Raw genomic sequence first — 144179 nt, 5'->3', positions numbered from 1 at the left:
AAAGCCCTAGAAGTCATCTTCATGCTACAAGCCTTACTTCTCAAGCAATGCCTCACATGATCATCATGTATACCTAATTATCAAGGTAATCCAACCACATGCTTCATTCTTAATCAATTGTACTCATATGGCATCATATAAACTCAATTAATATATACATAATCAATTCACATACTTCCTTAATCAATCAACTCACATAATGAAGTCACAATTTAGCAATATGGGGGGATTCGTAGGTTCATGGGTGGATTTCATCATAAATCTTCAATTCAATCATAATCCATCATAAATCAACCATTGAAAACGTTTTGAAAGAGAACCCATGACTTAGATTGAAACCCTAGCGTTTGGGGGAAGTTGGAAGCTTTGAAATCAAGTTTTGAAGGGACTCTATGGGTGAAGGTTGCCCATAGATGAAAAGCCACCATACCTTATGAAGATTCCTCACGAAAATGAGTGGAAAAGATAAGTTCTTAAGCCCTAGACGTTGATTTCTTCTTCTTCTTCTTCTTCAATGGAGGTTTTAGAGAGAGAGAGATATTGGAGAGGGAAGTTGGTTATGACTTCGGTCTTGTGATTTATGAAGTTAATAGGTTAGTTAATGGTCTAAAAATACTTATATAGGTCTATTAAAATAATATAAAATGACCCTAAGCTAAAATAATAAAATTAGGAATTTCCTAAAATAATTCACATTTGGCCGAGATTGAGGCAGCATTGCAGGCCCCATCCACGGGGCGTGGATGGACCCATGGACCGCACTAGTCACTCGTGGGTTGGGGTCTGCAGCTCCTCAACTTGGCCCTTGACCCACGACTTGGTTCCACGGGGGATGGATGAACCTACGCCCAGTAGGTCCCATCCGTAGGTCACATAATTGGGCAGTTTTGGGGTAGCTTGGGGTTAGGCTTTAGGGTCCTCCTCAAGGACCCCTTGGTTGGTCCTTGGGGTTCGTACCTTGGCATTTAATCCCTAAACCCCTCAGCCTAAGTTTGGGAAATCATTTTTCACTTCTAAACCCCACACCAAACTCAAAAAATCTCACGTAAGGCTCTAGTTTCACCTACTAGTTTTCCGGGATGTTACAAATATACTCATCATCTCAGCCTCAGGCCCATAGCAACGAATAATCCCATCAGCACATACAAAACAAGTAAGGATCTTCCCAAAAAAATTTCTTCACATCAAACATGAATTTTCTTCTTTGGTGGAATGATAGATCTGAAGGCACCAAATCACTTGCCAAATAATTGACAAAATAATCAAACAAAGGGATAAGGTCAAAAGAAGCAGCCAATACATGTTCTTCGGGGAACACATCATTTATCTCAACTCCATCAGCTAACTTTATCACTACCTCTTCTTCTAATCTAGACAAGTGATCAACCACTTGGTTTTCTATTCCCTTTCTATCTTTCACTTCAAAGTCGAACTCTTGCAACAATAATACCCATCTAATCAGTCTTGGTTTTGCATACTTCTTTGCCACAAGATACCTTAATGCCGAATGATCAGTATGCACAATAACTTTAGTGCCCAGTAAATAGGATCTAAACTTCTCAAACGCGAAGACTACAACAAGCAATTCTTGTTCAATAATAGTATAGTTCTTCTGAGCAATATTCAAAGCTTTGCTCGCATAGTATAGATGATGAAGAATCTTCTCTCGCCTCTGCCCTAATACTATGCCAAGTGTCACCCCACTCACATAACACATCACTTCAAACGATTGTCCCCAATCCTATGAAATAATAATTAGTGCAGAAGTCAACTTCTCCTTTAGAATGCTCTCAGACAAGCATCATCAAACTCAAACTTTGACTCCTTTTTGAGTAGTTTGCACAATGGGTGTGCAATTTTTGAGAAATCCTTTATGAACCTCTTGTAAAAACCTGCATGCCCAAGAAAACTTCCAACACCTTTTACGGAAATGAGTGGTGGTAGCTTTTTCATCACTTCAACTTTTTCTCTATCAACTTTGATTCCTTTCAGTGAAATTCTATGGCCTAGAACTATACCCTCTTTTACCATAAAGTGACATTTTTCCAAATTCATCACAAGACTGCACTCTTCACACCGTTTCAACACTTCACCTAAATGAACCAAGCAATCATCAAACGAGTCACCAACAACTCAGAAATCATCCATAAATACCTCTATTGTGTCTTTCACCATATCAGAAAATATAGACATCATGCAATGCTGAAAAGTCATCGGCGCATTACACAACTTGAATGGCATCCTCTTGAAAGCAAAAGTCCCATTAGGACAAGTGAAAATAGTCTTCTCTTGATCTTCCAGAGATATGAAGATCTGATTGTAGCCCGAATACACATCTAGGGAACAATACCAACCCTTTCCAGCAAGACAATCTCACATTTGGTCCATGAACGACATTGAAAAGTGATCTTTCTCAGCCCACGCATTACGCATTCAACTTGCGATAATCCATACATACTCTCCAACAAGCCTCATTGGCACGAGCTCATTATTTGCATTGGGAACCACAATGATTTCTCCCTTCTTTGGCACACATTTCACTAGACACACCCAACTATTGTCAATAATAGGACACATAACTCCAGCATCTAGCCACTTAATAATTTATTTCTTCAAAACCTCTTGCATTTGTGGATTCAATCTTCATTGGTGCTCAATACTTGGCTTGCTATCTGATATAAGTTGAATTTTGTGAGAACAAATACCCAGTAGAATACCAATAATGTTAGTAATAGTCCATTCTATAGCCCTTTTGAATCGCTTCAATACTGATGCCAAAGCCTCTACTTGCCCTTCATTCAAATTAGCAGCAAAAATAACTAGCAAAGTACTATTTTGGCCCAAGAGCACATACCGCAAGTGCGATGGAAGAGCCTAAAGCTCCAATTTCAAAGGCTCATCAATAGGTGGTTTTGCAGGAGAAATGTCTCGATTCTTTAAGTCCAGATTCAGTTTCTTTGGTTGACGATGAGAAAAATCTACCCCATCAAATGCAACAACTAGCTCATAATATTCATCAATACCATCTCCATCAAAGTTCATGATCACAACCGCTAGTGTTTTAACACCCACCCTCTCTTCAATAGACACTTCTTGTTCTTTCTCAACAATATGATTTACTACCAACACCAACTTAAGATCACTTCCATGCTTCATAGATCTGCAGATATTAAAAGTTACCTCTTTATTTTTCAATTGAAACTTTCTCTGCCCTCTTTCCATATCAACCAAAGCACATCCAATAACAAGGAATGGTCTCCTTAAGATGATGGGGACCTCAAAGTCAGCCTTGCAGTCTAGTATCACAAAGTCCGGCGAAAAAATGAATGTCTCAACTTTCACAAGGAAATCTTGAAGAACTCCAATAGGTTTCTTCACAGTTCTATCAGCCATAAGTAGCTGAATTGTAGTCGGTTTGGGGATTCCTAAACACAACTTCTTGTAGATAGATAACGATATCAAGTTAATGCTAGCACCCAAGTCACATAGGTCCTTTGAAAAGTGAAACATACCAATAGTACATGGAATAGTAAATGCTCTAGGATCCTTCTTCTTCTACACTAATGAACTAGTAGCAATAGTGCTACAATGCTGCAACTTGTCATCACCTTCGAAACTGACAACCCTCTTCTTAGTCACCAAATCCTTCATGAACTTTGTGTAACCCAACATTTTATCTAGTGCCTCAATCAAAGGAACATTTATGGACAACTGCTTCAACATAGCTATGAACCTGGGATACCTTCCTTCTTCTGCATTCTCTACCAACCTTTGTGGGAAGGAAGGTGGAGGTCTCATCATAGGGATGATCATTTCCATCACCTCAACCTCCTTCTCATTCTGATCTTTTGGCTCCTCAACTTCATCCTCATCTTACTCTTTCACACTTTCCACTCCAGTCGGCATAGGATGGTCTATAGTTTACTTTCCACCCCTAATAGTAACTATCATACAATTCTCGTCATTCTTTGGATTCTGGATAGTATTGTCATGAAGTGTCCCTTACTAACGAGGATTTACACTTGTGGATAATTGTGTCAACTGTTTCTCAATCTGTTTAATCGATATTGCATGGGACTTAAATTTTTGACAAATGCCCGATAAGTCATTACACATCTCCTTCACATTGTCATCAATTGAATCAAATCTTTTCATCATCTTATTCATTATGTCTTCAATGTGATGGACTCTAGATCCAGCATCACGGTTTCTGGTGGAACATAGGGTCCACTCGTATCATTCATGTTACCATATTCATTGCGGTTGTAGTTGTTGCCACAATTGTAGTTCTCATCATATACATAGTTCCCTTCAAAATTGTAGTTACCATAGATCCGACCTTGGTTTCCTTGACCTTAGGGCCAATTATCTGAATTTGATCTTTGGGTGTTAGTCTAAAAAGTCCTCGTCTGATCATTCACAAGATTCACATCCTCTTCATAAATATACTCATCAGTCGGTGGTGCCCTATTCTGGTAGTTCACTGCATTGACTTTCTCTGCACTTCTGCTCACATGTTTCAATAGTGCCATCTCCTAATGAGTATCATCATTGGACTGATTTGGTATGGCTTGGACTGCAACGTATTCCTTCCAGTATTCGCCATACTAGTGCTCCATGCCTTGTTATTCTTGGAGATCTTTTCAAGTTTCTCAACGATCTCTTGGAATGTGTTTGATCCATAAGATCCTCCAGCAATAGTATCTAGCACATCTTTTCCATTATCATCTTGCCCTCTGTAGAAATACTCTTTTAGCGACTCGTCATCTATGCGGTGATTAGGCACACTCCGCACAAACCCAGTGAATCTATCCCAAGAACTGCTAATTGACTCACCATGCAATGCTACGAAGTTATTGAGTTTATCCTTGGGGTTTAAATTCTTCGACAATGGAAAATACTTTTCCATGAATACGTTTTACAACCCATCCCAAGTGGTGATTGAGCTATATGGCAGCTTAGATAGCCATACAGTAGCATCACTTGTCAACGAAAGTGGAAACATTCTTAAGTCGATCACAGCCATGTCTAAATCTGGTCGTCCCACGCTACTCATACAAACAGTCTTAACTTTACTCATATGAGCATATGAATCCTCCGAAGGTAACCCAACAAACAACCCTCTAGATGTAAGCATTTGCATCAGACTGTTAGTCACCATAAAAGTATGTCCAAGAGGTAGTGGAGGAACAACAATAGCACCAGTCGACCCCACAACATTAAAATCAACCTTGTAGTTTTCACACACAGTGGGTGCTTGCTGATTTTGTGCTTATTCAACATTTTCAACTTGCGGGTTCACTTGGACATTTCTGTTCACTTCCACAACCCCAGGAAGTTGCACTCCACCAATACCCCCTTGACCTGCTCCGATTGGATCATTCGATGCCTCAAGATTTAGGCCTCTTACAGCCATTCTTATCAAAGTTCTTCTTAGTTCAGGATCGTAAGGGGTCAAGGGATTGCCTTGACTCTGTGTACTTGGATTACATCGGAAATAAGTCCTGTAGAAAACAAAAACAAAAACAAAACATAACGTAAATAGGAAAAAATTGACGAAAGTCCAATAACAAAATGAGTCTAATCTAAAAGCCTTATTCCCCGGCAGCAGCGCCAAAATTTGAATACGCCTAAATTACACCTTCCTAAAGAAGTATAAGCAGTTGTTTCCAAATAAAGAACCTAACTGAGGTTGGGATCGATCCCACAAGGAATATGGTTTAGATTTAGGCTAATTCACATTTAATTGTACTTTTCGTCAAATTTATTTTCCGTAAAAAAAGGGGATTTGTAAATAAAATAACAGTTGATTGATTTGTAGTAACAAGTAATCAAGATTCGCAGTTATGATTATCAATATGAGATGAAAACTAGGGCATATGTATTACTCATAAGCTATTAACACAATATTCCTAATAATAACTCTTTCCTAGTGTTAACATGCAAGGTTTGTAAGTTAAGTATCTCCTAAGTGATTGATCGTTCAAGTAGGGAATTTTACCACACAACTTGATCGGTCTACGGGTGTATGTTTTAATAACACTTACCCTTAAACTCAGATTAGCCCTGCATTAGGTGGTTTAGGCTATTAGATAGCGGATTATCATGTCTAAATCTCTGTTGTTCAACCATTTTCTCATTCATTACTTCTTTTGATCAGTCAAGTAGGAATGATGCGAGTTCTAACGTTGCGCACTGTTAAAAAGCATTCAAAATAAAGATATTAACAATACATGCATAAATATTATTTCAGAATTACTTAATTATTCGTCATACATTATTAATTACTCATGGTTCCCACAACCCTAGTTGTGTATTTGGCTACTCATGCTTAAGAATTCACAATCATATTAGGATTAATAAAATAAATCATGAACTTACAATTAGAATAGATGTAATATGGAATCTTGAATTGAAAATCAAATAAAAATATCATAAACGAAGCTTCAAGAATTTATTGTCCAAAGTATTCACAAAATAATTCCCAAAGATAAAACAAAGTAAAAGTCTAATAACCCAAAAACGAAAATTAGAACTAATATTTATATAAACTAAATCCTAAACCAAGTAGGAAAAGGAAGTTTAGGAAATTCCAGTTTGGGCAGTATCGTCAATGACTGGCCACTACGATCTGTAGTCTTCACCATTGCTCAGCAGTTGGCCGAAAATCCTGTGGATCTTAACGACGGTCACGACCTATGGCCCATAGGTCTAAGCACATTCCATATTGTTCAACCTTTGTTCAAGTACTGGAACTTATCTTCTCTGAAGTTATCGATGACCCATCAACGACGGTTCGTCATTCGATTCACACCTCATCAGTGTTTCCATGGTTCCACCCTTAGTCAGACTTCCTTGAACTCTTGATCCACACCTCCACCTATGGCTCGTCAAGTGAACGACGGCTTGTAGGTGGGCTTGTCTGTTGCCAAAATCCTATTGCTTCAGACACTTTCAACACTAATTTCTCCAAAATATTTCCTGCAAAATTAGATTAAAATACCATCTTATCTAATAACAAAATACATAAGACTCATGCAAGACTGTAAGTTTAATGCATCAAAATATGATAAACTCACGGTACATCAGAGTGCATAATTTATTTTTTCTTTGGAGCACTTGAACCTGAACCACTAGTATGAGCTTTCCTACCTTCTCTTCCCTTAGCCGTCAGTGTTGGACAATCCCTTATCTTATGGCCACTCTTACCACAACCATAGCAACCATACATATCGGCTAAGCATTTACCCTCATGCTGCCTTCCACACTTTGCACAAGTAGAGAATGAAGATCCACTACCATTTATTCCTTGAGGTTTAGGGTTAGACACCCTATATTTGTTGAATCTAGAAGGAGCATTTTAGGAGCCTTGATCGGAAAACCTTTGCTGGAACCTAGAACAACCACGTCCATCAGACCTTGAATGTGAAAAGCCACCATCATCGGTCCTTTTCTTCTTTGTCTCCCTAGATCTTCGCTTAAGTGTAACACCGCAAAAATCATAAATGAGATTTTTCACGTCATGAGGCTACCCTCTAGATGTAACACGGGACCTAGGATCACAAGTGACCCCAAACTAACCCTAAGTCTGGCATATCAAAAGCATACTAAATATATATAACAAAGATAAGCGGAAGCATAACTAATAAATGAGTCAAACCGAAAGGACTTCAAATGATAATATATTTGAATAGCGTGGGAAACAACCCCAAAACACTGAACATTGCCTTTATGTCTGAAAGCCTCTACTACTGATGAGCTATTGGGACAAGTCCCCATCTAACTAAAAAAAACTGAAAAACTTAAAATAATCTAACTAAACCAAGAATAAAGAAACATCCTCAAACTATGAGGACTTGCCACTAAAGTTTATGAGTATGGGCTGGCAGTCAAACCAAGTGTGATCTGGATGTTGTGCGCCTGAACCTATATCATAAAATGATGCAACGCAAAGTATGCATCAGTACTTTGAATAAACTGAGCATGCAGGATATATATACTAAGCTGAACAATATAAACTTAACAATATAATACTGGCAATATAGACTTAACAATATAGACTGATCATGGAAATAGGTTGTACTGAAGTATAATTGAAAACTGAGCTATATGCAATGATCAAGTACTAATCATAAAGATAATATATTGAACTGAATACTGAAATAAATGTCAATAACATAGTCAATGCGATAAGAGTATGATTATGGGAGCTACTATTAACCGACATAAACCACGTGAGCTAAACATGTATATGCCTCATCGAGAGGACCCAATATACCTTGACATGGGTATAAAGGCATGACTGTGGCATGATCACTAAAAATTGATGCCCAACAGAGGGGAGTTCTAAGCCTACATTGGCACGTAGTTCTAGACTTTGAGGGTACGCTAAACCCTAGTCATACTCAGTGCTAAGTCTACTCCCAACTGAATATGTGTATAGTTAAAATGTAACTAAAATACTGAGTAGCCCAAAATACTTACATGCTATCTGAGAATGCAATATAAATGTATTGAAAGATTTAGCATTCGAATTTTGAAGCATGATTTTCTAACTAATCTGCCGAACAAGTATAATTCATGAGTACTGCTAATTTATACAAGCTACGGTTCTGAATTCTATACATGGAACTATGCAAATTTCCCAAGGAACATGTTATTTAGATAAAGGAACTATAGCAACTAAAAATCACAATGAATCTCAAAGGTTTTGAAAAATCCTAGGTCTGAACATTTTATGAGAAATTAAAGAACTTACTGAATTCTAGGGGCCTAATGGGTGAAAGGAACCCACTATTTAAATCCCATAAGCCTGGTGATGAAAACTACGGAGAAATCCTTTGGATTTTGGGGTTGAACTTGAAGAAGACCTTTGTTTGTTCTTGGGAGAACGATCGCATATTTACTATTGTTTTCAATCTAAGTTAGATGATTTTAGGAGGATGAGGGTTCTAGGTAGTTTCTAACTAGATTATTAGGCTTAGACTGAGTAAAATGACATACTTTAGGTAACAAACAACGTAGTTTAAGTGCCCAACCCCTAGGGGAAAGACCAAAACAACCCTGACTTAAAAGCTGACGATTTGGCTTCACTAGAGGCTAGACAGGTCGTCTAGAGCATCACAGATCTTCTAGTGAGTCATGGTGCTTTCCCTACCTGACAGGGTTCTACTAAAGCTTGAACGATGCCTTTCACGAGCCACTTCACGGCTCGTTTGAAGTGCTACAGACCGTCTACTGGTTTGTGGTCCTTCACAGTGGCCTGCAGGGTGTGGTGGCACTTTCACAGGCCACTTCACGACCCGTGTGAAGTTCCATGGACCGTTTAGTGGTCTGTGGTTTTCCACTCTTTTGCTGGGTGCACAACCATGAGAAGAGTGACGGGTCGTGGTCCTCTTCACGGCCCATGGACCCCTCCTTGGTTTGCCTTTCTCTCTTATTAAATCTTAGTTCTAATTTTTAAGGTGCTACAATATCTCCCATTGGGATCATTCGTCATCGAATGAAGTCTAAGCAAGCTGAGTTTGGAGGAAAGAGTTGTAATCCCTACCAACTAAGTACTCAAAATGGATATCTAACTGAACTACATTCTATGAATCATGAAAATATGCTGAAATGCAATGACAACTGAGGGAACATGATACTGAGATTGAATTTACACAAAATTAACTGAAATACTAGAGAGGAACTATTACCTCAAGTTGAAACTGAATCAGAGGGAAAGAGGTGAGGATACTTGACCATCATGGATGTTTCTGCTTCCCAAGTAGGTCCCTCTACGGACTGAGTCCTCCACAAAACCTTTATTAAAGAGACTTCCTTATTTATCAACCTACAAACCTGACAGTCTAGAATTTCAACTAGAATCTCCTCATAAGTGAGGCTATCCTTCATAGCCACACTCTCTAAGGGTACTATCGATGCCGGATCACCCCCACACTTCTTCAACAAGGAAATATGAAAGACTACATGAACCGCTGCCAGTTCTGCTGGCAACTCTAACTCATAAGCCACATTACCAACCCTTCTCAGGATTCTATAAGAACGTACATACCTGGGGCTGAGCTTCCATTTCTTGCTAAATAGCTCATCACCCCCTTCATGGGTGACACCTTTAGGAAAACCCAATCATTTATTTCAAACTCATAGTCTTTTCTCATCTGCATAGGACTTCTTACCACTTTGAGTTGTCCTTAGTATATCTCTGATGAGCTAAACTTTCTCCATAGCCTCATGAATCGAATATGGCCCAATAAAGGCTGATTCACCTACTTCAAACCAACCAATCACAGACATGCATCTACGCCCATATAGTGCCTTATGAGGGGCCATCTGAATACTGGAATTGAAGTTATTATTATAAGCAAACTCTATGAGAGGTAGGTGATTATCCCAATTACCCTTGAAATCGATCACGCAAGCTCTCAACATGTCCTCTAAGGTCTGAATGGTACTCTCTTCCTGACCATTCATTTGTGGATGAAATGTTGTACGGAGATTCACCTGAGTACTAAGACTTTTCTGTAATGACTTCCATAAATGAGATGTAAACTAGGGGCCTCTATCTGAGATGATGGACAAGGGAACTCCATGCAATCTGACTATTTTGCTAATATAGAGTCTAGCATAATCCTCCACTGAATTTGTAGTCTTGACAGCCAAGAAGTAAACTGACTTAGTGACTCTGTGCACTATCACCCAAATGAAGCTATGTTGTATGTGAGTACGAGGTAAACCTATAATGAAATTCATGTTTATCACTTCCCATTTCCATGTAGGAACGCTAATCTCTTCAGTCACACCTCATGGTTTCTGATGTTCTACTTTAACATGTTGATAGTTAGGACACTTAGCCACAAAATCGACCGTCTCTTTTCATGTCGTTCCACCAAAAGAGTTCCCGTAGATCACCGTACATCTTAGTGGCACCCAAATGAAGGAAATATTTGGAATTATGGGCTTCTGTAACGATCTGCTTCCTCAACTCTCCCACATTAGGAACACATAAGTGACCCTGGTAACGAAGCACACCATCTTCCTCTTAGGAGAAAACCTCTACTTTCTGCTGATGAACTGCACCTTTCAATTGAAGTAATACAGGATCTATATCCTATTTTTCCTTAACCTCCACTACCAATGAAGATTCTTACCCATTCTGAACTATCACACCACCATCTGACGTGTCAATAAGGCAAACTCTTAACCAAGCTAGTCGGTGAACATCTTTGGTTAACTTTTTCTTCTTTTTCTCAACATGTGCTACACTACCCATAGTTTGGGCAGTGTCGTCAACGGCTGGCCACCTATGATCCGTGGTATCCACCATTGCTCAGCAGTTGACCAAAAATCATGTGGATGTTAACAACGGTCACGACCTACGGCCCGTAGGTCTAAGCACGTTATGTATTGTTCAACTGCTGCTTAAGTACTAGAACTTATCCTCTCTGAAGTTATCGATGACGCATCAACGACAGTCCGTCATTTGATTCACACCCCATCAGTGCTTCTGTGGTTCCACCTTTAGTCAGACTTCCTTGAATTCATGATCCACACCTCCACCTACGGCTCGTCAAGTGAACGATGCTCGTAGGTGGGCCCGTCTGTTGCCAAATTCCTATTGCTTCAAACACTTTCAACACTAATTACTCCAAACATATTTCTTGCAAAATTAGATCAAAATACCATCACATCTAATAACAAAATACCTAAGACTCATGCAAAACTCTAAGTTTAATGCATCCAAATATTGTAAACTCATGGTACATCATAGTGCATAGATTTTTTTTTCTTTGGAGCACTTGAACTTGAACCACTAGGCGGAGCTTTCCTACCTTCTCTTCCCTTAGCCGTTAGTGTTGGACAACTTATCTTATGGCCATTCTTACCACAACCATAGCAACCATCCATATCGGCTAAGCATTTACCCTTATGCTTCCTTCCACACTTAACACAAGTAGACAATGAAGATCCACTACCATTTACTCCTTGAGGTTTAGGGTTATACACCATATCTTTGTTGAATCTAGAAGGAGCATTTTAGGAGACTTGACCGGAAAACCTTTGTTGGAACCTAGAACAATCACGTCCATCAGACCTTGAATGTGAAAAGCCACCATCACCGGTCATTTCCTTCTTTGTCTCCCTAGATCGTCCCTTAAGGGTAACATTGCAAAAATTAGAAGTGAGATTTGTCACACCTCGAGGCTACCCTCTAGATGTAACACGGGACCTAGGATCACAAGTAACCCCAAGTTAACCCTATGCCTGGCATATCACAAGCATACTAAATATGTATAACTAAGATAAGCGGAAGCATAACTAATAAATGAGTCAAAACTAAAGGACTTCAAATAAGAATATATTTGAATAGTTGTGGGAAACAACCCCAAAACATTGAACATCGACTCTATGCTTGAAAGCATTTACTACTGATGAGTTGTTGGGACAAGTCCCTAGCTATTAAAAAAAACTAAAAGACTTAAAATAATCTAACTAAACCAAGAATAAATAAACATCCTACAAACTATGAGGACTCCCCACTGAAGTTGCTGAGTATGGGTTGTAAGTCGAACTAAGCGTGATCCGGATAATGTGCGCCTGAACCTATATCATAAAATGATGTAGCGCAAAGTATGCGTCAGTACTTTGAATAAACTGAGCATGCAGGATATAGATACTAAGCTGAACATTATGAACTGAACAATATAATACTGACAATCTAGACTTAACAATATAGATTGAGCATGGAAATAGGTTGTACTGAAGTATAATTGAAAACTGAGCTAAATGCAATGACCAAGTACTAATCATGAAGATAATATATTGAACTAAATATTGAAATAAATGTCGATAACATAGTCAATGCAATAAGAGTATTATTGTGGGAGCTACTAATAACCGACATAAGCCACGTGAGCTAAATGTAGAGTTCAATGTATATGCCCCACCAAGAGGACCCAATATACCTTGCCAGGGGTATAAATTCATGACTGTGGCTTGATCACTAAAAATTGATGCCCAATAGAGGGGACTTCTAAACCTAGATTAGCTCGTAGTTCTGGGACTTTGAGGGTACACTGAACCCTAGTCCAATATAGTGTTAAATCTACTCTTAACTGAATATGTGTATAGTTAAAATGTAACTAAAATATTGAGTAGCTCAAAATACTTACATGCTATCTGAGAATGCAACATAAATATACTAAAAGATTTGGCATTTGAATTTTGAAGTATGATTTTCTGACAAATCTGTCGAACAAGTATAATTCATGACTACTGTTAATTTATACAAGCTAGGGTTCAGAATTCTATACATGGAACTATGCAAATTTCTCAAGAAACATGTTATTTAGATAAGGGAACTATAGCAACTAAAAATCACAACGAATCTCAAAGGTTTTGGGAAACCCTAGATCTGAACAATTTATGAGAAACTGAAGAACTTACTAAATTTTAGGGTTCTAATGGGTGAAAGGAACCCACTATTTAAATCCCATATGCCTGGTGACGAAAACTACGGAGAAATCCTTTGGATTTCGGGGCTGAACTTGAAGAAGACCACTGTTTGTTCTTGGGAAAACTATCACATATTTACTCTTCTTTTCATTCTAAGTTATATGATTTTAGGAAGATGAGGGTTCTAGGTAGTTTCTAACTATATTATTAGGCTTAGACTGAGTAAAACGACATACTTTAGGTAACAAACGACGTAGTTTAAGTGCCTAACCCATAGGGGAAAAGACCAAAACAACCCTGACTTAAAAGTTGACGAGTTGCCTTCACGAGAGGCTATGCAGGTCGTCTAAAGCATCATGGATCGTCTAATGGGTCATGGTGCATCTCCTGACTAACAAGGTTCTACTAAATCTTGAACAACCCCTTCTACGAGCCACTTCACGGCTCGTATGAAGTTTCATGGACCGTCTAGTGGTTTGTGGTCCTTCACAATGGCTTGGAGGGTGTGGTGTCACTTTCACGTGCCACTTCACGACCCATGTGAATTTTCACGGACCATCTAGTGGTTTGTGATTTTCCAACCTTTTGCTGGGTGCACAACCATGAGAAGAGTGACGAGTCGTGGTCCTCTTCACGGCCCGTGGACCCTTCCGTGGTTTGCCTTTCTCTCTTATTCAATATTAGTTCTTATTTTTGAGGTGTTACAATATCTCTCCTTGGGATCATTTGTCATTGAATGAAGTCCAAGTAGGCTGAGTTTGGAGGAAAGAGTTGTAATCCCTACCAACTAAGTTCTAGAAACTGAAATCTAACTGAACTGCGTTCCATGAATCATGAAAATATGATGAAATGTAATGACAGTTGAGGTAACGGGATACTGATATTGAATTTACACAAAATTTACTGAATAATAGAGAGGAACTATTACCTCAAGCTGAAACTGAATCAGAGTGAAAGAGGTCAGGATACTTGGCCATCATGGTTGTTTCTGCTTCCCAAGAAGGTCCCTCTACGAACAGACTCCTCCACAAAACCTTTATTAAAGAGACTTCCTTATTTATCAATCTACGAACATGATGGTGAAGAATTTCAACTGGAATCTCCTCATAGGTGAGGCTATCCTTCACAACCACACTCTCTAAGGGTACTATCGTTGCTAGATCACCCCCACACTTCTTCAACAAGGAAATGTTAAATACTAGATGAACCGCTTCTATTTCTGCTCGCAACTCTAACTCATAAGCCACATTACCAACCCTTTTCAGGATTTTGTAAGGATGTACATAATTGGGGCTGAGCTTCCCTTTCTTGCCAAATAGCTCATCACCCCTTTCATGGATAACACCTTTAGGATAACCCAATCATCTATTTCAAACTCTGAGTAGGACTTCTTACCACTCTAAGTTGTCCTTAGTCTATCCTTGATGAGCTGAACTTTCGTCATAGCCTCATGAACCGAATCTGGCCCAATCAAGGCTAATTCACCTACTTCAAACCAATCAAAGACCTGCATCTACGCCTATATAATGCCTTATAAGGGGCCATCTGAATACTGGAATGAAGTTATTATTATAGGAAAATTTTATGAGAGGTAGGTGATAATCTCAATTACCCTTGAAACACGCAAGCTCTCAATATGTCCTCTAAGGTCTGAATGGTACGCTCTTCCTGACCATACGTTTGTGGATGAAATGTTGTACTCAGATTCACCTGAGTACCAAGACCTTTCTGTAATGACTTTCATAAATGAGATGTAAACTAGGGGCCTCTATCTGAGATGATGGACAAAAGAACTCCATGCAATCTGACTATTTCGCTAATGTAGAGTCTAGAATAATCCTCCGTTGAATCTGTAGTCTTGACCGCCAAGAAGTGAACTAACTTAGTGACTATGTCCACTATCACCCAAATGGAGTCATGTTGTATGCGAGTATGAGGTAAACCTGTAATGAAATCCATGTTTATCACTTCCCATTTCCATGTAGTAATGCTAATCTCTTGAGTCACACCTCCTGATTTCTAATGTTCTACTTTAACCTGTTGACAGTTGGGACACTTAGCCACAAAATCTGTTATATATCTCTCAATGTCGTTCCACCAAAAGAGTTCTCATAGATCACGGTACATCTTAGTGGCACCCAGATGAATGTAATATCTGGAATTATGGGCTTCTGTAAGGATTTGCTTCCTCAACTCACCCACATTAGGAACACATAAGTGACCCTGGTAACGAAGCACACCATCTCCCCCTTAGGAGAAAACCTCTACTTTCTGTTGATGAACTGCACCTTTCAATTGAAGTAATACAGGATCACTATCCTATCTTTCCTTAAACTCCACTACCAATGAAGATTCTGACCCATTCTGAACTATCACACCACCATCTGAAGTGTCTATAAGGCAAACTCCTAGACAAGCAAGCCGGTGAACATCTCTAGCTAACTTTTTCTTCTCTTCCTCAACATGTGCTACACTACCCATGGATAATCGCCTCTTGTCATTACATCATATGACATGGGTAATCGCCTCTTGTCATTCAATAGAGAGTATGGTAATCACCTCTTGCCTCAACATTAGCATGACTCCTTAATCATTGGTTCATTTTAGGTGAGAAAGTCTTTCAACCCTAAGAACCATTATTATGTGAGAAAACCTTTCACAACCATGCTTTCATGTGTATATGAGAAATATTTTCAACAACACAACAACAACAACAACAACATCATCATTGATACTTTACTCTCAAAGCATCCTTAAAACATTTACATAAATTCCATGGAAACATGCTTAATTTCATAATATCTTCTTTCATAATTCAAAACCCACACCGTATCACCATAACTTGGAAAACATGGGCTTTACATGGGTTCATGAGGAACCATCATTAAATCATATAATTTACTCAATTCATGTATAAGAGATCATAATTCAATCAATTAAATCAATAATCAAGAGAACCCACATCATAGAAGAAAAACCCTAACTCAATTAGGGATTTCTAACTTTGAAAATTGGAGAATTTGGGAACTCCATGAATGGAAGGAATCCATGGATAAAAACTATCATACCTCAATGCTAATTGCTTATCTTCAATGTAGGAATTGGAGACTTGGCTTGAAACCTTAGGTTGAATCTTTCTTCTACAAATTTTCTAGAGAGAGAAATATTTTGGAGAGAAGACTTGCTCTTCTTTTTGGTAATTTTAGAGAATGACTTGAATGGGTTGATTTTAGGGTTAAAATCACTTATATAGGGGTTCTAGGTAAGGGAAAAATGACATAGTATCAAGATAGAATAATTAGTAAAAGACCCAACAGACCCTGACTTACAACTGACGCTAACCACCAGATGGAGGCCCTCACGAGCTGTCTCAAGGTCCACGAGTCGTTCAGGCAGTAGTGACCCTAGACCAGTGGCATGGGGAATTCTGCCTCCCCTTCACGGCAACCCCTACGGGCGTGAGGCACACCACAAGCCGTCTAAGGGCTCGTGGGAGGGGAGCCCTTCTTGGCCAGCCTCTGGAAGGCTTCACGACTACCACCACAAGCCATGGTTCCCCTTCACGGCCCGTGAAGGGCTCCATGAAGGGTACCGTAGCTCAATTTTGGGCCGATGACCTCCTATTTAGACCTAATTTCTAGGTTTCTTGATTCCAAGGTGTTACATTATCTCCCCATTAGGAACATTTGTCCTCGAATGGGATTCTAGACATCAGATGAATGAAAAGAACTCAAATCTAGCAGCCCATCATGCATGCAATTACGTAAATGCACATATTCGAGGAGGAAACATCAACTCCAAGCTAAAGCATGTTCAAAACATCATACCCTGAAGTCTATATGCAACTCATACTCAAATGAACATAAACATGTAGAAAACAATCAAGTTGACTCATTTTCTCAAAACCTAAGCTTTTTCATGAACACACATAAATAAGGAAATCATGAGAATATCTAAGGCACATGACACCAAAAGAGTAAACCATGAGGAATTCAATACCTCAGCCTAGAGTAGGAGTAGAAGAAAAGAGATGAGGATATCGGGACATCATATCGGCCTCGGCCTCCCAAGTAGCACCCTCAACTAACTGATTCCTCTATAAAACTTTTACAAAAGCAACTTCTTTATTTCACAACTTGTTGACTTACCGGTCTAGAATCTCAATCGGATCTTCTTCATAAGAAAGATTCTCCTTAACTCCCAAACCTTCTAAGGTAACTATGGATGTTGAGTCATCAACACATTTCTTCAACATAGAGACATGGAAAACTGGATGCACCAATGCCAATTCATTAGACAATTCAAGTTCATAAGCAACCTTACCAATACACCTCAAAATCTAATATGGGCCTACATAATGGGGACTAAGCTTCCCTTTCTTACCAAACCTCATTACACCCTTCATGGGTGAAATTTTCAAGTAAACCCAATCATTCACATTAAACTCAAGATCCCTTCTTCTTACATTGGCATATGACTTTTGCCGACTTTGGGCCGTTTTCAACCTTTCTTTAATAAGTCAAATCTTTTCCATAGTATCATGTACCAACTCAGGGACTATCAAAGCAACTTCGCTTACTTCAAACAAACTTATAGGAGATCTACACCTCCTACCATACAAGGCCTCAAATAGAGCCATACATATACTTGAGTTATAACATTGTTATATGCAAACTCAATAAAAGGTAAGTGATCATCCCAATTACCCTTAATATCAATCACACAAGCTCTCAATATATCTTCCAGAGTTTGTATAGTACGCTCTGCTTTCCCATCGATTTGTGGATGAAAGGTCGTAGTAAGCTTAACACGAGTACCAAGACCCCTTTGACAAGATTTCCAAAAATGTGAAGTGAATTGAGTACCAAGATCGGAGATAATGGATAAAGGGTCTCCATGCAACTTTACCATTTCTCTCAAGTACAACTTAGAAGAGTCCTCTGCCGAGTAAGAAACCTTGACGGGAATGAAATGAGTTGAGTTCGTCATTTGATCTACTATAACCCAAATCGAGTCATGTTGCTACTGGGTGCGAGGCAAACCAACAACAAAGTCCATATTCGTGTCTTCCCACTTCCAAGTATGAATGCTAATGTCTTGGGATAAACCTCTCGGTTTCTGATGCTCAACATTCACTTGTTGACAATTTGGACACTTAGCCACAAATTCCACAATATCCTTCTTCATCTCATTCTACCAATAGATCTCCCGCAATTCACGGTACATCTTGGTGGCTCTCAGGTGAATGGAATACCGAGAACTATGGGCTTCTTATAAGATCTGCTCTCTCAAGTCACCAACATTATGAACACATAAACGACATTGGTACCTAAGTACACCATCTCCTCCTTGGGAGAAAGCCTCAACAGACTTTTTAAGCACTACTTCCTTCAATTCAACCAAAATTGGATCAAGACCTTGCTTGGCTTTCACATCCGCCACAAAAGACGATTTTGAACCGTTGTGAACAATAACACCACCCTTGGTAGAGTCAACTAATTTAACACCCAAACGGGCCAATCTATGAACATCTCTAACCAAATATTTTCTATCTTCCTCAAAATGAGCAACACTACCCATAGAAACCCTACTAAGAGCATCCGCCAGCACATTCGCCTTACCGGGGTGACAGAGAACACTCATATCATAATCCTTCAATAACTCAAGCCACCTTCTTTGGTGAAGATATAGATCCTTCTGATTAAACACATATTGCAAACTCTTGTGGTCAGTAAAAACATCAACATGAACACCGTACAAATAGTGCCTTCAAATCTTTAAGGCAAAAACAATTGCCGCTAGTTCAAATTCAAGGGTAGGATAATTCTTTTCATAAATCTTAAGTTGCCTTGAAGCATTGGCAATAACTTTCCCATTTTGCATAAGCACACATCCTAGCCCAACCCTCAAGGCATCACAATAAACCACAAACCATCAATCCCTTCCGGTAAAGTCAACACCGGAGCGGAAGTAAGTCCATCCTTTAATTCCTGAAAGCTCTTTTCACATGCTTCAGACCATATGAATTTAGCCTTCTTTTGGGTCAACGCTGTTAACGGAGAAGCCATAGAAGAAAACCCCTCAACGAACCTTCTTTAGTAACAGCTAAACCCAAGAAACTTCTAATATCATAAGAGGATAGGGGTCTAGGCGAACTCTTGACTGCATCCGTCTTCTTAGGATCAACCTCAATACCCTTGCTAGAAACAATGTGACCAGGAAAAGCCACGGACCTTAGCAAAAACTCACATTTGCTAAACTTTGCAAAGAGTTGTTGTTCCATGAAAATTTGCAACACAATCCTCAAATGATCAGTATGTTCAGTCTCAATTCTCCAATAGATCAATATATCATCAATGTACACAATAACAAACATGTCAAGATATTGTCTAAACACCATATTCATCAAATCCATAAAAGAGACCGGAGCATTAGTCAACCCAAAAGAAATCACCAAAAACTCAAAATGACCATATTGGGTTCTAAAAGTTATTTTCGGAATATCATCTTCCTTCACCCTCAATTGGTGATAACCTGACCGGAGGTCAATCTTAGAGCAGTAACTTGCCCCTTGAAGTTGGTCAAACAAATCATCTATCCTTGGGAGGGGATACTTGTTCTTAACTTTAACCTTATTCAATTGTCTGTAGTCAATACACATTCGAAGAGAACCATCATTCTTCCAAACAAACAAGACTGGAGCACCCCATTGAGAGATATTTGGTCGGATGAAACCCTTATCCAACAAATCTTTCAATTGCTCTTTCAACTCTTTTAGTTCTACCGGAGTCATTCGGTAAGGACAAATAGAGATAGGTTTAGTATCAGGGAGAAGGTGAATACCAAAGTCTATTTCCCTTTCAAGAGGAATACCAAGAAAAATCATCGAGAAACACTTACGGAAACTCATTGACAATGGGGACCGACTCAAGAGTAGGGGTTTCAGAATCTACATCCCTCACCCTAACTAGATGGTAAATGCAACCCTTAGAAATCATCTTTACAAGCAACAAACTCGCCCCCTTTCCACTCTAGGACAAGCTCATTTGGAATCTGAAACTTGACTACACGGGTTCTACAATCAATAGAAGCATAACATGAATGCAACCAATCCATACAAAGGATAACATCAAAATCAAGCATATCAAGCTCTACGAGGTCAACATGAGTAACTCTATGGGGCAAGGAAACGGGACACCTTCTATAGACCCTCTTAGCCACAACAAAATCACCAATAAGAGTAGAGAAGGAAAACAGATCTAACAACACATCCGAAAGAATATCAAACCTCATCACCACAAATGGCATCACAAAAGACAGGGTAGCACCGGGATCAAGTAAAGCATAAACATCAAGTTGGAAGACTTTCAACATACCAGTAACAACATCGAGAGGACCCGTTTGCTCATGATAAGTTTGAAGTGCATAAAATATGACCCCTACTATGACTGAATGAAGGATTAGGTTGAGCCCTTCAACAATTATTTCCATCATTCTTAGCAACAGAGAGACAATCCCTTATCTTGTGGTCCATCTTACCACAACCAAAACAAGCATTGGAACCCGCTAAACACTTGCTTTCGTGCTTCCTTCCACACTTAGCATAAGTAGGAAATAAAGACCCACTACCATTTTCTCCTTGAGGCTTAGGGTTAGACACTTTATCTTTGTTGAACTTAGAAGGAACATTGGAGGAACCTTGACCGGAAAACCTTTGTTGTAACTTAGAACGTCCATATCCATCGCACCTTGAATGTGAGAAATTGCCATCACCGGTCTTAGCCCTATTTGCCTCCCTAGTCCTTTCCTTAAATTTCTCCTCTTCAATTTGTTGAGCATGAACCATGAGACAAGAAATATACATATCCTTAACAAGCATGGCGGTGCGACATTCCTTAACCACCATTTCTAACACACCTAAAATGAACTTGCTCATCTTCGCCCTAGGATCGGCAATAGTGGAGGATTCATCCTAGTGAAGTCCCTCACTCTAGATGCCATCGTACCCACATTTGGGTTCAAAGGGACTGCAACCTCCCTATAGTCTTGGGTCGTCATGGCTTGGGCCAATACTTGAAAAGTAGCCCTAAACTCTGCATTAGTCACTTGCTCAGCAAAAGGATCGACTGGAGCTTGAGGAAGAGCTTCTTGATTCACATTCTCTCCCACATTCCTTCTAGCATAAGCGCTTCAAGTAGCCATATCATATAGAGCATCAGGATTAGAAGAGAGACCTTATAGAGTTACACTCAATCGCATGACTTTAGAGTAATAAAAAAAGTGGAGTTTCCTAATCATCTTGTAGCCTCTCATTCATAAGTGTGGCGCACTTCACACTCACGAACAAGACTCTACTCGATGTGGCTTATAAGACTTCCTAGGACCTTTCTAAACCTTATGCTCTGATTATCAAGTTTCTCATGACTCAAGGTAGCCCCTAGGCATAACATGGCTTACAAGACCCTGAGATGCCCCATACAAGTCACTTAGTTTTCATAATACAAGATAATAGAATAAAGAGACTTAAAAGAAGAGTTTGAAGATATCAAAGTTCTATAAAGCATAGCGGAAATCTAAACATCGTCTCAAAGCCATCTACAACATAAGAATGAAATTGTGCCTAGCCCATACATCATGTTTCAAACTGAAAGTAAGGAAAAATTGAAAACAATGAAAGTTCGATCCTTGAAGCATGAGGACTCACCAAAGCTCAAAATCTCTCAAATCAACATCTTGCCATGAGAGTTCATCTTTAAAACATGGAATTATTCCAATACATACATAATAGTTCATAAAACAATCAATTGAACAATATTGAAAGGAACCCATGATATATAAGAAAACCTTAACTTCAATTGGATATTTATAACTTATAAATTGGAGAATTTAGGAATCTTATGGAGGAAAGATCTCCATAGGTGAACACTATCATACCTTGGAGTTCAAAGCCCTTAAGCAATTGGTGAATTTGGAGACTTGATCTTGAAACCCTAACTTGACTTCTTCTTCCTTAGAGAGAAAACTATTTGAAAGGATGACTTGATCTTCTTTTGGGAATTTGAGAGAATGAATTGAATTGGGTGATTTTGGGGGTAAAAATCATTATATAAGGCATTGGGTAGAAGGTAAAATGATGTAGTATTGAGTTAAAACAATTGGGAAAAGACCCAAAAGCCTTGACTTAAAAGTTGGCGAAGTGACTTCAAGGAAACCTTCACGGGTCATCTAAGACCACCATGGCCGGTCTAGCGGGTCGTGAAGAAACTCTTCCCAACAAGGTTTCTCTATTTCGACCATAACATTTTACTTCAAGCTTAAAATTAGGAAAACTTGGTGGCATTGGAAAGAGAACTCAGAGATCTTTAATTTGATAGGTTATGGACCACCTTATTCATTTTGTGCTAAAAGATATGATAGTTTGAAGTTAACCCTAAACTCTAAGTTTGATAAACCCCCTTCACGGATGATTTCACGGTCCGTGTGGGGCTTCACTAGGGCTAGCAGGGGACCGGATCGGCCCGCCCCGGCCCGCGACCGGTCCGAGAACCGGCTCGCCAGACTCGGTCCCGCACATTTTCAGGGGTTTGGGAGGGGTCGGGATAGGGGACCGATCAGGGGTCGGTTCACCAGTTAGGCCCTGTTGACCCGACCCGGTCCCGGCCCGGATGAACCGGCCGGTTCGCGGGATCCCCTAACATTTTTTTTTAAAAAATAAAATAAAATTATATCCGTTGGGCAACGGCTAGTGGGCCCCCCCCAACGAATTTTTTGACCCTTTTTTTCCCCCTACTTTTAATAATTTACTTTAAACCCTCAAGTTATTATAAATACACTTTAACCCACTTTTAATATTATAAATACCCCTCTATCCCTTATTATTTCTTACAAAATCATATATTCTCTCATCTATTTTTTATATCCTTTCAAGTTTCAATCTTAAGTCTCAATATTTTATTCCATTTAAGTCTCATATTATATCATAATACATATATTTCAATTCTAAGTTTTCATATTATATATCATAACATATATAATTCTCATATCTGCTATCAAATATTGGAGTTCCAAATTACAAGTTACAAGTTACAACAAACTACAAGCTTCAAAAATTGGTTATAACGTCTGCTATTAACGCAGACGTTTGGTACATTCGTTTCACAATATTTATATTTTATTTTTCGTCATTAATTTTTGTGTTATTATTATTTTTATATTATACTTTACATATAATTAAATATGAGTTCTAACAAAAAAGATACCGGTAAAGGAAAAGAGAAAGAACCAAGTGGCATTAGTAGATTATTTAATTTTACTAAAAAAAGTAGTAAGGAAAAAAATAAGAGTAAATGTGGTGGTACTTCTAGAGTTAGATTTAATACAAATGATTCTACTTATGTTGATGATACTTCTTATGATATTGATTCAAATGCTCAACTCGATCGTGAACTTTTACAACAAATTTATGGTGATATTAATCCTTATCTTGATGAAAATTCAGGTGAAGAAGTAGAAGTTGGTTCAGGAGAAGATGAATTAGAAGATACACCTACTAGTCCGGTGACAAATGTTCCAAATGAAACTACAAATTCAACGGAGCAAAATTCTGGACGCCCACCCCTTATACCTCCTACAAGGGAGAAGGTGAAGTATCAACGCCCTAAAACTTTTGTTGTGTGGCAATTTATGACTTAAGATAAGGAAAATTCTATTGCTATTCGTAATAAATATAAGCAACATTTTAAACATAAACAAGGTGGAGGTCAAGTTGGGACGGGGGGCTTAAATAGACATTTGTTATCTTGTGTGCCGATTCAATATAAAGAAGCTAAATCATTAGCCAATAGAAAAAAAGGAATTCCAGTTAATGATTTTGATATTAATGTTAATGAATCGGTAGGGGCTTCTAACATGGTTCAAGGAACATTAGATCCTTCTAACCTCGGTGGTCCACTAACACAACGTAAATATAATAAGGAAAGAGATCGTGAAAATTTAGCTAAAATGGTTTATGTTTGTGGTTTACCTTATAGTTTTCCTTCACATCCCGATTTTATTGAATATATTCAACAAACTTATAATCCTAATTATAGAGGTTTTTCAAGAAATACTGTTAAATCTGATGTTTTTGTATATCAAGGTAAACATTGTCAATATCTTCGTTGTCTATTTAGCATATTAGATTGTAGAGTGTCTATAACTTCGGACATGGGTCGTAGTGTTAATGGACGTGATTATTTAACTGTTACAGCACATTGGATTGATCACAACTGGAATTTGCAAAAAAGAATCTTAAGAATGTGTAGAGAAAAAAACTGGTGCATATTTAGCTTCAAATATTTTGGGTGTTATAGATTATTACATGCTTATAGATAAAGTAATGTATGTCGCATTAGATAATGCATCTAATAATGTAAACGCTGCTAGTATGTTAAAAACTAGATTATGTCCAATTGATGATAATTCTTTTCATGTTAGATGTGTTGCACATGTATTAAATTTAGTTGTACAAGATGGTATTTCATTATTTGAATGTGGTTGTATGAAAATTGAATATGTTGTTGCCTGGATTTTTTATGCTAATAGAGCTGCTAGAATTAGGAAATTTAATGAGCGTTGTGTACTATGTGATTTGCCACCAAGAAAAATTCCAAAACATATTAAAACAAGATGGAATTCTTTTTACGAAATGTTTTCAGTTGCTTACGAATATAGAGGACCCTTACAAATGGTGTTTAATGCTCATAATGCTGACCCATTAGACAGAATTTGTGAAGAAGATTAGGAAGAAACTAATGAACTATTAGAATTTTTAAGACTTTTTTATGATGCTACAACCATGTTTTCTGGAAGTTATTATCCTACTATTTCATCAGTATTAATAAATATTTGTGCTATTTCAATTCAATTTTCTAAATACAAAAAAATTGAAAAATTTAGAGTTGCAATTGAAGGTATGATTGAAAAATTTTAAAAATATTTTTTTCCTATTCCTCAAATTTTTTTAACTGCTACTTTACTTCATCCTGACTATAAATTACAAGGTGTGCAGGGACTTGTTGACACTTTTTATGATACCTTAGAAATTTTACCGGAAATAAATCCAACTTGTGAAATGTGTAAGTGTAGCATAAACGTAGAAGCAAAAATTTTGTATGAAAAATATAGAACTACAGGAAATACTCAAGAAGTTGGTCAAACTTCTAATCCTCAGAGTAAAAGCTCGAATTTCAAGTTATATGCGAGATTTTCTTGGTCTTAATTCTACTAACCGTGATGATTTTGAAGAATATCTTAATCAATCTTTAGAAACAGTGGAAGACTAAGATGGCAACGAAGAATTATTAGCATGCTGGAGGAGGCGGAGCGTTGCATTTCCAACTTTGAGCAAAAATGGTTCGTGATGTTCTAGCTATTCAAGCTTCATCAATTGCATCAGAGGCTGCTTTTAGTGCGGCAAGGTTTCAACTTGGCGATCATAGGCATTCATTGGCGGAAGACAGTTTGAAAATATCAGTTTTATTTAGAGATTGGGTCAACGCCGAGAGGAGAAATTATAATTTGCCAAAGTTAAGTTCCAAACAAGAAGCTTGGATTAATGCGGTACATGGATCTAGTGATGATGAATTAGAGTCACAAGAGTTTCTAGCAAGTTTGCCAACACCGGAGGATGTTACTGTCGATATGATGCGACAATTAGAATTGGATTTTAAAGGAAAATACAAATATTAGATTACATCCGAGAACTAATTGAAACAGAACCCTTCCTAGAAGGTAGCTGCATAAATTAGTTACTTATCTAATATTTGTAACAAATATTAGTTTTACATATGAGAACTTATTGAAACAGAACCCTTCCTAGAAGGTGGCTGCGTAGATTAGTTACTTCACTAATATTTGTAAATTGTAACTTCTAAGTTCTAAGTTGCAATTAGATTTTATTGAATAAATTTGAAGGCTTTATTAAGTCTTTTTTATATAACTATTGTCTTGCATTTTAATTTTAATATATTCATACATATTTACATATATACTAATTTGTTTGAAAATAGTTGAACATTTTAGGGGAAAAAAACGTGACTATATCTCCAAATCTGCCCTTATTCAATCAGTGGAGGTGTTATTTAAGTGAAATGTTAGTGGATAGATAAATGATTATTTTAACAAATATTCTAGAAGGCAATAAGGAATAATAAAAAGAGAACTAGCTATTACAAAATTTTATAATAAGGAACAAATGTTAAAAAATATTACTTTAATACATCAACTAACACCAAGATTATTTTTTAAAAAAATAAAAGAAGGAAAATTCAAAGTATTACACATAACGTCCTTCTTTTTTGGGGCCTTTTCTTCATTTAAATATCAAAATTTCAAGTTTAAATTACTTTAAAATATTTAAAAGACAAATTTAAACTTCTCAAATCTGTAATTTGAAAATTCAAAATTGAAAATTGAAGTTTGAAATTTGAAAGTTGAAAGTTGAATTTGAAATTTGAAATTTGAAATTTGAACTTTGAAATTTGAAATTTGAAGTTTGAAATTGAAATTTGAATTTTGAATTTTGAATTTTGAAATTTGAAAACTTAAGCATTATTTATTTGCTAAAAATGTTATTGAAAAAAAATCAAATAAACTAAAAATGTTATTCAATAACATATAATTTCAATACAAATAAATAAGTATATAAAAGATAAAAAATCCCCAGTCCCGTCCCGTCCCGTCCCCCTAAAACCCGTCCCATCCCGTATGTATAGTGGGACGGGATGGGACTTATTTTTGTCCCCCCAATCCCGGTCCCGGCCAAATCTCCCCAGAACCGTCCCCCGTCACGTCCCGTCCCCCTTCGTCCCGTCCCCGTCCCCGTCCCCTTGCCAGCCCTAGGCTTCACAGGTAGTTTAGGTGTTTGTGGTCCTTAACCAGTGACTAGAAGAGAAGCCCCTTCTGAGTAGGTCACTTGACGAGCGCCCAAACGGACCGTGGTCCCCTACACGGCCCGTCTAGGGCTCCGTGGAAGGTTCCATGGTCCACTTTTGGGTTCTCAACATGCTCGTTTGACCCCTTTTCTAGTCTTTCTCTAATTCCAGGTGTTAAAATCACCAACATGAGTAGAAATGTGAAAGGGATTAGAAAGGATTTTGGGACCCACATCTAATCTCACAACTACATAAGGAGTAACAAACAACAAAGTATCACTCGGATCAAGTAAAGGATCAACATGAAAGTGAAAGACTTTCAACATACCAGTCATCACATTCGGGGAAACCTCATTATCGTGTCGAGTCTAAAGAGCATAGAATCTATTTTGACGAGGGGCACCCAAACGAGAACCACTAGGTTGAGTTTGCCTACCATCCTTAACCTTGTTGGCTTGCAATGGACAATTCTTCACTTTGTGTCCAGTCTATCCACAACCAAAGCAACCATCTGCGGCTAAACACTTTCCATCATGTTTCTTACCACACCTTGTGCAAGCGAGAATAACAGATCCATTACCACCACCTCCTTGAGGTTTAGGGTTAGACATTCTATCATTGTTGAACTTAGGAGTTAGAGCATTGGAGAACCTTGACCGGAAAACCTTTGCCAGAATTTAGAACAACCTTATCCACCGGACCTAGAATAAGAAAAGTCACTATCACCAGTCCTTGCCCTCTTGGACTTTTTTGCCCTTTCCTTGAGCTTTTTCTCCTCAATTTATTGGGCATGTATCATCAAACGAGAGATATCCATCTCATTAATGAACATGGTGGTACGATACTCTTTGACAACCAAGTCAGACACACCCGACACAAACTTACTCATCCTTGCCTTAGAGTCGGCAGCCATAGTCGGAGCATACTTAGCCAATTGAGTGAACTTCAATGCATATTCCTTCACACTCATATTTCCTTGACGAAGATTAATGAACTCAAGCACTTTCACTTCTCTCATTTCAAGAGGAAAGAAATGATTAAGAAAAGCTCCTTTAAATTCCTCCTAATCAAGAGAACTTGCATCAATAGCCTTCTCAACCTTCCTATTTTTCAAGCCAAACTTGAGCAACACCCTTGAGTTGATAATCGGCCAACTTTGCCTTCTCAACCGCAAATAATCCCATAACTCCCACTATCTTGTACACCTCATCAATGAACTCTTGAGGATCTTCATTAATCTTAGAACCATGGAATTCTGGAGGATTCATTCTAGTGAAGTCCATTATCCTTGTCGCCGCCATACCCACATTTGGGTTCACGGGAGGACGAACTTATCCATTTGCTTGGACTGTCATGGCTTGAGCCAACACTTGGAAAGTGGCTTCGAATTCGGCATGAGTCACTTGCTCGGCCAAAGGGTCAATCTAAACTTGAGGAACCTTAGGCTCCACATTCTCACTCATATTCCTTCTCATGTAAGCTCTTTGAGGGGCCATATCTTGAAAAGGATCGAACACGATTTAGAAGAAGAAACTTTATAAAGATAGACTCTATGGCACGACTTTAGAGTAATGAAAGAAGTGAAGTTTCTTAAATGCTTTGTAGCCTCATATTCATAAATGTGGCACGCTTCATATTCAGTAACAAGACTCTACTCAATGTGGCTTGTCAGACATCCTAGGACCTTTTTTAAAACCTTGTGCTTTGAATACCAAGTTTGTCACGATCAAAGTACACCATAGATGTGATATGGTGTATAAGACCCCGATAGGTCCTACACAATCCACTTGAAATACATTCACACAATATAATAAAAATAAGATAAATCAATCAAAGTAAAATGTTTGACATATAATCGAAATTCTAACATAGACTTGACAAGTTATCTATTACATCAAAGAAGTGGTTGGGACGTAATCCATACCCCAAGTACAATGTCTAATAACTAAAACATAATGAAAATGAAGTAAAACTAACATGGTCCTTGAAACATGAGGACTCACCATCTCTTGAACTTCAAATGGTCAAGCCTACTAGCCACAAAAGGGAGGAGGAAGATCTTCGTACCCTATATTAGTGAAACAACGTAGGCACAAGTATTAATTAGTACATGAAATATATTAAGTATGAGGGATATGCATGAAAACGTAAAACATGATCATAAGAGGACACAATCAAAACATGAAATGCATGACCAAGCTAAGCATAGTAAAACCTTTAAAGAAACATCATAAATCATGGACATGGTCAACACATTTTAAAATCATAAGGAAAGCTTCATTTAAAATCTTGATATTAAACATTGATCATTTAGTGGGATATTAGTTTTAACCGACAATAGACCATGCGAGCTATAACATAGAATCTGATGTAACTCTCACATCGCGAAGCGAAAGTATACATGTTAAGGTAGAACGGAGTTCATATCATACTCTATATGTGGATCCACTAGCTAGGCCATTTAAGGTAAACCTATGGGGGCATGTAGTTTGGAACTAAAGTTTGCTACTAGAGACTACCCTATTTGAGCCTCCACCTCAATACTAGTCCAAGATTAAAACATTATAGAGTAGCTCATTAAATCTTGAATCAAACATGTGTGAGAAACCTTTCACAATTTCATTGATGCTCATCTTAAAGCAACCTAATTCATAATACATTCCTTTTTATAAATCATGCATAGCCTCATGTATACATCAAATTAAAGATTCATAGTTCCTTCATACCTTCATGTATTTTAGGGTTCATAGTCAAAAATCATAATCAATGCATGGATTCGTGTTATATCAATTGGAAAACATGTAATTAGGTTAAATCAATCATAATAAGATCAAATTTAACCAATTGAATCAACATAAATAGAACCCATGAAGAATTGAATAAAAACCTAATCAACTTGATTGAAATTGAATTGGAGAATTGGAGAAAACCTTGGGGCTCAATAGGTGAATGAAGCCCATTGATAAAGCCCTACATACCTTGATGATCTAATCCCAAAAGCAATGGAGGAAAAATGAGACTTTAAGCTTGAACCCTAGATTTTGTCCTTTGAAGTTTGAACCTTTGACTTCTTCCTTGAAGCTTGAGAGGATTTGGAGGGGATGAGATTTGAGGATTTGAGAGAATGATAGAGTTAGGTTAGTTTTAGAAATACAAAAGCAGTTATAGGACTTAGAAATAGGGGTAAAACGACATTTTATAAGTGTTAGATGCATAAGAAAAGACTCAAATACCCTTAAACATAACTGCTAGATGGTTCCTACGGTTGTGACCTATGAACCTATGACCTCTAAGAATTTCTACGGTCTGTTCTGGTCAATCGTGGAACCAATTTCAGAAAACCTAAAATTCAATCATTTTTCACGAGAAATTTCTATGGTCTGTCGAATTTTCTATGATCAGTAGACCCCATCAGTAGAATGCAAGTTTAAGTCCAAAATTTCACTAAATCTAGAACCTTCTAATGGAACCTATGTACGACTCGTCATTTTTCTTACGATTCATCGTGTTCACTCGTAGATCAAACTTCAGAAACTTAATTTTCCACAACTCCATTCTAGGTCCTACGATTCCATTCTTACAACTCATTGGAATTCCTATGGATCATAGGTCTAACTCATTGACCAATACTTCAGAAAATTTCTACACTTTTTATTTCCTTTGTCATCTTTCCAACTTCTGAGATGTTACATTATAACCCAGTGATTATACTATGCAAGAATATGTTAATGAGTGTTCTTAAGGAAATAACGTCCTTCACTGCTTTTTCTTGAGATTCAATCAATAATTATCAACAAGCTTTTTCGATTACTTTAGAGAAAATATATTGATTTAATCCAACAAAACAATGCAACAATATTCACCAAGATATCCCTTTTTCGATTAAATAAAATAATGAACATGATTGCAATTTAATTCAAACTCTCATAACAAGTTCAAGCATAAAAGCAAAAATCTAAATCCCAACAAATTCATCAATACAACATGTTTGTCAAATACCTTCTAAGAATCTACTCCATGGAGGAGAATAAGTTTCCTAAGAACAAAAATGAAAAAGAAGACATAGCAATCAAACTTTGAATCCTAACTTCAGTTTTGGATTCGAGTAGTGTACCGCATGTTTCTCATTCTCTTCTTCGTAGCCTAGCCTTTTCTTGCTATTTTTTTCGATGATAATCTGGCCCTCGGGCAAGCTCCAACATCATATAGCATAGGGATCCCCGCAAAATTCCAAAAGTACCCTTCTTTAAATGACTTCACACCTCCACGCCGCGCAGTTGCGCCACTAAGCTCTTGAGCGCGCGACCGACGCACGGAGGACCAGTGAGCAGGTTGTGTTTCACGCGGATGCAACAACTTGCAAATGTCCATTTTGTCCTTTTTTTTCTTCCTTTAGTGTTCTTGTTGAACTTTTTTACTAATAATGTTCAACACTTGAATTGACAACCCTATACACATGAAAAGTAGATTGATAATTGTAAAAATCACATTTAAAACTTATCTAAATCATCTCATTTCATTGTCCATCACTGACATGTGCCTCTTTTAAAATTTAATTTGGGTTATTTCTTATTACTACATGATTAAATCTCTATTAATGACAAGATTTAAGTTGAATGTTAAAAAATGTGTTGGATGTCCTTTTCCCCAGGAAAGAAAAAAATCATTCTTGATTTGTTTATTCTCTTTTCATTATTTATATCTTAAAACAACATATTTTTTTGTAGATGATAAAAAATTTACTACGCATATATAGATAATTCGCATATGCTAATAATAATAACAATAATAATTGAAAAAAGGATCAATATTTGTACTTTGTGGTACCACTATAATGAAAATAAGCATATATAAAGATAGATATTGAACTAAAACCAAACTTTGAACAAAAAAATATATAACCAAATTCAAAAACCAAGACATTATAATAAATACTTATAAATACATAGCATATTCATCTGAACCCCCTTCCCCATCATTTTTGGTCAGTAATTGATAGGTATTTTACTAATATTGAAGATAGTTTGCTTACCAAGTCGCCCACTTGAGAAGCTAGTCGTAAGGAAAGAAGTGAGGAAAAAGCGAAGCTATCAATAAAGCTTTTTATTGTCAATTAAAAAGAAAAAGCAATTTAATATATACAATAAAGCTAACGGTTATCATTTCGTACAAGTCTTAGCTTTTTAATTTTTTCAATTTTACCATTAATGGAAGCTTAACCATGATATAATAGAGAATAAATGTCATTTTAAAATTTATATGTTTCATGTTAGTAACCCAAATGTACATGATTGACAATTCACAGAGCAAGTTCTAATGGAGTAGATCCCTTCCCTTTATTATCTATGATTACTTTTTTTATCATCATTAATCTTATGTTTTCAAGAAGACAATTCAAGAATATGAGATTTTGCCCTAACTATGGAGACGTAATTCATGGGAAGAACAAGGTGTTTCCATACATGGAGATAGCCTTGCATACCTTAGTGACGAATATTGAATGAAGAACCTTGGAGGAGAATCTTGAACTTGGAGAGATCCCTTTCTTGATGTTCTTAAGTTTTTGGAGAAGGAGAATTAGGGAATGTAGAAGTTGTTATTCGTATTAGGACGTTATTAGACTATAATATGGGTTTAGAGAAGTTAATTGACGGTAAAAGGTTAAGAATACCCCTCTTAGAATGTAAAAGACTATGAAAATAAAAGAAAATGACATTTTAATGAATCACGTCGGCCAAATTGATAATATAAAGGCCTCATCGCGAAAATATTATGTGGATCACTAAAGTGGGACCTTGAATCGCTAAAATTAATAGTTTCTGAAGGTTTTTCGGCCACTTTGGGGATGCATTTCGAAAAAACGTCAAATTATTCGGTGATTCACTTATTTTTTTCAACCCGAGCATGTTCTAGTAAAACAACCATAAATTTTTAATCCGTACTCAAATTATAAAACGGTCGGCTACCCGGAATAAAATTTATAGACCTTTAATATGATAAGTAGTAGGTCACCTAACTCTTCATATTCTAAGAGGTGTGGTTGTTTGAAGTTGACTCTTTCGTGATCTCATGGAAAAACTCAATCCATAGAGAAGCTTTGAAATTGATTTGGTGTTAGAGGTCCCTTATGATCCTAAACCACATTCGATACACTTCTCAAATTTAAGAATGAAGCTTAACACATATGAACAAGTAGGAAATCAACCGGTCCAAGCTGATACGCTTACAACAAATGGTTCGGATCCTAGAGTAGAATTTTTGAGGTGTTACATCTTTTTTGAATTGATGCAATTGAAGCTAAATATATTTTATTTAACTCTTTCTTGAAAAACTTTTTTAGAACTTGTAATATACTTTACTCATGAAAACAATACATATGAAATACTATGACAAGGTTTTCAAATAACTTTAACTAAGAGTCCATGTGGTAGAATGAGTATGATCCATAAATCAAAGATCATCAATCATAAGAAGTGCAATATAATTTCAATAATAGGATCAACAATTGGAAAGAGAGATAATTCAAAATCATAGACTTTGGGATAAAAACCCTAACTTTGATCTTATTGGTTTGAAACTGTAGATGTTGGGTATGAGAAAGAACTAAGTTACCCACTATGATAGTCTTACATACCTTAAATGCTCCATAAATCTTGGCAAATTAAGAACCCTAACTTGATGAAGAACAATCAAAAAAAAAAATTCTCGGGATTCTTGAATTCTCTTCTTGAAAACCCTATGGTCAAGAGTTAAGATTTCTATTAACAATTCAGATTAGATGATGTAATTTGATTTGAAAAACATGAAATACTTAGAGAAAGACTTACCTTGATGAAGGAGGATGAGAGGATGAGAGAAAACCACTTCCAGGTCTTGAAAGAGTGGTTAAAAAGCAAAAAAATCGAATTAAAATTGGCTTGAAAGGGTTCCCGTCGACCTATTTACGACCCATTTGTGGCTCACAACTGGTTCACATCTCATTCCAAAATGTCAATCAAAATTGAAACGGCCATAACTTTTGACTCCTACCCCCGAATTAACGAGCAATCAGCGACCTTGAAAAGAAGACTCTAAGACCTTTAATTTTGATGGATAGATGAACACATAACTCATCATATTCTAATAAATATTCTCCTTTGAAGTAGACCATGTAAAAACTTATATCGAAACTCAATCGATAAAGAAACTGTCAACGCAACTTTGTGCTAAAGGATTATTATGACCTTAATTCATCTCCAAAACTCTTCCCACATTAAATAGTTGACCTTAACACCTATGCACAATTAGGAATCATCGGTACGGTTCTATATATATACAGAGAATGGTTTGGGTCTTATCTTATAAATTTTCAGGATGTTACAACTTTAATTCCAATTATGGGTGTAGTTTGGGAAACATTAGTGACCTTACTTTTTTCCGCACCCCCATGACACAACAACATAATGTAAGCTCAATTAACAAACAAAAATAAGAATAACTACAACAATCTGACAATCAGTACACATTTCTGCCTTAAGTTACTATTCAAGGTCTATTGTAGCTATAAACTGATAAAAAATGGTGCTTATCTTGCTACACCCCCAAACATTTCTCATTAGGTAGACAAACCCTCATTGTCTTTATTCTCATGGAGCTATGCCGCACAATTCAGGAAGAAACTATACCAAAAATATCGAGCCCGCGACGTAAAGCAACTTTTGTTAAACTTCCAAGCTAAGAACACATAGATCCATAGAGAATTCCTAGCCTAAGACTTTGGTTTTTCTGGGTTTTTGACAATTTTTTCTAAATATTATATGAAATAGACGACACTTTATAAGTCTCCACCGAGCTAGGGGCCTACTTCACATGCTTACTTGTACAGTTTTGTGAAAACACAAATATCTCTCTATTATAAAATTGTATGAATGAACAATTTAGTGCCTTGGAAACAAGGCTCGTCCTTTGATTTGTGTAACACCCCGTATCCAAAAACAGACCAAAATGCAGATTTCAAAAGTTGCAGGTGCAACCCACGGTTGCCACCCACGGTCCGTTCTGGTGGTCCGTGGTTCACCACCTGCAACCCTTCCCAAAAAATCTAGAAAATTGTCTAAGGCACGACCCACGGCCAGAACCTATGGACCGTAGGTGGGACCGCGGTCCGTGGATCGAGGCCCCAGAACTTAGTCCCAGAACCCGTCGACGGTTGACCAGCACGGACCGTTGGTTCATCCACGGTCCGTCGGTCAGTTCCGTCAGTGGCCCCGACAGCTTTTAAGTCAGGGGTCGTTTGGAATTTTCTTTATCCGTTGGACCCCTAAACTACGTCATTTAACCCCTAAACTATTTTGGTCAATTTTAGCCTAGTAAACTAATTAGAACCTACCCTAGTCAATTCTTTCTAAAAAATTCTTCAAACTTAGAGCAAAGCAAATGAGAAAAAGCCGACCAGCCCTAGTTCCAAAACGCAACAAGTTTTCATCAGTTCCAGCCTCGAAACCGAAAGATTTCTCCGTGGAATTCGTCACTAGGTATGTGGGATTTCACTAGTGGGTTCCTTTCACCCTTTAGGTCCCTAGATTTCAGTCAAAATCTTGATTCCCTTAATATTACCTAGACCTAGGGTTTCTTGAATGTTAGAAATTATTGGGTTTTAGCTGTTAGAATGATCCAAATCAGATTGTCATGAATTTAGTATCGTTGTGTGTATATTCTTTCATAAATTCAGAACTCTATCTATGTAGTTCTTTTAGTTCATGAATTACACATGCTAGGTCAGTTATTTCAGTTACATATACATGCCTCAGTTTTTGAATGTTTCATTATCAACATATTAATGTTGCATTCTCAGTTTGCATGTCAGTATTTTGAGTTATCCAATATTACAAAGTCGTAAATTGTTAATTACATAATCAATTGTGAGTAGCTTAATACCGAGTGGACTAGGGTCAGTCACCCTCATAGTCCCAGAACTATGTGCCCCGTAGGTAAGTCCCCTCTGTGGGCATCAACTTAGTGATCACGCTAGTCATGCCTCTATACCTCTGGCAAGGTATATTGGGTCCTCTCGATGGGGCGTATACATCAGACTCCATATTTAGCTCATGTGGTTTTATGTCGGCTATTAGTAGCTCCCTTACAGTCAGATTCTATTGCATTGACCATGTATCAGTTACAATCATATTTCAGTCTCAGCATGTTATAAACTTGGTCATTGCATCCAGTTAGTTCATGTTCAGTATTCTCAGTATAGTATCATGCTTATCTCTTATCATTGCTCAGATTTATGCTTTGGTTCAGTTATGATTATTGTTCAGCTTTACTCTATCTTGCATGCTCAGTACCTTTCAAGTACTGACGCATACTCTGCGCTGCATCTTCTCGTGATGTAGGTTCATGTCCTCAACTTCCAGATCACGGTTCCCGATCTCCAGTTCAGCAACATCAGTGGTGAGTCCTCATTTCTCGAGGACGACATACATGTTTCCTTTCCTTTTAGTCTTAGTTTTAGTTTTTGCTAGATTTAACTCTCAGTTTTATATATATTTAGATAGTATGGGTATTCCCCATCATTTCAGTTTACATGATGATTTAGCTTCCGTACAATATTTCTTTACTTCAGTTTACTTTAGTATGCTTATGATATGCCAACAGAGTTAGCTTGGAGTCACTCGTGATCCTAGGTCCCGTGTCCGCGTCCTAGGGGTAGCTTCGGGGCGTGACAATTTGATAGGTAATCAGTCCTCTAACTCTTTATAGATTGAGAGAAAGCTATGAGACATCTAACCCAAATTTATGAGTTTTATGAAATTAATTTGCGATAACTTTTGCCGATTTTTTTTACAACTTGCTTGACTTCTAAACTTGGCATACTCCCATTGTGCGACTCAAATACATAACACACGCTTCAGATCATATTAAACATATTGTTAGTCTTGCTCGAATGTACAAATTAATTTAAACATCCCGAATGAGTAAGGTATTACACTTCTCCTATAATAGTCCACCGGTTATTTGTATTATGGGCTCCCCAATTTTGAATAACAAATTGTATTAGCATAATTTCTAAGGTAAAAGCTCTTTGTTATTCGATTCTCATGTGACTTCGAACACATGGTTTACTGGCCACCAAGACTCAATTTTTAGGATTTAATATATTACTTGTTCTTTTTATTGTTCTTAAACTCACTAAAAAAATTTTGTTGTGATTTATTTCATTATAAGATGAATCTTAAAACATGAGAGTTGCTTGGATGATAAATAGTCTTACTTCCAATTCGAAGATTGTGAGTTCGAGTCTAACATTGTTGTCCATTGCCACAACATGGAATCTGTTCAATTACCCTTTGGAATAATGTTGAGCATACATGGCCAGACCAATAGGCCACTCCAAGCATAAAGGAACACCTTCAACAAATTCTCCGTCTACGGGAACTATGCAGAGGCTCCTGTCACTCAAACTCCTCTCGAAAATACCTAGAAATCTCCCAAATGCGACCACAAATCCCTCCTCACAAACGTCCCTCTCTCTAATTTCCAAGGCAAACCAATGTCACCCATCACCGCAGCAACTGTTTTCTGTCCCATACACTACTTTCTTACACTCATGGAGGCAACAAAATGTGAAATTTTCTCATGGGGTTTTCTCAAACCCACTTTTCTCAAAGCAGTTGTTTGCAAATACCCATTTCAGAGGTGATCTGAGCAAGGTTTTAGTTAACCGCACTGTTGGGCTTGTGAGGACTCAGTTAGGACGAAGAAGTTTTCATTCCAATTTCTTAGTTGGTTCCACTCGCCGCAGCTGGTACTTTACTATTCCCTTTAAGCATCATTACTCGTTCTCCTCTCCGGGTACTCATTTCAATCCAATACTGAATAAATTGTGTTAAGGCAAAAACCCTATACATTCCGCTCAATTCTTGCCAATTTTGTTCCAATAATAAATATTACTCCTCCGTGTCAATTGCTTGTCTCACTTTCTCTATGCTATGTCTCTATCTTTAGGTTAACTACTTAAATTTATTTGTCTGTTGTTGAGATATTATAGTGAATCAAGTCTTGACTTCAAAACTAGTAATAGGTTTTGTTGATGGATAAGTAAGTTGTACACTTGTAAGCAAGTTCCATTCACTGAATTTTCCTGGGTTTTGGCGGCAGTAGCAGGAAATATAGTGATAGGGTGTGATCTTTAGGGGCTCGGTCCCTTTGGAGATAGGAAACTTGAATCTAGCTGTTGTTCCTTCAGTTTTTATTAATCTCTTAATAGTTGGGGGAGAACTATGAATTGCTTAAAATGGGAATTCTTTTGGGACTTAAAATATAGTTTTGAACTTGAGTCCCTTGCATTTAGTATCGGCTCTCTTTTTCAATTGCACCATATACTATTTTAAATTTATGCCATAATCTCTTCATTTTCTTTGCGAAGTTCTTTTGCATCATCATTTATGCTCACACTATTTGTTTTCTAGTCTATTATTGAGAGTAGGTTTAGATTTCTAAAATAATCGGGTCCATTTTAGCTGTAGTGATTATGAGATCATTTGCACCTCACACTTGAGTTATGGTACTATCTACTAGGGGCAAACCGTATTTGGATCTACAGCTTGGTCTTGCTAAAAATTTGGTTTCATCTTTATTATACCTTCACTTTTTTTGGAGAAGAACACCTTCATGTTTGTTATTTACATTCAGTGAGTTACCCATTCTCGGCAATTTGGAAACAAAATGTCTTGAGGCAACTAGCTGACTTAGAGGAGATATAGGATCACAGAGCACTAGAGGAAGAAGAAATTACCTCTAGACTGGCACTTAACATGGAGTTTGAAGACATAGCTAAAAGGGAAGTGATTGAATGGAGGCAGAGGTTCATGACAGTTTGGTTAAAGCAAGGGGATAGAAACACTGATTTCTTTCACAGAACTGCTAATGCACACAGGAGAATAAACACAATTTCCAAGCTGGAAGTGAGAGCGAGATTTTGACCAAACCAGAAGAGATGCAAAAGGAGGTAGTAGCCTATTATGAGAAGCTATACTCAGTCAGAAAATTGGAGACAACATCTAGATATGAGATATGGTCCCGTGATTGGAGAAGACGAAAATAACCTGCTGATGGCACCTTTTGAGCAACTGGAAATACCGGAGAGCATAAAAGCATGTGCAAGTGACAAAGCACCAGGGCTAGATGGTTTTTCACGTCATTCTTCAGTCTTTAGTCAATGCTGTTATTAGTTCAGAGCTAGTAGCAACAGTACATAATTTTTACAAGGTAGGATTTTTTGAAAGGAGCATCAATGCCACTTTTGTAGCTCTAATACCATAGAAAGTGGGAACCATGGAGCTAAATGATTTCAGACCTATAAGCTATAGGAGGGGTGTACAAGATCATAGCCAAACTTTTGGTAGAAAAACGGGAGGAAGTGATAAACTTAGTGGGCAGACAACAAATGACATTTATTAAAGGATGACAAATTATGGATGTAGTGCTGATAGCAAATGAGTGTGTGGAATCTAGACAAAGAAGTCAACAACCTGGGTTTTTATGCAAACTAGCCATTTAGAAGGCATATGACCATCTGTCCTGGAACTTTCTGATTCTTATGATGCAAAGGATGAGTTTTGGAGCTTAATGGATCGGTTGGATGAGATACTGCATTAGTATAGTTAAGTTTTCTATAGTAATCAACATAACTCCCAATAGTTTCTGTCCGTCCCAGTGGGGCTTGAGATAGGGTAACCCCTTGTCCCCCTTTCTATTCATCTTAGCAATGGAAGGAATGAGCAACATGATTTGTATTCTATTTGCTTACCTCCACTCTTTGTGCATTCACAAGGGTTGGGCCTTTTTTGGGGTCTCACGTGTATAATAGGTGGGAAACTAACCAACAAATTCAACCTCGTGCATGTTATATTTTGATATTATTTCTCATAGATAATCACATAAATCTCATGTGAGGTGCAATCTATTTCACTTGTAGATTATAAAAGTACAATATGACATATTTCATTTGAAATTTTAACCTAGTCTCACATGTAGGCTTAGAAATAGGGTAGGAATCATAGATGGGACATACATTACACCTGCAATTCAATGAGCTCATGATTCTGCAAGAACCTTAGAATAAGGGAATTGATCATAATAAATAAAAGAATAAGATGCAAATTACGGAAGGGAATATGCTTTAAGGCTGCAAATGCAGAGAACTCCAGATCTTTGGTTGACTTCAATTGTAAGAATAGCATTGCTGATGATAGAAGTAGAGCTTTAGATGTGTCATTTATCCACTGTATAAAAGATCTCTAGTTTTGTAATCTAGTGTGGCTTCTTGTAGTTTACACCAAAGCAGCTTTAATCTTCCTCTCTCAGATACCCTACTAGAGACAAAACCAAATGTACCACTGTTAAACCATTGTCAATATTAGTACTACCTCCTAGAAAAGTTTTTGGTTGCTTTTTGCTTTCCATTTTTCATTTGTGAGACCACATTCAAACCTATAGAATATGATTAGTTATTGAATGCAAGAGAAGTTGCAGATGAAGTATTATAGTGCCTACTCTTTTTACAGTTTCCATTCTGCTCTTTACTTTTTGTGAATTGCTCATCACAATGGTTAAACAATATCATGCTTACATAGAACTTTTATGGAATAATCAATGGAACATCGAGCAAACAAAAACTGCTATAATCAGGATCATACCAATTATTCTGTTACAGGTAAATTTTGTGGCAGATGAATTATTTGTGTGGTGTAACTGATTGTTCCTTATTCTTCTTAATATTTTGAGCTTCTGGTACTATTTCATTTGAAATTGGTAATTGTTGAGCCTCTGGTACTATTATGCACAGTAAGATAAATATTGCTCCTTTAGGAGCTACTTTACATTTTTGTTTGTCCCAAAAAGCTTGACCCATTTTCTTGAGGTGGCAAACTTTTTCTCCTTCAACCATTCTAACTAGTATAAACTAATTTTATATTATATCTTAAAGTTGATTTGACATAGTTTTAGGGGACTTTGCTACTTAGTTTTCTCTTTGCACTTATCACCTATTATTTAGATAGTTATTTTTCTTAACCAATATAATTATCTATTCAACCATTTTACTCTTAGTCTCCACCAAAGCGGAGGTACAGCCTTTTTAATGGGATGAAGTGAGTTGTATTTAATTGACACTGACGTGCATGAATTGTGACAGCTAGGAGTTCGTTATGGTTTAAACTGTTCCTAAGTACTTTAAGTTTCTGGTTGGAGAAAAGGCAGTAATCTGTGTGATATCATTCTCTTGCCCTTAGTCCAACTACATACATTTTTCTACTCTAAGTTATGACATCTTTAATAGAATGGAGTGAGTAATATTTAATCACACTGATCTGCAGTGACTGATGAGTTGTGACAGCTTGGAGTGTAATGGTTTCACCTGATTCTAGCCTTTCAAAGTTATGTTGGGAGAAAAGGCAATCTATGGTGATGCCAGTCCTTGCCCTTAGTCCAACTTCATATGATTTCTATTAACTAAGACATGAGCCTTTCCAATTTGTAGGAGATCAAGTTTTGGGAGGTTTTCTACTGATGGCGTGGTGTTATGCCTGATCTTAACTAACGTAGCTGTGTTCTTGTTATGGCGTGTTGCTGATAGTAGATTCATGATGAGGAACTTCATGGTCAGTCGCTAAGATAACTCTCATAAAATAAACTTATCTTTTGATGCAATATACAAGCTAAGATAGTTTTCCAACTTACATATTTTTTGAGTTGTATCTGGTGCTTAGATTTCAGTGGACAATTTTACAAGTGGACGGGTTCATACATTGATAACATCAGCTTTCAGTCATATAAGTACTTGGCATCTTATCTCTAATATGGTTGGACTCTACTTCTTTGGAACAAGTGTAAGTTCACTTGTCTGTCCACTCTTTTTTTGAGGTTAAAAGATAAGAATGTTATTGAGTCTAAAGCTTTCTAGCTCGTAGGTATGCAGTAGCCTCAATTTTGATGTTGAACTTAAGCAACTAATGGAATTGTATACTGTTTTCTTACAGAAGGACAGGGATTTAAAATGTATTTGCTAGTAAAATACATATCTTTTGAATGCCTGCATGCATTATTTGGACGATTTGGAGAAAAAGTAATATGATATGTTTTGATGGGATTTTGGCACATTCCCTCGAGGAAAAATGTTTGCACTTCTTTTTCTTAGTTACTAATCTCAGAAATGTAAATAATATATAGATGAATTGTGAATTTTGTTAGCTCCCTATCTTTTGCTTAGAAGTTTGAACCTTGAGCCACTGATGCTCGGGGTTTCTCTGTTATAAAAAAAAAGGAAATAATACTATTTTAAAAGAAAAATATTGTTATTATTAGATAGAACCAGATTAGTGGAAGGGGTGGTAGTGGTACGAAGTGTTGATAAGGTTACTATTCTACAACAACAACAACAACATACCTAATGTAATCCCACAAGTGGGGTCTGAGGAGGATAGAATGTACGCTGACCTTACTCCTACCTTGGGAGGTAGAGAGATTGTTTTCGATAGGCCATCGGCTAAAGGGAAAGCATATCAAAAAAGAATTAATGGAAGTGAAGAAATCATGGCAAAATACTTAAAAGCATGGCAAAACATTCTTAAAAAGAATAGTAACTACAACAAATAGTGCGATAATCGAAGTACAAGAGACAGTAGATAGTAACAAAAATCGAAGGACAAGAAACTACAGGAGAAATACTACGACTACTAGTATAGAAGGTAAAGCGAGAGAATACTCTACTACCTACTAACCTTCTATCCTAATTTGTGACCTCCACAACCTCCTATCTAAGGTCATGTCCTCAATAAGTTGCAACTGTGTCATGTCCTGTCTAATCACCTCTCCCCAATACTTTTTCGGCCTACCACTACCTCTTGAAACCATTCGTATCCAACCTCTCACATTTCCGCACTGGGGCATCTGTGCATCTCCTCTTCACATTCCGGAACCATCTCAACCTCACTTCCTACATCTTGTTTTCCACCGAGGCCACTCCTATCTTGTCTAGTATATCTTCATTTCCAATCCTCCTTCTCCTAGGATGCCCACACATCCACTCCTCTCTCAAGATTTCGTTTTTGTATCTATTTCTTCTATCATACGTTTTTTCCCTATATGTACTGATGTATTACACACTACTCCACTATATAGATATCTATGTCGTATTTACATTTATTCTTCTCTCAACTTATTCTCTTCACAACAATTTTAGTTGCAATTGTTTCCATGTCCATCACTGATTCCTTGATGTAACCTTAGAGGTAGCCTGATGCATCTGGCCGTTGTGATATAATTTGCTAGTCATGTCATGATGTGGAGGCCAGGGTTTGGTTCTGGTACTTTTTATTTTGGAGCAGGTAATATTTGTGTTAAAGTAGTACTTAGGTAGTACGGGGAAAACCCATTTTTAAAACTTAAAGGGAGTATAGTCTTCACCAGAGCTAAACCTACTCTAGAGTCTAGATGGACCCTAAAACATCTAGAATTGACTCGGGGTGTGTTCGGTATTCCCATGTTCGGTTGGTCAAATATTTTGGAAATCATTTTGTATAGGAAAACAAGCTCCCAACGGAAGTAGGGAAAACAAGCTCTACTAGTGACATCTCACATTGATTGTGTCCTCCCCACCTCCAACACAACTCATCTTCCCCTTCAGCCCCCATATCCCTCATCCCCATCATCCAACTCCCCACCCCCACCTCCTATAGTATTTGTCTAAAAATTATCTACAAATGTTTTTAGGATAATATATTTTGCTTACCTACCGAACACAAGAAAATAAGTAGGAAACCCACTTAGTTTCCTAGAAAATAATTTTCAAGAAAACACATTTTCCTTCCCACCGAGCACACCCTCAGTCTCATTGGAATAGACATTTGTACGCCAAAAACAGACAACAAAATACATTTAAGTTTAACCTCATGTAAGTTGTTACTCCTATTCTCAAAATATCTATCATTTCTCTCTCTCCATGTGGTCCACCAAATACATGTCATAATCATCCTCCATCTACTTCTATTTCTAGTTCCCAATCCTGCCTCCTCCCAATTGAATAGAGTCTCATCAATCTTACTAGGCATAGTCCAGGAAATGCCTTTGAGATTAAGGAATATCTGCCACATCTGGTAGTGAATCTACCATGTAGGCAGAGATGTCTGACAGTCTGTTACTTTCCCATCCCACATGAGACTTTCCCACATGATGAACACCTGTTGCATAAATAGATTCCTTTCTTGGCAGCATTGTCCAAGGTCAAAACAGCCTCATTAGTCAGAAGCCAAGTAAAGCATGCCACTTTATGTGGCACTTTGGTTTTTCACATATGCTTCCATGGCCATTTGAGGTCTTGATCACCACTTTGATTTTCTTGCTTGTATCCCTCTTTTATTGTGAGAAATATAGGAAAAGAGTAGTATTGAATTGTTGTTGTTTCTACATTATTGCATTGAGATCCTATTTATAGACACTAGAATACAATCCTTTACCAAGTAGGATACTATTTACTATTCCTATTCCTATTCTAAATAGGATTGTATAAACCTATTCCTATTCTAATAGGATTGTGTAAACCTATTCCTATTCTAATAGGATTGTATAAACCTATTCATGTTCTAACACTCCCCCTCAAGCTAGTGCATACAATTCATGTACCTAGCTTGTTACATATGTAATTAATACGAGGACCAATGAGGGGTTTGGTGAGATATCTGCAACTTGATCAGTCGACTTCACAAAATTGATAGTCAATCTCAATGTGCTTGTCTTCTCATTAAATACTGGATTTGATGCTTAATGTAAGTCAATCTCAATATGCGTAATCTTCTCATGAAATATTGAATTTGATGCATAATGCTGATGAAACACAGTGTGATAAAATTATAGTGTTGAACTTCCCAAACCAAACTTGCAAAGACTATTTCAGACCTTAGAGTGACTAACATAATCGACATACAAGGCTACTAAACTCCCCCTGTGCAACAGAGTGCTCAAAATCTAGTAAAAAGTATTTGGATCATATTGGAATCAATAGATGAGTCGATATTAAACAAGTCACCGAAAAACTGGCCGGAACATGCTCATATACTGGGGTATTTGTAACAAACCCAATAACAAGACCAACACAATTCAAATTCAAACAACCGACAAATCTATTTCACTAACTCGTAATTGGAATTACAAAGCAATTTAAGTACTAAATGGAAATTGAAGAACACAAGTAGAAGGAAGGGATGAGAAGCAGAACTCATAGAAAGGGGATGAGAGGGCTAGACATTTTTCTCCACAATTTGCATAATCCCTAAATCACATATCACTACCCTTTTTGATGGAACCGTTTCATGCCCACTACTCAATCCAGATCCCAAATTAACTTGGCCCTATTGTTGGTTCTCGGCCCAATAGCTCTTGTCAGCCCAATAACAACTTGTATGACATTAGTATCTACATTGGGCTGGACTTGGTTCATAACAATACCCCCATCCTAATTAAGAACCTTGTCCTCAAGGTTCAAGTCATGAAATCTATCCACCAGTGTTTTGGACAGCGAGAGGCGACAAAAGGCGACAAGGGCCTGCCTCGCCACGCGGCGAGGCGCTCGCCCTTTTGAATCGAGGCGCCAATTAGTACCAAAAATTAAAAATATTTAATTGCATATATAAATATCCAAAATCTCAATAGCAATAACATATATTAGCAAATATTTCAATTCAAAAACTAAAAGTAGATACTAAAAGTCTAGAACTTTAAAGACCCAATAATTCAAAAGATAATACTAGAACTCTAAAAGTCTATTCTTCTTCAAAACTATCCAACTCTTGAAGATCAACATCCTCTACATCATTATATTGCTCCTCATCTTCTTCCTCCTCGTAAGTCTTCATCAATTAGTGTCTGAGTCCTACTTGAAGTTGAACTTGTAGATGTAGTTTCTACTCCTTTGCCCTTGTCAAGTGCACTTGATCTTGAAGAAAGTCCCCTAAGATGATAGATACTCTCATCAGCTCCAATTGTCGTAGCAACACTACCCCAAGTAAGATCATCATCCTCATATACTAGTTCATCTTCTTGATCTTCGGGGCATCCAACTAACCATTCATTTGAATCATCAATGTTATCCAAGCGAATTGGATCAATGAGATCACGGGCATCATAACGACGTTTCAATGTTCTATTGTACTTAATGTACACTAGATCATTGAGACGCGATAGTGCAAGCCTATTCCTCTTTTTGGAATGAATTTGCGCACAAGTTATAGATATTAACTAATAGATATTGATAATAATATAATATGGAAATTAGGATATAATTTTTTTACTTACGTGTTCAAACACACTCCAATTTCGCTCACATCTGGATGAGCTACAAGTTAGGCTTAATACTTTCATGGCAAACTTTTGCAAGTTTGGTGTTTCACTACCAAATAGTGACCACCACTCCACTATAATAAAATACATTTAAAGGTTAATGAGTATAGATAAGTCGAATAATTTAGGTAAGAGCTAAATCAACTCACTTACCCGGTGACCTTGTGTCTCTAGATCTTTTAGCCGGACCACAACCAAATAGTCCATTTGCCATTTTGTACCTAGGAAGCTCAGCAATTAGTAAATCTTGTATTGTTGTATCGGGGATCATCTTCTCAACACATGCATAATACTCAGTCCATAGACTCTGTAGTAAAGTTCCCTCTTCTTGAACTTTATAATACAATCCTGGGTTCAAAACATGGCCTGCAGCATGCAAAGGCCGATGGAGTTGGTCTGACCACCTTGCATCAATAATTTCAAACACTTTCTCATATTGCTTCTTAATTCCACGAAAACCCCGTTCAATAGTTTCTTTGGTTCTATCCATTGCTTTATAAATGTGAGAAATATAGGAAAAGAATATTATTGAATTGTTGTTGTGTACATTATTACATTGAGACCCTATTTATAGACCCTAGAATACAATCCTTTACCAAGTAGGATATTGTTTAGTATTCCTATTTCTATTTCTATTACTATTCCTTTTCTAATAGAATTGTATATACCTATTTCTATTCTAATAGGAATGTATAAATCTATTCCTATTCTAATGGGATTGTATAAACCTATTCCTATTCTAACACTCCCCCTCAAGCTAGTGCATACAATTCATGTACCTAGCTTGTTACAAATGTAATTAACACGAGGACCGATGAGGGGCTTGGTGAGATATCGGCAAGTTGATCACTCGACTTCACAAAATTGACAATCAATCTCAATGTGCTTGGTCTTCTCATGAAATACTGAATTTGATGCATAATGTCGATAAAATACAGAGTGATAAAATTACAGTGTTGGAACTTCCCAAACCAAGCTTGCAAAGACTGTTTCAGACCATAGAGTGACTTACGTAATCAACATACAAGACTACTAAACTCCCCCTGAGCAACAAAATTAGGTGGTTGCTCCATATATACTTCTTCACAATGCAATGGTCGTTGCAAGTGCTCAAAATCTAGTATAAAGTATATGGATCATGTTGGAATCAATAGACGAGTCGATATTAAACAAGTCACCAGCCGAAACATGCTCATATGTCGGAGTATTAGATTTGATGGCTAAAAGTGGTCACAATCTAAGAAATAAATTTATATAGGTAGGGTCGGAATGATGTCATGACCCAACTAGAAAATAGAAATTATATAGGATAGTTCCAATTGATGGAACGACCCTATTGAAAAAGAGAAATAATATGGGTAGGGTCGGAATGATGGCACGACCCAGCTGGAAAAGTAAAATTTATACAGGTAGGGTTGGAATGATGGCACAACCCTACGCAAATCAGATTTGAGGAGTCACCGGAAAGACGAATGGAACTATGCAAATCAAATCTGAGGAGTCACTGAAAAGACACATGATGCTATGCAACTCAGATATGAGAAAATAGTTCGAAAAAATCCACGGTACTACACAAATTAAATATGAAAAGTAGTCCGAAAAGATGCACGGTGCTACACAAATAAGATATGCAAAAAAAGGTAGTCACCGGAAGGATGTCACGGTGCTACACAAATTATATATGAAAAAGTAGTCACTGGAATGATGACATAGTGCTACACAAAAAAGTAGACACCAGAATGATGGCACGGTGCTACAAAAATTAAATATGAAAAAGTAGTCACCGGAATGATAGCACGGTGCTGCACAAATTAGATATAAGAAAATAGTCACCGGAATGATGGCACGGTGTTACACAAATTAGATGTGAGAAAATAGTCACCAGATAGATACACGGTGACCCAACTTTTGCTAACATAATCATTGGCCAGACGGGCAGCATCTATGGGTGCCACCCGCCGGCAGCGGAAGCTCTTTAATTCTCTACCAAGTTCGTAGAGGCTCTGATACCATGTGAGAAATATAGGAAAAGAATATTATTGAATTGTTGTTGTGTACATTATTACATTGAGACCCTATTTATAGACCCTAGAATACAATCCTTTACCAAGTAGGATACTGTTTAGTATTCCTATTTCTATATTCAAATACAGTCTACGTAAAACACCATTACCCTTGAGCCTTTCTATATTCAAATATATTGTGCTCGGACTCAGAATCTGCCATTAACTCCAATATTTCAGAGTAATTTCCATTGTGCACTAGCTTGCTATCCAGTGGTTTGTGTCGGGGTGCTGAATGAACAACCATTCCAACTGTCAACCATGCAAGTCTAGCATTCCAGCCAATGGTAGAACCAGATGTGGGAATATCATCTACAAGCAAATAGATATTAGTGAAGAAAGGAGATGTGTTGTCCATTGTTTCATCTACGTCCTTCAATACAAATTCCTTAAAAATGACAGTCCAACTAAAATTGGGATCTCCAATTAACGATCTTGCGACCTTGTGGCCACAACCAATGACACAAGACAACCGAAGATTGTTGTCGAACACCCTTGTTGTACTAATGCTGAAATATTTGATAGTTTCCTCGTCCATTGCAAACATTCCCAAGTCATCAAGAAGCTCACAATCGTTGTACTCTTCCCCAACAACTATCATATTTCTATACTTTGCAACGGTGATTGCTTCCACGAGCTTAGCATCATCAACAACTTCACGCATGAAGAAAGTGTTCATGGAATGATTATTGTGCGCACCGAAACCAGACAACAACAACAGATTAGTGGGGTACTCTTGTGGTGGAGGTGTTTCATAGGATATTGTACGAACATTTTGTCCTCCTTCTCGACTTGATTGGTCATTATCACACTGACAGTTCAGAGAGGGGTTTGTTTGGAAATCCAAGTGCTTCATCTTTAGTGGGGTTAATAGATAAATTTGGATCCGACACCATTTGATCCTACAAACTAGGTACTGAAGAAATAGGTCTATTGTCCATATCATCAAAAATATCAATATTACTTCCAACAGAGGTATTGTCCAAGGAATCTACTTCATTACACTTCTCAAGCATTTTATCGAACATGTGGTCTACCTCAGAGTTTTCAACAAAGAGATCATACGGAATTTCTAGTGAAACCGAGATGTTGCCCTTTTTAGAAAGATGACATACATACCTAGGTCTCTGGTAACACCATAGTTTCATCTCTAAAGCAGTTAGTTTCCCCACCTAACATCTCCTTGAACAATGTGTGTGCTAGGCTTGGTTTGTTGCGGTCTAAGTGTTCATTCAAGTATTGAGGCGAGTATGAGTTAGTAGTATAATTCTTCGCTGCCTCATGTTGCTTGGGAATGGGTACGAACTCGCTATATGTGTCTCTAGCATGGGAGCGAAAACGAATCAACACTTTGTCCATAAAATGATCCCAACCTGTGAGTTGTTTGTTGTGAAATAAACATCGATACCATTCTAAAGCGTCACCATCAAAATAAAATGAAGCCAAGGACAGTTTATGCTCTGATTAAATGTTGTGGAATGAGAAATACTTCTCTGCCTAAAACCCAGACTGCTAGATTATCACTACTAAATCGCGGAAGGAAAACTGAATCCAGTATACGACGAGGAGTTGAATGGGGCAGAACATGGGATGACTGGAGGAAATCAAACCGTTGGCGGAATGCACAGATAGATTCATTAAGGGAGGTGAGCGAAGTGTCCACCATGGTAGACAAATCAATGAAAGCACCAATGTAACAAACCCAATAACAAGACCAACACAATTCAAATTCAAACAACCGACAAATCTATTTCACTAACTCGTAATTGGAAGTACAAAGCAATTTAAGAATTAAATGGAAATTGAAGAACACAAGTAAAAGGAAGGGATGAGAAGCAGAACTCATAAAAAGGGGATGAGAGGACTAGACATTTTTCTCAACAATTTGCATAATCCCTAAATCAGATATCACTACCCTTTTTGATGGAACCGTTTCATGCCCACTACTCAATCCGGATTCCAAATTAACCTGGCCCTATTGCTCATTCTCGGCCCAATAACAACTTGTATGACATTAGTATCTACATTGGGCTGGACTTGGTTCATAACAGTATTAGATTTGATGGCTAAAAGTGGTCACAATCTAAGAAATAAAATTATATGGGTAGGGTTAGAATGATATCACGACCCAACTAGAAAATAGAAATTATATAGGATAGTTCGAATTGATGGAACGACCCCATTGAATAAGAGAAATAATATGGGTAGGGTCGGAATGATGGCACGACCCTACTGAAAAGAAAAATCATACGGGTAGGGTTGGAATGATGGCACAACCCTACTAAATTAGATTTGAGGAGTCACGGGAAAGACGAATGGAACTATGCAAATCAAATCTAAGGAGTCACTGAAAAGACACATGATGCTATGCAACTCAGATATGAGAAAATAGTTCGGAAAAATCCACAGTACTACACAAATTAAATATGAAAAGTAGTCCGGAGAGATACACGGTGCTAGGCAAATCAGATATGGAAAAAAAGGTAGTCACCGGAAGGATGACACGGTGCTACACAAATTATATATGAAAAAGTAGTCACTAGAATGATGGCACAGTGCTACACAAATTAAATACTCTCTCCGTTTCAAAAAGAATGGCCTCCTTACCTTTTTAGTCGATTTCAAAAAGAATTGCCTCTTTCCTTTTTTGGTAACATTTTAATTTCAGCTTTCCACGTGGCATGTTTAAGGCTACAAGATTAAAAGGCAATTTAGTACATTTGACATAACTTTAATTTAGAACCACAAGATTCAAAAGTCTTATTTATTTTCTTAAACTCCGTGTCAAGTCAAACTAGACCACTCTTTTTGAAACGGAGGGAGTATGAAAAAGTAGTCACCAGAAAGATGGTACGGTGCTACAAGAATTAGATATAAGAAAGTAGTAACCGGAATGATGGCACGGTGCTACACAAATTAGATATGAGAAAATAGTCGCATGAAAGATACATGGTGACCCAACTTTTGCTAACATAATCATTGGCCAGACAGGCAACATATATGGGTGCCACTCGCTGGCAACGGAAGCTCTTTGATTTTCTACCAAGATCGTAGAGGCTCTGATACCATGTGAGAAATATAGGAAAAGAATAGTATTGAATTGTTGTTGTTTCTACATGATTACATTGAGATCCTATTTACAGACACTAGAATACAATCTTTACCAAGTAGGATACTATTTACTACTATTTCTATTCTAAATAGGATTGTATAAGCCTATTCCTATTCTAATAGATAGGATTGTGTAAACCTATTCCTATTTTTATAGGATTGTATAAACCTATTCATGTTCTAACATTTACCTTGTATCTGCCTTTTTTGTTCCGATGCCACCATGAGTAGTCCTCTCCTCTTTTCAAGTCTTGAAAGCTCTCCAAAAGCTCCTACGCACAATAAATAAATAATTACCTTCTCGAAAAAGCTTTCCAAAATCTTATGAAGTTCAATCATTCTGTGTATTTGCTAGTCATTAACATGTCTTTTGAGAACCAGATCCCACCCTTGTTGAGTTCATATTTCAGCAGCTGTTTCTTTTTTATCCTGAGCCAAAGCAAAAAATATCTGGGTAAGATCTTTGAGTCTCTCAGGACCAGCCATTTGTCACTCCAGGAACTTGTTTTTCTCCCATTTTGTACCTTAACAGTTGACTGGCTACTTAAGAAAGGCGAGAAAATTCTGATAGACCTCCGGAGGCTAACTCCGTAAGGAGAGTTTATCTCTTTTGTTACCCATTTGTTGAGCTCCTCGTACTTGCTCTTGGTGAACTTACACTACAGAGCCTAGTCCTCCTGATGGTATCTCCATAGCCACTTACCCTAGAGAGCTTTGCTCTGATGCTTAAGGTGTTTGATGCCTAAACCTCCCTGCTTTTTGCTTCTGATGATGTTCTTCCATTGGACCAGGTGGAAGCTTTTTCTTTCCTTATTGTGAAGAGAACTGCAAATTCACAGTGGAAATGCAAAACTTGATCCAACTGATCCATTTTCCCCCAAAGCGCAGCTGTCTCATCATACTTAGAAATTAGAATGAATTCCCATTTCACATGGTCATAGGCTTTCTCAGTGTCAAGTTTGCATAGAATACCATGGTTTCCTTGTGCAATTCTAGAGTCAATTGCTTCATTAGCTATGAGCAGTGTTATGAAGAGCAAGCGCCATTCGCCAAAGGTGATATGGCGAGGCGAGGCGAGCCATTCTCACCATTCTACACTGAGGCGCGGCGATCCCAAATAGGCGACCAGATGGTGACGTAAATGGCGGCGCCATTTTGATTTTAAATTTTTAAAAAGCTTTGACTTAATAATATTAGTCAAAATTAGGGTTTTTTTTTTCTATTTTCAAACTTTCATCAGCAATCAGTCACATTTTCTCCTTGCGATCTCTTCTCCTCGCGTCTCTTCTCCTCCTTCATCGCACGAGTTGCTGCTCCTCTTCGGCTCTTCCCCCCGCGTCTCTTCTCCTCCTTCATCGCACGAGTTGTTGCCGGGTATATCATATACCTCTTTTTTTTCTTCTTCTTTTCAGTTCTTATTCTTCTTCTTGAGTTCTCTTCTTTTTTCGTTTCTTCTCTTCAGAGTTCAGTCCTCTTCTTCGTTTCTTTTTCTTCTTTCTTTTTGAGATACAATAGCTTGCTGCCTTCACTGCTCTGTTTTTTTCCTCTGTTTTATTGTTCAGCTGTTACTGCTTACTGCCTTCACTGGTTGCTGTCTATAATTTTAAAAAATAAATTAATTCTTCTATTATTATTTATTCATTTGTCCATAAACAGTGAATTGACTGAATTCAATGGCGGATGCTAGCAAAAAGAGGGACATTGGATGGAATTATGGTACCCAAGGAGCAACGAAAGATTCGGTTAATTGTAACTTTTGTGGGAGTACTTTTAATGGTGGAATAACTCGACACAAGCAACATTTAGTGGGTGGTTTCAAGAATGTTAAACAATGTACAGCTTGTCCGTCGGCGATTAGAGAAGAAGTAAGGGCTTATATGCATAATAAAATCGCTAATAATCCCAAATTTCAAGTGAGGCAGCCGGAAGAATATATTGATATTGATGATGTTGATGATATGGATGAATATGCGGAAATGATGCCTCCCTCTAAAACTCCAAAGATATCTTCTAGTGGAGGTGCATCATCCACCGCACGGAATGTGACGAAAGGCCCTATGAATCTTTATTTTCCGCAGAAATCAACACAAAAAGGAGGCTTTGAAAAAGGAGGAGGAATTGATGAAACAAAGAAAATTATAAGAGAGCGTGCGGTAAGTGCTTTCGCAATATGGATGTATGATGCGGGGCTCCCTTTTAATTGTGTCAATCACAAATCATTTGATGAATTTATTGAGACAGTAGGACAACATGGCCCCGGAACGAAGCCTCCTACATTCCATGAAGTTAGAGTTACTCGCCTAAAAAAAGAGGTGGAAAAAATTGTTGATGAGCATAAAGTGCAATGGACAAAGTTTGGATATTCCATTATGATAGACAAATGGACAGCACGAAATGGTAAAATGATCATCAATATTTTGGTGAATTCTCCAATCGGTAGTGTATTTCTTGGTTCTGTTGATTCTAGCAATGAATCTACCGATTCCACCAATATGTACAAGTTGTTTGAAAGCACTATTGAAAGAATTGGACTGGAAAATGTTGTACGAATTGTCACTGATAATGCTAGTGAGAATGTTTTGAACCCAGGATTGTATTATAAAGCTCAAGAAGAGGGAACTTTACTAGAGAGTCTGTGGACTGAGTATTATGCATGTGTTGAGAAGATTATCCCCGATACAACAATACAAGATTTACTAGTCGCTAAGCTTCCTAGGCACAAATTGGCGGATGGACTATTTGGTTGTGGTCCGGCTATAAAAGAGCCAGAGACACAAGGTCACCGGGTAAGTGAGTTGATTTAGCTCTTACTTAAATTATTTGACTTATTTATACTCATTAACCTTTAAATTTATTTTATTATAGTGGAATGGTGGTCATTATTTGGTAGTAAAACACCAAACTTGCAAAAGTTTGTTGTTGCTCCCTAGCATACACGCAAGTGTACGTGGTGGCGCAAGTAATATAGATTCTTTAAGAAACGAGTTATCGTTCCCAAGGTACTTATGATCAATCTTTTTAAGAGTTGATGATTTATTGTTCATCTACAAATAATTATGCACTAATTGAAAATAACTAATTGTGAGGACTTTGATATAATGTTTCAAGCAAGTTAAAAGCAATTCCAGGGCTGCAGCATATATTGAATATCATGTATCATATTATTGGCATAGAACTAATTTCAGTTGTCAAGTTACTAGTTTATAGGGTTAATTATATGAGTCGGGCTATACACCTCTCGTCGCCTACCCCAATTAGCTATCTAACTACATCGTTGAGCGGGGATAAATAGACTAATTGGCGAGCATTTATATTTCATCCTATTTTGTAACCAAGCGAGTTGTTCGTCCGGGCGTCACTCCTGAACACAAATCACCTCGACTTAACAGATCGATCAAGCTCTCTATATCCTCTGGTCTATCTAACCTCTCCTCTCCTGATTTTAAGGTTAAACAATAGATTTATCTCTAGATGGTCAGTCAAGAAATTCTAAAACAAGAATATAGAAGTAACTTATAATGACAACCAAGAATTAATTCATAAACCTCAAATAATCAACAATCCATTCGTAGCTACAGCCCCAGAACTAGGGCGTTTAGCCACTCATGCTATTAGAAAACCACAAAATACAATTGTTCATGCAATTTCCCGGAAAATAGAAGAGTTAGAAGATCAAAACCTATTACAAACGTAGATACTTGCTCTTGCACATAATATAAAAGTCGAGCCCTCACAATGGAGCCATAAGGGTCTATTTATAATAGTTAGGAACAATAGAGTCGAATTCTACTTCAACTAGGAGTCCTTTTTAAATCAACTTTCGCCAAAACTCCGCAAAAGACTGGGGCATCGCGCCCAATTCGCACCTGGAAGGCTGGAGCGCCGCGCTACCAGTGCGCCCAAATGTAGCCCCAGTAAAAACCCCCATGGCGCGTCGCGCCTGGCCTGCGCCAGTGGTGCTGGGGCGCCGCGCCTGATCTTTGTTCCTGGCGTCGCTTTTCATCTTTTAACTCCTTTTTCTTCCTTGACTCAATCACTTCCCTTAGGAACCCTGCAAAATTGCTAATGATGTATGTTAGTATGCAATCATTGCAATCTTAAGCCAAAATATGCTAGTTAGATTAGTGAATGTCCTAAAACTTACGTTAAAGATGGTTAATTTGTAGTAATTGGGCATATTTATATGCCCAAGATCACCACCCCACACTTAAACATTTGTTAGTCCTCGACCAAACTCTTTCTTATCAAATCACACTCTTAAACCTTGTACTCATCACCTCACTTTACAATCGGCCAAACACATTTGATCATGATCTTATGGCCCACACTACATGCAATAATTTCAACTCTTGTCTTATAGTCTACCAATCAACAATTCACAACCTCGATGAATGACTCTTATCAAATAATTTCGGGCTAATGCAATATCATAGAGACAAGACAAACAAGATTAAGCCCCAAAACATGTTTCGTGAATGCCCTCACCACTTTAAGTATAGCCTTTCCTTCACACCAACAACCATGCATTTCAATCATAAGGCTATTTTTTTTATAAAATTCACTCTCACACTCACAAATGAAGTTTTCACATATCCTAACATGCCATAAGCTTTCTCTTGGTGTACTTTAATTTTCACAAAATGTTACTCATAGAATCAAGAGGACTTTCATTCGGTTGTAATGTTGGCATTAGGTAAGGGAGGATACATTTCGGTAAAATTAATGACTCATCATCCCTAATGCACATGTTTTGTTCTCCTTGCTAACATTCACAACTCTTTCTTCCCCTTTGAATTCCCCATTAGATGTTTTCCAATTGACTTTAACACCTTGCCTTCACTTTCACTTGAGCCCTCTTTTTGCACACACCCCTTTTTCTTTCCTCTTTATTTATATAAAAAAATATATATTTTTTCACACAAAACAATAGCCACCCTCAACCTATCAATTTTACTCGAATTAAGTTGCACGTTGTCCTTGTAAGGACCAGGGCCATTATTAAGGTAAATTTTTTTATTTTATTTTTTTCTTTTCTTTTAAATGATTAGCCACCTTTGACTTAGGCTTTTTAGCTTTGGTCGAAGTGCACAATGTCCCAAGGGACCAGGGCCAATCACATACTTTTAGGACTTATGGGGTATCATTTGTCTACCTCTCTCTTTCTTCTCCACAAAACCAAGCATTTCCACGCTATCCATTTTAACCAAAGTTATCATTTTCTTCAACTCAACATAGTGCATTAAGGATTACTTTGGGATCAAACTAATGGTATCAATAAAAAGGGATTCGGCTCAATTCAGTGGGTTAGAACAAAATCAAGGCTACACGGCTCAATGAGGCTAAGCTAGGGATATTTTATTTGGAGGCACATAAGGAAATTCAAACTTGTCTATTCAAAGAAACGCCTCAATCATATTCTATAATTCACACAAGTTACTCCTTAGGCACACTTGGGGCAAGTTCTAGATGTTATTCAAATACAAAAACTAAGCAGCAATTCTCCACACATGACATCACAACACACATAAGGACCCAATACTTGTAGCATGCTCACATAAATTGCATTACGGTGTTTCCACACGATTAAGCCCATATTCTTTATTTTCATTTAGAGTCAAGACAAGGAGATTATGTTTGTTTTCAAGGTCACCTTTTAAATATTGCAAACAAAGTGTTACCACCCATGACGTCTAGCCAATTATCAAGACAGGATTTCAAAGTGCCAAAGAGGTAGGTTTCATACTTCTAATCCTAATGACTAATTTTCCCTTAAGACGGTTCATCCATCCATCATCGGGAAACATCACTCCTAGACGACTCAAAGACTCAATAAAGCAATAAAACTAGTCATACTCGGTTCAATAGGACTATCCTCGGGAAAAGAACCGGAAAAAAAATGTGAGGGACCCTCCTAAAAAAATTAAAAAGACTCGATAAAGCAGTAAACTATGTACAATGAAGTTCAACTTCCACCCCACACTTAGACAAAACACTGTCCTCAGTGTGCAAATTAAGACAAAGTGCAGAGGTAAAAGAGAACTCCATGTCGGCCTCTAGGCCACGTGCTTCATATCAGCGGGTTGCCATATTAGTGGCAAAATCCATAGCCATTAAGGCTGCATTACCATCTCCATCACCTGCATCAATATCATCATCTCCGGGGCCAGTATCATCTGACTCATCCTCTTTCGAGCCATATTCCTCATCAGCAGTGGCATCATCATCATCAATGGGTTCTTGGAAAGCCAGACCCATCCGACACATGTACATTGCGCTATCCGTCAAAGGGTAACGCTCCGCTAGTGTCTCCATTTCATCCTCAGTCACCGGACAGCCACCTATCCGCAGTTGTAACTTAGCCATGCCAAACATACGACCCATCCAACTATTATCACGAGCTAGCCTATCAATTGCAGTCAACACGGGCCCTTGTGATGGATCGTGCACTTTAGTGCGAGTGACATCAACCAAGTGGCACACTAGATGAGGGGCACGAGGGGGGCACACATCATGAACCTCCTCCTCAATCAGTAACGCCCGTAGGTACCTAGTAATGATGCTCCCATAACAAAAACGCCATCTCTTATTGGTCCTAAACTTAAGCATGTTTTGCTTCAAAATAACCCCCACATTCACCGGTAAACCCTTCATTAAACGGTATATTAGCACCACTCTCTCCCTAGTGACATCAGTCGTATGCTTACACGGTAGTAAGGTGCTACACACTATTTTTAACCAAATGCGAGCCTCTAAATTGAAGTGACCATAGTGAAGAGTCAAATGACGTCCCGTGTCTCTAACCCTATCCCACCGCTCAACAGAATTCACCCCACACAAAGTATGCCTAATATTACGATAAGGTGGTCTTTCAGTCATAGCCAAAAAATCAGCATTGTCACAATTTGGAGTACCCAAAAATTCATTCAGTGCTTCGACAAAAAATCTCACCCAACTATCCCTAATGATCCCTTTATTTATCTCAACACGATGTGTATTCCAATTCGCATAAAATTCACGAACTAAGCTTAAATTGCACTCACCTTGATCCATGAAGACGTATTGGAGTCCCAAGGCATTGATTTTGGCGAGAATGTTGGGAAATTCTTGTCGCAATCGCCCCTCATCTACATACTCATCACGTAAGTACTTGGATTCTTGTTGACATTCGTACCAATCCTTGCCATAGTGCAAGACCGCTTGCCCGCCGAATTTTTGGGGAGGCAAATCATTGGGTTCTTGACTAGAACTTTCGGCAACCGCTCCTTTCCTACTCCCCTTAGTACCCGAACCACTAGCAACATTCTTACCCTTAGGAGCCATCTTTATACCCAACAATGGAAGAATATAAGAAGAGAAAAAACAAAAACAAAAAATTTGGGGAAAAAGGAGGTGGGGGTCGGGTAGGCAATGGGGTGGGTGGGTTTGGAGGGTTGTGAAAATTTGTGGGTTAGAATGGGTTTAAGGGTGTTAGAGTTGAGGGAAAGGGAAGGGAAGAAGGTTTTGGTTGGGGGATTAATGGAGGAATTTGGAATTTTGGGGAAGAGAAGAAGTGAAGAAGAACTTTTGGGTTTAGAGAGAATTTTGAAAAATGGGTTTATTTGGGTAGGTGGAAGAGTTAAGAAGTGGATTTGTAGTGGGTCCCACGAATTCCCAAGAATTTTTGGAAAATTACTCACCAGATACGGGGGCGACGCGCCCAAATTGTGCCTATAAGTCTGGGCGACACGTTGCCAGTGCGCTCAAAATCAATCGCTTGCCCTTGGCGCGGCGCACCCGTGTTGCGCCCACCCTGGTGGCGCGGTGCGCCCATTTTGCGCCTTCCATCGGCGTTCTATGGGGGGCCTAGCGCGTTGTGCTGCCAGTTCGCCCAAAAGAGGCCCAGTAAGTTAGCTTTGGCGTGGCGCGCCCTAAATGCGCCCAAACTGTATTTTTCAACTTATTTCCTCTATTTTCGGGTGATTCCTACTCCTATGACCTGCACATAAACCAGCGCCTTAGTTTTGGTCGTGGCACGACTCATCTTTTTGTTTTTTTCTTTATAATTTCTAAAGTCCTATCTAAATAACAAAATAAGAAACTAAAAACTCTACACCTAGAAATTTGAAACTAAGCTAAAATTTCAACATTAAGCAAAACTACTACCTATTACATATCATTCACGGGTTGCCTCCCGTGTAGCGCTTGATTTAACGTCGCGGCACGACACAGCTTGGATCATTCATCATTTAGCTCAAGAGCTTCCCGATCACGATCCAAATCCTCACCGAAATAGTGTTTCACCCTTTACCCTTTGACCAAGAACGTAAGGCCAGTCTTACCTTTAAGTTCAACAACCCCATGTTGTGTCATTCTGACCACTTCAAAAGGGCCACTCCACTTCGACCTTAGTTTTCTGGGGAATAACCTTAGTCTAGAGTTAAAGAGTAGTACCTTATCTCCCGGATTGAAGAAACGAGCTACTATATGCTTGTCATGCCACCTCTTTGTCTTTTCTTTGTATAGCTTGGCATTCTCATACGCGTGGAGCCTAAACTCCTCAAGTTCATGCAGCTGATTCACTCTCTTTTTACCGGCTAGCTCAGGGTATAAGTTCAGCTTCTTGATTGCCCAATATGCTTGATGTTCTAATTCTGCCGGAAGGTGACATGCTTTCCCAAATACTATGTGGTAGGGAGAAGTCCCTATTGGTGTCTTATACGCAGTCCTATATGCCCACAACGCATCATCTAGTTTATCAGACCAATCCTTCCTTTGCGCATTCACCGTTTTCTACAAAATTTGTTTCACTTCTCTGTTTGAAACCTCCACTTGGCCACTTGTTTGAGGATGATAAGCTGTAGCAACCTTGTGACGACTTCCATACTTAGCGAGAAGATTCTTAACTAGATGATTAATGAAATGCTTACCTCCATCACTTATGATTGCTCTTGGAGTGCCAAAGCGAGTGAATAGGTGTTTCTTGATGAACTTTATCACCACCCTTGAATCATTTGAAGGAAGAGCGACAGCCTCAACCCATTTACTCACATAATCAACAGCCACAAGAATGTATTGGTTTCCACTAGATGGCGAGAAGGGACCCATGAAGTCAATACCCCACACATCAAAGATTTCCACCTCCAAAATGTTACTTAGCGGCATCTCATGTCTTCTTGAAATAGTACCCAACCTTTGGCATTTATCACAACCCTTCACAAAAGCAATATAATCTTTAAATAACGAGGGCCAAAAGAAACCAGATTGTAGTACCTTATGAGCGTGCGCTCTCCTTCATGATGACCTCCATATGGGCTAGCATGACAACTTTCGAGCACTTTGTGAACCTCAGACTCCGGAATGCATCTTCTCACTACCTGGTCCACACTTTGCTTGAACAAGTATGGTTCATCCCAAATATAGAACTTAGCATCATGATTGAGTTTTTTCTTTTGTTGGGTGGTTGCACCAGGAGGATACTCTCCACTTACCATCAAATTCACAATGTCTGCATACCATGGCACTTGAGAGATATCTAATGCCATCAATTGTTCATCCGGAAACTCTTCCCGAATTTGCTCACCTTCATTCACATGTGAAAAATCCTCCAACCTAGATAAGTGATCTGCTATTTGATTCTCAGTACCTTTCCTATCTTTGATCTCAAGGTCAAATTCTTGGAGAAGCAATATCCATCGAATCAGTCTTGGTTTAGCATCCTTCTTGTTGAATAGGTACCTAATAGCTGCATGGTCAGTAAAAACAATCACTTTAGTACCTACCAAATATGATCTGAACTTGTCGAAGGCGAACACTAGACCCAGCATCTCCTTCTCAGTCACTGTGTAATTAGCTTGTGTAGAGTCAAGGGTCTTGCTTGCATAATAGATCGAGTGGAACACTTTATTCTTTCTTTGCCCCAACACTGCACCCACTGCTACGTCGCTTACATCACACATGAGTTCAAATGGTAATTCCCAATCAGGAGCAATTAAGATGGGAGCCTCAATTAAGTTCCTCTTCAACATCTCAAAAGCTTTCAAGCAAATCTCATTAAAGTCAAATTTCACCTCCTTTTCCAAGAGACTGCACATAGGTCTTGCAATCTTGGAAAAATCCTTGATGAAGCGCCTGTAAAATCCTGCATGACCAAGAAAACTACGCACCCCTTTTACAGAATTGGGAGGGGGCAATTTTTCAATAACTTCTACCTTGGCCTTATCAACCTCTAAACCAGACTTAGACACCTTGTGTCCTAGCACTATCCCCTCTCTAACCAAAAAATGACACTTTTCCCAATTTAGAACTAAGTTAGTGTCCTCACATCTAGCAAGTACTTTATCAAGATTTTGGAGACATACCTCAAAAGACTTTCCAAAGACGGAGAAATCATCCATGAACACCTCTACAAAGTCTTTCACCATATCATGAAAAATGGCCATCATACACCTTTGAAAAGTCGTCGGTGCATTGCAAAGTCCGAATGGCATGCGTTTGAAAGTATAGGTATCATAAGGAGTAAGGACAAGTGAACGTGGTCTTTTCCTGATCCTCGGGTGCAATCAAGATCTGGTTGTAACCGGAATACCCATCCAAGAAACAATAGTACTCCTGACTTGCTAGTCGGTCAAGCATCTGATCAATGAAGGGAACGGGGTAGTGATCCTTCCGGGTAGCATCATTTAGTTTCCGGTAATGCATGCAAATTCTCCACCCGGTCACTGTTCTAGTAGGAATCAACTCATTCTTTTCATTCCTTACCACTGTCATACCTCCCTTCTTGGGATCACATTGTACCGGACTTACCCACTTACTATCAGAGATTGGGTACACAATTCCAGCATCTAGCCACTTTATTACCTCTTTTCTCACCATTTCTTTCATCAAAGGATTTAGTCGACGTTGGTGTTGTGCACTTGGTTTGTGATCCTCTTCCATGTAGATTCTGTGCATACATAATGCCGGACTAATCCCATGAATGTCAGCCATCTACCACCCAATAGCTTTCTTTCTCCGCTTTAGGATCCTCAATGCCGCTCCAACCTGTATTTCAGACAACTCTGCAGAAAGTATAACAGGCAAAGTTTCATTAGTACCCAAAAATGCATACCTGAGGTGAGCCGGCAGTGTTTTCAGTTCTAACTTTGGGGCTTCCTCAATAGAGGGTTTGGGTGGTGGTCCTAACTCACGCTCTAATGGTTCCACTCTCCGCTTGTGAGGCTCCACAAGTGCCAGATTCAGATATGTTTCTATCTCTTGAGCCGCAGTGTCTTCATCTCTCTTATGACCTATTAACACTCTTTCTAAGGAGTCTTCGGGCACAACTAACTATGACTCTACTATGCGATCAACCACAGTAATAGCAGACAACTCTTCATAAATAGAAGGCAATTTTAGAGCGCGGTAAACATCAAATACCTCTACCTTATCATGTGCCCTCATGGTTAATTGACCACCTACTACATCAATCAATGCCCTACCCGTGGCTAAGAAAGGACATCCCAAAATGAATGGAACTTCAGGATCGGGTTCAAAGTCTAAGACCACAAAATCTACCGAAAAAATCAATGAACCTACTTGCACTAACACATCTTCTACCACTCCCTCTGGCTTAGCAATGGATCTATCAGCAAGTTAGAGAATAACAGTGGTTCGTTTTGGACTACCCAACCCAAGCTTTAGATATAAAGATAAGGGCATCAAATTTATACTTACCCCTAAATCACACAACCCTCGGGCATGAACACTTTGCCCAATTGTAATTTGCACAATAAAACTACTCGGATCTTTTAACTTTTTGGGAAGTCTGTTTTGAATCCTTGAGCTGCATTCCTCAGTAAGTGCTACAGTTTCATATTCCGTGAGCCTCCTCTTGCTAGCCACAATGTCCTTCACGTATTTGGCATACTTTGGGATACCCTGCAAAATGTCAACCAAAGGTAGATTAATGTGAACCTGTTTAAGGAGAGAGAGAAACTTATCGAAGCATTCTTCCTCATTCTGCTTTTTGAGCTTTTGTGGAAATGGAGGTGGTAATTTCTTTTGAGGAACGGGTACCTCAACATTGGAGCTTTTTACTACCTCATCCACCTTCTTTTCTTTGTTACTTACCTCAGTGTCTCTTTTCTTTGGAGCTAGTTCCTCTAATTGCAGCCCACTTCTAGTGCTTACTGCATGCAATTACTTTGGATTGGGCTCAATATCACCGGATAGCCCACCTTGGGGACGCAAGTTCAAAGAATTAGCCACTTGCGCAACTTGTTTCTCTAAACTCATTTGGGACATCTGGATGTTTCTAATGTTCTCATCCTGCCTATCTTTTCTAGCATTTAATTTGGTCCCTATTTCAGTCATGAGCTTTTGGAGTAGCTCTTCATTGGTCATCCCCCCTTTTGGTGCACTAGAGTTTGAGCCTTGGTTAGGATTGTAGTATTGTTGCCCAGCCCCTTGAGAACGGTATTGGTTAACCCCTTGCGCCTGATTTTGGTTTTGGTTCCCACCCCATGAGAAGTTAGGATGGTTCTTCCAACTAGGGTTGTAAGTGTTACCATAATTTTGTTGCACTCCACCCCTTTGCGCATTACCCACATAGTTTACGGAATCCGGGTTTGCCTCACATTGCTCGGTTTCATGAGTTCCACTACCACAGACCTCACACCAATTTGCTGATTGTGTACTACATTTACCGGAGCCTGATTTAGAGCCATTTGTTTAAATTGCAAGGTAATGTTATGTTGCATTGCATCTAATTTGGCATTTATGGCAATAGCTTGGTCTACATCTAAGATCCCTGCAGCCTTTTGGGTTGGGGTTCTAGACATTTCCCCCTCATACCCTTGGTTCCCTTCAGAAAGTTTATCAAGTAAAGCGAAGAACTCTTCACTTGTTATGGATAGGGCCTATCCACTTGTTGCACTATTAAGAAGAGCACGAGCATTATAGTCTAAACCCTCAAAGAAAGTGTGAGCAAGTACCTCATTGGTTTGCATATGGTGTGGGCAAGCATTCAACATTTGTTTGAAACGCGCCCATGCTTGGTACATGTCCTCCCCTTGCTTTTGAACAAAGCTTATTATCTGACCCCTCAGCTTGGCGGTTTTCTTGGATGGGAAAAATCGACTCAAGAACTTCTTTGCTAGATCATCCCAAGTAGTGATGGAGTTTGGTGGCTCAGAGTCTAACTAACGCCTTGCAGCTCCTAACAATGAGTATGGGAACAAAGTCAACCTTACATAGTCTGATGAGACTCCAATTGGGATGTATGTATTGGTAATGTCTATGAAAGTCCTAAGATGGACTTGAGGATCCTCATGGGGGAGACCAGTGAATTGCCCATTAGAATGGAGGATTTGTACCATGCTCTGCATTAGTTCAAATCTACCCCCCGGTGGAGGTTTCCTAATGCTAGATGTCAAATTGGCTGTGAGTGGGACTGCCACATCACGGACTGGTCTTGCGGGTACGACGGCGGTGCTCCTTGGTTATTCACGTTTTTCGGGTTATTCAAGTTGTCTTGATTCTCATCATCAATGTTTTCCGGACTTAGAACTTTTTCAGGTTCACTGTAAGGTTCGACAAGATCTCCTTTCCGAGCCAGACCTGAAAATCAAGTGCCTGCAATAAACAAGCTAAGATCAAGTAATTAATATCTAAATAATCTAATTGTAGACTTAACAAGATTGAATATAAATCAATTTCTAAGTCCCCGACAGCGACGCCAAAAACCCAGTATAGACGCAAGTGTACGTGGTCGCGCAAGTAATATAGATTCTTTAAGAAACGAGTTATCGTTTCCAAGGGACTTATGATCAATTTATATTCACTTAATTCTACAACTAAAAGTAAAAGTAATAATTTCAAGAGTTGATGATTTATTGTTTAACCACAAATAATTATGCACTAATTGAAAATAACTAATTGTGAAGGACTTTGATATAATATTTCAAGCAAGTTAATAGCAATTCCAGGGCTGCAGCATATACTGAATATCATGTATCATATTATTGGCATAGAACTAATTTCAGTTGTCAAGTTATGGTTTATAGGGTTAATTATATGAGTCGGGTTATACACCTTTCGTCACCTACCCCAATTAGCTACCTAACTACATCGTTGAGCGGGGATAAATAGACTAATTGGCGAGCATTTATATTTCATCCTATTTCGTAACCAAGCGAGTTGCTCGTCCGGGCGTCACTCCTGAACACAAATCACCTCGACTTAACGGGTCGATCAAGTTCTCTATATCCTCTGGTCTATCTAACCTCTCCTCTCCCGATTTTAAGGTTAAACAATAGATTTATCTCTAGATGGCCAGTCAAGAAATTCTAAAACAAGAATGTAGAAGTAACTTATAATGACAACTAAGAATTAATTCATAAACCTCAAATAATCAACAATCCATTCGTAGTTATAGCCCCAGAACTAGGGCGTTTAGCCACTCATGCTATTAGAAAACCACAAAATACAATTGTTCATGCGATTTCCCGAAAAATAGAAGAGTTAGAAGATCAAAACCTATTACAAACGTAGATACTTGCTCTTGCACACAATATAAAAGTCGAGCCCTCACAATGGAGCCCTAAGGGTCTATTTATAATAGTTAGGAACAATAGAGTCGAATTCTACTTCAACTAGGAGTCCTTTTTAAATCAACTTTCGCCAAAACTCCGCAAAAGACTGGGGCATCGCTCCCAATTCGCACCTGGAAGGCTGGCGCGCCGCATTACCAGTGCGCTCAAATGTAGCCCCAGTGAAAAACCCCATGGCGCGTAGCGCTTGGCCTGCGCCAGTGGTGCTGGGGTGCCGCGCCTGATCTTTGCTCCTGGCGTCGCTTTTCATCTTTAACTCCTTTTTCTTCCTTGACTCAATCACTTCCCTTAGGAACCCTGCAAAATTGCTAATGATGTATGTTAGTATGCAATCATTGCAATCTTAAGCCAAAATATGCTAGTTAGATTAGTGAATGTCCTAAAACTTACGTTAAAGATGGTTAATTTGTAGTAATTGGGCATATAAATATGCCCAAGATCATTTGCCATGAAAGTATTAAGCCTAACTTGTAGCTCATCCGGATGTGAGCGAAGTTGGAGTGTGTTTGAACACGTAAGTAAAAAAATTATATCCTAATTTCCATATTATATTATTATCAATATCTATTAGTTAATATTTATAACTTATGCGCAGATTCATTCCAAAAAGAGGAATAGAGTTGCTCTATCGCGTCTCAATGATCTAGTGTACATTAAGTACAATAGAACATTGAAACGTTATTATGATGCTCGTGATCTCATTGATCCAAGTCGCTTGGATAACATTGATGATTCAAATGAATGGTTAGTTGGATTCCCCGAAGATCAAGAAGATGAACTAGTATATGAGGATGATGATCTTACTTGGGGTAGTGTTGCTACGGCAATTGGAGTTGATGAGAGTATCTATCATCTTAGGGGACTTTCTTCAAGATCAAGAGCACTTGACCAGGGCAAAGGAGTAGAAACTACATCTACAAGTTCAACTTCAAGTAGGACTCGGACACTAATTGATGAAGGCTACGAGGAGGAAGAAGATGAGGAGCAATATAATGATGTAGAGGATGTCGATCTTCAAGAGTTGGATAGTTTTGAAGAAGAATAGACTTTTAGAGTTCTAGTATTATCTTTTGAATTATTGGGTCTTTAAAGTTCTAGACTTTTAGTATCTCCGTTTAGTTTTTGAATTGAAATATTTGCTAATATATGTTATTGCTATTGAGATTTTGGATATTTATATATGCAATTAAATAGTTTTAATTTTTGGTATTAATTGGCGCCTCGATTCAAAAAGGCGGCTCACCGCGTGGCGAGGCAGGCCCTTGTCACCTTTCGCCGTCCAAAACACTGGCTATGAGGCACTGCATCCATTATTCGTCTGCCTCTGACAAAGGCTATGTGTTGTTTGTCCACCAGTTTATCCACCAGTCTCTTCAATCTTGCTGTCAGTACCTTGGAGATTTGGAGATCAGCTTGTAGAAGCTACCTATCAAACTGATTGGCCTGAAATCTTTGAGTTCCTTAGCTCCTGTCTTCATAGGAATCAAAGTAATGTAAGTCGCATTAAAGATTTTTTCAAAAATCTCACTTGAATGGAAGTTGTGAAAAGCCTCCATTATGTCTTGTTCCCATTGTAAAACCATCAGGGTCCGGTGCTTTGTCTATAGCACACAACTTCAGACACTCAAAACCTTATTGTTCCTCAAAATCTTCTTGCAAAGCCTCCTTTCCCGCTTTTGTGATGGTTGGATGATTGCTGATGTTTTCAGAGGGTCTCCAATCTTCAGTTTCTGTATACAGATTCTTGTAGAAAGATATGATCTCTTCCTTGATTCTTTTTGGCTCAGAAATAGTCTCTCCCTGTATTTCCAACTGATCAATATGGTTGTACCTCTTATGAGCATTAGCAATCTGATAGAAAAACTCAGTATTCCTATCCCCTCCTTGAGTCAAAGGGCCCTTGATCTCTATCTCCAGGCCACCTCTTCATTCTTCAAATAACCTTTATATTCTATAAACAATGTTGCTTTTCTGGCAGTTTCCTCCTTTATTAGAGTTCTGTTGTTCAAATGAGACTCTATCTCAGCCAACTGATTAAGTATATTGTTCTTCTTCAGTTTCAGATTCCCCTGTTCAAGCCTGCTCTAGTCTTTCAGCTTCCCTTTGAGTGCTTAGAGTTTACATGCTAACACATGTAACTCAAAATCTCTCCACCATTCCTTAACTCTGTCACTCATCCACCAATTTTCGAACTTAAAATATGACTTAGACTGTTCCCACTACCCACAGAAGAGTGCAATTGGCACATTGTCAGAAGTCACTCCTTGTAGGATGGTTCGCTTAAAATTGCAAAAAGGTTGTTCCATTCTGTAGATACCAATATCCTATCAATCCTAGATGCAGTGGTATGATTGTCTTCTTTGAACAAGGTATAGCTGCCACCAATTAACTGCAGGTCAATGAGTTCCATGTCCTCTATGCAATCTGAGAATTCTCTCATAGCTGAAGATCTGAGTGCGGTCCCCTTTTTTTTAGATGGGAATCTGCATACATAGAAATCACCCCAGGTGACCCATGAACTCATGCAATGTGGCAGTCAAAATTATAAACCGAGCTTAAAATTTCAGGACAGAGTGTAAGCTCCAACTTGTACTATTTCCCCTTCCCAAATTTCATAGTAGTAGAATTCCTCCTCTAGTTCCACTAGCCCTTAAAATGTCATAGTAATAGATCCATCTTCTTGCCCAATTTTTTTTTTTTATAAGTTCCTGAACATTCCCTTCTAGTTTAGTTTCTTGGAGGGCAGACTACGTTTGGATAAAGGTTATAAAAAGTAACTTATAAGTCAAAAGCGAAAAGCCATAAGTAGGGGATACCCTACCTTTGGCTTATTTTAAAACCTTTTTGGGCCTAAAGTTGAGTGCTTAAAAGCACTTTTTAACTTTTCCAAACACCTCCAAAACTAAAAAAAAATAGTGCTTACCTAAAAGTAAGCTTAATCCAAACTCCCCCTATGTCTGCTTATAAATCCTGCATCAAACTCTGTACTATTCTCCTTTTCCCTGTTTCTTCAACCCCCTTGTGAGAAATATAGGAGAAAAATCCTATTGAATTGTGTATCTACATTATTACATTGAGACACTATAATAAAATCCTTTTCCAAGTATGATTCAATATACTATGTTCCTACCTTCCTATTCCTATTCTAATACTCCCCCTAAAGCTGGTGCATACAAGTCATATGTACCTATTTGTTGGGTGCTTGCCATGATTGGGTTTTCCTTTTCCTAAAAGAGAAAGAAAAACACAAATTCTCATATTTGGCCTCCGTCGCCAACCATCCACCATAAAGCTCGCAGATCTCATGGAAGGTCTCATCCGGCCATAAATGCATTGGCAAAACCCGAATCCAAGTGGATTTGGGCTTGTCTGTAGCTGGTTCACTGCCTGCATATGGGTTCCACCGCACTAATTTTATTTTGCTTCTCTTCCTTATCCATTCTCCCAGGAGGACCTGTTCCACCATGTATTGGGGAACTCGAAGAGAAAGTAGCCATCCAGCATCTCGTATGTATTGATTCCAAAATCCTTCTTCCACACTGTTGAAGGCCAACGTCTAAACATCAGACAAAGTAGGATTTTCAGCTTTGTTCTTGCCAAAAGACCCAAATATGCACCTTCTAAGCAAACCTTGTTCTCTGCTTTCGACAATTTCGTCTGTTTCAGTCATTTCCCCTTAGATGTGGATGCCTCAGAATTGCTGCTCTGCCATTTACTGTCCGCAACCACCTTTGCAAAAGGCACATTTATGTCATTTGTCCTGGATCTTCATCACCTTCGGTGGAGTGCATTTAATGATTACTGATCTGTCCTCTCCCTTAAATGATAAAATGCTCATGTATCTCCGATGAGCATTATATTACCTAGTACCAAAAACTCTGCCACCTGGTCCTTATATCTCCATCTTCTCACCAGATATTTTTGGTCAGTTGAAGCTTCTCTGAGAATGAAGCAAATTCATTCCAACACCTTCTCGCTAAGTGTGACCCTCCTCATCATGTTCCTGTGTCTTTCCACCCAATTGTACCAAGATACATTGTTAGAAGTCCATCTGGTAATGTCGTAAGATTTGAACCCCTTGGTTGAGCTACAACTGAAGGTGATAGCTCCTGAGTAATGAAGAAAGTGGTAGTTCCCGACAACAACAACATACCCAGTGGAATCCCACTACGTGGGGTCTGGGGAGAGTAGATTGTACGCAGACCTTACCACTACCTCGTGGAGGTAGAGAGGCTGTTTCCGGAGGACCCTCAGCTCATAGTTCCCGACAAGACTACCGGAAAGAAAGGGTATTTCTCCCTCCTAGGAAGTAGGAGAGAGAATTTTTTGGAAACTGTGCCTGGGAGTATTTTTACCTTTGGATTATCTTTTAGTTCAAAAGACCTTTTGGTTCTGGAACATGGAGGAGTGTGTTATTCTAGACCTCCACTCTCAAAAAATAGGGACATCAGATGCGTTAGGAAACATTCCTACCTTTTTATCAATGGTCAGTGTATGTTTTTTCAGCATTATCTAACTTTGGTAAATGTTAAAAGAATCAATTCAGTCTAGTTATAAGATATGTTCACATCTTAGAGAGAGTGAGCTAGGAAAATTGTTATAAGCTAAGAGGAAGCTCTTGCAGTATATGTGCACACTTTGACATCTTTTGCACTGATTAATAAGTTTTCTTATTAATATCTTTCTACTGGCAGATAGGTAGATATTTTGGGCCCGAGTTTCTTCTGAAGCTGTATCTATCTGGAGCAGTTGCGGGCTCAGTTTTTTACTTGGTATATCATGCCTTTATAGTTCCATCACTACAGGTAATCTTGGATCAGCAATCTTATAATATCTATTTGATAAAAAAATGTATCATGAAGTTTGATAAAAGAATATTGTACTTTCACCTGTTTATATAACCTGCCCACTAAATGATGACCAAGTCCTCTGTCCAATTGATATATGCAAAATTCATGATGAATACATTAAAGAGTTGATGCTTTCTGCTCTTTTTTTTTTTTTTTTGAAACATGGAAAGCTCAACAAGGTGAAGTGTGAAATCTCAATTATTTAGCCTATTAATGGTTCGGAAGAATATAGGAATTGCAGTGATGTTAAAAAGCTACAAAAAGTATGATTAAGTATGGTTCTGGGATAATTAAGGTCTACTGTAAAGTAGTTATTGTGGTACTTGAGTATGTGCTTGTAGTATACTTATAGATTGCTTTTGTTTTTCAGTTGGCTTGCTTGTCAGTTATGTTTTTCGATTTACTGCACTTCCTCAGTAGTGCATGAGTTTTTTGTCCTGATGAGTGGACATTTATTTATTTTTCAGAAAACAATAACATACCAATATAGTGTAGCATTTGGGGAGGGTGGGGTGCCTACCTTTGTGAGGTTGAGTCTATTTCCGATAGACCTGCAGCTTTTCAGAATATGGTTTGAAAGAAATGCAAGAGTAAAAAAACTATGAGGAAGATATTGAAAAAGGAAAGGTACAGACTCTAAACATTATTAGAGATAGCCAAAGTAAATTAAACAACAGTAGTAAAAAATCGAAGAATAAGATAATGCTAACAACAACAACAACAGCAACAACATACCCAATGAAATCCCACAAGTGAGGTCTGGGTAGGGTAGAATGTACGCAGACCTTACCACTACCTTGTGGAGGTAGAGAGGTTGTTTTTGAAAGACCCTCGGCTCAAGTGCAACAAGATGTCTACAAACTTGTTACCTTTTGTCAAAAAAAAAGAAGTGCAACAAACCCAAGTAAAAGAAGAAGAAAACATAGCAGTTAATAAGAAAAGCAGTGTAAAATGAAGTGGATAGAAGACATTTAATATGGCATCGAAGGAACAAAGAATATCGGTCAGGAGGGGAAAATGAGAGGTCATTTTGCAGAGTTCTTCTGCACTCTTAAATACAATAAATATGGAAAGGTACATTAGCTTAGCTATAGAAGAGGGAAATAGATCTGTCATTATCACCGGAGGTTACATTGGAGGCCAGTTTGGGGAGACAGCTCAAAAAATGGCATGACTCATAAACGTCCCAGAAATGGAGAAGCAAACACCATCTGCCAGAAGCCCAAAGCCTAAAGCCTTTTACATTGAAACCATCAGAAGCAATAAACGGTCGACAATCTCTCCAACCAAAGATAAAAGCTCAAGTGTCATCATCCAAGGTGGCTCAGAAGTTTCGGAGGAAGATGTGCTGCAAAGATGCATTATTTGTAAATTTCAAGTCCCCCTTGCAGTAAACACCTACATTAAATGGATATCCAGTGATGGGTTTGCAGTGTATGGAATTCTTCACAGGCAATTTATACAAAATGAATGATTTTTCATTCCTGTTTGAACCTCCATCCAGAAAGGAGGCAGAGCATATGCTCACACGTGTTTAGCTATGGAAGATATTTCAATTTACATTAGATTGGTGGACTCCTATCACCAGGTGCTGGCTAGAATAAGCAACACGAAGCTGAGTATGGATAGTAGATAAGAGCAACTCAATGCAGAAGATAAAACTCAATTGTATTTTGTGTAAACAGGAGTACATAGATGATACTGAGTCTCCATTAGATGTTCTAGACTCTAGAGTCTCTCTGTAAGGAAGTAAGTACATTTTGTAGTTTATACCATTTTGGTCCTTACATTTTGTAAATATGGCACACTGAACCTTTTGTGTTTTTAGTATAAAGCTTGTTACCATCGCAAAAAAAATTAAAAAAATTAAAGTGGCCTGCACTGCATGATTTAAGTTGGTCACTTAAATTCATAATTTCATTTTGATGAAGCAATTACTTAAATTCATAATTACTCCCTTTTGTTCCAGTTATGTGTCACTTTTCATGGTTATTTTTTTTTTGAAACTGGTAATGTTCACTTTTCATGGTTACACATCCTAAAATGCTTTACAGACCTCGATGATAGTATTATCTTACACAAGTTAAAAAAAAAAAATTAAGATCGAAATTACATTTTGATGTCATGGTCTCACTCTCTAATTTTACAACTAATATTTTAATATTTTCCTTCATTAGCACCAATAAAATATGCAAATCAAATTGACCTAAGGTGACCATTGTGACCGCAAATGACATGAAGGAAGTATTATGTCTCTCACTGTAGAAGTAGTTACTGACTGTCTCTATTCTTGGGCAGACACAAAGAAGACAAGTTCTGAGCATGCATCCATCACAAACTCCTGGATTGGTAAATTCATGTCTTACTTCTTCTTGATCTCTGATAGTTCTTCGATGTTACCGTACTAACAATTTTATGGGACTCCAAAGGATCTAAAATGAGATTGTCATTTTCTCTCATTTATATTTAAGAAGATAATCATTTTTTTAGGCGGAGTACTTTGTTGTCTTCAAATTCAGTAGCTAAGCCTCTCTTTTTACATGACTTGATAGTGTTTTCCTTGGTATTTGGACTACTACATCATGTCTCAGAAAAAAATGTTGGAGTAGTTCCATAGAGTATTACTGCTCCAATTTTACCAACACTTCGTCTTGATCTTTGTAGCTAGTGAACTTAATTTTGGAAGATTATCACTATTAAATCGTGGATGCCTAAAAATTGGCATAATTTTCATTTTAGCCAGCCCCTGTATCTGATTGTTATAACTCCTACCCAAACTCAAAACCAATGTTATTTTTCTTAGGTCTTGTTCTACAGATTGCTATTTTGAATCCCTAATCTGCTCAGTGTGTGGGAACTAGCAAATAATTCAAGCTTCTAAAGAAAATGGTTCTTGGTTTGGTTTCTCATCCTTTGCATGGAGTAGATTACTGTCAAAACTACTCTTTGATTTCTGGAATCCTTGAAACTTCTAATTGAATTGTTAATGGATGAAGTTTGACCTTTTCCTTCATGAAAAGTTAACAAGTTTGTCATCTTTACATTTTGCGTTGACTTCTGTGTGCTTTTCCATTTAGGGTGCAAGTGGGGCTGTAAATGCTGTGATGCTGCTTGATATATTCCTGTTCCCTACAAAGATTATCTATTTTAACTTTGTGATTCCTGTCCCAGCAATCTTACTGGTCAGTACTTGCGTATTTCTTAACCAAAATCATTTTTTGGTACTTTTCTAGATGATAGTTGCCACAGGTAAAATTGGCTAATATTTTCTACGCGACTGGTCATTATTTCATTTCAGGGGATCTTCATCATTGGAAAAGACGTCGTAAGAATATTGGAGGTGTGATCTTCTAGCACTTCACCCTCTTTTGTTGTTCAGTTTGTTAACCTTATCATGAAATGAAGTCATCAATGACTAGTATGCGCTGAAATCAATACTTCCTTCCATGTATCAGGAAGAGAAGCTGTTTTAGGCTACTATTTGGGGTCAGATTTGTGTTAGGGGTTGCAGTTATTGAGGCTCAGTTGCTAGCGAAAATAAAACCAAAATGTCTTCTCTTAGTAAAGTTCACTTGTTCTCTTCTACACGCCTTCCATTCTAGATTCTCCACTACTCAATTTGCCTGATTAGAATTTTTAGCGAGTAATGGGTGTAAATGGTCAAACGACTTCTCCAAGCCCAAACTCACGTTGTTCCTGTATGTTGGTTAAGGAAATAAACTAATAAGATGAGATACCACAACACTACACTAAGATCCGTCTCACATGCCAGCTTGAGATCTTAGCTTTCAGCCATGAAGATGTAGGTGCTCCAGTCCTATCATTGGAATTTGGAGCATTTATTCTGCTCATTTTACCCTACTATCTTGCTGCAAAATAGGTGTTCACATTCGTAATGACTCATTTGATATGTATAACAACTTCCTTTCTTCTCAACTTCAGGGTGACACTCAAGTATCTGGATCTGCTCATTTGGGTGGGGCTGCCATGGCCGCCATTGCATGGGCTCGAGTAAGAAGGGGAAGATTCTGAAGTCTCATTTCCTTGAAACTCCAATTCGGCTGATATAAGCTAGGATGTACCAAATTGCATTATTGCTTTTATGTATAAATTATAGCCCTAGCTCCTTCCCCCACTTGAATTTTTGCCTTCTAGGGTGAAGTACCAAGAAAATGCCCCTTTTAAATAACAGCAATAGTCAGATTCTACATTCATGGATATTACTTAACTCAATTTGTAGTCTGATACTATGATGCTTCTAACCAAATCAGTGATGAGGATTCTAATACTTGAGAGTTGCAATCTATATTGATTATCATTTAACCATAATTAAGTGGTAATACAAGTAGTCACACTTTATAACTCTTTTTCTCAAACGGATGAACATTTTTCCACTTAACCTTCATGTTGTGCCATAAAAGTCCTAAACCACCAAAAAGGATTGTGGTGGAGTGGTAAGCACTCACTCATCTCTTTTTCTTTTATATTTTGTCCCAAACAAAAGCGATATTGCAAAAGTCTTTTACTTCAAATGCTCCTTTCCTTGGTTTCAACGATAAGCAAATATAAATGGATAAATGTTGTAAACTTAAAGCAAAATAAGACGAGAAATATAGAAGATGAAAGCAATAGAAATAGAGAGATAAGAGATTAGAGTTTTTTTCCTTATTCTTCCAAGTATTCAAGTATTTACAATACGAATTGTTATGCCTCTATTTATAGTGTTACATAGAGGCATGCCAAGGGTTAGTCATAAACATGACATTAATCATGAAAATAATGGAGGAGGTTATGGAGGTGTAAGATTACAAGAATGATGATCATAAAAGTGGAGGTTATCTACATAATCGAGGGAAGTAATGGAGACAATTAGTGATAGTAACTTTTTTGTGTTGTGGACATCCACACCATAATATTTTATAACGATAAAATTATTTTCATGTGGATAAATGTTACTCTCTCCATCCAAAATTTAATTTTGAAATTTCCTTTTTAACCTTAGTAAAAGAGAAAAGGATATGCTCCTCAACTTTGCAATTTAGAGTTGATATATTTGGTGATATAAAAGTGACTCACATATACGTTTATCATTATACAAATGATCTAGATATATCATTTTCGCCTAATGAAAGTAGAAAAAAAAATTATTTTTTCATTTTTTATTAAAAAATTATCTATGTAGGGGTATATTTGATCCTTCTAGTAAAGTTCAAGCAATAAATTGATCTTTTTCACGCGTGAATTTTTTTGTTTACTTCTTTGATTCAATGACTAATTTAGTTATAAGTATCCCTTATATATCCATTTGCTTATCATTATATGTGTTTCTTATTCTTATTTCATTCTTTAGTGCAAAAATTTTAAAAATAAAAAGAAGGGGAAAATGACAAATATATCCCCGAACTATCGAAAATGGTACACATATACCCTCGTTATACTATTGAGACACCAGAGTCTTTGCCGTCCAAAAAGTGGAGCATTTGTATTCTTCACACTAACAGACGGACACAGGTCCTAATCATGTGCATCTACCCAATCTATCTATATATAATAAAAAAGTTGAATATGAACACAGTGATGTGGTGCTATCTAAGGGCTTCAATCCTATTTATCCCTTTTTGTGATTTATTTTTGGCATTTTTCTAATTTTAAAATACAAAAAAAAAAAAAAAAAGTTACCTAAAAGTTTAAAGAACATTAAAGATATTCATATTTAATTATATCTCCATCAATAGTCATATTTAATTTATTTTGTCATTAATGTTATTATTCTCTTTTCCTATAATATTTCTCAATTTTCATCAATTATTGCAAACCTTTTCATTTGATTTTTAAAAAGAATTCCAACAAATTATTCACGATAGTTAAATTTTATGGTTTTTATTTATTTTTTTATAGTCTTTTCCTTTTTTTAAAAAAAAAATTTACTTATTTTTTATTTATTCAATTCAAGAAATTTATAACCTTATATAATATAAATATATTCTTTTATCTTCTTTATTTGTGTTTTTTCTTTTTTTATTTAATTTTTAAGTTTCAACTCTATAACTTAAATCTATTACACTTCTATTCTTAATAATATCATTAAATTCATGACTTTTAAGTTTTCATATTCATAACCTCCAACTATTAAATTATAAAATTTAAGATACTTTATGATATCTCTCCATTTCTATCAATATAAATTCACAAGTTTTTGTTTCATGAAATCCCAACTCAAATTTATTCTTTACATTTCATTGTTCTTTGTAGTAATATTATATTATCAAAATCATGCTTTAGTTTGACATGATGAAAAAGACTTTTGAATATTGATTAGTTTGTCAAAGAGAGTATCGAACAAGAGCTCAAAAAATTGGGCACTGATTCTAAATTCTTATTTTTTTTAAATCTATTTTCTTATAATAAGGCCCCAAGGAAGATGTGTGTGTTTGTGTTTTCTCCTTATAACTTCTTAGTTTGATTTTTTATAATTTTTTTAATTATTGCAAGGTTTATTTTTGCTTAGATGTAAATTAGTTATTATTACTTTGTGTGCAATAATACTAACTAATAACAAAGGTTTTAAAAATACTATTGCACAAAGAACTATTTATATTTTCTTTAAATATTCCTCTATTTTTATCTATATGAATTCATAATGTTTTTCTTTTATTAAACTCTGCTCGAGATTATCCTTTTTATTTCATATTTGAAGTTGTGTTTTCCTTAATTCTTCTTAAGGAATTAAGGAAGTACAATTCAATTTCATTTTATTATGTACTCTTCAATTTCATGATATTCACCTTCTCGTAGTATGTCAACTTTCTTTTAGTTTGGAATGGAGCTATAAAGTAAGATACTTTTACTAAATTATTTTTAATATATATCTTGAAAACAATATAATTCTTTAACCCAATTTAATTAAATAAGGGCAAAAATGAAAAAAGAAACATCATTAAAGTTTTTCTGATTATGTAAATTACAATTTATTTTGAAACAAAATAAAAAATATGTTTATTTTGAAATAAAAGGAGCATGTAATATAAGAAAGTGAAAAAAGTATATAAAAAGTTTTAAAAAGGTCTTTATTATCTGTGAAGTGACCAAAATTATTGTAACATTTTTATTATTCAAATGTTGCCTTCATATCTATAAAGATATAATTAGCTAGACAATCTAATTGTACTTAGCAATTTAAATTTAACATAATTTACATATGTTCATTTTTACGTTTTAGACATTACAATTTTCATATTTTATCAAATTATTTTATACATCTTACAATTTAATTCATATTATTACCGGTTGAATTTCGTTCTTTTTTTTAATTATTATTTTCACATTATAAACTTAGGTTGTTAAGTATCTTTTTAAGTATAAGTGAAGAAAAAAAAATTAAAAAAGTATAAAATTGGTTAGAACAATAAGATGAATTCAAATTTGAATTTTGATCTATTTAATTGGATTTGTACTTAAAAACTCTTTCATATTCAAATAATATGAAAAGATAAATGTATACCTTTGATGTAACATTTTATGACCACGCGTAAAGCTGCAAATTACCAAGTATTTATTTAAAACTAAGAAAAAACCCACCCCTTTACTATTTTCAACCCATCCGACCCACAATCAAAATAAAATAATCATTCATTTTTGTTGGTTATGTAATATAATAAAAAGAGACAAGTAAAAAGTCAAAAATGAACAAATAAAAAGAAATAGAGATATAAAAAAAAAATTAAAAAAGGGATAGTGAGAGTACTAATTAAATAAACAGTAAATCGGTGACAAATGGTGTAATTGCTCTTTTCTACTTCACATTTTGGTTAAGAAAAGAATTTACTTAAATAAACAAATTCCTAATACTAGGATAACTAAATAATTTGACTAAGAAAAGTTTTATAGTCAAATATTTTTATATTCTGAATCATAAACAATAGTAGAATACTTTATTAATAGTTTTATCAATGAAATTAAAGGTCCTATAAAACTCTAATATATAAATAAAAAATGAGACTGTCATATATAAATATTATTAAAAAACCCAGCCCCCGGCGAGGATCGAACTCGCGGCCTTTCGCTTACGAAGCGAACGCAATACCACTATGCTACGGAGGCCTCTTCGTTAATTAATTTCGTCATCATTAATTCTTCTTGTATACTAGGACTACATAGAAGCACGCCCCAACTAGGACTACCTAGAAGCACGCCCCAACATGGGCACAACAAGAAAATTTTATTGGACAAATGATACAAATTCCACTAGTTTAGGAGTAAATTACTTCCCTTCATGTGAATTTTCAATAATACGAGTCTTACCTGAATTTGGCATTCTAATACATGTATCTAGCGTGCGCATCTAGATACATGTATCTTGGATACATGGTGTCAAAGTTAGGTGTAATATATTCGAGATATATTATATCTAAGTGGATTCACATGTATCTGGCTCTCTCACTCGCCTCTCTCTTATTTCTCTCACTCTCTCCTTCTCTCGCTAGCCTTTCTCTCTATTTCAGTATATCTAGTAGCAAAAATACATGTATCGAGGTGTATCTGACTTGAAATCTGGTATGAGATTATTAATCAATAAGACAATATTTATTTATTTCAAACTATAGGGAGAATTAGTAAATATGGTGGGAATGTTTGTGTAGTTAGGTAGTTTTCCCAATTTTATTTCATATATAATCAAGGGGAAAAAGGCTTGTTATACCCTTAAACTTTGAGATTTATAGTTGATATACCTTCATTACGAAACTGGTTCATATATACTTGTACCGTTACCAAAGTCATTCATATATACCCCTATCATTCCAAAAGTTTCTTACATATTGTCATGCCCCAAGCCTACACCCTGGACGTGACCGGCACTCGAGAACCATTACTGGTCCCCAAGCGAACTCTTGGCCTGACTCATTACTCGGTGGAAGACTTACTCATCAATATAGAAACTCAATGCGAACTCAACTCATAAGGTCCCATAAGTAAAGTAGTTTGAATAAAAAATACTCAAATGAACATAAGTGTTCAACTCAAAGTCTTTAAAATATCATCAAGGGAAATGAGAAAAAGACTCCTCAACTACGCTGTTTATGAAGCCTCTAAATACTAAACTATGATGGAAGCCGGACAAGACCCACGACATTCTAATAGAGCAAAAACCATAATGTGATCCCCTTCGAAAAGCAAGGATGCTCACCAAAGCTAGCTGGAACTGCAAGTAGTATCAACGAAGCGCCTATTGATGACCCTGAATACCTCTATCTGCATCATGAAAAGATGCAGGTCAAATGACATCAGTACATTGAATGTACGAGTATGATAGGGAAACACTGAAACATAACATAAACTTGAACTGAAAAAAAAAGACATACTCACCTCGTCTCAACTCAAGAATACTCAACTCAACTCAACTCAATATGAAAGCAATGCTAATAAGATGCAATATATAAAGCTTTGTATACAATAGACAATAACTCAAAGTGTATAAAAATACAATTATAAACTATTTACTCTTATTTGGAAAATTCTATAACCGACAATCATTACCATGAGCTACGTGATGATACAACGTCTCACCCACGCTGCCAGAACTGTTCTATACCTTGCTGGAGTATAGAACATCCTCAACTAAGTGGATCCACTAAGCTATGCTTAAAAGCAATAAGGAATCATCCGAAAAGTATGATCATTTACCCATGTTGTCATACATGGTTTATAAGGATTTTGAGTTTTCTGAACTCATCCCCATACCAGTGCTCGATACTACTCCCAATAATATATAACTCATGCTCATATGTTTAAAATAATAACTCCTCCTCAATTTGAGATAATTGCTCAAAAGTTTCTCTTAAAAGAGATAATACTCAAAAACTCCTCATGAACTTGTTTAGAAATCAAGGTTTCCTCTCATTTTAAATGTAAAAATATTTACACTTGGGAATACTTAGTTTCCTTATACTTATTTTGAAATATGAACTCAGCTCTCCTCATCCTCATACTCATTTACTCAAGTCTTAAAACAAGTTTAAAAAGATTGTAAAATACTTCTCAAAATGACTTGAAAAGGACTTTCCTCTTAAATTAACCTTGAATTTAGAATGTGAACACAAGAGTTATGATTAGGGTATATATGATCTCTCAATAATTGATGAAGATTTTCAGTGTGAAAATCAAGAAGAGAACATAGGTGCGATTCGATGGAACTCTCACGGAAAGAAGGACAGAAGGGTAAGGGACCTGGCGCATTGAATGATGCGGGGCGTCAACCCCAAAACTACTGAACAGTAGTTGGGGAGCGCTAAGTGGCGCGCCGTGCCAAGCCCCAAACTACTGGGCAGTAGTCTTGACGCAGTGATGGCGCGCCGCCCCACCCCATGCCTAGATTTTTGACAAATTTTTCTTCTCAATTCCAAGGCCTAACTCATCTAGAATCGAATGATTTCCTTCAAAAGGATCATAAACCCAACACAATTACCATGAAATCCACACAAACCCCACCAAAAACAACACTCTTTCGCAAGACCCTCACCTCAAGAACTCAATAAGACTCCGTTGTTAAAGAATGAAGCTACAACAACCAATCTCAAGAACGAATTTATGGATAAAAATCACATGATTGGTGTGAAGGTGAACAAACCCAACACTATAAGAGCTTACATACCTCGAAAGAACTAAGTTCTTGGCGAAAATCCTCAAAGCTTGCAAGAATCTTGAACATTCTTCTTTTTCTCCTCTTGAACTTCTTTCTAAAGACCATACGCTCTTTTTGGAATGACTAAAACTGATCCCAATTAGTTTAGACCCCTAAAAATCGAAAAATATATTTTGAAGCATAATTTTAGGAATTGTTCTTTGCTAGAATTATTTTTAATTACTTTGACTTGTATTGGTAAGGTAGCTACTTTTGCTAGAATTTTTTAAACTATAGTTTGTATAAGTAACTTAACTACATGTATTGACAATGCTACTCATTTGGTTCTTTACTATTCTTTTTTTTTTTTTTTTTGGTTATGAAGCACAATTAAAATAACTATCTCATTTTAAAATAATAATTATGATGATCATGAGCTTCACTTTTAATATGCTTGCAAAAAATAATAATTCAAAAAATAAAATATCAATTTTATGATGTCTTTTTTTTTTTTACATATTGTTATATGTTTTCGTCACTATTTTTTTGTTGTTTGAAATGTATTTATATTTTTTTATGTAGTCACCAATTATTTTATATTTTGTTCATTATTGTATTTCTATACCGTATTTTCACATTCTATTTATTTATTTATTTATTTATTTATTTTTACTAATAAAATTAATACATTATTATTAATGCAATTAATGTCTAACAAAATTCATAACTCATCTCTTCATTTTACTTGTAACTTCTAGTCTTCTACTCTTAAATGTTGTTATAACTTTTTCATATTTCTTTTTCATTTTATAAATATTTAATTAATGTTTAAAGAATTATAATAAACAAATTTAATACTAAAGACACAATGAAGAAGTTCAATTTTTTTTACGAAATCAGAATTTGTATAGATGATCGTAAAAAATATGAAATACAATATATTGTTATTTCAAAATATGATATATTATTTCATTTACTTCACTACGACAATATATTATTCTACTATATACATATATGAATAGTTTGCATTTAAAAGATGTAAAAAAAAATTAATTTTATATATTTAAAAAAGATTAAAAAATGTATCATACCACCGTAGATGTAGATGAAGAGAATATATATATATATATATGATACTTAACATGAATATAAATATTATACATTATTGTCCAATAAATATTTTCTTACAGCCGCGGAAAATGCGATACTATTTATATATAGTTTTTGTTAGCATTACAATTTATACATAAGAAGTATTTTTTTCTTCACTCTTCTCATTTGTTTCTCGTCTTCCTCTTGTTTAGTCGTCGTCATTAAAACTCTCCATTTCACTTGTCCAATCGTTTACTCACAAGTCCTAAAATCTCAATGGATTTCTGGCAAAAAGCTCGGAGTTTCGCTGAAGAAGCAGCAAAGCGTACCCAAGAATTCACTAAAGAAGCCGCTAATCGTTCACAGGACCTAACCATTGGTTCCTCCAAACTCTCCGACGTTGTTCTAGAAGCATCCAAACGATCCAAAGAATTCGCTGCTGAGGCATCCAAGAGATCCAAAGAAATTGCCGTTGAGGCTTCCAAACGATCCAAAGAAATTGCTGCTGAAGCTTCTAAACGCGCCGATGTTATTGTTTCCGAAGCTTCTAAACGTGCCGATCAGATCAAAGTTGATGCTCTCAAACGCGCTGAACAGATCAAGTTTCAAATTCCTTCCGCTGCGCTTTCTCACATTGTAGATTCCTCGCCTTCTCCGACGACTCAAACGGCGTCGCCTGCACCTACGCCTGCCGATCTCCTGAAATTTGGAGTTACCGATGACTTGAGAGAATTCGTAAAGGGGATTACCATTAATACGTTTCAGGATTTTCCACTTGAAGGTAATTTACTCTATCTACTTGATTTCCATGTTACCAGTGCTGTAACCCCTGAATACTTATTGTACTGGAAAAAACTATATTATTTCAATTTCGGAGTTCATTCCATTTCTGAAAGAAGTAAAATTAGATCAGTGAGTTCTTTGTGCTGAATGTATGTTAAAAGATATTTACCAAATTGAGGATATTACATTTAGCGTATGTCACAATTTCAATCTAATTTTTCTGATCGTAGGAAATGCGAAGACCATTTTGTATTTTTGTTTTATATTTTGCTATTTGGGGAACTATAACTGTGGACGTATGAAATGTTTTATGGCAGTAGTAAATATGGACATACAACGAAGAAACTACTAGAAGCTCTAGAGAAACTAGGCTTATCGTTTAGTTATACAGGAGTTTATACCTACAAGAACATGTTCAAATTGTTTTGGAGTAACCTCTACATTCGGCAGTCATTTCATTTATTTGAGATTACTGCCAGTATAACTTCTCTTTTGAATAGCCCGTACATTCGTTACGTTCATTTCATTACTGCACGTATAATTTTACACATACGTAATGATGACACGTTGTGTAGAGCCAGACCAAGTATGTTCAGGAAAGCGCTTTATTAATATTCCTCTCTAGCATGAGGTGAAACTTATAATTTGATCCTTGGGTTAACATTTGAACCATGTGAGATTGACATCATTAATTTTTAAAGGTGGTAGTGAAATAGCATTAACCTTGAAATCCATTAGTTTGGTTCATCTATAACCTAGCCGCACTTAGATCCACAATAGATGCACAACCTTGTTTCATTTCACCAGTTCCAGCTACTACTCATGATAACCAATTGCATGTTCTTTCCACCAGAAAATCCTAACTGTGCTTATATTCTATTTATTCACTCTTTCCATTTGTATATTTTCTTAACATTCAAATGGTTCAGTCAGGCATTACACTTAATCAGCCTCATCCTTCTTGGAAATGATGAGATATATAAATGTTATTTTGCTTGTTTTTGGATAAATCTCCCTGCAAAATTTGCATATGGAACATGCCAATTCCAAAGCATGGGTATTGGACACTGTTGGTTTCACCTCTTATAGGAGCTGCAAAGTTTGATAGGTATGGGAGGATTTAGATAAAATCATGAAGCGCTAGCAGTTAGCTAAAGAAAAGGTGTATTCTCTAAAAAAAAAAGTAAAGAAAAGGTGTATATGGAAGCAACTATTTCCTGAATTATAATAGCAAAGACCAATTTCTAAGTAAAACTAGATCCATGTCTTTTTGAGAGTCCCATCTCATGCAATAATTTATAGAGCAGGCCATTTGTAGTTCTTGGCAGCAAACTTGTTACAAATTGTGATTTTCCTCATTTATCAACAACTACTAATAGTATGCCTCCATCCCACGCTAGTTGGAGTCAGCTATATGGATCCTTAATATCCGTACACTCCATTTGGACCCATTTAATTCCAACTCAATAAGTTATTATGAGGATTTATCATAAATATACTTGTTTTACGCAACCGTCAGCCTACAACCCTCCTACTTAGTCTAGGCTTGGGACCGGCTATGTGAGCAAGTTCTCATGGCAGTATTCTTTCAAAACAAGAATTTAATTTACCTTATAATTCCTAATGATTCCTCTGTACTTAATTGCACTTTCCCTTGTTTATCTCCTTTCAGTCGCCTATTCTCAAAAGAAACATTTTAACTGAAGTATGTCTTCGGTGTGCAGATGATTCAGTGATCTCTGATATTCCTACAGTCTCAAATGTTCGGCAGGATCTTACAGAATTTCAGGAAAAACACGCAAAATTTGTTCTTTCATCTGTCAAGGTATGACTTCTGTTTTTTTTTTATTAAAACAAGGGGTATGACTTCGGTTGTTATCATCCTCAAAGAGTAGGTCAATTGACTACATCTCAGTTCCAAACTAGCTTGGAGTCAGCTATAGTAATCTTCTATATTCATTTCTCACTAATTTGTCCCATTTCATTAGATAAAGGTAAGAACATATGGTGAATTCAATATTAAGATAATAACATTGGTTTAGAGTTCATCGTCAACCTATTGTATCCCTCTCATTTATCTGTACTTGGTACTGGTTATTCCTTGGGGGGCTCACATAGAGCTAGCCACTCAGAGTTATTATATAAGTAAATCAGTCTTATGCACTTGAGCTTAATAAAGTGTAAATCTCAAGGGTCTCAATGTTTGTTGCTTTATTTGGTGTTTTGAGTTTAGAAGTCACTGGCTCTCCTGGTCAGCTTCTTTTGTCAGTTCATGGTATATCACAATTTTTGTTGAGTGCTTTTATCTTTCAGCTGATGTGTACAGTGAAAAGTTGAAGTTTGTAATCTGCTATTTTGAATTTTGCTGCTGAACCATAGCTTTTTTGATTTTGAGGTTTATGGAAAGGGAAAAACTATTCACAATGTGGGATTTTTGTCTGATAAACAAAAACAAAAGTATACTGTTTCAAAAGTTGCCATTGTTAGTAAGAGCATTACTGTGGTGTGTTTGCAGGAAATTTCAAAGCTAAGATATGAGTTATGCCCACGCATAATGAAGGAAAGGAAGTTCTGGAGAATCTACTTTATTTTAGTTAACAGTCATGTGGCCCCGTAAGTACCTCACTGGATATCTTTCATTTCATGTCACGTAGTTATCTCTTACACTAACTGACTTAACTATATCTGTACTTCTGGAGTATATTGTGATGTTATGCAGTAATGCAGAATCATGTTGGCTTTATAATTGGGTAAAGCTTTCAGTATAAAAGAGCTGACTTAATTTAGCCAGGACTAAGAAATGAAAATTTTGGGAGTTCATTAAGAAGAGAATTTAGCCTTTCCACGGGTTCGTTCTGATAGTGGGAATGGACTAGGTTAATTGTTTGTCTCATTTCGTCCGACGCTGTGGAAGGGCCTGACCTGAATTGATTTTTTTTAACCAGTTTCTTTTCATTTTCCTTATTTTAAAAATAAGAACGAAACACGTAAGAAGACTGTAAAATGACGCATGGTGTGATTTCAGTGATAATAAATGCTAAGGATGTATATGTGAAAATAAAGCTTCTTAGCTTATTTGTTTTTATTAAGATAAGACATCTGCATACACATTTGGATATTAAAAAGTTGTGTTAAGATCTGAATGCTAAATAATTTGATTTTTTTTTTTTAATATTTGAATATGTAAAATTTGTCTTTATTTAAATTTAAAAATTAATAAATATAGAATTTTCATAAAATATGAAATTAATCTAATACTATATCAACCAACCAAATATCTTTCAAAAATCATATGATGGTTGGTTGTGGTGATGACTAGTGGTGGTGATTGTGAGTGTATATTGAGGATGGTGTTGTGGGTAGTAGAAGCTGGTGGTAGTAGTTAGTGGTGGCGGTTGATAGTTGGATGATAGTAATAGCTAATGGTGGTTGGCAATATATTATGGTGACCAATGGTGGTAATTGTCACTAGTGATCATGGTTGTTGTGGTAATGTTGGTTAGTTGTGATGATTGTAACTTGTGGCTAGTGGTAGTGATGGCTGATTGTAGTGATCGACAACTGTGGTGGTAGTTGATGACGGTGGGTGGCATCGACGGTAGTTTGATAATGATGGGCATGGTGGTAGCGGTTTAATGGATTGGAATTGGTGAACTGTCATCTTTGAATTTTTTTATATAAATAGACATCTTAATGTTATTAAGACTTTGTTACAAATCTTAATCCGTAAGATCCATTAAGTGGTTGTAACATTAAAAACATACTTAATGGTTAAGATCTGAAGCTAATGACTAAGATTTGAATGATTAAGATTAAGACCTTCTCTCTAAGTGTAAATCTGATGGTGTATCTTAGAAAAATGTATTTTCTTTTTACACCTCCAAAAGCCATATATATATATTACATTCTACACATTCTATTGGTTCGTTCGGGACATGCAGGAATGTTTCTTGAAAAATCATTGCTTGAGCTTAAGCCACACAAGTAAAGAATTCAGGTAATCCTTCTGCACTTTCTCTGATGAACTCCCATAATCCAAAAGGAGATAATCGTTCAATGGTAATGAAGAAGTCGAAGATCTCTCATAAGGTTAGACAACCTTGACCAGAAACCCTAAACGAAGGCTAGTGCAAGAGTAATTAAAATGGAATAACAAATTTTCTTTCTAACAATATTTCATGAATTTGCTGGACTGTGATGCATGAGGTTGTTCTCACAAGATGATCTTTCAGAATAGGGGGATCATATTATGCAATAGATGCCATTTATATGAGGCTGGGACAGAATCTGTCAACCAGCTATTCATTAACTGCCCATGGCTTCACAACTGCGGCAGTTCTTCCTCAATATGTTTGTTGTTGAGTCATATATGCCCAGAACAGTATAGGATTTAAAGCTGTGCTGGTATAATAAATAATTTGGCAAGGAGAGAAACAATATTGGGACATAGTCTGCATCTGCTGCATGCTGATGAAGAAGTGAATCAGTGGGTTTTTCAAAGCAAAGCTAACGACATTTCTCAGTTAAAGTGCCTATGTCTTTCGTTTAGATTTTTGGGGTAAGATGAGTTATGTCGATGATATGAAAACTGAAAAGCATAATGAATTTTTTCAGTCTCCTAGCTAGAAAGGAAACTGGGTTTCAGTAATCAGGTGTGTACACTTCATACTATCTTAAGTGCCTTTTTACTCGATTATATTTTACGTATTAAAAATAATAATAATAATTCTATGAATTTCGGATAAGTCCTTTATCGTTGTAACAAATTGGTGGTGCTAACATGCCAATGACGACCTTGTAGAGGCTTTAAGCTAAGAGCGAGCTTTGCCTCCCAAATAAAAGAAGCACAAGGTAAGGCATTTTAAATAGCTAATAGAAGCATATAGCTGCTTCCCCAATGAAAGTGAGGGGACATGGTAAAATAGGAGAGAGTATTTGGTCACATGCCTAAATATAAAAAGGCCCAATTGTTTTCTTTATAACCGTGGTGTCCAGGTAAGCTCACGTACACCTCGACTAATTCCACGGGGTATCTACTATCTCCCACCCAAGTATTGGGTATCTTTGTCCACCATGGCTTGGAAGAAAACACCTAGTGTTTTTTCCTCCACCGGGATTTGAACTTGTGACCTCATGGTTCTCAAACCCACTTCATTGACCACCAGGCCACACCCTTGGGTGCAACAAACCTCAATCTTCTTCTACTTACAAGTATGCTTTCTTGAATTTAGCCCATATTAGTAGTAAGAGCTTCACTAATTTAAGTTACATCTGAATTAGGTATGAAAAGAAATACACGGAAGAGGCCGAGGCTGAAATAAAATCTGTTGAAAAGGCTCAAGTTGAGAGTGAAAAGGAGGTTTCATTAGCTGGAACAATTTCTAAACCAGTGGCTGAGGCAACTGCCCAGAAAAATAAGAAGGCAACCTCATCAACATCAGACCAGGATTTGGATGTTTTTCTCCTTGGAGAAGACAGCGATGATGGGCCAGGTACTCTATTTACACTACAACATATTTTCCAACAGTGGAATGTGGTTTCCTTGTTTCGTAATTCAGGAAAGATATAGTTTTGCAGTCAATCTTTCTTTCCCTGCTCTTTGCATGTGTCACTTCTCTAACAAAAAGGAAATCAAAAGGAAACAAATAAGAAGTAAGGTTAGACTAAACAGACCAGCTCAGTCTTTTGTAGTATATTAGCTAGGTGTCATTTCCCGTTTTAGTACTCCCTCCATTTCAATTTCTTTGTCTTACTTTCCTTTTTAGACTATTTCGAAAAGAATGCCTCTTTCCTAATTTGGCAACATGTTAATCCCAATATCCCACTTGACATATTCGAGGCCACAAGATTAAAGGGCATTTTGGTACATTATACATATCTTAATTTAAGACCACAAGATTCAAAAATATTTTTTACTTTCTTAAACTCCATGCCCAGTCAAACTAAGACAAACAAATTGAAACGGAGGGAATACACGGCAATGCATTATTGGATTGATAAAAACTGTTTTTACAATTTGAGTCCAATATAATTGTGGTAATTATATACATTACCTTTCCAAAATTATAATGAATTAATGATAATATTTTCATAAGAAAGATAATAGTAATAACTGTTGTAATTGTTCCTCTGTTTTTTGTTAAATTTCCGTTTGCATACAATTTGTGTGTCCAGTCCTTCTCAAGTTTGTATCTGAAGTCTGTTGCCATCATGAATAAAGAAAATAATTCTAGAAAGCAATTATTTTCATGCAGTTATCTCTAGCTGTCTTGAATCCACAATTACCATCTCTGGTTGTAATCATTTAAGTTATGGTCTTCAAATAGTATTTAGGATAACTAGTACCATATGCATACATGTCATGATGCATACACATCTGCTAGACAATTTCAGAGAACCCAATCAAGAGCATAAACCTTAACATATGCATACAGTGTGCACAAAGATCTGCAAGGCAATGTCAGAAAACCCAATCAACAGCATAAAACTTAAACATCTCCTTCTCATTCTAATGTCTTTATACATCTTTCCTTTCAAGTATTGCTTCTTTTCACCAAATAACGCTCACTACTATAAATTATTGCAAATGTCCTCATAACATTAGTAAATACACGACAATCGCCATTTTTCTTTGCAGAAGCTTTAAATGTCCACACTGATAACGACCAAAAAATGTTTTTAATTTCTGTGCTGTAAAAGTACTGAGATGGTTGAAATATTTTAGTCCAATTTGCCAATCCAATCATGTTCTAGATATACGTGGCTTAAATTGGCTGACAGGCTTCTCTAATTTTATGAGTTTCATTATAACCATTTTTAGTTTTATATTTCATGTCCATTCTTTTGCTTTTCAAGATTGAATATGTTGTTCATATTAGATTTGCTTTTCTTGTTGCTGTTGATGAATCCAACTCCGTGGTTAGGGAAATTAAAGTAGACTTGCAAGAAATTCTGAATGATCAAGTTGCTGTACGTTGACCATCTGTTTTATTTTTTAGATGATGGGGATGATGCCTTTGATGATGATTTTGACAAGATATAGATTGGTGAGTCCTATTACTGTTCTGTTTAAAAATAAATACTTTACCAGTGACTTATTTGTCTCCCCCTCAAATTACATGAGTTGAGGGTTGAAACCATAAGTCAGCAACTTTGACATGTTTGAATCAAACACAAGAAATAGCTGTGTGAACTATGTAATGCAAGTATTGCTGCAAATTTTTCTAATGGGAGGGAACTTTCAGTATGTAAAACAAATACTATAAGGTGGACAATCTATACCGTGAATAACTTAGCTCTGTGTGTTTGTATGTTAGTTGAGAAGGTTGGGAGGGGTGGGTTTGGTTGCACCACAGTTCCAGGACTCTTGCAGCTAGCTATCTGTGAACTTTCCCTCTATGATATGGGTGCATCTATGCCAATGCATATATGGCGACATTAGGAAGTATGAGACTAAATATTATGATATGATGAAAGTGCTACTAGTCACTCAAATTTGTTTCCAAAATTGCAAGAATAAAGGTGTTGAGATTCTCTGAAAGATTTCCTTCATCAAAAAAAGAAGAAAAGAACGGTTTTCTGAATAATTTCCGCCAGTCAAGGTCTTATGGTTCTAGCACTTGTTTATGTGGTAGCTCTGCTAACTTGGACGAGTCTGCAGGAAGCTCTCAACATAGAAAGTTTGCATAGCAATGGCTGCCTTCCGCTCGGGAAGCTTGGGGATGAAGTCCTTCTGGATGAGTTATTCCTATGGGGTAACATGATAAAGCCAGCTACATCAATTAGTCAATGCTCACCATATTCCATTCCCTCTATTCTTCCACGGTGGGTTGTTGCATTTTATTGTTCTTTATTCTGTGATGTATTCTTTACTGGAAATACAGAAAAAAAAAAAAAGGTGGAAAATGGAGGTCAAATAGTATATGATGGTATTTGGAGCTGTAAATTTGAGTTTTTTTTTTAATTGTCTTTATGTTGTACTAACGACAATTACTCATTAGATATCTACTTCTATTTAGTGATGATAGTGAACAACAGTAAATTCGATCTGCTCTTTTTTTATTCAAACGGTGTGCTGTTTTCCCTATCCTGAAAACCTCTACTGCAATTTTGCTCTCAATATCATTTGACAAGCTTTCCTTGGTTCACATTCATTCATATTTTCAGTTCTTCCAACACCATCCCTAGTTTTTTCTCTCATAACTTTTACAGACTTGCCAACTATCGACTATGCAAATTTGAGTAGATATAGAAAGGGAGAAAATAGAAAGCAGAGAGATTGTGGAGATGAACAAGTTTATGAAGAGCTGAAGAGAGGTAGCAGGGTGGTTGGAAGGTGCAAGAAAAGTGAATGTAAATGGGGGCTAAGCAACAATGAGTGAGAATAGGCAGAGGGAGTGAAAGAGTTGTTACACAATCAAATCACATATGCAATCGGATGGCATAAAGATGAGACATTATCAACAGCTAAACATGTCATCTATATCTGCATTAAATTAGCATGAATCATTATTTATATAAATATAATCACTTGTCATACATTACACAACTGACAATACTTAAAATTTCTCTATAGCTCAACCTAAAAAATTGTTGGAGGCAACACGAGAGAGGTGGAATAAGGCTGATCTATGTATATCAAATACGATTCAAAGAATTATTCATTTTTGCAAAGATTGAATATAGTTTACTTTACTAGGAGTCAATATACGCTGGCTGGTTTCATGGTTAAGCATGGCTAGATAAGACGTGACAACTTATTTATAAAATAATGGCGAGACGTAGGCTAGGGACACTATGCTATGTTTTATGTACGTCTAATTGCTTTTATCAATTGTGTTTGACCAACTAACATAACAAGATGCGCAATGAGTCTAGACTGAGAGTTGGTGCTCTTTGCTTAGGGTGTCAATCGATGAATATATTGTCTTTTTCTTCGGAAACTCTTCTTAATTTAATTTCTCTATCTTTAGTATTTGGGTAGGGTGAGTCCAATTTTGGTGGTGTTGGGGTTAGAAATTTGGTAGAATGAAATGGGGAAGAAGAATCATGTTAGCATTTTAAGTGCCATATAATATATTAGAAAATAAAAATTCCAATTTCGTTTACCTAGCCTACACCATGGCAGCTGCCAGTGACCAACTATCCATGATGGTCAATGCTTTTGAAAGCTCTTGAAAATGTCTTGTAGTAGGAGGACCCAAAGCGTGCTGATCCAATTATCAGTAATCAAAAGGATAACATCAACTAGGAGGATGAACCTCGAAGAAGAAGATAGCTATATCAGGGCAATTCCAAGATAGAAGCTAAGAAAGAACTAAGAGAATTATCATATCATACAATGCCTTAACAATTGTATTACATCTCTATTTATAGAATTGAATTGGAAGCTAAAGCTATAAGCTAACGAAATAACTGTTCTAACAAATTCTAACACATTAATAACTGTTTTGGTGACTAATGAACAGTAATAACTACTTTTTTAATATTCCTAATCATCTAAGCATTGTATCAATACCCCCCAAAGGAAACCACCCTTGTCCTCAAAGGGTGAAATGCAGGAACCTGTGCTGCAGCTCATATGGGAACTCCCAAGTAGCCTGAGAAGCATCCAAGCCACACCATTGAACCAAAACTTGACACACAACCTTATTACCCTTTTTGACCATCCTTCTCTCCAATATCGACTTAGGAATGGGACAATAAGGACTTGAAAGATGTAAAACATGGGGTGATTAATGACTGTAGGCACCTCATAACACCTTTTAAGTTGGGAAACATGAAACACATGATGAATAAGGATATCGGTAGGTAAAAGCAACTTGTAAGCTACTGCACCAACTCTAGAACGGACCAAGTAAGGACCAAAATACTTTGCAGCAAACTTGTTGAAAGGCCTATAAGCCACTGAAATTTGTCTGGTTGCAACTTCAAGTAAACCCAATCCCCCTCCATAAATTGCCTATTAGACCTGTGTTTGTTAGCTTTATTTCTCCTGCTTTGTTGTGCTCTAGCTAAATGGAACTTGAGCAGTGCTATCACAACCTCTCTAGCCTCCAGAGATCTATCAACCATGTCATTAGAAGACTCACCAGCTAAGTAAGGCGAGTGTATTGGTGGTTTTTTACCATACAGAACTTCAAAAGGTGTACATTTCAAAGTAGAGTGGTATGTAGCGTTGTACCACCATTTAGCAAGTGGTAGTTAAGTAGCCCAAGTATGAGGACTATCAGAGCAAAAACATCTCAAATATGTCTCCAAGGTTTTGTTAAGAACCTTTGTTTGACCATCAATTTGGGGATGGTATGCTGTCAATTTATGTAGTAAGACCCCCGTAATGTAAATAACTCTTGCCAAAAAGAACTCAGGAAAATGGGATCCATGTCACTTACTATAGAAGCTGGCATACCATGCAATTTGAAAACATTGTTCAAAAAATACTGAGCTACAAATTCAGCAGAGTAAGGGTGTGCAATAGCAATGAAGTGACCAAACTTACTGAATCTATCCACCACTATTAAAATGAAATCCTCCCCTTATTATGTAGGAAGACCTTCAATGAAATCTAAACTGATATCAATCCATACACTATCAGGAATAGGTAATGGTTGAAGTAGTTCAGCGTAAGCTGCTGCATCATACTTATGCCTTTGACAAGTATCACATTTCTGAATAAAAGTCCTAATGTCAGTTGCCAATGACTTCCAGTAGAAAGAGGGATTATAGCCTTTTAATAGTTGCATACATGCTTGCATAACCACCTTGTGGTGTTGAATACCACAGCTGAATAATGGTCTGTCTTAACTGCAAATCAGACCCTATTACTATACTGCCTTTCCACCTTAGCTGAGAACCAATCCAGGTATAGAATTTATAAGGCCTTGCTTGTAACTTAAGAATAACAGCTTGCAACTCAACATCAGTTGTCCATGTTAGGCTAATTCTTTCCAAAAGTGTATCATTAGGAGTTAAGAGTGAAATAGCCAACAACTCATCACTTTAATTTCTTGACAAGGTATCAACAACCTTATTGTCAGTTCCTTTCTTGAAGTCAATAGTAAAATCAAAGTCCATCAATTTAGAAATACCAGCAACCTGAAAATCAGTGTGAACACTTTGTTCAAGGAGGTGTTTTAGTGCCTTTTGATCAGTTCTCACAGTGAAATGTCTTCCTAACAGATAATGAGACCACTTAATAACTACAAATATGATGGCTAACAACTCCCTATGATATACACACAGTGCCTGATGTCTAGGCATATAGGCAATTGGATGCCCTTGCTACATCAAGACAACACTAATTCCTGAACTACTTGCATCAGTCTCAATTATGAATGATTTATCATAGTCTGGTAATGCTAAGACAGGTGCAGTCACTAGTGCATCTTTGAGAACATGAAAATTTGTACTAGCACCCTCATTCCACACAAACTTATCCTTCTTTAATAATTCAATGAGAGGTTTAGCAATGGATCCAAAATTCAGAATGAACCTCCTATAATATCTTGTTAAACCAAGAAACCCTCTCAGTTGTTTGATATTTGTAGGGACAGACCAAGTGTGTTCTTAGGATAAGTAGCTACCCCTTTAGCACTAATGAAATAACCTAGGTACTCTACCTCAGGTACCCCAAAAGCACACTTAGAATCTTTGGCAAACAGTTGGTGTTACTTCATCAAATCAAACACAGCTTGTAAATGGTATACATGAGCTGACATATCCTTGTTGTACACCAATATATCATAAAAAAAAACCCAGTACTGACCTCCTAAGGAGTGGTTTAAATACAACATTCATAAGATTCTGAAATGAATAAGGTGCATTTGTAAGACCAAATGGCATAACTAGAAATTCATAGTGTCCTTCATGGGTTTTAAAAGTTGTCTTGTAGGTATCCACTTTCTTAATCCTTAATTGATGGTAACCAACTCTAAGATCAATCCTAGAGAACACTTCAGCTCCTCCTAGTTCATCTAACAAATCCTCAATGATAGGAATAGGAAACTTGTCCTTTACTATCAGTTTATTGAGATCCCTATAGTCTACACAAAGCCTCTAACTCCCATCTTTCTTCCCAACAAGGACTACATGTGAGACATAGGGACTAGAACTAGGTTGTATCACACCTTGATCTAGCATTTCATGTACTAGCTTCTCAATAATATCTTTCTTCATTCCAAGATATCTATAAGGCCTTTTGTTAACAGGAGTAGCTGAGTCAATGAGTTGTATTTTGTGATCAAAGATGCCTCTATGAGAGGACAATGTAGTAGGCATATCAAAGAGGCATTTGTACTGTTCCATTGAAACAGTTAAGGTAGGATGAATATCAGTACCTTGAGTTACTTATATATTGTTGCATTGCCCAGTAGAGGTTGCATCTGTCACCAAGGTAAGCATGAAGACCTGAACTGATTCAACACTCTTTTTGTTGAAGGATTGGGCCTTGATGGTCTTAATCTGGCTATTGGCTCCCCTTAAAACATGTTTTTTCCCCATGTGCACAAACTCAATAGTTTTATTTCTGAAATCAAACAAAATCCTACCCAAAGTGTTTAACCACTGCACACCCAACACTATGTCAACATTTCCTAATTTATTTTTTACTTCTATTATTTTAATTCTTTTTTATTCTAAAATTTTAATTTTTATATTTCATTTCCTTCTCATTCTCAACCTTTACTTTAAGTGATTCCATGCAATTTTTTGTATTATCTATTTTGTTTCCATGCTTTTTTTTTATTGGCATAATTTTGATAGTATTCTAATTTTTTAATTAAAGTAGAATTCATTGTTGAGTAACAGACTTACATTTTCTTTTTCTTTTAAATCATATTTATATATGTTATGTTGAAATTTGACATGAGACTAATTTGTTTTGAATTTAGAACTTATGTTATATTTTCAGTTTCATTTGTTTTAGTAGTATTAATTGACTTGAGACTTCATATTGCAAGTCATTTATTTTTTAGTTAGACTTGATAGATTATCTTTTCGTAAAATATTTTAATAAGTTATGACATTTAATTTATAGTATTAATTTTTTTGTCAAACATGCATTTCATGATGTTCATAGAAATCTTGTACTTTTAGTTTTTATGATTAGTTCAATTGAAATATACTAATTTGAAAAATATAAATCAATTATTTTTCATAATATTAGTTAAAAACATATGTTTATTAGTAATATATTTTCAAAAGACAATATATATCTTAAATATTTAATTTTATATCACTTATAAAGTTTTTAATTGTCTAATATAAATTTTAAATAATTACATTTTATTTTTAAATTTTAATATAATCTTATGATTGAAATTGTGCATCCAAACAACACATGTGTAATTACACTGTGTCGAACAAACAAGTCAATATAATTACTAGACTGGTAATTACTACCATAATAATTACACCCATAATAATTACACCAGTTTCAATTACTAGGTGACTTTCCAAACAGACCCTTAGGCTTGACTAGGGGTGTCAAATGGGCGGGTTGGGTTGAAATTGAGGATATTAAAATGGGTTAAAATAGAAATCGGGTTGGGTCTTGACCCGCTCAAGTTTACTTTGGGCTCAAATGGGTTGGGTTCAAATGGGCTAAAAAATGGGTTGGGTCTTGACCCGCCCAATTTGACTCGATTAATCTCAATAATTTTAACATAGTGATATTTAACTTTTGTAATCACAATTCGAATTTCAGCTCAAGATTTTATTTTTAAAAAGTAACAAATGAATAGATAAATCCTAAAAGATGTTAAATAGATAATAATTCATACCTTTAATATAGGAACATATCTTAGGAAAGAGTTTTAAAACGGGTTGAAATTGGAGATTGAATTGGGCTCAATTGAGAATTCTCTTAAAATGGGTTAGGCTTGAATGAGTTGAGATTGAACCCAATTCAAATCATCTTGAGCCCAATCCTTAAAATTTTGGGCAGGACGTTGGGCAGGTTACCTATGTTTGGGTTCATTTTTGACACCCCTAGGCTTGCCTATAATTAACAAGGCTAGACCTAGTTGTGCTATGATTAAAATTCAAGTAGTCTGGCTCACAAAACTACCAACCTATGTCAAGATTAAAATCAAAGATAACATTACTGGAGCTAATTCATAGTGACATTGTCAAGATACAATACGATGTTTTACCAAAGTATTGTAAGAAATGCAAATTGCAAAAGCATTGTTAAGCAGAATGCATAATTCTACATCCAAATTTGAATAAGGTTGAATAAGCAGAGAGGTCAATCCCATAGAAAATACTAATCAGGATGAGAACAAAGAGGTGCAACAAAAAAGACCTCGACAACGCACAAGAATTTGATATAATAGGAGATATGGAAATCCAAATCGGTGGAAGGCAACAAGTAACTTGGTAATTGATAAGTGTCCAAATTTGCTTACACTCTATCGCACGACTTTAGAGTAATGAAAGAAGTGGAGTTTCCTAAGCATCTTATAGTTTCTTATTCGTAAATGTGGTGCGGTTCACACTCATGAACAAGACTCTATTCGACGTGGCTTATGAGACATCCTAGGACCTTTCTAAACTTTGTGCTCTGAATACTAAGTTTGCCACGACCCAAAGTACAACCTAGACGTGACATGGCGTATAAGACCCCGAGTGGCCCTACACAAGCCACTTAACATACATCATACAAGATAATAGAAAACAAAAGAGTTTAAAAGGTAGCAATTCATACAAATGAGTTTGACAAAAATGGAAGTCTAAACCTAAGTCTCAAAGCCATCTATTACATCAAAGAAGTGATTCGGATGTAACCCATACATCACATACAAAATCTGAAATAGAAATGACGTAAAAGCAATAAAAGAGTCTCGGTCCTCGAAACATGATGACTCACCAATCTTCAACACCTATGCGGATAATTATCCACAAGTATGTGAGATAGGAATGTCGGACCCTACATTAGTGAAGCAATGTAGACACAAGTATGCATTAGTACATGAAATTACTAAGTATGAGGCAATATGCATAAAAATAGGCATGATGACATAAGTAACTTAAAACGAGTAGGCATGATCATAATAGAGCATTTAAAATTTGTAAAGAAAAGATGACATGAAAATCATGAAAACATGGTCAAGTATATTAACATAAGGACATAAGAAAAGTTTTTGAATAAAACATAGTCATTTTATGAGATATTAGCTTTAACCGACAATAAGACCATGAGAGCAATATCATGGAATTCAGTATATCCCTCTTACCGAAAGAAGTGAAAACTACTTGCCAATGTAGAATCCGTAAATATCATCATTTGCTAAAGTGGATCCACTAGCTAGGTTATTTAAGACAATTCTATGGGGCACGTAGGTTGAGACTAGAGGTTACCACTAGAGACCATCTTATTTGAGCCTCCACTTCAAAAGCCCTCTATGTGCTAAGTCTAAATCCCAACGGAATAGATAAAAGTCAGATATCATTTTAACATAGGAAAGACAATGATCATTACCAATCCACATATTTCAAGATCAAAACATAGAATAGCTTCTTAAACATAATTCAACATAGATGAGAAAATCTTTCATCAATGTGAATTAATTTGTGAGAAATACTTTCACAATAACTTCAATACTTTTATTTCAAAGAATCATCAATTCATTTACAATATCTTCATTAAAACATACATGTCTTCATAACTAAAAAAATCATAGTTCATAAGGTCATCATAGGATCATGGTTAAAACCATAATTTAGGCATGGGTAAATGCAATTTCAACTAAATATCATAGATTAACATCAATAATGCATTAGAAGACTTAATTAATCATAATTGAATGAAACCCATATTCATTGAATTGAAACCCTAACTTGATCAATTGAAATTTTAATTGAAAATTGAAATACTTAGGGACCCCATGGAGGAAAGCACTCCATGATGAATACACACATTCCTTGATTCTTTACACCAAAGAGAATGGAGAATTTGGAGACTTGATTGAAACCCTAACTTTTCTTCTTCTTCCTTAGACTTGAGAGAATTTGGGAGGATGAATTAGGTCAAGTTTAGAGGATTTAGGAGAATGAGTTGAAAATGGGTTAATTGGGGCTTAAAATGTTTATATTGGACTTCGGGTAATAGGTAAAACGATATAGTATTGGGTTAAAACAATTAGGAAAAAGACCCAAAAGCCCCTTTAAAATAACTGTCAGCCCCATCTACGGTTGGACCTATGGTCCGTAGGTCCCGTACTGGTCAACTGTAGATAGGTTACTAGGACTTCACATGTTAATCAATTTTGACGGAGCCCTATGCCAACTGTCGAACCAACTTCTAAACTTTAAAATTTCACTAAGTTTGGGTCTGACTTATGAGTCCTATCTACAACTCGTACATGGAATGATGGACTGTCCTGGTGAACCGTAAAAGTGGTACTGGACTTGATTTCAAAAATTCATTTTCCCTAGTTCCTATGGTTGCCATCTACAACCCGTAGAGGCTCCTACGGTCCATAGATGAGACCATCTCCTATCCACCTCTATTTTACTCTCCATTCTCTATATTTGGAGAGTAAAATAGAGAATGAGAACTCCAATCCACCTCCATATTACTCTCTATTCTTCATATTTAGAGAATGTGAATAGTAGTTCTCCAAATTTGGAGAACTACTATTCACACTCTCTATTTCACTTTTTGATTATTTTATTATTATTTCTATTACTTTCTCATTAACATATTATTTTACATATAATGTCATTAATTAAATATCAAATATTCACAATTCTTTTTAAATGTAATATAATATTTTAAAATATATATTATTTAATATATACTACTTTCATCCCGAATTAATAGTATTTTAATTTTTTCTAATTTTCGTCAATAGTATAATTTGATTTTATTATTAATTTTCACTATAAAGAATACACAAAATTAAAAAGATAAGATGAAAATTTTAATTTGAAAATACAATACATAATATGATAATTTAAATACAAGATAACAATAGATTAATACATAACATAATAATTTAAATACAAGATAAAATACAATACAATACATAACATAATAATTAATTCGTGATGAAACAAGAATCATGCCGAAAAGATGTTAAATGGGCATTCGGAGTTTTGCAATCACGTTTTGTAATTATTGCAGGTTCATCACATTTTTGGAGAAAGAAAGTGCTACATGATATTACTACATGAATTATACTGCACAACATGATAATTAAGGATGAACATGATCTTTATGCACCAATTCAAGATGTCATAGAGGCTCCAACTCCAACGACAAAAATGGTGGTAGATGAAAATCTCCGGTTTGAACAATTTTTAGCTAGACATAAAAAAATTAAGGACAAAAATGCTCATTTTGAACTCCTTAATGCATTAATAGAGCATTTATGGGAGCAACGTAATAATTTCAAAAATTGAGTGTTTATGTAATTGTATTTCACTTTTATTTGAATTTGTCCATTAATTGTATATTATATAATATTTTCTTGCAATTAATGTTATTTAAAAATTTAGAATAAAATATAATTTTATACTAAATAAAAGATTTAAAATAAAATTTTATATCATATGAAAATTATATAAAGTAATTATTGGGAAAAAAAATAAAGGATATATATTATGAAATAAGAAAATAAGAATGAAATAGAAATATTAATATAATATTGAGGGGAGAGAAAAAAAATTATTTTTTAGAGAGTAAAATAGAGAATTGGGTAGGAGTACTTGGTTGTCTGAAAAATAGAGAACTCTATATTTGAAGAGGAAAATAGAGTGTAGGGTTGGAGATGCCCTGAGAACCGTACACACATGCACCAGCCCAAAACTGCATTTTCCTTTCTTTCCAAATCCGAGGTGTTACACCTTAATCCAAAAAAATTGGAAGATCAACCAAGATACCACACATTGTATTGATCCAGGGTAGACAAAATAAAGTCTCATCTTAGGAGTCTTATGTAATAAGAAAGTGTTATCAAGTCTCATGTGATAAGAAAGTGTTACTAAGTCTTATGTGATAATTAAGAAGTATTTTGTGGAGATGATTAGACATGATATGCCACTTCTTCAATTTATTAAGGACATGATCATAGATAAGAGAGTTGTGAATTAGGGTAGAAGGTCAATAGGTAGTCGAGTGTTGTCAATGAGATAGGCTCGGTGATAGTTTGGAGCATCATACTTATCACAACAATTGCATTTTATTACAGTAGTATTAACATGTTTTCCATAGTTTTTATTCTTCAATTTCTGTTACCACCTATTTTAACTGTGCGTTGGTTATTTCGTTACTGTTTATATTCTGAATGCTATATAATACTTTCCATTTTATTGTCCATGTCTTTTTCATTTACGTGTTTCCTTTTGCAAACTATTTTGAAATGTTTTTCTTGAAGCCGAGAGCCAATTAGAAACAACCTCTCTATTTCTATGAAATAGAGAGATAAGATATAGGTACAACCTACTTCCCAGACTCCACCTATAGAATTGCACTAAGTATATTATACGGAAAAGGGTCATATTGGCTCATGTACTCTTAGAAAAGAGTCATATTTGCTCTTCATTATACTTTTTTTTTTAATATATATTTACCATTGTCATCCAACTTTAAGGTCATCTTTACCCTCCATCCATTAAATCCCCATATTCCCACATACAATTACCTATGTGGCGCCTATGTGGATTTTAGTTTCTCCTAATTAAATCTAATCACTATTTAAATATTTTAACTCATCCTATTCAATTAAATCTGATCCACTATAACCAAAACAAACCCAACTTGATTCCTGCTTAAATTTTCTCTACACTGGTGTTTCTATACAAACAAACAGATAAAATTATTTCCTCTTTCATATCAAGAAAACAATCAGATTAAGAAAAAAAATAGATTTTAACATTCAGGGTGTATTTGGTATGAAGGGAAATGTTTTTCTAGAAAATGTTTTTTCTGAAAAACAAGTAGATTTTTGACTTGTTTTCTCATGTTTGATTGGTGAGTAGAAAAAAATTTTAGTGTTTGATTTATGAATGAAAAATCTTTTTGAGAAATATCTTTTATTATTACTAAAGTAGAAAATAATTTTTGAAATCGAAAATATTTTTTAAAAATAAACTTTTTTTTGGGGGGGGGGGGGCTGGTAGGGGGATGGGTGGGGGGAGTTCGAGGGTAGGGGTGAAAAAATGAAATTTTGAAGTTGAAATTATTTTTTAAAAACAAACTAAGTTTTTTTTTGGGAGGATGGGGGTGGTAGGCGGGGGTGGGGTGGGTGGTTCGAGGGTAAGGGTGAAAAAAATAAATTTTTGAAGTTGAAATTATTTTTTAAAAACAAACTTAAATTTTTTTTTTGGGGGGGGGGGGGGTGGCGGGGGGAGGGTCGAGGGTAGGGGTGAAAATATAAAATTTTGAAATAAAATAAAAACTTAATTTTTTTAAGGGGGTGGGGGGCTGATGTGGGGCGGGGCGAGGGTAGGAGGCTGATGGGGGTGGGGGGGGTGGGGCGAGGATAGGATAATATCTTTTAAAAATAACTTTTAATATTATTTTTTTCGAGGGTGGTGGTGGTAGGGGGCTGGGTGTAGGGGTGAGGGTGGGGTAAAATAATTGAAGGTTAAAACATTTTAAAAAATAAGTTTTTTTTGGGGGGGGGGGGGGTGGTTTAAGGGTAGAGACAAAATAAATTGATTTTTTCAACCAAAAAAATTGTAATTTGAAGTTGATAGAGAGTTTTGAAAAATGTTTTCCTTAGGTTTTGAAGAAAAGTCATTTTCCTTAAATTTGAGGAAAATGAGTTGATTTGGAAAACATTTTCCAAAATATTTAACCCAACCAAACATGAGAAAATTGGAAACCAAACACACCCTCAATCCAACATCTTTTGTTTAGTTTATTAGAGCCAACTTTCATCTCTAATCTTTGCACACAAAATTGTTTAAGCATTTTATTCAAAAATAGATGCAATTTTTGTTAGGGTTTTACCTTGATTTTCTTATAATATTTGAGTTTTATTCCTTTGTTAAAGGAAAGTTAAAGCTTTACCATAATTGATTTTACTTTTCTTGAAAAAAGAATATAATTTTCTCCCATATTTGGTTTATTTTATCCTTAGAGGAAAATTTTGAATTTCTAGGGGTCTTCTCATATCATGAACACAATAATATCTACAATATAGTCGTTTAAAGAGTTTTGTTTAGGGAAAAGTTTTCTCTTAACATGTTTATGTTTTTTCTATATTAGTTTTATAATATGTAGGTCGTTTGACCAAACCATATTAATAATATTATGTGTTTAGTATAATTTTATTTGTCATCTAATTATCACCGTCTTGATTTGCAATTGTAAGTGTTACACCCTGAAATTTTTTAAGTTATGACCCGAACTATTCTTTATTTACGTATAAGGTCGTATCGGGTGATTCTTAAATTGATCATATGTGTAAAGGTAAACTCTTTAGTGTGAGAATGAATTTGAATATGAATTAAGGTCAGAAGAACCCCCCCAACACAAAGTTGAGTTGAAAACTTTCTTACCAATTAAGTTTTGACATAAGATTCTACTTAGGTCAACTTAAAATAATCATATCTCTCAACAAAAAAATGAATTAGGTGACCCATAACCTATCAAATTGAAGGCCTTTGAGTCTTCTTTCCAACGCTACCAAGTTTGTCTCACTTTGAGTTTGGAATAAAAAGTTATGACCATTTTACCAGAGACTGTCACATCAGAATTTCTTGAGACAATTCATACGACTTGCTTCTACGGGTCGTAGAAATTTCGACGATCCTTATTTCAACTCGTCAAAAACATTAGAGAAGTCAGATTTTGGGGTCTGATTCCTACGGATCCATTCTACAGGCTGTAGAAACTTCTACGGGTCATAGATTGCACTCGCTGAATGAGATTTTGAGTTGTAAAATTCAATATATATTCCACATATGGGATCTACGGTCCGTAAAACAAATTACAAACCGTAGATGGACCCGTAGAAGGTTTTTTCAGCTTTAAAGAAGGGGTACTTTAGTCCTTTCTCACCTCTTCTAAGCCTAAACCATGATGTTTTTACACATAGTTAAGGATTTAAATAGTGTTAATCAAGCTTTTTGCGTTCATTAATGCTTCCAAGTTTTAGAGCAAGGATCCAAGAGGAGAAGACTAGGTTTTTCAAGCGTTCTTCCAGTTTCGCCAACAACTTTGTTCTTTCAGGTATGTAAGTCTATCATAGTGATGAACTGAGTTCATCCTCACACACTACATATATCTAAATTCAATAAAAGAGTAATCTAGGATTTTATCTTGTATTTTGAGTACTCTTGAGATAACTAGTATCGTTGAGCTTTGAGTTCTTGATTTCTGAGTATTGAGTTTTCTATATTGCTATTGAGATCCCTGAGTTGATTTGTTCATGTACATATTTCAGCATGAACCTTATTTTGAGTTATAATTTTCAAGAATATTTTAAAGAAAACATTTTTTTCTTAAATTGATTTTATGTGAAAGCTAAGATGAGTTTTGAGAAAGAGTACTTTTAAACATGATTTGGGTAAGAGTATGAGAGAACTAAGTATTCCCAAATATATCCGTTTTTACATTGAGAAAAGAGAAATATTGATTCCTAAATGAGTTAATGAGTTTAAAGATATTTTCAGAGCAGTTACCTCTTTTAAGAGAATATTTTGAGCAATTACCTCAAATTGAGAAAGAGTATGTTTTAACATTTGAGCATGAATATGTATATTTATTGGGACTAGTATTGAACACCGATATATGGATGGGTTCAAACAACTCACATTCCTCATAAACCATGTAGCCAACATGGATAAATGATCGTACTTTTTAGACGACTCCTTATTGCTTTTGAACAGAGCTTTAGTGGATCCATTTAGTTGAGATGTTTTATATCCAAGTAAGATATATGACAGTTCTGACAACGTGGGTGAGACGTTGTATCATCACGTTGCTCATAGTGATGGTTGTCGATTAAAGAATCTCTCAAATAGAGTTTAAAATATATTTTTATCACATCACTTAATATGTTGAGTTCAGAGATGAATACCTATGCTTTACATTCAGTTGAGTATTTCGCTCTAGCTTCTTTAGTTCATTTATTTATTTTCCTCAGCTATATTACATACTCGTACATTCAATGTACTGATGTCATTCGACCGACATCTTTTCATGATGCAGATATAGGTCTTCAGGATCATTAACAAGTGCTCCGTTGAGATCACTTTGCATTTCTTTCTAGCTTTGGTGAGACTTTCTTGCATTCCAATGGATTCCACTCTTGTCTTTCAGTTTAGTAGTTTTGATGTGTCATGAGTCTTGTCCCGACATCCATGTTGAGCTGTAAAGGCTGCATATATAGTTAATATTGAGTTTCTTTTAGTATTTTCCTTGAACTATTTTGGTAACCTGTTATTGTTTTTAGAGTATTTTCACACAATTTTGAGATAGTTTGAGTTTGAGAAGTTTTGAGACTTTTGAATTTAAATTCTATTTTAAAGCTTATATCTGCTTGAGTTAATCTTCCGCTAAGTAGTTAGTCAGGCCAAGGGTATTCCTTGGTGATCAACAACGGTTCTCGAGTGTCAGTCACGTCTAGGGTGTAGGTTCAGAGCGTGACAATAAACTTTCACATGGTCCCCTGATTCTTTCGAATCCAACAAGTAATATCATAACACATGGTTCAATGATCCATGGTTGAACAAGATTGAAGACATGTTCAAGTGGTTTCAAATTAATTTGCAACAAAATTGATGATGAAGAAGATTTTTGTCCAATTACATGTGGAGAAGAAGTTTAAACCATATTTTCAATATTCCTATTGCTAAAATTTCAAAAAATAAAAATAAATATTTTTAAATTCTTTTTAACTTATATATTTTAAACCTTATTTTAAATCATGATAAGTAACAGTAATGAAGATTTTGTGAATAACAAGATTATCAAACAAATGAAGAAGACAAATCTAGCTTTTTCAAGAAAATCCAACAAAAATGGGAGATTTGTTAGGATTTGTCATGATTTTCTTACCATATTTGAGTTTCTCTTTTCTGAAAGGAAAAATTAAAGTATTACCATAATTGATTTTACTTCTCCGAAGAATATAATTTTCTTTCCTATTCGGTTTATTCTTTTCTTAGAGGAAAAGTTTGGAATTCTATAAATTGAAGACCCCTCTTCTCACATCATGAACACAATAACATCCACAATGTAGTCGTCTAGAGAGCTTTGTTTGAGGGGAGATTTTCTTCCAACATGTTTATGTTTTTTCATATTAGTTTTATCATATGTTGGTCTTTTGAATAAACCATATTAATAATAATATGTTTTAGTGTAATTTATTTATCATCTAATTTATCACCATTTTGATTATATTTGCAATTATAAACTTCCACATGATGCCCTGATTCTATCTAACCCAACATGAGTTTCTGTTCGATAAAATGATGGGAAAACTTGGTCAATTAGAGAGAACATAATTCAAAGACTATAGTATTAGGATAAAGATGAATATGGGCAGGGAAAATAATGTGTTATCACGGAGGAACCTGATAAGTTCTCTATATACACATTGTCCGGTGAACACTGAGCTCTCATATACAGAACCTGATATGTTCTCTAATCCTCTCAGATTTTCCAAATCAATCAATAGATGCTCTGAAATATTCACTCCTCTGTCCAACTCCATTGATCCAACTCTAGAAAGCATAAATGGGAACCATGAATTTCATAAATTGAATGATAAATCTACAAGGAAAGTAGAGCTACTATGAAAAGATAAGGTAAATATGAAATATAATTATTAAATAATAAATAAAAGATAAAATGAGAAGAAAATATTAAGGTTACGATGCGATTACACCAAATCGATCGTTACATAAAATGAGTCAATGAATCTAAACGATACGATATAATAAAATTTAAGTAACAATCAAAATAAATATTATATTTAGACTAACTATACAATACAATACAACGGACCACAACCATGGAAACAAGGTGTAAAATTTGAGTCGGGTAAGTACACCAACAAACAAGAGGGAGTAATTTAGTTCTATCTTATTGTCACTATAGATATAGATATAACTTGCTCTAACAAATCCATGTAGTTGCAGCACAAGAAAAGCATAGGTAGAACATTAAAGAAATGTGAACTTGTCCACATGAGATAATTACCTTAAGAAATAATCAGCTACATTTAGGCACACCATTCTCTAGCCTACGATACAGCAGGTGCGTGCTTATCGCGCTCTGTCTCTTTCTCTCTCTCTTACTCTCATCCTCATCTACCGGCGTTTCAAGATTCTTGGATTACACCAGAAAATCCCTTTAGATCTCACCATTTTCCTCTGTCATTCTGTTTTATCTCTGTGTTTGTTCAATTTATCAAGAAAATGGACTTGGACTGATTATTTTGCATCCTATTTTTAGTGATTCGTGAGACACAAGTGGCGAGTTTCAGGATCCTACATTATGGGAAGGACATAGTGGATGTTGCAATTAGAGTGTATGGGAGGGATATGTGCAGAATAGAGGGAGAAATGGAAGAGAGGGAAAGGAGAAGAAGGAGGTGGGGATTGGGGCTAAAAGGGACAGCTTTAGGAGATAGTCGTGTGGAGAAACTGAAGAGTTGTATAGTTTTCCCGCGGTCCAGAGTGAAGCTATGGATAATAAGGGCTACAACAATGGTCCTATTGTGGACTTGCTTGGTACAATTGACGACATTGGGGGAACTTTTGGGGCCTAGTGGATGGCCTTGCTGCTTTTCTCACGAGTCTGCTGCATCATTTCTTGTTAAATCACTTCCACCAAAGAGTGAGCAGTTTTGTTTCTTTCCTTTTTGATTACTATCCATAGATTGCATCTTTTTTCTACTATTGTACTTGTACACTTAATTTGGTATGGTAATGATATACTAGTATTTTTAAAAACCAAAAACGGAAGTTTTCAATACCATATCATGCCCACCCTTATCAGTCAGGATGATGAACAAAAGGGAAACAACCATGGAAATTGTGTTATAGTAAAGAGAATACTGCTTTTTCCTAAGAGAAAATATGAAACTATTGATGCATATAGATTAATGTTATGTATGCACATTGTTGAAGGAGGAGTTGTTAATGAAGAGATCTTTCTCCAATCATGGAGTTTTTGTGGCATGATGCTGATTATAGTATAGAATTTCGAAACATGTGGTTAAGATGTTTGAGTATATTGCTAGGATTTCTTAGCTGAATAACTAAAAGAGGTACATATTCAAGTTGCTGTCAGCAGTTATTCTATACGAACGAAAAAATTGTTGGGCAATTTCCTTCAGGCATATGTTTTATTTTTGCTCTGTCACATATCTCCCCATGGATTTACAGTTGTGACTTCTAATCCAAACAATTAGCGAGACTGACCATTCTGATGATTATTTTTTAATTCAGGGGTTTACCAGAATAATGGTTATCTCATGGTTTCATGTAATGGAGGTCTTAATCAAATGCGAGCAGCAGTGAGTTACTTTAGATTATATCAGTTTGCTCTCTCATGTGGATGTAATAAGACAAGATTACACCATTCTGAATTTGACTTTCCCCCTTTTTCTTTGCCTTTTTTGTTGTTCCAGATATGTGATATGGTTGCTATAGCAAGATATTTGAATGTGACTCTTATAGTGCCCGAGCTGGATAAAACCTCCTTTTGGGCTGATCCGAGGTGTGTGTCCTTGAAATTCTTGTATTTTTTTGTGTGGTCTTATGAATCACTAGCTTCTTTAGAAAAAGTATGATGATCTGTCATACAATTTAAAAATGCAATCTTGAGTTGCAGTGAATTTCAAGACATATTTGATGTTGATCATTTTATAACGTCCTTGAGGGATGAAGTTCGAATATTGAAAGAGCTACCCCCAAGACTGAAGAGGAGAGTAGTGCTAGGAATGATTTATACCATGCCTCCTATTAGTTGGTCTGATATTTCTTACTACCAAGATCAGGTTTGTTCTTTCATGTCACAATGTGTTGTACGTGATACTTGCAGCCGCTTTCCTAGTAATGACTGTCACATTTGCTGAATACAGGTCCTTCCATTGATTCGGAAATATAAAGTTGTTCACTTGAACAGAACTGATGCTCGGCTTGCCAATAATGGTCAACCTTTTGAAATTCAGAAACTGCGATGCCGAGTCAATTTTAGTGCCTTAAAATTTACCCCTCAGATAGAAGAGTTGGGTGAAAAGGTTATTCGACTTCTCAGGCAAAAGGGTCGTTTTATGGTGCTGCACCTGAGGTATGAAATGGATATGTTAGCTTTCTCTGGCTGTAGTCAGGGCTGCAACAAGGAGGAGGTTGAAGAGTTGACAAGAATGAGGTGAAGTAATAGCTTGTAGTCAGCAGTGGCCTTAAGTTATCCCTCTTTCTTCGTCTGATCTAATCCTTTTACAGATATGCTTATCCGTGGTGGAAAGAAAAAATCATTAACTCTGAATTGAAAAGAAGAGATGGTCTCTGTCCTTTGACACCTGAGGAGACTGCTCTTACTTTAAGGGCATTAGACATTGATTCTAGCATCCAAGTTTATATTGCTGCTGGGGAGATTTATGGTGGGACAAGGAGAATGTTGAGTCTTGCGGCAGCTTATCCAAATTTGGTAGCTAGAAAGCTCCAGTTTTCCTTTAAGCTTTGGAATATGTTTTCCTGAATTGGCTGACTCTCGCCTTTTGTGCTGGTTCTTGTTATGAGCAGGTGCGGAAGGAGACACTACTAGAGCCTTCTGAGCTTAGGTTCTTTCAAAATCACTCTTCACAGATGGCAGCACTAGATTATCTTGTTTCACTGGAGAGTGATATCTTTGTTCCAACATATGATGGAAACATGGCTAAGGTTGTTGAAGGACATCGCAGGTATTTTCTGCTGATAAGATTCTCTATTTATGCAAGCTGTGCAAGAAATTAATAGGGTTTGCATGATTTATAAGTAACTTTTCATTAAAGATGCATATTGTTGTGAAATATTGTACCCCGGTTAATTGTCTCATTTCAATTTTAGCTTCTGTTGTAGAGAATGTACTTTATAAGTAGCGTTTGATTAAGGACTTCTATGATAAAGTCTCCCATTTTATGCAGACATCTTGGATTCAAGAAAACGATTTTGCTGGACAGAAAGCTCCTTGTAGATTTGATAGACCAGTATAATGCTGGATCGTTTATGTGGAATGAGTTTTCTGCTGCTGTTAAGGAAGCTCACACTGAACGCATGGGAAACCCTGCTAAGAGGTTGGTTATTCCTGACCGACCTAAAGAAGAGGATTATTTCTACTCCAACCCATGGGAATGCTTAGAACCATCTAATGAGAGTAAAATATCAAGTATCATTTAAAATCATGGTGGTGGTAAGATAAGTAGCTATTAGAAGAAAAGACTGCCGTGCAGTTCTGTGACATGCTTAGAGAAATACTTCTCCACACTGCATGACAGTTGAGAAACAGGATATCGTGTGGAGGTGGCTGTTGAAGTTCAGGATGAGGTGCATGCATTTCTGAGCCTCAGAAGACCTTCGTAGCCTCGGGGCTGGTACATTAGAATGTGGTACGTAAATTAATAATCGATTTCATGTATAGAAGCTGCCCTGTCATTGCTGAATTACATCTGTGCCGTGTACACGAGGGGTGAAATGTAGATTTATATTATTGGATGTAGGGATTCACCAATACCTTAGTTGGGGGTTCCATTCTTTTTCATGTAGCCCATTTAAACACTTGGCTGATTATTCTTCATAGTTCATGTTATTTGTAACATGACAAACATTTGAGCAGTTAATGGAAATTTATTTGATCAGATGGGAGTTTATCTGCTTTTGTTGGTATACACGCTGACAGAGTTCTGATCATTTTTTAGGCTATGTAGAACTTCTACATCCATTTAGCTATTCAAGTTCATATTGAGATGTATAAATAAATTTAGTATGTAAAAAGAAGAAAAACTATGGTAGTTACATTATTTTTACATCAGCACAACCACAAACAAGACCTATAATTTTCTAGGATCAATGTAGATCTAGCTAAAGAGGGTACAATGGAATGGAAAAAGGAGAAGATCCATATAAGTAATATTTATTAGTGGGGAATATGATTTAGTCCATGTAGGTGATATTATTAGTGGGAAATAGATTTTACTTATTTCACACTTTAAATTTTATATATATGGTATGATGATCATGAGTTGATCTTAAAAGGAGAAGTAAAGATACATATAGCTGCTACTGAACATTCTTAGGCATTACTTCGGTGTGTCAAGTCAATATTAGACAAGTAAAAATGGATAGATAAGTATTAGTTAAACAAATCCTTCAATTCCATGTCACCTAAAATTTCTCTTAAACTTCACTATATAGTATTTGGTTAAACAACTAAGGATAAGGCCAACTCCACCCTCAAAGTTTGTTTAATTTCCAGTAGTTGATAATCAAATAAGTGGTACTAAAAAAAAAAGAATAAATAAATAAGTGGTACTCCATCTAAAATATGCAACTTGCAGTATTTTCTTGACACTCTTAATTTGTACATGTCAATAGATGGAATATGTATGTATGAAGTTATTAGTAGTTGTTAGGAAGTAGCTCACTTGAATATATATAGAGATAAATTCCATTTTCTTTGGTTGAGAAGTAGTGGAATTCCTCAAATTTGCAATCTTGACTTAATTAAAAGAATACTAACATATTTAGCTCATGAATTTTAGTATAAATATCAAGGCTGGCTTAGGTTCATAGACACACATTGGCACACGGAACATAAGTGAGACTCTTAAGTCCGTGATACAAACACACACTTATTCCTTTGAAGAGTGATGAAGCATTTTAGCCATCCACATGATCTTCGTACGATAGAGGTACCAAGTGAAAACCTAACAAAATCAAAAACTTGCTTTGGTTGCAACCTTCCCCTCTTTGGTTCTTGTTACACTTGCTCTTCTTGCAACTTTTACCTTCACAAATCATGCTCTCACCTCCCACAATCTACTCAAAACAAATTCCATGAAAAACACGCCTTACGCCTTCTCTATCCGCCCAACTGCACCAATGCCCCATGCCATCTTTGTGGCACATCCTGCAGTCCTACTTTCACCTACAATTGTTCACTTTGCGACTTCAATATCCATGCAAACTGTGCTCATCTTTATGAAACCAAATCACGAGATGATAATGAACATCATCTTTTGTCTTTCTTTAAGAAAAAACTCCTAAAAACGGCTAATTCTGAGATTGATTCTGTAAAAACATTCATTAACTCCTTAAAAGATGAGATGTCTGGACAGGCGGATGAAGAAATTCGACAGCTGCAGGAACAAGTTCGACAGAAAGAGGAAGCAACTGCATTACGACAACAAGAGAATGAGATGTTTTTGCAGCAAAGAAGGAATAATCTCTTCTTACAGCGCATGAAAAATGCTTCTGATTCCATTGATTTTATGGGACAAATTGGATCTTCCTCTAACAACAAAATATACAGGTACTAGTAAAATAAATTACTTTTTGTCATGTTGGAGTAAATGGACTTTATTTTACTATTATGAGTTCAATTACTTTAGTGTGAACAAAAATATTAATTTGAGACTTCACTTGTTATATTCTTAATTTGGTGTCTTGTGTGCATGTAATATGTCTCTCCAACATTTTTTATATTTGTATTCTCTTCATGTTGTGGTTGTTTTTCAATTGAAGCTTGTAATTTTAATTTGAAGAAACAGTGAGTTCAAATTTCTTGTGTTCATGTAATATGCATCTCCAATATTTGTATTCTTCAACTTGTGGCTTAATTATTTACTTTTGTTATTTGTAATTTTATTTTGAAGAAAGAGTGAGTTCAAATTTCTTGTTTGGTGATTTGAGTGACATTGTAGATTACCTTAACAATTGTTTCCCTTTTTAATTGTCATGTTGCGCTTTTTGAGAGTTAATTTGACTAATTTTTAAAGCTAAATTAGATTACATTTATTCAATATTTTAAAATAAAATTTTAGATATTTAAAAACTATACGAAAATTAAGTATTATAAATTGCAACTTTTTTCATATCAATATGATAAAAACATACATCTTAAAATATAAGTTAAAATTGATATCGTTTGATTCTCAAAAAGGAATTCGATGAAGAGAGTAATTTAACAAATATTTACAATGTATTACAATTATGCTCATCGAGTTACAACGTTATATAAGTATATTTATAATGAGAAGTTGTCTTTCAAATTTACTTGTTTTACATAATTTCTAATTAATAGTACAGTTGACAAAAGTAGAAACCAGCTAATTTGTCCTTCCAATACAATATAATATAAGAGTTAGGGTTTAAATTGATTTTAAAACAAATTCATCCATTAAAAGTTTTTGAAATATATAAAAGGGAAAAGGGTCTGATATACCCCTCAACTTTGTCATTTAGAGCTGATATACCCCTCGTTATGAAAGTGGCTCATATATACCCCTACTTATTTACAAATAGCTCACATATACCCTTTTTCTCTAACGGAAATGAAAAAAATTAATTTTACTTTAATATTTATTTATTTTTTTAAAAATAAAAATATAATCCCATATGAGTATATTTAATCCTCCTCAAACATATTTTTTTTTGACTTTTTTTTGTTTCAATGACTAATTTAAATTTATTATTTTGATGGTCAAATTTATTTATGTTTCACTAATATTCTTGTAAAACTTATTATAGATGATCAAATTTGTTTCTTCAAATACAAAAATTAAATTACAATATAGACAAAAAAAATTAAATTATAATATAGCCACAAAAAAATAGTTTTAAATTTTTTTCTTTACACTAAGGAATGAAAGAAAACAATAAAATAAGAATAAGAAACTCAAATAATTATAATCAAAGAAGTCAAAAAATAATTTATGTATGAAAAACATTAAAATATACCTTGAACTTTGCTAGAAGAATCATATATACCCCTAACTAATTTTAAAGAAACTTAAAAGTCAAAAATATAAATTTAAAACTAATTTTTTCACTTCCGTTAAATGAAGGGTATATGTGAGCTCATTTCGTAACGGTAGGGGTATATGTGAGCCGTATGTATAACGGTAAAGGTATATATGAGCCACTTTCATAACAAGGGGCATATCAGCTCCAAATGATAAAGTTGAGGGGTATATCATGCCCTTTTCCCTATATAAAATACATGAATGTGAATTGTAACATTCATTTTGTTTTAATTCTATGTTATAAGTTTTTTGGAAGATATGTTTTTCTTCTCAATTCATGAACCTATAATATATTTAATTAAAGTCTTCTCTTACAAAACTTTTGTCCTATAAATTGAGTTTTTTTGGTTGAAAAAATAAGCACTCAAAAAAACTACTTTTCCGTAGAAAATCAATTGTGAGACATTAATCAAAAGGTGAAATCACCAATTCAAGAATAGAAGAGCAACATTCTTGAATGCCACTTATTTTGTGACTTAGTTGAATCTCAAAGATAGAGTAGTACTACTATTTATTTTTCCATTTGCTCGTGGGCAGAGGTGGAGCCAGAATTTGATGTTCTTGGGTTCTAAATTTTAAAACAGAACAACATATTAATCTAACAGAACAACCGTTAAATTACAAATTAAACATATAACCACTATCATTATAATTGCACTCGACAAGTTGTTATGTTTTGAAAACGTAAATGATATTGTATCATTAGGTACAGTTTCAAATACTTCATTAGTTAATATAAAAATTTAAGTTATTTAATTTAAAGCTCTCAAATATTATTCCGTAAAAGATAGATAAGTATTATTTTGAACATTTTTTCTATAATCTCAATATTATTTTAAGTAAAATTAAAATTATTAAATTCACCATTAATATTTTTGGGACCTAAAGAAAAGGTATGTATTACTTGATTCACATTTGAGCCTCTCTTGCGTTTGAAAGTTGAAGTTTTGGAAAGCAAACAATAATTTAATTATTATAATCAAATCAAAGATTAAAAATAAGAATTTTGAATAAATTGTAATACAATGTAAATACAAATAAAAAATAAAAGAGAAAAGGGAGAGTCGAGGAGCAACTAAGAAGAGCGCATAGTACTTACCAGGCAGAGGTCCAAATTCCGACAACAAGTAGTAGCAATGAAATTGACAATAAAAGTTAGAGACCTAACATTTTTGCAAATTAGGGTTTAATGATCTATTGAATGTTTGAAAAGAAATTAATAGTGAGATGTTTTAGAGTATGACACTATTTTTTTTTGTTATTTATAATTATCTATTTTGAAATTAGTAGTTTGTTTTAGTGTATGACACTACTTTTTTATAATTATTTTCAATTATCAATTTTCTATTTTATTGTTTAAAAAGAATTTAGAAAAATCTATATAGGAAAAATTGAATCAAAGAAGGGTTAAAGATAGGCACGAGCATATTATTAAGCAAATTAAAAAAATCCGGAAAAACTGAATTAAAGGAAGGCGAAAATAGGCATAAGACATACTATTAAGCAAAAATAGAAAAAATATAGTTATTCAAGTGGGGCTCGAGAACCCACACAATCAAACATAATCAAAGCCTTTGCTGCCCTTGTGCGCCATTCACGTTTCTTTGATATGGGTTCGCACACAGCATCAACTTATATTTGTACTTTATTTTCGGATGTGTGACGTTTGGAGTTGTCGTTTGTGCGCCTGTCCCCAATGGAAGAATGAGTGATCAGTTCTCCTGCAGATCATGGCGGGAGTGGGGGACGGCCCTACGCGTAGGCAACACTTGATGACTTTCTTTCATATTAGTTTCAGGTTCATACTCTGCTCCCTAATCCGAAAAGATCGTATGTCAATGTTCCCAGGGTATAGTATGAATATAGGGTCTACGCAAAAGCTAGTGAGTTCGTCCGAACCCCTAAATAACACTGTAGCTCTGCCCCTGCTCGTGGGAGAGACTCCCACTATCTTCAAGAAATGTTCTAACGTGCATCTAAGCCAAGAAAGTTTTGTTTTGGATTTCTTGTACTTTTGTCATTCTTGTTCTAACAATTCGATGATAGTTGGCTCTATGACATCCATATCAATATCGAATAGTGTTCCATCTTTGCGTAATCCTAACTTTGAAATATTTGATGACAAAAACTTTTAATTTCTAGATGACGTGGAAAGATGGAATTCTTTGTAAGATGATTAGAGTTGGCATATGTTCTTGAGAGACCTTGTCCTAATGCTCTCGGTTCTGACATAGCAACAGACAAGGCTACTCTGATTAAAATTTTTTGACAAATGGCAGGATGATGATTATTTATGCAAGAATTGTATTCTTGAGGAATGTCCAATAAATATTATGATCAATATTATATTAAGTGTAAATTTGCTAAGGAGATTTGGGATACTTGATAAACACTCAAATTACCCTCAAAACATATTCAAAGAGTAAGTGGTCATCGTCAATAAAATACCCAATTAAGAATCAGGGACGAATCCCACTAGGAATGATATAATGATAAGAATTCAACTAAATTTAGGAATGCGAACCTATTCATTGTAGCACGTTAAGACAAATGGGTGCCTGATTCTACCAAATTTACTAAAATAGTGTATAGTATCAAATGCCACAATTAAACTAAACTTAAAAAATTCAAGCAATTAAGAAGTATTTTAGGGGTGCGGGAGTGGGAATCGATGTCACATATGGGTAATTGGTTTCTCAATAGTGCTAAACAATCATGGATAGGCTGAGTCATCTTTAATGACATTAATCGTCTTTCGATCTCATAGTACCAATTCATAGAATCTCCTTTCGGTCTCATCTATGTGAATAAAAAATCAACTCATTACCTTACGAAATCTCTCTTTCGAGCAGAATTGGGCACATAGATCTGAACCATAATCTCTCTTTCGAGCAAACAATAGAAATCAAATCTAGATTGCATGCATTAAACTAATTACCCCACTCCAATTGATCTCTTTTGAGCATCAATCGGAGATCGAAAATAGGATTAAGTTTGCAACCTTAACCCATGAATTAACCTCATGCTAATTAGCCTAAATCCATGAATAAACAACAATAAAATAGAGCAAAACACAATAACCACTACATTAAATCAATAACCAACTCCATAATTACACCACTAGAATCAGGGTTTAACCATCCATCACAAAAAGTAAAGAGATTACACCCTATCATGCTCAACCATGAATGTGATGAAACTAAGTAATTATAATCAACACCCACTTTGATTTCAACTTGAAATTGTCAATTTCAAGAGTGAAATTAAAACCCTAAAACTAAAGATGTTTTTCACAAGGTAAGAAGTCTCATACAAAAGAATCTCAAAAACTCTAAAAAACTCTCTAAAAAGAACTCATATTTTCTCTCTTTTGGGCTATTTATAGTTTCCCAAAATTTGGCCTAAAATTCACTGCATGACAAACTTAGCTACATTAGTCAGGCTCACCGAACACGATCAACGGATCGCTGTCTATTCCTCAGCTCGTCTTTCATTTTCTTTAGTTGTTTGAACCTCAATTGGCGAACTCGTTCGATTCTGCCTTTCACATTTGGTGGATCGCTGATTACCAACTTTGTTCTCTTTTTAAGCCTTCATTTTTAATCAAAGTCATGTCACCTTCGGCGATGGTCAACTTGTTCGCCCTTCTTTTTTGGCGAGTCGCCATTTCACATTATGGCATATTTAGGGGTATTTATGGACAATGACATGAAAGAGCAAGGAAAACTAATTGCTACCGGCAAAAGAATAAATTATAGGCCATCAAATTGAGTAACAATAGAGAAAGTGATTATTGACTAATCTATGAAAAAAACATTCAATATTGAGAAGACAATTATATCAAAGAACAAATATTATAATTGTAAATATGTAGAAGATAAAATTCACGAAAGAGTAAAAATTTTACAAACTTTCAAGTTCTTAATATATGTGACAATACCAAATTTCTAATATTTAGATATTAGAAAATAATCATTAATAATCTCAATGAGGTCATGAATTACCGCGCGAAACGCGGATAAGTTATCTAGTCTTATATATAAGAGCTTTTAAAAGAAAGAAAAAAACATGTTTTTACAACACCACTCATTTAATTTAAACTCGCGTTCTATATATTTAGAATTCAAAATTCACTTCTTCAAACTTGCAAATAGTTGTGATGTTAATGTTTAAAGCCCTTAATCAGCTACATATGCAAAGTTTCTTAAAAAAGATAATTTTACCTTAAATGACGTTATTGTGTAAATAGGCCGGCTCATTTATTGAAAAAAAGTAGTGAATTAATTTTTAAAAATTAATCCTCTTATTCATGATTTGTACACGGAGTACACAGTACAAGAAAACATTATAACTAATAGGAAATGAATGGATTAAGGAATAATTCATTCAAGAACCAACAACTGATAACTTATTGGAAGGAATAATTAAGTTACTGAAGCTATTTCTCCATGAACAAGCAGTGAGAACAATGAGCAAGAAGGCAAGAGGAGAATTGAAGCAAACTGGTCCATGTCATGAAGTATCAATCTTCCAATTGTAAAATAGAAGATCTTATTCAATAAATTACTAATTGATTTCTGCCATTGGAGTTTGAATCTTTCCCTCAAGAAACCATTCTTTAATTTGTGCATCAAATTGAAATCTGAATAGAAACAACCCAATAGAAGATTAGAGATTTATTTGGAAGAAAGAAAAGTCTTATATAAAAAATATCACAATTCAAATAGCTACTCACTTGATTTATTCAGGAGAATGGTTGTGCTCCTAGAAATACTTAGTAGTGAGTTGGAGGTGGTGGAGAAGCATAAATGTATGCTGGTGAAGGAGGTGATTTCACGGGTGGAGGAGGCGAGCTGTAGTAATAGGGTGGAGGAAGAGACTTTACTGGTGGAGGTGGAGAGTGGTAGTAGTAAGGTGGTGGAGGAGGTGACTTGTAGTAGTAGTGTGGGGGAGGTGATGGGGATGGTGGAGGAGGAGACTTGTAGTAGTAGGGTGGTGGAGGAGATGGGAAAGGTGGTGGTGGTGACTTGTAGTAGTAGGGTGGGGGAGGTGACGGGGATGGTGGAGGAGGAGACTTGTAGTAGTAGGGTGGTGGAGGAGATGGGGAAGGTGGTGGTGGTGACTTGTAGTAGTATGGTGGAGGGGGATAAGGCGATAAAGGAAGAGGAGACTTGTAGTAGTAAGGTGGTGGAGGAGATGGCGATGGTGGAGGAGGAGACTTGTAGTAGTAGGGTGGTGGAGGAGATGGTGAAGGTGGTGGTGGTAACTTGTAGTAGTAGGGTGGGGGAGGTGACGGGGACGGTGGAGGAGGAGACTTGTAGTAGTAGGGTGGTGGAGGTGATGGTGATGGTGGTGATGGAGACTTGTAATAGTATGGTGGAGGGGGAGATGGTGATGGAGGAGGAGGAGACCTGTAGTAGTAGGGTGGTGGAGGTGATGACGATGGGGGTGGTGGGGACTTGTAATAGTATGGTGGAGGAGGAGATGGTGATGGTGGTGGAGGAGACTTGTAGTAATAAGGAGGTGGGGGAGAAGGTGATGGTGGTGGTGGGGACTTGTAGTAGTAAGGTGGGGGTGATTTATAATAGTATATTGGTGCAGGTTTTGGTGATGGTGGAGGTGGAGACTTATAGAAATAAGGAGGTGGTGGAGACTTAGTTGGTGGAGGCGGAGATTTATAAAAATATATTGGTGTAGGTTTTAGTGATGGTGGAGGTGGAGACTCGTAATAATAATGAGGTGGTGGAGATTTAGTTGGTGGCGGCGGAGATTTGTAATAGTAAGCAGGTGGTGGTGGAGACTTATAAACGTATGTGGGGGTTGGGGGAGATGGTGATTTATACACATACTTTGGCGATGGAGGAGGTGGTGACTTATAAACATAAGTCGGTGATGGAGGTGGAGGAGATTTATAGTAGTATGGAGCAGGTGTAGGCTTGGGATTTTTGCATTCTGCATAAGGTGTCTTAGAGCCATAAGCAAATGGCTTTGCATAGAGTACAACTTCATAGTTATTCTTTGACTTCACTTTAAGGTTAGCACCCTTTATTCCCCAGTGAAGGTTTGTAGGAATTCTACACTTTGAATCCTTTGGAGCATTGTGGAGTTTAGCTTTGCAAGCCTTTGCTCCATATTTGCGATATTCAAATCCTTCAACTGTGATGCTAAATTTTCCATTGATCTTAGTGGTACCATAACTCACAATTTTCTTGTCACCAGCCTTGCAAGTTACTTCAACAACAGCACCTAAATCCATGTGAAAACAGAAATAATACATTAAAACAATTAATAGATCTGCTAACATATGAACATTTAGATATGTCCCCACTTTCTCCAGAACTATGCCCTGTATTCATCATATAAAATTGTAGTAACTTGTTTTTCTCATAATAAATACTCTTTCATGCAAGAACTAACTACTTTCATGCAATTGTCAAAATAGTTGTTGCCTTATAAATTTTCTTGACGTTTCAAAATCTTCATTTTAACGATAGATATTGATGACGACAAAAGAGGATTGAAAATTCAAATAGAAAGAGACACGTTTATGAATTATGATGATAGCATATAGTACAAAACATCAAAGAGGAGAATATATAGTTGGATAATTAAGAGAAAGTAAAGAAAACTGGCATGATATAAAAACTATGGTACCTTTCAGGTGCTTCTTTCCATGAGACATTTTTGGGTGCTTCCAATCATAGCATCTAAAACAGTAGACTTTTCCGACAACTTTGACCACCAATTGATGATGTGGAGGATAGTAATGAGTTGGAGGTGGGGGAGACTTGTAGTAGTATGGAGTTGTTGGAGGTGACTTGATTGGTGGTGGTGGAGAAGTGTAGTGATATGGTGGAGGAGGTGATTTCTTAGGTGGAGGTGGGGAGGAGTAGTAGTATGTAGGAGGTGGTGACTTAACAGGTGGTGGTGGGGAAGTGTAGTGATATGGTGGGGGAGGTGATTTCTTTTCTGGTGGTGTTGAGGAGTAGTAATATGGTGGAGGGGGAAACTTCATTGGTGGTGGTGGAGAATTGTAATAGTACGGGGGAGGAGGTGATTTAGTAGGTGGTGGTGGAGACTTGTAGTAGTATGGTGGGGGTGGTGATGAGGATGGTGGAGGAGGAGACTTGTAATAATATGGTGGTGGTGGTGATGGAGATGGAGGTGGAGGAGACTTGTAGTAATAAGGTGGTGGAGGAGAAGGTGAAGGAGGTGGTGGAGATTTGTAATAATATGGTGAAGGAGGTGAAGGAGAAGGTGGCGGTGGAGACTTATAATAATATGGCGGGGGTGGTGATGGTGAAGGAGGTGGTGGAGATTTATAATAGTATGGTGGCGGAGGTGATAGTGAAGGTGGAGGTGGAGACTTGTAGTAATACGGAGGTGGTGGTGAAGGTGATGGTGGAGGAGGAGACTTGTAGTAATATGGTGGAGGTGGTGGAGACTTATACACATACGGTGGAGGTGGAGATGGTGAGGGAGGCGGTGGAGACTTATATACATATGGTGGAGGTGGTGATGGTGATGGAGGCGGTGGAGACTTATACACATATGGTGGAGGTGGTGATGGTGATGGAGGCGGTGGAGACTTATACACATATGGTGGAGGTGGTGATGGAGAAGGGGAAGGAGGTGATTTATAAACATATGGAGGCGGGGAAGAAGGTGAGGGAGGAGGTGGAGATTTGTACACGTAAGGTGGTGGCGGAGAAGGAGAAGGAGGTGGTGTTGACTTATACTCATACATCGGAGGTGGTGGAGAAGAGTATACATAAGGGTCTGCCGACACTACATTAGCAACAACCAATATGGCCAACGCCGTTAAGATTTGTGGCAAATACTGACGACCCTTGGCAAGGCCGCCACCTTGAAGCCTCATTTCGCCGGAAAATTACACCACCTAGCCTCCCAAATGTGGCTAGTTAGAGTAAGAAGAAAGGAGATAACCTTAAGTTTTTTAGTTGAGAATTGTTGCCTTTTGGGGATTCATTGGTCTATGTATTTACAGTAAAACACCTTGAGAGGTAGCTCTGTCTAATGGACCAATTCAAATGTAAAAGAATATGTAACATATTCTAAAGGACCAGTTCAAATTTTACTTATAAAAACTCCACTTCTTGATCACTTTTGAATATTTCCATTGAATTATTTTCACATCATTTACCTGCTATAAAGAAAATCATGAGAACAACATATGAATGTGCAAAGAGACAGATCACTTCACATGCCACAAAATGTTGCTAAGGGAAAATGATTGTTAATTTTCAATATTTCCACTCTCTTACCATTTTGGTTTCCATGTGTTGCCTCTCATGGACATTCAGAGTTTGAGACTTACAAATATCTATAATAATAATTGAATGATAATCATAATTCATACAGTTAAAAAAAGAGAATTGTATTCTTGTTTCTTTAGGTCATTAGTGGTAAAAAAAAGAAATCAAACTTAAAACCAAAAGTTGTGGTAGCATGGTAAGTATTCCTCCATGCTTAATCAGAGGTCTCGAGTTTGACTTCTAGATATAAAATCATTTTTGATACTTGATAGAAAGCGTTTTAATTACTCCCCATAAAGAAATTTTCCATTGTGAATTCAGATAAAGCGGACTCCAAAGCAAAAAAAAACCTTCCTATGATGGATGCAGGCTTCAAGTTAGTTGATTTTACTTGTTGCCAACTAGAAATGTTGATTTCTTTGACATTGAAATGTTTCAACTACTCCAGTATATTTGGTGATATACTTAAAAATAAGTTTGACTATTTATTTTATTTTGAAATATTTTTATTAATTAATTTCAGAAGCATTTGTTCATGAACTAAGTTATTAAAAATCAATTTCTGTCGTTTTCAATTAATACCAATTATTAATACTTAATAAGTTTATTAAAGAGAATGTTTAATTTTTTGAGACTTGCCATGCACTACTACTAATTCAAAAAAAGAAGTACAAATCCGTACTTCAGATATTTCCCATATTTTCTTTATTAGTATACATTTGTAAAATTAAAGTATTTATGTTATTTTGTATGAGGATTTAAGTTAGAGATTAAATTATATGTATTGACAAAGTAAAAAATATCTAGCTCTTTGATCTGTTCTATACTCAACGAATCACCTCTTAATTTGTCTTATATCTAGCTCAATTTTTACTTCATACAATTAGATGCACATAAATTGGTCAGAACATCATGATTATTAAAAAAAATTGATTTGTACAATAGTACTGTGACAAAGAAAATCGACTGTCTCTATAATTTCAAACAAAACATAAATTTATTTATTTATTTAGTTGACTTTGCTCCAATACAAACAAGATATCTTTATTTATTCTTTTCTAAAAAGTTAAATGTTTTATTACTTCGTTAATCAATTGTGAATTCTAACATATCATGAAAGAATATTAGACGTGGATTGATTAACTTTTTAGACACAATATTTACAAAAAAAATTATCTTTTTTAAAAAAACTATAACATTGATGTTTAAGAGTTTAGTCAAATCTTTTTTTATAAAATTCATTATTTAAATATTTTGGATTTTGTGATCCCACCGTTGCTCCACTAAGGAAGACCTGTGATTAGGAGTGAAAATAAAATTGGTAAATTCATTAGTTTTGTGTGATATTTATATTTTAGAAAACATTTAAAATAATTTTGAATTCAATAGGTAAGCACATACAAATGAAACTCAGGTAAATAATTAAATGAAATCCATTTTACGAAATAATTTGATCTATTAACAACATTAGTGTGATAATAGGCTAATAGCCCTAATGCTAGAGAGATTATCACCGCAAGGCATTAAGTAATAGGCCATAAGCGTCTATAAGTTATTGTTGGGTTTTATTTGCCCTGAATTTCTTACCATAAATAGGTTTTCCTTTTAGGAAAAGGTTTTAATATTTTACTAGTCCTTTTCTTGTAGGAAAGGTTTAGGACTCTATAAATATAGGCTTGTTCCTTCTAACTTAATCAGCATTCACAATGTAGTCTTAAGGGCTTTGAGAGTTTTGGTTAGGGGGAGAATTTGTGGGTCACAAGCTTGATACGTTATCACTTGTGTGAACCTCCCATGTATTCCAAGTGAATTGGTTGAGGTTATTTCTCTCTATATTTTGTACTCTCATGTTTATATAGTGGATTGCTCATCTCTTTTGTGGACGTAGGTCGATTGACCGAACCACGTTAAATCTGTCTCTTCTGGTGTGTTTCTCGTTTATCTTCTTACTCGTGGTCTTTCGAGGTTTGCTTTGCTAGCTTCCGTGTTACACCTGCTTATTTTGGTCCTAACAGTTATGTGGTAATTGAGATTCCATAATTAAATACTCAATCATGACTCCATCTTTTCTTGTATATATAATTATATTATGGCCTTTATGATCTATTCATTGTAATAGTTATAACCATTTTGGTAGACAGTGAATTTCTGTAATGACCCGAAAGGTCATTTTGGTAATTTTTCGTGGAAATGACTATTTTGCCCTTTCGGTAGTTGCCCCTAGTCCCATGTTTTGTGGTTGTAAAGTTAGTTTGAGGAAAAGTTGGTAAAAAGTTGAGTTTTTGAGAAGTTGAGTTTTTATGAGTTAAAGTTGGTTAAAAAGTGTTTTTTTCGAGTTATTTGGAGTTTCGGGACTCGGATCGGATTTCCGTCGATTCCGGCAATTTTAGAATGTCGAAACGGGTCTGTGTGAAGTTACGGAGTTGAATTTGGAGTTGAAACGAAGAATTGAGGTCCTAAGTTGCTAAAGTTGTGAAATTGTGATAAAGAGTTGACTTTGGTCAACATATGAGGTTTCGAGGCTCGGATTGAAATTCCGAGAGTACCGTTGGTTTCGGGAGGCGATTATAAGTCTAGAATGAGTCTTGGTTGAATTTTTAGACGCTCCGTTTGAGTTTCGAATTTTTTTTGGCGTTAAACTAGTTTCTTGGCATCTTATTGAATTTCGGGTCAAGGAGTCCTCGAATTCAAATTCCGACAGTTCCATTGAGTCCGGAACGTCGAATTTAGTGGGGGTACATATTTAGTTTGTGTGCACGAGATTCCGAACGAATCCCGAGGGTTCAACGGGGACTTAAACTTTGGTGTTATTGTTGTTTCAGCTGCTGTGTTTTTTTTTAGCTGCAACAGCAGTTTTTTTTTCTTCTTTTTTAAAGCCAAAAATCAGTAGCCATTTTCCCCCAACTTGAAAAATACCCATTTCTCCATTTTTAGACTTTGAGAGCTCGAAAATAGGTGATTTCAAGTGGGTTTTCGCAAGGAATTCATTGGGTAAGTTATTTCCAACTTAGATCTTTGATTTCCATCGATTATTTATGGATTTTAACATCAAAATTTGAGATCTCAACTAAAAAATTTGGGGGTTTTTGCCTAATCCGAATTTAATAGAAAATTTGAGTTTGTGAACTCATTTCAACTCCTTTTTCGAAACGGTTTTCACTATTGGATTCTAAATTTCTTGGGGAACATTTTTCACTAAAAATTTCCAGATTTCGAGAATATTTTTCGGAACGAGATTTTTTTGACCATTTTACCCTTTTCTCCAAATTTCACAATATTTGTGTTGTTAGATTCGTATTGATTGTGAGATTCCATTTATGAATAGATTGTGGTGATTTGGAGCGTGCTCGGAAGGGTAAAACTCAAATTTGAGTTACTAGTTGAAGTGTTTTGAGGCAAGTGACTTCTAAACTTTGTTAAACTCTTAGACTACACATGACTACTTTCCTAATTGTGTTAGGGAGTAATGGGGATTGAGGATGAGTTTATTTGTTGATTGAAATTATTGTAATTGAAAGATGGGGAATAAAATGAGCTAAATGTGTTATATGTGACTTGAATTTGTTGAATAAGTCATGTGATAACTGATATTGAGGGGATAGAAGAGCATGAGTAGGCTATGATTGATACAGACATTGATGTTGAGACAGACGATGTGTAATACTATGATGTGGTCGTGATATGGTTGTGATTGAGACAGATGATGTGTAATACTATGATGTGATCGTGATATGGTTGTGATTGAGACAGATAATGTGTAATACTATGATGTGATCGTGATATGATTGTGATTGATGACATGTGCATATTCATTATTCATCCCATGTGTGAACTATCTGTTGCATGAGTTCTGAGACACTGATATGAGGATGGATGGATATGAGACACAGTTGAGACTAGCTCCGGCTAGAGATATATGAGATGGACTAGCTCCGGCTAGCGATTTGGATGCCGATGGGATCTGGTTCCGGCGGTGATACATGGTCCATGTGTGGCCCCCATGGGTTCTGATTTGAGTATTCAGCGCGGTCTGATTACGTCAACAGATGTGTATCTTAGGACAGACATGCATCACGACTACATGACAACATTATTGCATTTGCATCGCATTTGACTTCATCTTTGTCTGTGGTGTGTGGATTTTTCCTATTTGCCCCTCTTCATGTGATATATGATCTATTTGCTCTTACATGAGGATATGAGATTGATGTTGAGACACTGTTAGATATATCTGTTGATTATGAATTGTGTAGTATAGGTTGTTGGTTCGCTGTTAGAATGAAGTTTCGGTGGTTCGGTTGGGATTGAAAGGAGTTGTTTGTAGCTGCTAGTTTAGCTTAGCTTAGTGTTACTTGCGAGTACCTGTTGCTTTTGGTACTCACCCTTGCTTCTACACAGTTGTGTAGGTTGACAGCTCTATCAGATCCGGCTTATTACTTATCTTCATATTAGAGCTTCTAGACTTACTTGAGAGGTAGCGGTTCATTCCAGACGTGCCCTCAAGTTATCTATATTTATTGTTCTGTTCTATTCTAGAACTTTACTATGAGACTTGTATATTTTATTCAGATTCTGTATTAGAGGTTTGTACATGTGACAACCAATTCTGGGGTTATGTTGAGTTTATTTAAAGACTTCCGCTTATCTTTCTATCTTATTCTTGTTTTATAAATTCTATATCGTCGGGTTTTTGGGTGTTAGGCTGACGTGTCCGGTGGGGTTTGGGCACGTGCCATCACATCTGGTTTTGGGGTGTGACAATTTCATCCAAAGGCTAAATACGAACGAGAGACCAATAACGAATAAGTACCAAGATGAAAAGAATTTTAGAAAAAAAAAAGTAAAAAAAGTGCTTGAAATTGTGAGGAGGGATGCAGATGGGTAAACGATGCGCCCAATCAAATGTGGAATGGTGATGAGCCAGTCGCTTTTTTTATTTATTAATGTGCCAGTCCACTTTATCTGAAAAATACAGGAACATGAACTTATAATCATATATTATTATAAGTGGGAAGCTCCAAAGTGAAACATTGAATTACCATTTTGCCCTTTTACTAAATTAAATACAAATATTTTAATTACATAATGGTAGAATTTAAGTCCTTAAGCCCTTTAATAATTAAATTATTATTTTCTTGATAAATGAACACATTGATATTGCTTTTAATCATAATCATAATTTTCATAACGGAAGAATTTGAAAAGTTATGATTGATAAAACATTGTATATGTAATTATCATATCATATTATCATATATTATTAAAAGTGAGAAGCTCCAAAGGGCAAAGTTGAATTACCAATTTACTCCTAAACTAAATTAAAATATTATGAATTATCTAATTAATTAAATATCAATAGTAGATGAATATCTTGTATTAAATTAGTCAATAAATTAAATATAGGAATACTGGTTATGATATTAGGTGACTGAAGAATTTCTTCGTGGATGATGATTACAGTAAAGCCAATCGTTTATTGATAATTACAAAACCACGGTTCGTATCCTTTAACAAAAAAATTCATCATTTAACATTAATTTACAATATATCAGCTATATTTCTAGGAGTTCAAGTACTTAATATGGCATTTATGTGAAGTTTTTATAACATCTAAAGTTATACTTTTAAATGTTCGTTTTAACAGCTTATTTCAATATGACATGGAAATGAATCAAAATTTTCTTCTAAAATAAAAAGTTATTTTAATTATGTAAAAATTATGTTTATGATATATTTTTCGTCAGTTTCTCTTGAATTTCATTACATTTCTCTTTGCTATAATTTAGAACTAATAGATAAATGAAAAATCTTTGTATGTATCTTCTAATGGAAAATCATATTTTCTAATTAATTAAAAGATTAACTATATTCTATCTTATTTAATTAGTTTCATTCAATATTAATCACTAAAATAATTTAAATTCTTATCAGTTACATATACTGTTTGTTTTCCACATTAACTTCAAACCTATTTGTCTTCTCAGAACTTATTTAAAGTTCTATCATATTAGAAAAGTCCTAAAGTCTCTTATATAAGGAAAAAGTCAGGCAAGTTCTTCCGGAAAAAAATAAATCCTCGAGCGCTCAAATAGTTTTTTTTTTAGGTTTCACTAACTCTTTTTCCCCTTCTTTTCTTAGGCAAACTATTTTTTTGTTTGACATGTTTGTATCCCCTTTCACCATGGATTGTTCGTTCGTAAGTATTCATATGTTGCAACTAATCGTGAATCTAATTATGTTTGGGTTACATTTTTTAGTATTTGCTAGCACAAATAATTGTGACTTTTATTTGTCTTTAGACGTTTTTTCTTATTTTTCCTATCCACTCTCTCTAACAATCTGTTTTATGTCTCTTCCTTTCATAATTTTTTTTTCTACCTATGTAAATGATTGGGTTCTGAGGCTCTTCACGGCTTGCATCAATGAGGATTGAGGAGGAATATGGTAAGTTAGTTCTCAATTTCTCTATATGTTTACAATTTCATACTTTATAAATTATGTTAGCTAGATTGTGTTGATTAATAATGTTTATGTAGAGAGGATGGAATAAGGAATATATGAATGCACTGAATTCATATATTATATTATAATGTGAAGGGGGACAAGAAAATGGAAATGACAAATTATCATTTGAATCCATCAAACGAAGGTGCTTCAGTCGTAACCTGATAGTACTTTGATTAATTTTCCTAAGAATGATATGTTTATTTATTTTCTGTTATACACGAATTTATAATGGCTACCTTAGTTAGCTCTCTAAACTCTTTATAGTTGATTTTATATATGCAAGAAACTATTAGAATGTGTCTGAGAAATAAGATAAAATAAATTGAACATTTTTATCTCGATATTTAAAAAATATCTATTATGTTGTATGTATGATGTATTTTAAACCTTTATACCTTAATAACAATATTTGAAAATTGTCGTAATATTTATCACTATAAAATAATCTGGAGGATTTAATAAAATTGATAATTTATTTTATCTCCACTTAGAAGTAATCTTCAGATTCTCTAACATAATAATGTTATGTGAATTAGAGGAAGAGAAGTATATTGGGCGAAGAAACACCATTTGATGTTCAAATCGAATGAAATTTTACTGACTATCCTTATTCCTTACTATACTATTCGCAATGATAGCAATATATTATAAAAATAGCTTTGCAAAGTAGTTGAATTTTGTACTTCAAAACTAACAAGTACGATCATAGTTTTTATATATCAAGTGTTAAAAATATTGTTCCATCTTCTTGTTTAGACTTGCAAGTGATTTCATCAAAGAAATCATAAATAAATGATCAAAAGTACTATCAAGTTCAATGTAAATATAACTCAAGTCACTATGTTACTTTATTTACGCACTTAAAGCACATACATAACTTATACATACTAAAGACAATAAAGCATCTGAGGAATTTTGCATAACAAGGTTTCTTCTCTATTTAATTACTAAATATGATCTATGTTCATGATCTTTAAAAAATTTACACTTTTCAAAAAAAAATATCATTTAATAATTCAAATCCATTTTAATTGTATTTATGTAATTATATTTTTAAGTTTTTATATTCAGTCACACGAGGCACACGTGCAACGCGCGTGCCCAAAGACTAATATTATTAAAAGTAGGAAACTCCAAAGTGCAAAGTTGGATTACTATTTTACCCCTATACTAAATTAAAATGTAATAAAATAATTAATCTAAATATAAATTAAATATCTAATTAAATAGTAATATTTGAATTACATAATAGAGGTGCAAAATGAGAAGTTCAGCAGTCCTACTCAATTACTATGTGTGAAACAACGAACTGTTAGTCTTTTTAAAATATTATTATACTCAGTTGTTTTTTTTCTTTTGATGGTAATGTATGAACACTAATAAAGTTTCAATTAATATAGAAGTTGAAACGTATTTTTGCTAATTATGAGAAGTTGAAAGGAATCAAGTTAAGTAATTGAGGAATATGAAAGAGTTTTTACCATCAAATCTTCAAGACTACACTATATAAACATACTCAATATTAGTCATTCAGCATAAGCTTCTGTTGTTAAGCGGGTATAGAAGTGTCTTCTAATTTTGAGGTACAATCTTATTAAGTCTAGATTTTTCCGTTTGATTTGCTAACTTCATTTGAATGATAATGTTCTAATTTTTTTAATACGTACAATAAATAGCTTGAAAGGTATAATCACACATAAAAAAAAATGGGTTTTGTACACATGGTTTGATGCTGAATGATGATCAACTCTCTTTGAAACTCTCTAAGCATAGTTTCCCGTAGAAAAGAAACTATGCTTTATAAAATTTTAAACTATTAATAATATATTGAAATTGCAATTGTTTGCTAGCAAAATAATATCACATTTTCTTAAACAATGTAGCAACTCCAAGTCTTCTCTAGCAGTGATGGATAGTAGTTGTAAGCCTATAAATGCAAGTCTGGGTATATCTGAAAGTCTACAAGGAAGTAGTTGTATTTGCAACGAAACACACATTAAGAATACAAGAAGACTTTAAGTAACGTCGCATTTTCCCTTTTTACTTCTATAACTTGCGGTGCTTTTCCTGGAATATTTTACAAAGGTTGATATCTAATCACCTTTTGATTGATCAGAATTTTATGTATTTTTTAGTTGTTGTTGACTGTATGTACATTTAATTGCTTATAGACGGGTAAGCTTTTGAGACTTATCTATTGTGCAGTAGATCAAAAATATCGAGAGAACACTTGTAAAAAACATCTTGTCCTCCTAATAGTTTATTATATATTTTTTAATTTATTTTTTTATTGATTTTCATTCGAGATACACGTGCAACGCAAGTGTCCGGAGACTAGTACGTAAATAGGTACCAAGTTGATAGTACAAAATGTCATCTAAAAATGTAAAAATGTTACATCTACCTATAACATCCCTTGGCTCACTCATCGATGAAGAACATAAAGATAGTTGATTCCAGAAATTTAGGCCGAGGATACCAATGTTCAATCTCTTTTATACTCTCATCAACACTAACTATTCCAACAAATTATAGAACTTTGTGAACCATCAAGTCATTGAATGCAAATAGTACCAAAAGTCGTTAGGCTGAGGATACATACATCTACTTAAGCATCATGCATCACATATTTGCGTCGCTAAAAAAGAAAAAGTAAAAATGATTCAATATTATTTTTACCTTCTTCATAAAGTATAATTTTACTACGAATGAAATTCAATTGAACCATTCACCAAAGGATTTTAAAGTAATCTCAACAAACAATTATTTTCTGATTTAAGGTAGGAATCTACTAATTAGAAGGTGCTTCTGACATGGTATTAAGAGGCATTTAAGATAATTAAATTATTAACTGATAGCCGCCTTCTACAAGCTGTATTTTAATCTAGATAATTTGACAGTATAAAAAGATGAACAATGCCAGAATTAAAAAAATAAAAAGAAAAAGACATTTTGGAAATCCAAAATTAGGGGTGGATGGACCATATAAGCTATGAGTTCAGCTTAATCTAATAATTTTGGCTCGAATCAAGCGCTAAAAATACAAGCTTCTCCACAGAGAATTAATATCTCAATATGACAAATTGACAATAGATTGTTTGAGATTCGAACCTACAACTAGTATTATTTTATATATATAAAAGAGAATCTTCAACCCGCCTAAGTGACACCACACAAAGCCAGGATTTCTATTTTCCCTCATTCTTGTCATTTATGTCCTTTATTCGTGAAAAAAATGAAAAACTTACTTGGATGGATTCCTTTTAATAAATAATTACTTATTTTAGCGATACTTTTTATTTATTACCATACATAGCAATACACAACAATACTATGTTAAATCTGTAATATGTATTAAAAGTGCATTATGTATGCAATATATATGTATTATAATTGTTTTTTAAAATATATTATGCTTGTTTGATAAGAAATTGACACATTGTATTATAAGCAGTGGCGGATCTATGCAGAGGTTTGGGGGTGCCACGCCACCCCCGAACTTCGACGGAAACTCTATATATACATAGGTATATATATAATATTTATATAAATATAAAGCGTGCCACCCACAGAACAAAATTGTCTTGTGGTGCCATGGTAGGAGGGCAACTTTAGAAGGCTGATGTTGCGGGTTCGAATCCCATTTGTACCTATTTTTTTGAGAAATTTGATGCAGACGTTTTTTAAGAAAAAAAAAAGGCTCCAAGCACTGGCACAATTTTTATTTTTATTTTTTTATAATTGTTATTGACTTAAATTAAATTAATTACATTATTACTCCTTTGACTTTTCTTTTATTTGATTAAATACTCAATAAAAGTGTAATATCTTATTATTTACATTTTATTGATTGATTTATGATATATATCGAAAAGACAAATAATTTAATCAAATATAAAATTAATTTAATCGATAAGTCTATTTGGCACCCACGGACTCTAAATCCTGGATCCGCCACTGATTATAAGTGTATTAAAATGTGTGATAAATGTATAATCCATCAATAAAACTTGTATTATATGAGTTCTATAAATTGTTCTATGTAATATGTATTAAAACTGTATTATAAATGTATTAAAAGTAATCAAGTGAAAAAAAAATGTTATTGTTATAAATGGTAAATATTTTTTTAGTATAGTATATTTAGGTAAGTTTCCAAAAAATTAATGTGTAATTTTTAAAAAAAAATTAAAAGACCCAATGATGAGCCAGATATTATGAAGAAAAATGTACACAAAGTGCCAAAGCCCACAAAATCTGAAAACAACAACTAAAACAAAACAAACAAACAAAAAATAATGTGTAAAAAATAATCTAGGCTCAATGTGTAAAACATAATTTAGCCTCTTATATCTGTAACCAGGATTTTAAGACACTTATACTTGAGCATTAGCTTCATCTTCAGAGTAAAAATCCCCAAAACATCCTCTATATATCCTTTGAGGTGGAGTCCTAATCTTGTTGAATTTGGAGCACATATAGAGCCTGTTTGGGATATATGGATTAGTTTAAGTCATTTTAGCCAAAATAGCTTTTAATCACTTTTAGAATGTTAGGATATAGAAAATAAAAAAGTTCTTACATTTCACGCTATAATGATAAAGAAAAGTCAAAAGTCATAAGTTAGAGCCTTGTTGCACTTGTAGAACTGGGCTTTCCTCAAAATGTATATCCTGGATTATGTAATGTTTGCAGACAGTAAATTATACAATTTTGGTCAATGATTTACCCTTATTTGCTAGAGGTAATTGAAACAAACCCAATAACTAGACCAACATAATTCAAACTCAAATAACCTATAGATATACTTCACTAACTCGTACTTGGAATTAAAAAGGAATTAATTAAGAACTAAAAAAAGATAAATTGAGTAGAAGAAAGAGATGAGATGCATAGATGAGAGGACTAGACATTTTTTTTAATCTGTCGTCCTTTTAGCTAGTTGTTAATTGGGTGTGGGTCCCAAATCCATCTTTGTGAAGGCCTTTCAATTTTGTTGCTCCTTCCCAGCCCAATAACTAATTATGTGACATCCCTATAGGTCCCAAATCGACATTCTGGTTCATAACAATACTCCCGTCGTCAATAAGAGGTTCAAGGCAATAACATTGGAAATAGCATGCTCCTCACCAATTGCCTCAGATAACAGTAGGTTGTCACTGTATCCCTGAACCAACTGAATAGGTTGAACAACCTTGACCCATTAAAAAGTCACAATATATACCTGCAACACAACACAGATGTACTCAAAACCACAGATGCAATTTATATTGATCATTCGACACACACTAGTATCAACCCAATTAAAATGAGATTTTATCAGGAGAAATATATATCAAATTATTCAAACACCAATAAGCACATTGATCTGTTGACACATTTTGATGCTGCATTGTAACTTCAACAGTTAAATATTTGTCACTCCATGCATCAAGTAGTTTCTTCAATGACATTGTGATTTTGTGTACTACTTGAGTATTCTCTTTCACGTGAGCATCATAAAAGTAATTAAAAAGTAGAGAAGTAAATTCGAGCAATAGGTGGGCCTCGGTGGTCTTCATAAGACCATTTTGGTGCATAGTTTTGGAACTGATTCCTGGATCCCACACACAATTAACCTTCACTGTTCCACCAAGCTTAACCATGAACAGATTCGCACCGGCATCCACGGGAAAGAAACATTCAGCATGTCTTATTCCCTCATTAAATTTTTCATGTTTAACATCATTCCTCACATCATAAGATTGGATTTCACTCTTTGAAACATCACCCTTATTCTCAAAAGATAGTTTATAAAGATATAGATCCTCAATTATTGTAGGCTTCAGGAAAATTATGTCAACATACATGCTGTCAAAGATGTCAACATACATGCTGTCAGATACCTCCAAATCAATTTTCTGTCTAGAAAGCCACTACAAAGAGATTTGGCATCAAAATACCTCATTGATAGGGCGTGTGTGGAATGTTTAGGCGGCACTGTCACGCCCCGAGCCTACACCCTGAACGTAACTGAAACTCGACAACCATTGTTGGTTCCCAACCGAATCCTTGGTCTGGCTCATTACTCAGCGGAAGACTTACTCAAGCAAAATGAAAACTCATGATGCAAAATATCTTTTAAAAAAAACTTAACTTAAACTCAACTCCAATAATCGTCTAAAAATAATTTAACAAGTATTTGTTAAATGCCTCATGGACTCAAAACATTACAACAACAAAGGAAATAATGATAGACTCCTCGACCTTTAAACTATCTATGAAGCCTCTACTATTACAGAAGGGTTACCGGGACAAGACCTATGACATCCTAACAAACTGAAAGTAAAAGTGGAACCCTCCGGAAGCAAGGAGGCTCACCATAGCTAATTGGAACTGCAAGTGGTATCAACAAAGCGTTTATTGATGACCCTGAATACATGTATCTGCATCATAATAAGATGCAGGCCAAATGACGTCAATACATTGAATGTACGAGCATGTAAGGGGAATTCTAAAGTATAAACATAAGCTTGAACTGATAGAAAAGAAACACACTTACCTCTTATCAAACTCACTCAACTCAACTCAAACTCCACTCAAGGATAGGATACTCAACTCAAGAATAAGATACTCAAGTCAAAGGTAAGATACTCAACTCAACGATACTCGGCTCAAGATACTCAACTCAAGATACTCAAGGATAAAGCAACAATAAAAGATGTCAGATATGGAAAGCTTTTAAAACAGTAGATAATAACTCAATTGCATGTAAAAATACAATAATAACTCAATTGTATGTAAAAAATACAATAATAACTCGTATTTGGGAGATTCTCTAACCGACAACCATCACTATGAGCTATGTGATGATACAACATCTCGCCCACACTGCCAGAACTGTCCTATACCTTGCCGGAGTATAAGACATCCTCAAATAAGTGGATCTACTAAGCTATACTTAAAAGCAATAAGGAATCATCTAAAAAGAATGACCCTTTTTACTCATGTTGGCATATATGGTTTACGAGGACTTTGATTTTTCTGAACTCGTCCTCATATCGGTGTTCAATACTACTCCCAACAATATAACTCATGCTCATATGTTTAAAAACATTTCCTCATCCTCAAACTTTGAGATTATTACTCAAAAGGTTCTCTTAAAAGAAATAGTGTTCAAAACTCCTCATGAGCTCATTTGGAAATCAAAGTTTCCTCTCATTTTAAATGTAAAAACATTTACTCTTAGGAACACTTAGTCCCCTTATATTCATTTCGAAAACATGAAATTCAACTCTCTTCATCCTCATCCTCATTTACTCAAGTCTTAAAACAAATTATAAATAATTGTAAAAGTCTTCTTAAAATAAGGTTCATGTCGAAGTATGGACGTGAACGACTCAATTCAAGGTTTTCAATAACCATACATAGAACTCAATACTCGGAACTCAACAAATCCTGAACTCAAGGACACTACTCATCTCAAGAATGCTCGACTCATAGGTTTCATACAGAATTATGGGCATGAACAACTCAATTCAAGGACCTTCATGTGTAACATGTAGTAGTCCCATAATTTTGGAATATAATCTCAAAAGGATTAGGAAATCATTACTCACAAACTTAGAACTCGAAGATACTACTCCTCTCAAAGATACTCAAATTTATGGAGTTCATGCGAAATTATGGGCATGAACAACTCGACTCAAACATCTCAATAATAATTTAGACTCATGAATACACTCATACTCACTTACTCGAGTCTAGAAACAACTTATAAGTAATTGTAGAAGACTCCTCGAAAAGGCTCAAAGGGACTTTCTCAAACTTTACTCTTAACTGTACCTTGAAATTTGAATTATGAATTCAAGGATCAAGATTATTATATATAGGATTTCTCGATAATTAGATGTAGTTTAGATGGTTAAAATCAAGAAGGGATCGATGACACGGTTTAATAGAACTCAAACGGAAAGAAGGACGAAAGAGTAGGGGACCTGGCGACCCTGGCGAACTGAGTGGCGTGGGGCGCCTGCCCCTAAACCTCAGAATCCCTTCACTAGTGCGCCAACCACCTTGGCGCAGCAGTTGCGCGTCGTGCCACCCCTTCCCCAGGACACTCCAACGAATTTTTCTTTTCGATTTTGGGTCCTAATTCACCTAAAATTGATTGGATTCTTCCCAACTTTCATAGATTCATCAAGCTAACTCAAGTACATGAAAATCTACTCGAAATTCCTCAAGAATTACACTCACTTGTAAGATCCACACCTCAAGAACTCAACAAACTCTATTAATAAGGAATGAAGAACAAAACCTCAAGAACTCAAATCATTCAACCCCAAGAACGAAATTACGAATAAAAATCACATGATTGGCGTGTGGGTGAACAAACCCAACACTATGAGAACTTACATACCTCAAAAAATTAGGTTCTTGGTGAAATTTTGGATGAACGCTTGAAACCTTGGACTTTTTCCTTCTCTTGAATCTTGCCTCTAAAACCCTAAACGTTTTGGGGATGAATGAAACTGATTCTAATCAGTTTAGACCCTTAATTGGGTGTAATTCACGTTTAGACTAAGTGGGGGTAAGGAAAAAACTAAAATACCCCTCCTTAGTTTGGGTGGAAAGGCCCTATCTTGAGAGGCTGCACTCAAACAGTCATATCTCCCTCATCCGAGTTTGGATTATAGCAAACTTGGTGGAGTTGGAAAGAAGATTCAAAATCTTCGATTTGATATCTCATGGGCCACCTAACTCATTATGTGCTAAGAGTTATGGTCGTTTGAAGTTGACCCAAAACTTAAAAGAACTTACGGATGACTTCAATGAATTTCTCTTTAGTTATTTTTAGAACTCGAGGTGCTACATATAGTGGCCTTGACAGCTAAGAAAATTTAAATTCCTCGATAAAATCTTCTTCACAACAAAAAATGGTTCGAGTCTTGGATAAAAAAAATTTGGGGTGTTACAGGCACTATAGGTTCTCGACCACCAAAAGAAATAAACAAATACTCTATGTCTGTTAAGTGAAATTGCTGAATAGGTCATGTTTCTTTAGGTGTTTCAACTAGCACCCCAGCCAGTAACGAAGTAAACATAACATTGAATACCTTGCAAGCTTCATTGGATATTGCATTGAACACTTGGTGCATCTTTGAATTGCCTGGTCCCATAGCTTGGACGTAACTCGCCAACATGTTGAGCAACCAATTGTAAGCAGCTCATACACAAGCTGTTTTTGAGCCATCCCCGCTGCTATAACAACTTGAGAACACAATGGAAAAAAATAGGGCATCGCCACCTTGATCCCCAATAATAGGACGATAACCATTCCTATCAAAGTCCGTTGCAGATACATGATCACCATATTTCCTATACCTGAAAACGGAGGTAATGGCTGAGAAACAGTGTCAAACCAATAACAAGTGGATAAGCCATCTGTCATGCTCTCACACACTGCTAGAGCCCAGAAATCAGCCAAATATGACTGATTGAATAGGCATGGACAAGACTCATCAATCTCAGCATCATCATCATGAGGGATAAGGAGATCTCTCCATCAATTCCTATTGGTCCATCAAAGCCAGAACTCCAAATCTCATGGAAAACATAATTTTCATTCGCTACAAGCTTCAGATTTGCAGATTGGCATTGTAGATTAGACTCACTTCGCTGGAGACTTCCTCCAAACACTATGTCCGTAATAGTTTCGAGACATTCATCTGTCACGACATTTGATTTCCTGAAGTGCGTATCACCACGATAATCAATTTCAGCGCACCAAGTAGGTGTACTTATCGCCTGAGTTACTTGCAAAGGCATTTGCAACCCCATTGAACTACCCTCTACCAAGTCAAACGCCATGTCAAATTCATGGACTGAGTCATCAATCTGGTGAGAACTTTCATCAAACACCTGGTCTCCATGGCCTGAATGCTCATCTTGTTGGGATATATATTATTAACCATATGTTTAAATATAGTATTTATTATAGAATAATGATTTATTCAGTTTTAATAAATCATATATTTGTTTATGGTGTCTGTTTACTTATATAGTATATGATTTAGTGTATAAAGTTTTAGCTTATACACAAAGGATTAAAACATCGATTCTTATAAGTATAAGGTTTTTTTTTTTGTTCACAATCTAGGATGAAAATTGGGCATGTCATTGGTATGGTTGTAGTAAAAGATACATATAATATATCTTGATTATGAGAACGGTATATATAGTTCCAACTTCTTGTGCTAGTGCATTTTGTATGTATTTTGAACGGGACCGAGTAGAGATAGTTCCTTTAGACTGGCTGACAAAAACATATTCTCTAAACTGTTAAATTTACTTATATTCTTAATCTTTATATAACTATTATGATCTGTATATATTAATTATCATTTTGATTTATTAGAAAGTGAGCCTCAGAGATGTGTCAATATGCCTGATAGATTGGATGATAATAATATATATTGGTGAAACAATAAGTTAGTTGATGGAATCCATGTCTCGTTATAGAGATGGATTGATATGCCTTGTTGAGAAGCTTATAAGTTTTCATCGTGTCAAACCTTGCAAGTGGATTTTTGAATTCGACACATGAAATAAGTTAAATAGTGCTCTAAAGAAAATTAATCATTGAATTAAATTCGCCAGTAATTTCATTTATTGATTAATATCTATAATCATATCATGGGGAATTACATAAGTGTTTTAATGGGGAATTTCAAAATATAAATAAAGGAGTGCAACTAAGAATTTCCAGTGGAATGATTTGTAATTTATCATGATAAGAATAATTCAAATTAATTATTTGGAATTATTTTCATAATAGGAAACATCAATAATTAATTCCATGGTCCCTACAGTGCCCATATTTAACTAGAAGTCAAAATCCTATTTCTAGAAGAAAAAAAGGGAATTAACGTTGGTTTTTATGTTTTCAAGAAAAACTGAGTTTTCTTCTCCTTTTTGGATTGGGAAGAAATATCTATAAGTAGGGATTCTCCTAACCTAGAAAAGAAATTGAAGGTTTTCTATACGATACTTGTCCACCCAAGTATTGAGAGACTTCGTATGTGAACTTGGGATCATTGTAGAAGACTGGAAAGTTGTTGTCTATCATGTGGATTCGCTTGAAAGTCCGTCTAATTTATGGATTCGCTTGAAGGTATCGGATCCTTCAAGAGGTAATTCTTGAATTAAATTTTAGCAAGTTTATGTGTTCCAGCAATGATTGTATCTGTTATAGCATAAATGCTATTGATTATTTATTATTCATATAAGCAGTATGATTCTGGTATGTTTCCCTGTGCATATAGTTTTCCAACAATCGGCATCAAGATCCATGCTTGCATCTAAACATATAACTTGAAATATGTTTGTATGTACGTTTAGTAAGTACATGAACATAATTTTTCTTAGAATTTATTTTAACCTGTTAAAGAAAAAGGGTGTGAATATCAATTGTTTAAATTCAATGGCAACGACGACACTATTGAGGTTCAATTTTTCAACTCAAGTTTTTGTACGAAAAAAAAGAGGTACTGCTTAGTTATGTAACTACATCAAGATACCCCCTTTATTTAATTTTTTGTAAATTAATTAGATGGGTTCACTGTTCACGTGAGGATGGTGTGGTTTTTTCACTGTTGTTCTTTTTGTGGCTAAGGTTTTACCTTACATATATTTGTTTTTTTATGCGAAACTTAATTTATATTTTATTTATGATTATGCTCACTGTTTTGGTTATTACATAAGCTTTTAATTTATTTTATTTTGTGTGTAAAATATTTTGGGTTCACATGGAAATTAAAAAAAGGGTAATGGTAGTGAGCAATTTTATTTAGTGTAATTGGAATTATTATTTTCTTAGTGTGCAATTAATTCTTTGATTTATAACGGTAATTCACTAGCTTAATTATTGTGCACCAAACATAATATAATAATATATGTAACTCTCTATTTTGACAAGTTTAAAATAGTAGTACATACTTTGTTGAGAATATTTTTATTGTGTTTCTTTTGTTCTATATTTATTTGTGCATGTTAATCACAAAGTGACAATAATTTTTAAAGGCTCAATGGTGTGTCCTATTATATTTCGCTTATTATGTCATTGACTGAGGGTAAGATGAAGGTTTTAAGTCCTATCACATCAACGGGGTAATACATCGAGTGATTGTCCTGATAATAAAATTTTGGATTGGGTCCCAACAAATAATGACCTAAAATGCCTTCTTATGGGTAAGACGTTGGATTCAAGTCCCAACGTAATATAATGACGATGTAATGATGATTGAGCAAATTGATATGCTCTTGATAAAAGTCATGAAATTTGCCCAATTGATTTGCTCCATCCTCTTATGTGAATGTGGTAGCAGGACATAATGTGTCTGAAAATGACAAGTGGTTAAATGTATGAATATGAGTGTGGCAAAATGTCAATGGTCAATTGTGATAATTAAAAGGAAGAACATTATGGGTTCTTAAGATGGTCCTTCAAAATGTGAAGGTAATTTTTGCCTTCAAAGTGGTATGAAAGGTTATTGGGCTCATTGTTGTTGGTGCAATCTAATTTGAAAAGTTTTATAAATCTTCTATCAAAATAAGGAATACAAAGTGGCAGTACATTTAGTACATTTGACCTTATAAAGTGATGTTGAGGTGGGTCAAATAGATTTGATAATGTCAAAGTATGACTAATAAAACCTTATGGAGCATGTACAAATGGTTATGGTCATTTCTTGAAGATAATATGACTTGTGTTCGTATGGATAAGGATATGTTCATATATGGTTAGATAAATGCAACATCTCACCTCTATGGGAGGTTTGAGAGATTGAAAAAAAATATTTTGACATAAATGGTCATTTTGGTCATATACTTTGAGTACTACACAAATATTGTGGTATGTTTTTATTATGAACTATTAGAGGACAAAAGAAATAAATAATTCTTTTTTATAAAGGTTGTGACCATGACCAAAATAAATGTTATTGTGTGACAACACAAATTTGTCATTGGTTGTCAAGAAATAAGTCTTGCATGTAATAATTTTAACCATGACAATAATAATAATTTTCTCCTTGAAGGAGATGGTTGCCATAAGAATGGTGTTATGAAATTTGTGGTAGTACACAAAATTAATTGAGAGTCCCAAAAGGGCTAATTTGTTACTATCCGGAGGAATGAAATTGTTCATAATATTGAGGTTGTAGTAAGTCTCAAAAGAAACTTTTTAAGTTTCAGAGATATTAAAAAGAAAAAAACTATTATATTGAGACTGTAAATTATTGAAAGATTAAATATCTTCAAATTAGTACAATCAAAGCGGGAAATGAATATTTACGTAAAAATTTGTGTGCGCACATATGATTTTATTTCTTCACCACGTACAAAGATAGATCCCCAAACGAGGTTGGAGGTAAATGTTAGATTTCCTAACATTAGGGGGAGATATGTTTAGCAGCTGAAAATTATGTGTGGAGTGAATTATCTAGATCCTCGTTAAAAAATGTGAACTTGAAGTTCAAGAGATAATTCATTTGCAAAATATTGCAAATAATTTGTCAAATGTATTTGTTGACCTAATATTTTAATTACGCTGCAAATTCTCCAATAAATGGTCCTTGAAGGACAAAGTCTATGGTACGCCAGAAGCATGATAGACCAAAATCGATTCCAAACTTAAAACTCATTAAGGAAGTAGAGGAGAAAATTATCAAAATGAACACGATAATGAGGCAAGTTCTTTAAAAGAGCACCATGACATAGCATCTCATAAAACCTTGGCAAAGCTTTAGGAACCTGAAAATGATGAAAATGAAGAGATCTCGATAAGTTATGTCATATTGGAATCAATATCAAAATGAGTGTCGACAGTATCTTTGATATGAAGTAGTACTCAATGCTTTATATGGTTACGAGGATCTTGAATTCAAATCTGTCATATAATGTGGACAGATAAATGATTGATCAAATAAAATGCACTATTCAAGTATATTTTGTTTCACTTAAAAAAGTGATGGTTTGATCTTATAGTTCATAGATCAAAATATATGTCAGTGTGGTATAAATGAGTCATTGTGTGAAAGTATAACCGTAAGATATAAAGTGTAGTTTGTGCCTCGGGACATAAAGGGCTTTTGCAAAAGTCCTGACATTATTAAATGGAGATATATTATTTAGTGTTGGATGCAATGAGACTTGTTTCAGTCTGCAATAGATGAAATATTTGAATATGTATAATGAATGATTATTATGTCTAACTAGAAGATGAAGGTAATATGAAATTGTTGAAGGATTTAAAAAGTCTTAAAGCAATTCCATTGAGTACCCAATGATTTTGAGACTGCTTAACACATTGAAAAATCTTTTTGATCTCATGAAAATGATTTAAAATGTCATGTATTAGTGCAATTGGTGCAATTAATGCTAGAAGATTATTTGATATACATAACGAAATTATGTGAAAGGATTGTCAGATGATCATTGAAGTTATGAAAAAGAAACTAACAAAGCATGTGACTCAACACATAAAAGATGTGTGATTTTCTTTGAGAAGAAAAGACAAACTTCAATAAAATTTAAATGATCAATCTCCGAGTCATAAATGATTTGA

At 35.7% G+C, this 144179-nt stretch overlaps 5 protein-coding genes and 1 non-coding gene across 6 annotated transcripts; 3 read left to right on the top strand and 3 right to left on the bottom strand.

Moving 5' to 3' along the window:
- Positions 1–37786: 37786 nt before the first annotated feature.
- On the top strand, positions 37787–75535 carry LOC125840525 (RHOMBOID-like protein 12, mitochondrial). The gene is made up of 8 exons (XM_049519501.1): positions 37787–38154; positions 41890–42010; positions 42119–42238; positions 71178–71288; positions 73632–73682; positions 74411–74515; positions 74632–74673; positions 75276–75535. The coding sequence occupies exons 1-8, from the start codon at positions 37787–37789 to the stop codon at positions 75363–75365; spliced, it is 1008 nt and encodes a 335-aa protein (XP_049375458.1). The 3' UTR covers positions 75366–75535.
- Positions 75536–79361: 3826 nt separating this feature from the next.
- TRNAT-CGU (transfer RNA threonine (anticodon CGU)) lies at positions 79362–79433 on the bottom strand. The gene has a single exon. It is a non-coding gene; the product is annotated as a tRNA-Thr (tRNA).
- Positions 79434–83195: 3762 nt separating this feature from the next.
- On the top strand, positions 83196–91698 carry LOC125840526 (uncharacterized). The gene is made up of 6 exons (XM_049519502.1): positions 83196–83824; positions 85551–85651; positions 86342–86439; positions 89107–89318; positions 90825–90872; positions 91487–91698. Exons 1-5 carry the CDS (start codon positions 83320–83322, stop codon positions 90866–90868), a joined length of 960 nt encoding a protein of 319 aa, XP_049375459.1. The 5' UTR covers positions 83196–83319; the 3' UTR covers positions 90869–90872; positions 91487–91698.
- Positions 91699–108267: 16569 nt separating this feature from the next.
- On the top strand, positions 108268–111614 carry LOC125840521 (rhamnogalacturonan I rhamnosyltransferase 1-like). The gene is made up of 8 exons (XM_049519492.1): positions 108268–108622; positions 109237–109304; positions 109419–109507; positions 109622–109787; positions 109872–110161; positions 110236–110440; positions 110536–110693; positions 110916–111614. Exons 1-8 carry the CDS (start codon positions 108328–108330, stop codon positions 111166–111168), a joined length of 1524 nt encoding a protein of 507 aa, XP_049375449.1. The 5' UTR covers positions 108268–108327; the 3' UTR covers positions 111169–111614.
- A 7951-nt stretch (positions 111615–119565) lies between these two features.
- Positions 119566–121047, bottom strand: LOC125840562 (extensin-2-like). The gene has a single exon (XM_049519533.1). It carries the CDS (start codon positions 121045–121047, stop codon positions 119566–119568), a length of 1482 nt encoding a protein of 493 aa, XP_049375490.1.
- A 324-nt stretch (positions 121048–121371) lies between these two features.
- On the bottom strand, positions 121372–122670 carry LOC125840561 (extensin-2-like). Its single transcript, XM_049519532.1, has one exon. The coding sequence runs from the start codon at positions 122668–122670 to the stop codon at positions 121372–121374; it is 1299 nt and encodes a 432-aa protein (XP_049375489.1).
- Positions 122671–144179: the final 21509 nt, after the last annotated feature.

The sequence above is a fragment of the Solanum verrucosum genome, unplaced genomic scaffold (assembly GCF_900185275.1).
Source record: "Solanum verrucosum unplaced genomic scaffold, falcon-dt-bn FXZP01000181.1, whole genome shotgun sequence".
NCBI lineage: Eukaryota > Viridiplantae > Streptophyta > Magnoliopsida > Solanales > Solanaceae > Solanum > Solanum verrucosum.
This window is presented reverse-complemented; position numbering and strand designations above follow the sequence as displayed.

Coding starts and splice junctions, on each gene's coding strand:
- LOC125840526 (XM_049519502.1), top strand. CDS start 83,320: ATGGATTTCTGGCAAAAAGCTCGGAGTTTCGCTGAAGAAGCAGCAAAG. Junction 83,825..85,550: donor TCAGGATTTTCCACTTGAAG/GTAATTTACTCT, acceptor TTCGGTGTGCAG/ATGATTCAGTGATCTCTGAT. Junction 86,440..89,106: donor GTTAACAGTCATGTGGCCCC/GTAAGTACCTCA, acceptor CATCTGAATTAG/GTATGAAAAGAAATACACGG.
- LOC125840525 (XM_049519501.1), top strand. CDS start 37,787: ATGCAGAGGCTCCTGTCACTCAAACTCCTCTCGAAAATACCTAGAAAT. Junction 38,155..41,889: donor GGTTCCACTCGCCGCAGCTG/GTACTTTACTAT, acceptor TCCAATTTGTAG/GAGATCAAGTTTTGGGAGGT. Junction 71,289..73,631: donor TTATAGTTCCATCACTACAG/GTAATCTTGGAT, acceptor ATTCTTGGGCAG/ACACAAAGAAGACAAGTTCT.
- LOC125840561 (XM_049519532.1), bottom strand. CDS start 122,670: ATGAGGCTTCAAGGTGGCGGCCTTGCCAAGGGTCGTCAGTATTTGCCA.
- LOC125840521 (XM_049519492.1), top strand. CDS start 108,328: ATGTGCAGAATAGAGGGAGAAATGGAAGAGAGGGAAAGGAGAAGAAGG. Junction 109,508..109,621: donor TCCTTTTGGGCTGATCCGAG/GTGTGTGTCCTT, acceptor CTTGAGTTGCAG/TGAATTTCAAGACATATTTG. Junction 109,788..109,871: donor TTTCTTACTACCAAGATCAG/GTTTGTTCTTTC, acceptor TGCTGAATACAG/GTCCTTCCATTGATTCGGAA.
- LOC125840562 (XM_049519533.1), bottom strand. CDS start 121,047: ATGGATTTAGGTGCTGTTGTTGAAGTAACTTGCAAGGCTGGTGACAAG.